Source organism: Saccopteryx bilineata, chromosome 10, assembly GCF_036850765.1.
Source record: "Saccopteryx bilineata isolate mSacBil1 chromosome 10, mSacBil1_pri_phased_curated, whole genome shotgun sequence".
NCBI lineage: Eukaryota > Metazoa > Chordata > Mammalia > Chiroptera > Emballonuridae > Saccopteryx > Saccopteryx bilineata.
Genome location: NC_089499.1, coordinates 57,682,992 through 57,827,170, shown reverse-complemented (window position 1 = coordinate 57,827,170; position 144,179 = coordinate 57,682,992). Strand labels below are relative to the sequence as shown.

The 144,179-nt window shown below is 44.6% G+C and overlaps 2 protein-coding genes across 5 annotated transcripts; both read left to right on the top strand.

The window, feature by feature from the left end:
• The first annotated feature begins 39,820 nt into the window (after window positions 1–39,820).
• On the top strand, window positions 39,821–97,418 carry DCP1A (decapping mRNA 1A). Of its 4 annotated transcripts, XM_066244862.1 has the most exons (10): window positions 39,821–40,002; window positions 44,755–44,795; window positions 46,168–46,295; window positions 67,477–67,543; window positions 72,675–72,813; window positions 75,055–75,168; window positions 85,708–86,442; window positions 90,315–90,380; window positions 93,061–93,279; window positions 93,585–97,418. In XM_066244862.1, exons 1-10 carry the CDS (start codon window positions 39,868–39,870, stop codon window positions 93,663–93,665), a joined length of 1,725 nt encoding a protein of 574 aa, XP_066100959.1. In that variant the 5' UTR covers window positions 39,821–39,867; the 3' UTR covers window positions 93,666–97,418. The 4 variants fall into 4 exon arrangements, with proteins under 4 accessions (XP_066100959.1, XP_066100961.1, XP_066100960.1 ...); XM_066244864.1 differs by lacking the exon at window positions 75,055–75,168 and having other exon boundaries at window positions 39,839–40,002; XM_066244863.1 differs by lacking the exon at window positions 90,315–90,380 and having other exon boundaries at window positions 39,839–40,002.
• Window positions 97,419–115,207: 17,789 nt separating this feature from the next.
• On the top strand, window positions 115,208–140,303 carry TKT (transketolase). Its single transcript, XM_066244278.1, has 14 exons — window positions 115,208–115,419; window positions 124,648–124,765; window positions 125,488–125,601; window positions 126,383–126,480; window positions 129,996–130,187; window positions 131,597–131,715; window positions 133,088–133,281; window positions 133,947–134,111; window positions 135,273–135,429; window positions 135,534–135,664; window positions 136,328–136,411; window positions 136,503–136,596; window positions 137,849–137,971; window positions 140,033–140,303. The coding sequence occupies exons 1-14, from the start codon at window positions 115,313–115,315 to the stop codon at window positions 140,206–140,208; spliced, it is 1,872 nt and encodes a 623-aa protein (XP_066100375.1). The 5' UTR covers window positions 115,208–115,312; the 3' UTR covers window positions 140,209–140,303.
• Window positions 140,304–144,179: the final 3,876 nt, after the last annotated feature.

The following is a 144,179-nucleotide window of genomic DNA, read 5'->3' as shown; positions in this document are numbered from 1 at the left end:
ACCAATGTCACCCCAATAAATTCAATAAATAAAAATAAAGAGAGAAGTTGAAGCAAAAGAACCACACAGTACAGGTCCTGATACAACTCAAGAAACTCAGGCCCCACCTCAACTTGCAGTTGCCTCAAAATCAAACCCTGAAAGAATATAAAAAGAAGCAAAGTTTATTTGCAATAATTAGCAGAGAAGCCTGACCAGGCAGTGGCGCAGTGGATAGAGCATTGGATTGGGATGCCGAGGACCCAGGTTCGAGACCCCGAGGTCGTCAGCTTGAGTGCAGGCTCATGTGGTTTGAGCAAAAGTTCACCAGCTTGGACCCAAGGTCGCTGGCTCGAGCAAGGGGTTACTCCATCTGCTGAAGGCCCACGGTCAAGGCACATATGAGAAAGCAATCAATGAACAACTAAGGTGTCGCAATGAAAAACTGATTGATGCTTCTCATCTCTCTGTTCCTGTCTGTCTATCCCTGTCTATCCCTCTCTCTGACTTTCTGTCTGTTAAAAAAATAAAAAATAATTTTTTTAATTTAAAAAAGATAATTAGCAGAGAAATTTAATGTAAACAAGAAGATTCATATAGGTATCACTTAAAGCTTGTAAAATGCCACTTTTAATTCAGATAAAATTTATCATTTTAACTATTTTTAAATGTTTAATTCAATGGTACATGCACAGACTTGTAAAATTATTACCAATATTGAACCACAGAACATTTCCATCACACCAAAGAGAAATGCCTTATCTGGTAGCAATTATTCCTAATTTTTCCCCCATTCCCTGGCAACCACCAATCTACTTTCTGTTGCTATAAATCTGCCCATTCTGGACACTTCATTTAAATGGAATCACACCATATATGGCCATTTCTGTCTGGTTTATTTCACTTAGCATAATGTTTTTACAGTTCAGCCTTGCTGTAGTACCGATCAGTATTTCATTCCTTGCTATGGCTAAATAAGATTGCATTGTATGGACCCACCACGTTTTGTTTATCCACTGATAAGGTGGATATTAGGGTTGTTTCTGCTTTTTGGCTATTAATAATGCTGCTATAAGCACTTACGTACAAGTGCTTGTGTACGTGTGTTCATATGAAAAAATGCTTTCGGTTCTCTTGGGTATATACCTGGAAATGGATATAGTAACTCTAACATTTTAAAGAATTGCCAGTCTGTTTTTCCAAAGTGGCTACAGAATTTTACCAGCAATCTGGTAAAATTTACACCCTTACCAGCAACCTATAATGACTTCAATTTCTCCACATCTTCATGAAATGGTATCTCACTATGGTTTTGACTTATTTCCTTAATGACTAATGGTGTTGAGCATCTTTACATGTGCTTATGAGCCATTTGTATATCAACTTTAGAGAAATGTCCTTTGCTTATTTTTAAATTGTATTGTTTGTTGGGTTAAGCGTTCTTTATATACTTGGCCAGGTGCAGTGGATAGAACATTGACTTGGGATGCTGAGGACCCAGGTTTGAAACCCCGAGGTTTCCAGCTTGAGCACAAACTCATCTGGCTTGAGTGCAGGCTTGCCAGCTTCAGTGTGGTGTCATAGATATGACCCCATGGTAGCTGGTTTGAGCCGAAAGGTTGCTGGCTTGAAACCCAAGGTCACTGGCTTGAGCCCATGGTTGCTAGCTTGAGCAAGGGGTCACTAGCTCAGCTAGAGTCCCCCAGTCAAGGTACATATGAGAAGCAATCGATGAACAACTGAAGTGCCACAATGACAAGTTGTTGCTTCTCATCTCTCTCCCTCCCTGTCTGTCTGTCCCTGTCTGTCTCTCTCTATCTTTAAAACAAACAAACAAACAAACAAAAAAGAGTTCCTTATATCTCCTAGATACTAGACCCTTATCAGATATAAGATTTGTAAACGTTTTCTCCCATCCTGTGGGTTGTCTTCTCACTTTCTTGATAGTGTCCTTTTATGTAGAAAAATTTTTAATTTTGAAAAAGTTCAATTTACCTGCTTTTTCTTTTGTTGCCTATACTTTTGATGTCATACTAAGAAACCATTACCTACTCCACCATCATGAAAGTTTATACCTGTGCTTCCTGCTAACAGTTTTATAACTTTGTAAAACCCCATTTTCTTAAATCATGTTTTAATTTATGTAAGACAACCCTCATGCCAACCTTTCTTATAAGGATCACAGAAACATAAAGAAAACACAAAATATATTTTAGTTTCATTTGCTGTAGCATAATGGTTTATAATGTAAATCATTCTTACTTGAGTCAAATCCTGGATTTGACATGTCTAAGGATCTTTGGAGAATCTGTATATCCTAACTGAAAAAGAGTGCTCCAACACATGTGTTCTATACATTTATCTATAATTATTTGTATATCTAAATCTATGTAAATATAATATGTTGTCCTACCACTAGAAAGCATTAATGTAAAACCCAAAAAACTTTGTGTAGATTGGTACAATTCCATACCCAGCAAGCCATAGAAAGACAAAGGGTGAGTAGCAGAAGATCTGTCTATTAATATATTAAAAATATATTTTAAGACTAAAAATAAATAAATTCCAATTACCTAATCTTTCCAAGCCTCAGTTTTGCCTATGTAATATGGAAATGATAATAGTGTTTACCTCATAGGTTATGAAGATTAGATATGATAATGTATGAAATGTAATAATAGCATCTATCTCCCATAATAAGTTCAACAAATGTTAGCTGTTATTTTATCATGTTAATACACATTATTTTATCATGTTAATCATTTTGTAGTAATTTTTAAAATAACACGTTTTCCTTGGGACCCTCTCTGTTCCCTCCTGCCCACAGGAGGGTATAAAGTCTATGCAAGCAAATGAGCACATAATGATTTGAGCTGAAGATAAACAACCTCGGGAGAAAGCTACAGGACCCGAGGGACAATCGGGAAACTGCAGAGCAGGTAAAGACAAAGAGATGTTTATTTGTCGTCTCTCGGGTGATCCTCTAGCTACTCGTCCACTGGCCTGAGATTTTTGAGAGCTAAACAGTTAGCTTCATGATATTTACTGAGCATTTTTCTGAGTATTTTCTTATTTACCAGGAAGGCAGTATAATGTATTTCAAAGAATAAGAATTAGGAAGCCTGAATTTGGGCTCTGACTCTGCTGTTACCTGTGTAACCCAGTAGATCTGCTCATTTACCTGGCCCTTGATGTCCTACTTGAGGGAAGAAGGAAGGAAGAAAGGGAGGGCAAGAGGGAGGGCAAGAGGGAGGGAAGGAGAGGAGAGGTGCCCTTCTGATTCTGAAAATCTGATTTTGGGGACTACATTTAGAATTTGTTTTCATTGCTGTAGCAAGCAGAATTGTTCAAGCCAGTTTTCAGGCTATTTGGGTATGCTAACCTTTATGATAACACTTCTATCGCATTTGGCTTTTGGAAGTAATCCCTAGACCAAAAAATAATCTTCCTTTCTTTGTTTGGCATCTCCACAAAAGCCAAGCATCCATACATATGGAGGGAAGGCTCTGTGCCAGGCTCACAGATAGGCATAGATGTTGACTCCCCAAGGACGCTGTGGGAGATCAAAGGGGGAAAGATGTGCTGTGCTGACCAAACATCCCGTAGGAATCACAGCTCAGAAGCACTGTGTCATCCCTGACCAGACTAAGTTTTGGAAAGAAAATAGAAGACCCCTACCATTTTACAACAACCAGAAGGCAACCAAAATAATGCTTTAAAATTTCTGCTCTTGCCACTTGTTTCCAGGAGAGGGAAGGTTGGAGGGGAAAGTATGTAGACAATTCAATCACTCATTCACTGGAAATATATTGAGAGCCCACAATGCACCAGGCACAATTCTAGGCACTGGGGATACAGCAGGGAACAAAATTATGTTCCTGCCTCCACAACACTTACATTCTAGTAGGGAAGAAAGGCAATAGGCAAAAAAATAATTAGGTGTACATGTGTACATGCATGCACAGGTAGAAACTGTGCATGTGTGCATATGTGTATGACTAGGTGAAAATGTGTGCCCGTGTGGGCATATATGGGCACAGGTGGAAAGTGTGTGTGTATGTGTATGCAGAGGCATAAATGTGTGCACATGTGGATGGATGTACTTGTGTATAGATGTATGTGTCAGTGGGTTAGTGCTTTGAAAATAAGAAAAGCAGGCCCTGGCCGGTTTGCTCAGTGGTAGAGTGTCGGCCTGGCGTGCAGGAGTCTTGGGTTCGATTCCCAGCCAGGGCACACAGGAGAAGCGCCCATCTGCTTCTCCACCCCTCCCCCTCTCCTTCCTCTCTGTCTCTCTCTTCCCCTCCTGCAGCCAAGGCTCCATTGGAGCAAAGATGGCCCGGGCACTGAGGATGGCTCCATGGCCTCTGCCTCAGGCGCTAGAATGGCTCTGGTTGCATCAGAGCCACGCCCCAGATGGGCAGAGCCTCGCCCCCTGGTGGGCATGCCGGGAGGATCCCGGTCGGGCGCATGCGGGAGTCTGTCTGACTGCCTCCCCGTTTCCAACTTCAGAAAAATACAAAGAAAGAAAGAAAGAAAGAAAGAAAGAAAGAAAGAAAGAAAGAAAGAAAGAAAGAAAGAAAGAAAGAAAGAAAGAAAGAAAGAAAGAAAGAAAGAAAGAAAGAAAGAAAGAAAGAAAGAAAGAAAGAAAGAAAGAAAGAAAGAAAGAAAGAAAGAAAGAAAGAAAAGCTGAGAAAGTGGCATAGGAATATGGGGAAGGGGTTGGTTGCTATTTTAAACAGTGTGGTCCGAGTGGGCTTCCTTGATGAGATGACATAAAAGCACAGAACTGAAAGATGGAGGATTGATGAAGAGTATTCTAGGCAGAAAGAATAGAGTGAAAAGGGCCTTGAGGTGAGAACAATGGGTGTTGTGGATGAGAAATAGCAAGGAAGCCAGTGTGGAAATCAAGGAAGAGAGAAGCGGGAGGTGAGTGTGATGGGGTGAGGGGAAAGCTCATCCCATAGGGCTTATAAGAACTGTAGGACACTGTAAGAATTTTGGCTCTTATTCTGACCAATATGAGAATCCAGTGAACAGTTTGGAACAGAAGAGACGTATGATCTAATTTCTATTTTAAAGTGATCTCTCGAGCTGCTGAGAGTATTCTGCAGAGGAATGGTAGCAGGAACTCCAGTCAGGAGTTTGTTGCAATGATCCAACAAGAAGTGATGGGAGCTTAGTCAAGGGTGCTTAGCTAAGAAGGTAATGAGAAGAAGCTGGATTCTGGATGTATTTTTGAAGGACAGTCCAACAGGATTTGCTGATAGATGCAATGTGGGGATGACAAAAATCAAGTCAAGCATGACAGCAAAGTTTTTTATCTGAGCAACTAGAAAGACAGCTGTGGAGGAACAAAGGAAAGCAGGCAGGTGTGGTGACTAAGGGGTTCATTTGGACATGTTGCTTTGCAAGGCATAGTGACATCCAAAAAGATGAAGAATAAAGATCTGGGCTGGGGATACAAATTTAGGAGTCAATGGTATAAATATGGGATGGAAACCCAAGATCTTGGATAAGGGGAACTTGGGAATAAGTGTACAGAAGTATGATGTTGGAGCCCTGGGACTCACCAACATTAAGAGGATGGAAAGGAAGGGAGGAAACACCTGAGAAAATGAGAGCTGTAGCCAGTAGAGTAAGAGGAACATAAGGAGAGGGTGCTCCAGAAGTCAAAAAAACAAAGAGGTCCACCATATCAGATGCTCCTAATGGTCAGGATGAGGACTCATGATTCATGCTACAACACTGATAAACCTTGAAAACATAATGGCAAGTAAACGAAGCCAGTCACAAAAGACCAAATCTTGTATAATTCTATTTATATAAAATGTCCAGAATATACAAATCCACAGAGATAGAAAGTAGATTAGTGGTGACGAGAAGCTGCAGGAGGGAGAAATGGGGAGTAATTGCTAATGAGCATGAGGATTTTTTGGGGGGGGAGATGATGAAAATGTTCTGGAATTATAGGGTGGCAATAACTGCACAAGTTTGTAAATAAACTAAAAAACCCACTGAATTGTACACTTTAAAAGAGTAAATGTTATGGTATATGAACTATATCTCAATTTTTTAATATTTTTAAATGAGCAGTCAGAATTGACTGTGGGATTTTGTAACATGGAAGCCTATAGTGACAAGAGTGGTGGAGATTCCTGAAGTGAGTTTAAGACAAAGTGGGAATGGGAAAATCTGAGCATCAATGTGGGTAACAATGGTAATGGATTGAAACACATCTAATATGTTTAAATACATTAGTTCATAATGATACTTTTTTAAAAATCACAAAAAAGAATCCAAAATCAGATTAGGAGATGACAGGGAATCAATTCATTATTTTGAGACTAGTAAATAAAAGAATCAAGAATTTATCCTGCTTTTTCTGTATAAATTGTATTATTGGGTATCCAAATAGTAGATGTAGGTAAATTTCACTTTTAATAAGGTATTCCAGCTAATAAGTGAAAAAAGAATAAAATTCAAATATTGCCACGTTGGAACCCCTAAGGAATGAATGGAAAGCACTGAGCATCAACAGCTACTAGCATCTCAAAAAGACAAGCAAGCAGGCTTTGTGTGTCCTCAGGGAAGAACCCACCACCACCTTTGAAATAGTCCTGGCCCCACATCCTCCAAATCAAACCTGTATCTGATCAACCCTCTGGATTCAGCTACCAATTTTTAGGAAACACAGAGGATAGAGAAAGGTGTTATACTACACCACAGAGTGACAATCAACAAAATCCAGATTATGAAAAATTAAGGGACAAGCCTCCTGACTTCCTCAATGCACAAATTACAAGTAATGGGAAGATGGAAAGATTGAGAGAGAGAAAAAGGATAGAGCATAAATGCAATAAATGGACATTACTTTAATTTTGTTTCAAAAACTGTCACAAAAAAGGTATGACAGAGTTGAGACAATTAGAAATTTTAAGACTGACTGGACATTTAATGATATTTTTAAATCCTAATTTTTTTAAGGTATTGGTTATGGTACAAGGGTCCTTATCTTTCAGAATACACACTGAAGTATTTATAGATACAGCGATATGGTATATGAAATTTACTTCTAATTTTATTTTTTTATTTTATTTATTCATTTTTAGAGAGGAGAGAGAGAGAGAGAGAGAGAGAGAAGGGGGGAGGAGCTGGAAGCATCAACTCCCATATGTGCCTTGACCAGGCAAGCCCAGGGTTTTGAACCAGCAACCTCAGCATTTCCAGGTCGAGGCTTTATCCACTGCGCCACCACAGGTCAGGCCGAAATTTACTTCTAAATACGAAACAGGAGATGTGAATAGGATATAGGTGAAACAAAATTAGCCGTGACTGATCACTGTTAAAGCTGGGTGAAAAGTATCTGATGGTTCAGTCTAATATTCTCTCTGAGCTGTTATATCAGCTTAAAACTCATCATAAAAAAAAAAAAGGTTGACGCCTGGCCTGTGGTGGCGCAGTGGATAAAGCGTCAACCTGGAACGCTGAGGTCACCGGTTCAAAATCCTGGGCTTCCCTGGTCAAGGCATATACAGGAGTTGATGCTTTCTGCTCCTCCCCCCCCTTCTCTCTCTCTCTTTCTCTGTACTCTCTAAAAATGAATAGATAAATAAAAAAATTTTTTTTTAAAGGTTGAAAAATAAATAGAAACAAACAAACTAAAAAGGTTGAAAGAAGAACAGGAGGGGAGGACCTGGAGAGAGCAAGTACAGACTACTCTTTAGAGAAGCCAGTAAAGGGAAGCAGAGAAATGGGGCACCAGTCAGAAAAGAATGTCGGGTCCGTGGAAGGCCTTCTGAAAATGGCAGACATTAGTGAAGGTTTGTGTTCTGATGAGAGACTGATCCAATAGGAAATAAAAACATTTGGGAGGGGGGACAGTTGCTGGAGAGATGCTCTAGTGCCGACATTAGGCAGATACCCGCAAATAAGTCCAGCACAATTCTCACAGCCACATTATGCCGGAACAATGGGTTCTTAGAAAAACCGTCTGAGTTGGTTCTATTTTAAGGGACCTGCAGAAGTAAATCTGGGATTCTTCCTCATCCTTGGGAAGTATCTTCCTGAAATACCCTCATTTCTATACCAGGACTGAAATCAGCCAGGATTAGTCTCCATTGGTAATAATTCTACCTAACATTAACACAGCGCCCTTTCCCAAGGGCTTTTCATTTTAATTTAAACAATTATGTTTAGTTTGTAAAAAGAAAATAATAAAAACAAAAACAGCCTATAATTCCACTTCCCAGATACCCCTGTTAATATTTTTAATGTAAGTAATAAAATGTAGAAGCCTGCCTCCCTTCTCTGACTTAGTTCCCTAACCAGTGTCTTGTTTATTTTTCTAGTAAAATAATAATAATAATAATCAGCATATACATGTTTGAATAAAAATTTATACCAAAGAAGTACCATACTATAATTACTATTCTGTACCTTTTTATACTTAATAATATATCTTGGCAATCTTTACCAACATATTTATTTTAATAGCAATAGTGCACTTTTTAAATAAAAAACGCTTTAAAAAAAGTTTTATGCTATCTCATTGAAACTCATTGAGAACAGATTTCATTTTGCAGATAACAAAACTATCCAGGGAGTGGGATTAAATGACCTGTCCAAGGTCTCAAGAAATTGAAAATTGAGGAATATTAGATGCTGGATTCCTATCACTCCCTGTGCCACAGCGCCCCCCAGTGTCATTCAGGTAACATTTTCCAACCACCACACCACAGCTTCTATCCTGCCTACTGGTATATAGCCCACCAGTTCTCAGTAAATTTTTCATTTGAATTATTAAGACCATTCCACACCCTAAAACAAGGTGTCTCTTTTTAAATAACTTCTCTATTTATGAAATGATTTTTTATAACCATGATTTGGAATTTACAATTCTTAATAGAATGTTAACTTGTATATCCTATATAATATTTATAACATTCTAAGCCTTTCATTTAGAAAGAGAAGTATAGATACTCAAAGAAGTTCCTTTTAAATGTAGTCCAATGTATTGAGCATTTTCAAATGTTTGTGGTTCTTAGTCTTTTGGAGGGGGACATGAACCCTTTTGAGAATCTGGTGAAAGCCACAAATCCTCTCCTGAGACAGCACAGACATGCAAAATCTTGCTTTTAACCCCAGGGCCTTCACAGAATTTCGAAACACCATCCCCAGGCCCCAGGTTAAAAACCACAGCCATGACTATTTCATCTGCTAATTTTGCTTTGCCCAGGTATACCAACAACATTTTAATCAGTGTCACAACATGCCTTTAATTCACTCTAACTTTGAACAGATATTTGCCAAGTCTTCTCAGCCTGGCTGGTTATTTAAGGGTAACTCAGAATAAGCCCTAACACAGGCAATCTGAAAACCTGAAATATTTTGCCTCAAATGTTTTTAAAAGAAAATAATTATATTTAAATTTCCACTGAAAACAAGTTTTCACAAAAAATGATATTGAAATTAACCTAGAGTATGCAGTGATAACTTGATTCTCGGTCTTTATCTACACTGAAAACAAAACCAACCCTAATAAAAAGCCAAGCTTTGGATATGGAGGAGAGAGGTCAAGGGGATAAAGGATTCATCATAACATCAATTAACCGTCATCCTCAGAAATATAATGAAACTCAGGGGCACAGAAAGTTTAACCTTTGGCTTTTGAGTGGGCAAAAAAACACTCCCTAAAGAAAGTCCTTTCTTATTCCACCTCTGCAACCTTCTACTCTAATTGGGTATCTTTTTCTGAGCTATCTTAGGACTTCACCTTACATAGGCTCAGGACCCAATTAAAATGGAGTCTGCATATAACACCAGCACTAAGGAACAGTAACAAACTGTCAATTTTTTCTTCAGATAGTTAAAACTACCTTTAATTTTCCTTTTCCACCAATTAGGTAACCATCCAACATTTCAGTTCAAAGTCTATTCTGAACAAGAGTTTAGTCAGCTGTGCAAAACACTAAAAGCTGCCTGACCAGGCAATGGTGCAGTGGATAGAGCATCGGACTGGGACGCGGAAGACCAGGTTCAAGACCCCGAGGTCGCCAGCTTGAGCGCGGGCTCATCTGATTTGAGCAAAGCTCACCAGCTTGGACCCAAGGTCGCTGGCTCGAGCAAGGGGTTACTCGGTCTGCTGAAGGCCCACGGTCAAGACACATATGAGTAAGCAATCAATGAACAACTAAGGAGTCGCAATGAAAAACTGATGATTGATGCTTCTTGTCTCTCTTTGTTCCTGTCTATCTGTCCCTATCTATCCCTCTCTCTCTGACTCTCTCTCTGTCCCTGTAAAATAATTAATTAATTAATTAATTAATTAAAATAAACTTTAAAAAAAAAACCCTGGAGAATAAGGACCCATAGGTGTGTACCTGATACACTCTGAAATTACATTTAGCTCTTAAAGGGATGTTATTTAGCTTGTTAGGGGCTTGTGATCATGCAACCTCCCCTTTTCTTCCATTTCTTTGCTTATAACAATCTCCAAAATCAGATTCTCCCCCTTAAACTCCACTTTCCCAATATAATGCTTTAATTAATAGAGCAGTGGGACATAAAAACGAGACTAAGAGACATGGACAAGAATGTGGTGGTTACGGGGTGCGGGGGGAGGGAAGGAGGGGGAGGGGGAGGGGCACAAAGAAAACTAGATAGAAGGTGACGGAGGACAATCTGACTTTGGGTGATGGGTATGCAACATAATTGAATAACAAGATAACGTGGACATGTTTTCTTTGAATATATGTACCCTGATTTATTGATATCATCCCATTAAAATTAATAAAAATTTATTTATAAAAAAAATTAATAAAATTTTAAAAAAAATAGAGCACAAAGGTCACTTCTCCATCTCTCCCTGCCAGTAGAGAGCAGGTTGACCCAGCAGGTCTGCCCCATTGGAATGCACTACTAGAGGATTATATAGGACACCCTGGAAAATACGTGTAAGAAATATGTGCTGGCCTGACCTGTGGTGGCGCAGTGGATAAAGTGTCGACCTGGAAATGCTGAGGTTGCCGGTTCGAAACCCTGGGCTTGCCTGGTCAAGGCACATATGGGAGTTGATGCTTCCAGCTCCTCCCCCCTTCTCTCTCTCTGTCTCTCTCTCCTGTCTCTCTCCTCTCTAAAAATGAATAAATAAAATAAAATAAAATAAAAAAAGAAATATGTGCTATTACTGTAGCTCTGTGCTAGATTAGCTCACAGGGAAACTTCTGATTACCTCGCAGTATGTACTTGTCCTCGGTTAACAGATGTCCTCACTTTTTAACATATATGCCTGGCCTCAGCACTTTTCTTTTTTTTTTTTTAATAAATTTTTATTAATGTTAATGGGATGACATTAATATTTCAGGGTACATATATTCAAAGAAAACATGTCTAGGTTATCTTGTCATTAAATTATGTTGCATACCCCTCACCCAGAGTCAGATTGTCCTCCGTCACCCTCTGTCTAGTTTTCTCTGTGCCCCTCCCCCTCCCCCTAACTCTCTCCCTCCCTCCCTCCTGCATCCTCCCTCCCCCCACCCCTGGTAACCACCACTCTCTTGTCCATGTCTCTTAGTCTCGTTTTTATATTCCACCAATGTATGGAATCATGTAGTTCTTGTTTTTTTCTGATTTACTTATTTCACTCCGTATGATGTTATCAAGATCCCACCATTTTGCTGTAAATGATCTGATGTCATCATTTCTTATGGCTGAGTAGTATTCCATAGTGTATATGTGCCACATCTTCTTTATCCAGTCTTCTATTGAAGGGCTTTTTGGTTGTTTCCATGTCTTGGCCACTGTGAACAGTGCTGCAATGAACATAGGGCTACATGTGTCTTTACGTATCAATGATTCTGAGGTTTTAGGGTATATACCCAGTAGAGGGATTGCTGGGTCATAAGGTAGTTCTATTTGCAGTTTTTTGAGGAACCACCATACTTTCCTCCATAATGGTTGTACTACTTTACAGTCCCACCAACAGTGTATGAGGGTTCCTTTTTCTCCGCAGCCTCTCCAACACTTGCTATTACCCGTCTTGTTGATAAAAGCTAATCTAACAGGGGTGAGGTGGTATCTCATTGTAGTTTTGATTTGCATTTCTCTAATAACTAATGAAGCTGAGCATCTTTTCATATATCTGTTGGCCATTTGTATCTCTTCCTGGGAGAAGTGTCTGTTCATGTCCTCTTCCCATTTTTTTATTGGATTGTTTGTTTGTTTGTTGTTGAGTTTTATGAGTTCTTTGTAAATTTTGGATATTAGGCCCTTATCTGAGCTATTGTTTGAAAATATCAGTTCCCATTTAGTTGGCTGTCTGTTTATTTTGGTATCGGTTTCTCTTGCTGAGCAAAAACTTTTTATTCTGATGTAGTCCCATTCATTTATCTTTGCCTTCACTTCTCTTGCCATTGGAGTCAAGTTCATAAAATGTTCTTTAAAACCCAGGTCCATGAGTTTAGTACCTATGTCTTCTTCTATGTACTTTATTGTTTCAGATCTTATATTTAGGTCTTTGATCCATTTTGAATTAATTTTAGTACACGGGGACAGGCTGTAGTCGAGTTTCATTCTTTTGCATGTGGCTTTCCAGTTTTCCCAACACCATTTGTTGAAGAGGCTTTCTTTTCTCCATTTTGCGTTGTTGGCCCCCTTATCAAAGATTATTTGACCATATATATGTGGTTTTATTTCGGCCTCAGCACTTTTCAATCCTAAACGCTGCTGTCGTTTAATCCCCTTGATGGCTAGCATGTGTCCTAGGGCTCTTGAGGGTTGTAGATGGCAATGTACTGGGCAGTGTGAACCGCAGTACCACCATCCGTTTCCCAGGCAGAATGAGGGTCTTTGGGTGGCTACCAGTTAGAGGTCAGTCTTGGTTTTCCAAGAGGGCTGGCCTAAAACCAGACACAAGCATGTTCTTCACAGGCTTCCAGGAGCCAGGCTGATAAAACAAATCTATTATTTACAGCCTATGAGGAGGGAATAGAATAGAACCTTGTTATTGATTGGGCCTTTGTTACATGTAAAGTACTGTTAATTGACTCATCGTTTCTCAAGGTAGGTATTATTAATCCTATTTTTTTCAGATGAGAAAACAGATCCAGAGAAGTTGAATAGTCTCCCAAAGTACCAGCTATCAGGTGGGGGAGCCAAGATTGAAGTTCTTGTTTGGCTTTCTAATTTAGAATGCTCAGGTGCTGGGCTTCTTAATGCTGCTAGTGGCACACAGCTTTAGCATACCACAGGAAGTGGTAGGAAAGAAGAGCATTCCTTCCAAGAATGTTTCAAGAAACACTACTCAAAAATGTAACCCCAAAGAAAAAACATATAGAAAATGAAAGAAGTTGGCATCTTCTCCTATCCTCTCAGCCTATTCTAACACCATCCACTCCCAAGGATCAATCCAGTCCTGCCTATTCACAATGGCTTCTCTGACTGCCCTTCGACTGGAATTTTGTTAGCCCTGGCTAACAGTATCTCAGCAGCTTTATGCTGCTAGTTTCCCCTCTTCTAACTTCCATGCTCAACTCTTAATTACCTGATAGAAATTCTAATAAGCAGAGAAATGCTAAGAAAAAAAAAGTAAAGGAAGCAACCTATGTATCTATCAATAGATGAATGGATAAGTAAAATGTGGTATATAAATGAAATATCATTCAGCCATAAAAAGAAGAAAGTCTCGCCTGACCTGTGGTGGCGCAGTGGATAAAGCATTGACCTGGAAATGCTGAGGTTGCCAGTTCGAAACCCTGGGCTTGCCTGGTCAAGGCACATATGGGAGTTGATGCTTCCAGCTCCTCCCCCCCCCCCGTCTCTCCTCTCTCTCTCTCTCTCTCTCTCTCTCTCTCTCTCTCTCTCTGTCTCTCCCTCTCCTCTCTAAAATGAATAAATTAAAAAAAATTTAAAAAAAATAAAAAATAAAAAATAAATAAAAAAAAAGAAGAAAGTCTCTCTGTTTGCAACAACATAGGTGGACTGTGGGGGTGTTATGCTAAGTGAAATAAGACAGATAGACAAATACTGTATGATCTCACAAGTGAAAAAAATGAACTCATAGATATATACAGAGAACAGATTGGTGATTGCCAGAGGTAAGGGTGGGAGGTAGGTGAAACAGGTAAAGGCAGTCAAAGAGTACACACTTCCAGGTATAAAGTAAATAGCTCACAGAAATATAATGTACAGCATGCACAGTATAGTTAATAATACTTAAAATATACTTTGACTATAGTTAATATTTTATTATAGTTAGTAATATTTGCAAGTTGCTAAGAGAATAAATCTTAAAAATTCTCACCATAAGAAAAAATTGTAATTGCACATAAGAGATGTTAACATTGTGGTAACCATTTCACTATACAAACATCAAATTATTATGTCACACACCTAAAACTAATATATTATTGTATGTCAATTGTATCTTTTTTTTTAAGTTAAAAAAAAAGAGTAAAGATTCTGAACATTCCACAGATTCTATCACCAGCCCCTAATAGGCAGAGTTGACTCTATTACAGAGGAAGCATCATAGCATCATTGCACCTTGGCCTTATTTGCCCAGCTGCAGAAAAGGAGGAGAAGCCAGAAACAGATCTTTCAATCTGCAAGAGTGAATGTACTGAGTTGTGTGGCAGTGAAGAAGCAAGAGACATGGAAGCTGTGGCCAGCTCCAGCCAGAGAAAGAGAGAGACAGAGAGGAAGGAGAGGGGGAGGGGTGGAGAAGCAGATGGGCGCTTCTCCTGTGTGCCCTGGCCGGGAATCGAACCTGGGACTTCTGCACGCCAGGCCGGCCAGCGCTCTTCCAATGTGCAACTGGGCAGGGCCCAGACCCACTTTATAACCAAAGTTTGATAGTTTCTCTTCTATAGAAGATTAATTTTGCTTTTATTAAATATACTTTATTTCTTGATTTTAGGAAAGGAATGAGAAGGATCAACTCCCAGTTGCTTCACTTCAGTTGTTCACTGATTGCTTTTTTTTTTCTGAAGTTGGAAACAGGGAGGCAGTCAGACATACTTCCCCATGCACTTAATCAGGATCCACCTGGCATGCCCACAAGGGGGCGATGATCTGCGCATCTGGCGCATTGCTGTGTTACGACCAGAGCCATTGTAGCGCCTGAGGCAGAGGCTATAGAGCCATCCTCAACGCCCAAGCCAACTTTTCTTCAATGGAGCCTCAGCTGTGGGAGGGGAAGTGAGAGACAAAGAGGAAGGAGATGGGAAGGAGTGGAGAAGCAGATGGGTGCTTCTCCTGTGTGCCCTGGCTGGGAATTGAAACCAGGACTCCTGCACACCAGGCCGACGCTCTTCCACTGAGTAAACCAGCCAGGACACAGACCCACTTTCTAACCAAAGTTCGGTAGTTTCTTTTTATAGAAGATTCTTTTTTTTTTTAATATACTTTATTTCTTGATTTTAGGAGAGGGATGAGAAGGATCAACTCCCAGCTGCTTCACTACTTCAGTTTTTAATTGATTGCATTTTTTTCCTTTTTCTTGAAGTTAGAAATGGGGAGGCAGTCAGATATACTCCCCCATGCACTTAACTGGGATCCATTAGGCATGCCCAAAAGGGGGCGATGTTCTGCGCATCTGGTGCGTTGCTCTGTTGTGACTAGAGCCATTCTAGCGCCTAAGGCAGAGGCCATGGAACCATTTTCAGCACCCAGGCTAACTTTTCTTCAATGGAGCTAGGCTGCGGGAGGGGAAGAGAGAGATAGAGAGGAAAGAGAGGGAGAGGGGTGGAGAAGCAGATGGGTGCTCTCCTGTGTGCACTGGCCAGGAATCGAACCCAGACTCCTGCACGCCAGTCCGTCGCTCTTCCACTGAGCCATCTGGCCCGGCTCAGACCCACTTTGTAACCAACGTTTGGTAGTTTCCCTTCTTTAGAAGATTTTTTTTTAATATAATTTATTTCTTGATTTTAGGAGGAGGATGAGAAGGATCAACTCCCAGTTGTTTGACTTCAGTTGTTAATTGATTGCTTTTTTTTTTCCTGAAGTTGGAAACAAGGAGGCAGTCAGACATACTTTGCCTTGTGCTTAATCGGGATCCACCTGGCATGCCCACAAGGGGGCAATGATCTGCACATCTCGCGCGTTGATGTGTTATGACCAGAGCCATTCTAGCGCCTGAGGAAGAGGCCATGGAGCCATCCTCAGCGCCCAGGCCAACTTTTTTCAATGGAGCCTCAGCTGCAGGAGAGGAAGAGAGAGACAGAGAGGAAGGAGAGTGGGAGGGGTGGAGAGGGAGATGGGCGCTTCTACTATGAGCCCTGGCCAGGAATCGAACCCAAAACTTTAGCACTCAGGCCGACGCTCTGCCACTGAGCCAACTGTCCAGTCCTACTTTCTAACCAAAGTTCGGTAGTTTCTCTTCTATAGAAAAAAAAATTTTTTTTAAATATACTTTATTTATGGATTTTTGGAGGGGGATGAAAAGGATCAGCTCTCAGATGCTTAACTTTAGTTGTTCATTGATTGCTATTTTTCTTTTCTTTTTTTTTTTGAAGTTGGAAACGGCAAGGCAGTCAGACATACTCCCCCCATGCAATTGACCGGGATCTACCTGGTATACCCACAAGGGGGCGTTGCATTGAGCATCTGGCGCATTGCTCCAGAGCCATTCTAGCACCTGAGGCAGAGACCATGGAGCCATCCTAAGCGCCGGGGCCAACTTTTCTTCAATGGAGCCTCGGCAGCGGGAAAGGAAGAGAGAGACTGAGAGGAAGGAGAGTGGGAGGGGTGGAGAAGCAGATGGGCGCTTCTCTTGTGTGCCCTCGTCGGGAATCGAACCCGGGACTCCTGCACGCATGCCAACACTCTGCCACTGAGCCAGGACCCAGACCCACTTTCTTTTTTTTTTTTAATTAATTATTTATTTATTCATTTTTAGAGAGGAGAAAGAGAGAGAGAGAAGAGAGAGACAGTGAGAGAGAAGGGGGAGGAGCTGGAAGCATCAACTCCCATATGTGCCTTGACCAGGCAAGCCCAGGGTTTCGAACCGGCGACCTCAGCATTTCCAGGTCGACGCTTTATCCACTGCGCCACCAAAGGGCAGGCACCAGACCCACTTTCTAACCAAAGTTCGGTAGTTTCTTTCTTTAGAAGATTTTTTTTTTCTAAATATACTTTAGTTCTTGCTTTTAGAAGGGGGATGAGAAGGATCAACTCCCAGTTGCTTCACTACTTCAGTTTTTTATTGATTGCTTTTTTTTCTTTTTTTTTTAAGTTGGAAATGGAGAGGGGAGGGAGTCAGACATACTCCCTCATGCGCTTGACCGGGATTCACCTGGCATGCCCACAAGGCTGTTGCGATCAGAGCAATTCTAGCGCCTAAGGCAGAAGAAGCCATGGAACCATTTTCAGCGCCCGGGAAAACTTTTCTTCAATGGAGCATCGGCTGCGAGAGGAGAAGTGAGAGACAGAGAAGAAGGAGAGGGGGAAGGGTGGAGAAGCAGATGGGCGCTTTTCCTGTGTGCCCTGTCCAGGAATTGAACCCAGACTCCTGCACGCCAGTCCGTCGCTCTTCCACTGAGCCATCCAGCCACGGCCCAGATCCAACGTTTGGTAGTTTCCCTTCTACAGAAGATTCTTTTTTTTTTTTAATATAATTTATTTCTTGATTTTAGGATGAGGATGAGAAGGATCAACTTTCAGTTGTTTCACTTCAGTTGTTCATTGATTGCTTTCTTATTTTCTGAAGTTGGAAACGAGGAGACAGTCAGACATACACCCCCATGCGCTTGACCGGGACCCAACTGCCATGCCCACAAGGGGGTGATGCTCTGCACATTTGGGGCATTGCTCTGTCGCGACCAGAGCCATTCTAGCGCCTGAGGCAGAGGCCATTTAGCCATCCTCAGCGCCCGGGCCAACTTTACTTCAATGGAGCGTCAGCTACAGGAGGGGAAGCGAGAGACAGAGAGGAAAAAGAGGGGGATGGGTGGAGAAGATGGGTGCTTCTCCTGTTTTCCCTGGCCAGAAATCGAACCCGGGACTCCTGCACGCCAGGCCGATGCTCTTCCACTGAGCCAACCGGCCAGGGCCCAGACCAACTTTCTAACCAAAGTTCGGTAGTTTCTCTTCTATAGAAGATTAATTTTTCTTTTTTTAAATATACTTTATTTCTTGATTTTTGGAGGGGGATGAGAAGGATCAACTCCCAGTTGCTTCACTTAAGTTGTTCAATGATTGCTTTATTTTATTTTTTTCTGAAGTTGGAAACGGGGAAGCAGTCAGACATACTTTCCCATGCGCTTAATCGGGATCCACCTGGCATGCCCACAAGAGGGCGATGCTCTGTACATCATGGGTGTTGCTCTGTTTTGACCAGAGACATTCTAGCACCTGAGGCAGAGGCCATGGAGCCATCCTCAGTGCCCGGGCCAAATTTTTTTCAATGGAGCCTCGGCTGCGGAAGAGGAAGAGAAAGACAGAGAGGATGGAGAGGGGGAGGGGTGGAGAAGCTGATGGGCGGTTCTCCTGTGTGCCCTTGCCGGGAATCGAAACCGGGATTCCTGCACGCCAGGCAACGCTGTTCCACTGAGCCAACCAGCCAGGGCCCAGACCCACCTTCTAAACAAATTTCGGTAGTTTTTTTTATAGAAGATTCATTTTTGTTTTAAAACTGTACTTTATTTTTTTATTTTAGGAGGGTGATGAGAAGGATCAACTCCCAGTTGCTTCACTACTTCAGTTTTTTATTGATTGCTTCTTTTTTTTTTTTTTTTTTTGAAGTTGGAAACGGTGAGACAGTCAGAAATACTCCCCCATGGGCTTGACCGGGATCCACCTGGCATGCCCACAAGAGGGCGATGCTCTGTACATCATGGGTGTTGCTCTGTTTCAACCAGAGACATTCTAGCGCCTGAGGCAGAGGCCATGGAGCCATCCTCAGCGCCCAGGCAAACTTTCCTTCAATGGAGCCTTGGCTGCAGGAGGACAAGAGAGAGACAGAGAGGAAGGAAATGGGGAGGTGTGGAGAAGCATATGGGCGCATCTTTTGTGTGTCCTGGCCAGGAATCGAACCCGGGACTCCTGCACACCAGGCCAGCATTTTTCCACTGAGCAACCGGGCAGGGCCCAGACCCACTTTCTAACCAAAGTTCAGTAGTTTCTGTTCTATAGAAGATTCTTTTTTTAAAAAATATATACTTTATTTATTGATTTTTGGAGGGAGATGAGAATAATCAACTCCCACTTGCTTAACTTCAGTTGCTCATTGATTGCTTCTTTTTTTTTTTTTCTGAAGTTGGAAACAGGAAGGCAGTCAGACATACTCCCCCATGCGCTTCACCGGGATACACCTGGAATGCACACAAGGGGATGATGCTCTGCGCATGTGGCACGTTGCTCTGTTGTGACCAGAGCGATTCTAGTGCCTGAGGCAAAGGCTATGGAGCCATCCTCAGCGCCTGGGCCAACTTTTCTTCAATGGAGCCTCCGCTGCGGGAGGGGAAATGAGAGACAGAATGGAAGGAGAGGTAGGGGTGGAGAAGCAGATGGGCGCTTCTCCTGGGTGCCTTATTTGCCCAGCTGCAGAAAAGGAGGAGAAGCCAGAAACAGATCTTTCAATCTGCAGGAGTGAATGTACTGAGTTGTGTGGCAGTGAAGAAGCAAGAGACATGGAAGCTGTGGCCAGCTCCAGCCAGAGAAAGTTTAGCCACAAAATTACAAGTCAAGTCAATCATGAGTGAGTTCCAAAAATAGTTCCCAAAGTTTTATGCTATCAAACAATATTTTATAGCCCTGGCCAGGTAGCTCAGTTGGTTAGCATCATCTCGATATGCCAAGGTTGCGGGTTCTATTCCTCATCAGGGTACATATTGGAATCAACCAACAAATGCATAAATAAGTGGAAAAACAAAAGGATGTTTCTCTCTCTCCCCTCTCCCCCTTCCTTTCTCTAATATCAATCTATATATATTTTTAAATTTATGGTCACCAAAAATTTTTTTTCCTTCTTTGGTTCACAACCCAGATCCATTATCTTACTACCATAAAACCATTTTTCATACTTCCTGAAACATCCACCATGAAAGCTGCCAGTGATATTGCTCAGGTAAAATGTGTTACCTGGGACTACCAGTGGTACATTAGCATCTGTTCATTAGTTTTGCTATGTGATCCCTTGCATGCCAAAGAGCTGAGATCCCAGATGAGTCCCAGGATAGCGAGGCAGGGCTGTCTTGTGGAATGAGCACTGTGGAGATGGGTGCTGGCTCTCTATATATGTTTTTCTCTTGTTAATCTCTGTCAGTTTAGTTTTCAGACCAGCCACAAAATCTACAGCTAGGAGCACAGTAAAAACTCAAAAGTGCCAGAAGCACCGTGCTTTGTCAGAGCTGAGTTGCAATGTATTTTATCAATGTTCTCATCCTGGAACTGTCCAGTCAAGATCATTTGTTTCATTAATTCTACACAAAATTTAACTGCCTAAATAGTTATTGGAAGAAAAACTATTGGATCCTTGAAGGATTGTTGTTTATGTTTTTGGTTTAAAGTTAAAACTATTCTAGTACATATACATCTGATGGTGATGGTTTTAAATAAAATCTGATTCAAAAGCTGGATCTGTGTTTTTCCTCAGCTTTTCAAATGCTCTTTTCTCCCCACCTGCATCTTGGAGAATAGGTGACTGTAAAGCAGAAGGATGGCCACACCAAGAGACTGCGCAGTCAGCAGTTTGCCTTGCTCTGCTCGGTCTTGTGAACTACTAATAGACCGAATACTAATAGGTCTAATGAAATACTGACATGTCTAATAGATGAGGGCCTAATACATATTTTCATAAAATGTCAGTTCTCTTTTGTTTCCCAATTTTCATACATTTACCCTCTGCCAGACTTAAAAAGAATGACGAATCCATTGGCTTTGCCTCTGAAACCTATTTTGCACTACAAGTCACCAAGACAAAAATAAAAAAACTGCTCCTTTTCTATGATCAATAATACCTTTTAAAAAGACCTTTCTATCTCATATCAAAAAATATCTATGCTGTTCAAAACTTTAAAAATCAGTCAACTTCTTTGAGGGAAAGAAAAGACTCCTTGCTTATTCTGTAAAGGCAAACCAAAATACTACATTAAGATTACTTGTTAGTTTGGTTCAGCTGAAGTATTTCCAGGAATTGCAAGCTACACAGCTTTCTTTGGTGTGATCTGCCTTTCAACAGATCTCCTGACTGCTTCCTATAGAAGCTGTACTGAAATTCTTAGGGATTCACTGACTAACGAATTTGAGATTTTTATTCACATATATTCTATTATATAGACTGTGGATGGGCATTCTTTCCTCCCAAGCCTCAGTTTTCAGTACATTACTTTAAGTGCAGGAAACTGTAGAAAGCAGAAAGTGCCCAAACGGTAATGTTTCACCTGGGTAATATTTCCATTACCTTTACTAAACCACAAGGCAATTTAGCTCAAAAACAGATAAATGGAAAGTTTGAAACTGTGTATATTTTCTCAGGTGTTTCATTATTAAAGAATAAAAGGCCATCAACGGAAAACAAAGATAGGAAAGAGGTTGCTAAATAAGAAAACAAAAACCTTTCTAGTCCCTGGCCGGTTGGCTCAGCGGTAGAGCGTCGGCCTGGCGTGCAGGAGTCCCGGGTTTGATTCCCAGCCAGAGCACACAGGAGAGGCGCCCATCTGCTTCTCCACGCCTCCCCCTCTCCTTCATCTCTGTCTCTCTCTTCCCCTCCCACAGCCGAAGCTCCATTGGAGCAAAGATGGCCCGGGCACTGAGGATGGCTCTGTGGCCTCTGCCTCAGGCGCTAGAATGGCTCTGGATACAACAGAGCAACACTCGAGATGGGCAGAGCATCACCCCCTGGTGGGCATGCCGGGTGGATCCCGGTCGGGCAGTTGCGGGAGTCTGTCTGACTGCCTCCCTGTTTCCAGCTTCGGAAAAATGAAAAAAAACAAAACAAAAACAAAAAAATCCCTTTCTATATGAAAGCATCCATCAATACTTAGGAAATACATGATTTTTAGACATTTATAAATAAAAAGCCCCTATTTCCCCCAAAATTCCTTAGAAGTAAGTTATATCTGTTGCCAACAGTCCCCCTTAGCTTACTTTCTAGCATTAATTATTATACAAATACACGTGCTTTAAAATACTCTGTATAAACAATAATAAAGACTTAGAAGTTTCTGAAAAGTCAAAGAAAAATAACTTTTCAAACTAGATGTAGCTTTTTTAAGAGATAACTTTCCAGCTTTTGCTGCTGGAAGATTTCACATAAAAATAACTATCATACTTTTCATACAATTTTACCCAGACATTTATGTTGCATGACATTTTTAGTACCCTATTGTTTTTACTAGTTTTTGCCTGAACTTACCAGCAATCTAAGTAAAATAAAATTATAAATATACAAAATGAGATTCTATTCAGTTCACATTTTAACATTACCTTTCTACACAATCTGCCTCTGAATTTTCAATGAAAAATCCTTTGGTTTGAAAATCTTCATCTTCACCAGAAGGTTTCTAGAGCTTTGGAAAGTTGTCACGCTAATACAATCACAAAATGAAATGGTACAGAGCAGCTTAGGAAGACACAGGAGAATGGGTGTTTTATTACATTTCTGTACCAGATCATTGTTTCTATGAGGTAACCCATAAATTTTTAATCATTCTAGTGTTCTTGAGCAATGTAAAAAGGACCGCTCTTGACCTAGTTCCACCTCTTTTATCACAGCAGTGGCAATAATTTTATTGTGAAATTGTTTATTATATTATCTTTTGGGTTAATGTTTTTTTGAATGGCAAAGTTTAATTTATACTCCTCTCTTTATATAATTAATATTAAGCTTCTCCTTCAAGGTCTAGAACAGATATTATTCCTTAAATTCAAGGCTGCAGGCAATGTACAGATGAGTGATTGAGTTTTCATATTGTGACAGTTAATCTCCATTAAATTATAGCTTTTTAGTAATTCAGAGTGATTTTTAATGTGACCTGTTTTATATCAATTTCTGTGTTATATATGTACAATTAAGTGGGGAAAAAACAGAATTTCCTAATACATAAGACTTCAAGATAAATGAATTCAAGTTTACTGAAATAACATAAACTGTATCTGGACCATGTTTATTATTCTATAAATCATATAATGAATGGTAAACACAGAAAGATTCCCTATAATTTTATGTCAGTTTTGCCTCAAGTAGACCACATGTTGAAGACCCAAACTAAGACAGTATGTAGGAGCTTGGGCACGCATTCCTGCCGGGTGGTAGAGCCAAGGCTAGCAGCCGTTCCTCGAGCGGGCTCCACCTGCAAGGGCAGGGCAAAAGCCCGGAAACAGGCTGAGACCCGCAGCTGAGCAAAGGTGCTCGCCAGTGCCCTCGGGACCAAGCATAACGTCACACATGGGGGCGGGGCAAAGGCCAAGGCCACCAACCCTTGTACACCCGAGCGCGTGATCACAGCCACTCACGTGAAGAGAAAATGCGGAGGCAGAGAAATACAGCACAAATAAACCAAGAGAAATCCCCAGAAAAGGACCTAAGTGAATCAAATATAACCAAATTACCAGATGCAGAGTTTAAAATAACGATTGTTAGGATGCTCAAAGATATTAGAACAACCATAGATGGCCATTATGAAAACCTAAATAAAGAGATAACAAATATAAAAAAGGACATTGAAATAATAAAAAAGAATCAGTCAGAAATGACAAATACAATATCTGAAATAAAGAATACAATGAAAGGAATTAAAAGCAGGATGGATGAAGCAGAGAATCGAATCAGCGAGTTAGAGGACACGATAAATAAAGGCATGGAAGCAGAGCAGAAAAAAGAAAAGAGACTCAAAAAGTCTGAGGAAACTCTAAGAGAGATCTGTGACAACATGAAGAGAAACAACATCCGCATCATAGGGGTTCCTGAAAAAGAAGAGAAAGAACAAGGGATAGAGACTTTGTTCAAACAAATCATAGCAGAAAACTTCCCCCAATTAAGGCAGGAAAACATTGCACATGTTCAGGAAGCACAGAGAATTCCATTAAGGAGAAACCCAAAGAAACCAATACCAAGACACATCATAATTAAAATACCAAAGCTAAGTGATAAAGAGAAAATATTAAAAGCTGCTAGAGAAAAAAAGACTATCACCTACAAAGGGGCCCCCATAAGGATGACTTCTGACTTCTCAACAGAAACACTTGAGGCCAGAAGGGAATGGCAAGAAATATTCAAAGTAATGCAGAACAAGAACCTACAACCACGACTATTTTATCCAGCAAGGCTATCATTTAAAATTGAAGAAGAAATAAAAAGCTTTACAGACAAAAAAAACCCTCAAGGAATTCACTGCAAGCAAACCAAGGCTGCAAGAAATGCTAAGGGACCTGTTGTAAACAGATCAAAGGAAAAAAAGAATACAAGAAAAGAGGAATACAGTTAAAAAAATGGCAATAAACAATTACATATCAGTAATAATCTTAAATGTTAATGGATTAAATGATCCGATCAAGAGACATAGGGTAGCTGCGTGGATAAGAAAACAGGACCCATACATATGCTGTCTACAAGAGACACACCTTAAATCAAAAGATGCACACAGACTGAAGATAAAAGGATGGAAAAAATATTTCATGCAAATGGAAATGAAAAAACAGCTGGGGTAGCAATACTTATATCAGACAAAATGGACTTTAAAACAGAGACCATAGTTAGAGATAAAGAAGGTCACTACATAATGATAAAGGGAGCAATCCAAAAGGAAGATATAACCATTATAAATATCTACGCACCTAATATAGGAGCACCTAAATATATAAAGCAGACTTTGATGGACTTAAAGGGCGAGATCAACAGCAATACTATAATAGTAGGGGATTTCAATACCCCATTAACATCATTAGATAGATCCTCAAGAAAGAAAATTAACAAAGAAACAGCAGACTTAAAGGACATATTAGATCAACTCAATTTAATAGATATCTTCAGAACCTTTCACCCTAAAACAGCAGCATATACATTCCTTTCAAGTGCTCATGGTACATTCTCTAGAATAGACCACATGTTAGGGCACAAAAGTGGTCTCAACAAATTTAAGAAGATTGAAATCATATCGAACACTTTCTCTGATCACAATGGCATTAAACTAGAAATCAACCACAATAGAAAAATTGAAAAACATTTAAACACTTGGAAACTAAATGGCATGTTATTAAATAATGAATGGGTTAACATTGAGATCAAAGAAGAAATAAAAAAATTCCTAGAAACAAATGATAATGAGCATACATCAACTCAAAATTTATGGGAGACAGCAAAATCAGTCCTGAGAGGGAAGTTTATAGCATTACAGGCATACCTCAAGAAGCTAGAAAAAGCTCAAATAAACAACTTAACCCTGCATCTAAAAGAACTAGAAAAAGAACAGCAAGTAAAGCCCAGAGCTAGTAGAAGGAAGGAAATAATAAAGATCAGAGCAGAAATAAATGACATAGAGGCTAAAGAAACAATACAGAGGATCAATGAAACCAGGAGCTGGTTCTTTGAAAAGGTAAACAAGATCGATGAACCTTTAATGAGACTCATCAAGAAAAAAAGAGAGAGGACTCAAATAAATAAAATCAGAAACGAGAGTGGAGAAATAACAACTGACACAACAGAAATACAAAATATTGTAAGAAAATACTATGAAGAACTGTACGCCAAAAAACTAGACAACCTAGATGAAATGGACAAATTCCTTGAATCATATAATCTTCCAAAAATCAATCTGGAAGAATCAGAAAACCTAAACAGACCAATTACAACAACTGAGATTGAAACAGCTATCAAAAAACTCCCAAAAAAGAAAAGTCCTGGGCCTGATGGCTTCACAAGTGAAGTCTACCAAATATTCAAAGAAGAACTAACTCCTATCCTTCTCAAGCTATTTCAAAAAATTCAAGAGGAAGGAAGACTTCCAAACTCCTTTTATGAGGCGAGCATAATTCTGATTCCAAAACCAGGCTAAGACAACACAAAAAGGAAATTATAGGCCAATATCCCTGATGAATTTAGATGCAAAAATCCTCAACAAAATATTAGCAAACCGGATCCAGCAATATATGAAAAAAATCATACAACATGATCAAGTGGGATTTATTCTTGGGAGGCAAGGCTGGTACAATATTTGCAAATCAATCAATGTGATTCATCACATAAACAAAAGAAAGGAGAAAAACCACATGATAATTTCAATAGATGCAGAAAAAGCATTTGATAAAATCCAGCACCCATTCAGGATCAAAACTCTCAGCAAAGTGGGAATACAGGGAACATACCTCAACATGATAAAGGCCATCTATGACAAACCCACAGCCAACATCATACTCAATGGGCAAAAATTAAAAGCAATCCCCTTAAGATCAGGAACAAGGCAGGGGTGCCCCCTTTCACCACTCTTATTCAACATAGTTCTGGAAGTCCTAGCCACAGCAATCAGACAAGAAAAAAAATAAAAGGCATCCAAATTGGAAAAGAAGAAGTAAAACTATCATTATTTGCAGATGATATGATATTGTATATAGAAAACCGTAAAGTCTCAGTCAAAAAACTACTAGACCTGATAAATGAATTTGGCAAGGTGGCAGGATATAAAATCAATACTCAGAAATCAGAGGCATTTTTATACACTAATAATGAACTGTCAGAAAGAGAAATCAAGGAATCAATCCCCTTTACCATTGCAACCAAAAAAACAAAGTACCTAGGAATAAATCTAACCAAGGAGATTAAAGACTTGTACTCGGAAAATTATAAAACATTGATAAAAGAAATCAGGGAAGATACGAATAAGTGGAGGCATATACTGTGCTCATGGTTAGGAAGAATAAACATCATTAAAATGTCTATATTACCCAAAGCAATTTATAAATTCAATGCAATACCGATTAAAATACCAATGACTTACTTCAAAGATATAGAACACATATTCCAAAAATTTATATGGAACCAAAAGAGAACACGAATAGCCTCAGCAATCTTGAAAAGGAAGCATAAAGCAGGAGGGATCACACTGCCGGATATCAAGTTATATTATAAGGCCATTGTACTCAAAACAGCATGGTACTGGCATAAGAACAAGCACATAGATCAATGGAACAGAACAGAGAACCCAGAAATAAACCCACAGCTCTATGGACAACTGATATTTGACAAAGGAGGTAAGGAAATACAATGGAGTAAAGATAGCTTCTTCAACAAATGGTGTTGGGAAAATTGGACAGCTACCTGCAAAAAAATGAAACTAGACTACCAACTTACACCACTCACAAAAATAAACTCAAAATGGATAAAAGACTTAAATGTAAGCCGTGAAACCATAAGCATCTTAGAAGAAAGCATAGGCAGTAAGCTCTCTGACATCTCTTGCAGCAATATATTTGCTGATTTGTCTCCACAGGCAAGTGAAATAAAAGACAGGATAAACAAATGGGACTTTATCAAACTAAAAAGCTTCTGCACAGCTAAAGACAATAAGAACAGATAAAAAGACAAACTACACAATGGGAGAACGTATTTGACATTGTGTCTGATAAAGGGTTAATAACCAAAATTTATAAAGAACTTGTAAAACTTAATACCAGGAAGACAAACAATCCAATCCAAAAATGGGCAAAAGAAATGAATAGACACTTCTCCAAAGAGGACACACAGATGGCCAAAAGGCATATGAAAAAATGTTCAACATCACTAATGATTAGAGAAATGCAAATTAAAACCACAATAAGATACCATCTCACACCAGTCAGAATGGCACTCATCAATAAAACAACACAGAATAAGTGCTGGCGAGGATGTGGAGAAAAGGGAACCCTCCTGCACTGCTGGTGGGAATGCAGACTGGTACAGCCACTGTGGAAAACAGTATGGAGATTCCTCAAGAAATTAAAAATCGAACTGCCTTTTGACCCAGCTATACCGCTGTTAGGAATATACTCCAAGAACACCATAGCACTGTTTGAAAAGAAGAAATGCACCCCCCATGTTTATGGCAGCATTGTTCACAATAGCAAAGATCTGGAAACAGCCCAAGTGTCCGTCAGAGGACGAGTGGATTAAAAAGCTTTGGTATATATATACTATGGAATACTACTCACCCATAAGAAATGATGACATAGGATCTTTTACAACAACATGGATGGGCCTTGATAACATTATACTGAGCGAAAGAAGTAAATCAGAAAAAACTAAGAACTATATGATTCCATACATAGGTGGGGCATAAAGATGAGACTCAAAGACATGGACAACAGGGTTGGGGTCACAGGGTGGGGGGAGGAGAGGGAGGGGGGTTGGGGGAGGGGAGGGGCACAAGGATCATGGCTTTTCAGCATTTGCCATATTCCCCCTTTAATCTATAGACAGACAGCAAATATTTTTTTAAAAAAAGACAGTATGTAAACAAAACAACAAAAGCATTAAACCATTTAAGTACATAATACTAGTTTTACCTCACAGTGGAAGGGTACAATACAATAAGTATTTCATAAGGATACTTCTGTGCAAATTCAATCCATGGGGCATCAACAATTTATTAATATGCCCTAGCCAGTGAACAATAAAATTTCAAATTCAAGAAAGCTAAAATTCATTAAATGCATTATTTTAAAAAATGATTGTTAATTTTGCTATATAAATATTGGATGAGGAATGATAATAAAAATTAGAAGGCAACCCAGGACCAAAACTGGAAACAAACGAATCCACGAACAGAGAGAGTCTATAGGTTACCAGTACTTCTTACTTTTTCATATTTATCTGGAGATTCAACAAAGCTTTCAGTTTTCAGAGTTGACACAGCAGGTAGATGCCTTTTCTGAAACTGTTGTTATTGTGTTAGCTTAAGAAATACTTGTATTAAGCCTGACCAGGTGGTGGCGCAGTGGATAGAACGTCAGACTGGGATGTGGAAGGACCCAGGTTCGAGACCCCGAGGTCGCCAGCTTGAGCGCGGGCTCATCTGGCTTGAGCAAAAAGCTCACCAGCTTGGACCCAAGGTCGCTGGCTCCAGCAAGGGGTTACTCGGTCTGCAGAAGGCCCGCGGTCAAGGCACATATGAGAAAGCAATCAATGAACAACTAAGAAGTCGCAACGTGCAACGAAAAACTAATGATTGATGCTTCTCATCTCTCTCTGTTGCTGTCTATCTGTCCCTGTCTATCTCTGCTTCTATAAAAAAAAAAGAAAGAAATACTTGTATTAAAATATGCCAAAGGGTAAAAAAGAAACAGGTAGATTCAAAGAAGCCTGAGAGTATCTGTGGAAAAACTCATGGAGAAGTACATTGACAAATCACAACCTCCCTCTTTGGCTCAGCAGGTTACTTCATGATGCAATTACAAAATCAATCACCTAATGGTATAGGCAAAAATATTTTTGGTCTTTAGCCATTTTGTGACTCTGCAAATATGTGCCTAAAAAGGATTGTAAATGCAGAGCTCTGGCTGGAGTTCTTTTAAAATCTTGACTTATTGTCAAAGCGCTAAGCAGTGTTCTGGTAAATCATATGCCTAATTTTAATTCTACTTCAAAAGACTGGAGTTTTATTGCTAACTTTTTATACAATGTGGAGCAGTGCAATAAGTAGGGATAGACTGGACTGAGGTAACAGATAGACTTCAAAGAACATAATCCTTCAAACTCAACAGACTTACACAATAGTCTGAGAAAGATGCCCTGGTCAGCAGGCAGCTCTCCTCTATGTGGTGATTCAGGATCCCAGCACTTTCCATCCTGTGACTCTGCCGTTCATGGCCTCACCACTGCCTGCACCCACTCAGCAGAAGAGGGGGAAAAGTGTCTGTGTGTGTGTGGGGGGGGGGGTGGTAAAGGGCTCCTTTAAATCTTGGCCTGGAGGAGGTACACAGCATTTCTGATAACATTCCATTGGCCAGCATTGGATTATAGAGCCATACCTAAATAAAACCAAGGGCCCTGATTTAATGTATGATTTTGATTTAACATATAGCCCTAGCACTCAATTCAGTTTCTTCCCAGCATGCTCCTGCTCTTTCCCTTACATTTATTAACTCCCTGAGGCAGCAAGAAATATGGCCAGGCCCTGACTAATGGTCACAAGATATGGGTTTCTCTAAGCTAAAGATAACATCATGTCCTAAATTGTATTTCAGCTCTGAGATCTAAAGCAGAATGACCCTCTGGCCACATCTCAATGAAACCTGACTAACAGACTACTCTAAAACTGACCTAAAGACCTGAAATCCTAATTTACTGCCCCAAACCTCTTATTCAAAATGACACAATTTTTGCTCTATAAAGCCTCTTATCTAAGACATCAGGGAGTAGGGTATTTTGGAGCACAAGCTCACCTGTTCTCCAGATTGGTGCCAGTCCTAATAAACTAACTATTTTCTCCACTATAAATGGGGCTTATGTGTGCAGGTGCATGAACTCTTATTCAGTTTGGTAAAATAACCCAAAGGAGCTTATGAAGTCTAGCTGTGTGCCTAACATTGAAAAACATAGGCTCTGGCCAGTTGGCCCAGTGGTAGAGCATCGGCCTGGCGTGCAGAAGTCCCAGGTTAGATTCCCGGCCAGGGCACACAGGAGAGGTGCCCATCTGCTTCTCCACCCCTCCCCCTCTCCCTCCTCTCTGTCTCTCTCTTCCCCTCCCGCAGCCGAGGCTCCATTGGAGCAAAGATGGCCCGGGCGCTGGGGATGGCTCCTTGGCCTGTGCCCCAGGCGCTGGTGTGGCTCTGGTCGCGACAGAGCGACGCCCCGGAGGGGCAGAGCGTCGCCCCCTGGTGGGCGTGCCGGGTGGATCCCGGTCGGGCACATGCGGGAGTCTGTCTGACTGTCTCCCTGTTTCTAGCTTCAGAAAAATACAAAAAAAAAGAAAAAAGAAAAAAAGAAAAACATAAAAGGATTGTCCGTAAAAAAGCAACCAATCTCTGCTACAGGCAAGTCAGCTAATCTTGTGCCTCCTTCTTTACAAATGGATAACAATTATCTATGTCCATCCACCAATCTTGAGAGGTTGTAAATAAGTATAATGATGAAGTACTTAGAATTCCATAGATAAGCAGTGTTAGTTTGTATATACCACTATTGTGTATGCTTTGCTATGCTATTGTGAATTTGAAACATTACATTGGGTTAGTAACAGTAAAAAACAGGACTTTCAGCCCTGGCCAGTTGGGTCAGTGGATAGAGCATCAGCCCAGCATGTGGACATCCAAGCTTTGATACCTAGTCAGGGTACACATGAGAAGCAACCATCTACTTCTCTTCCTCTCTCACAGCCAGTGGCTCGACTGGTTCGAGCATCAGCCTCGGGTGCCAAGTATAGCTGGTTAGTCCAGGTGTTGGCTTCAGGTACTGAGGATAGCTCGGTTGATTTGAACATTGGCCCCAGACGGGTTGCCAGGTAGATGCCAGCTGGAGGCACATGCGGGAGTCGGTCTCATTATATCCCTTCCTCTCACTTAAAAACAAAACAAAACAAACAAACAAAACTTTCTACCAAAAAGCATTATCAAGAACCCTAGTTAAATGCAATCTTGCCTAGCAATAGAGGGATAAACTAATGAATGAGGAAGATTTTCAATTCAGAAACAATCACATTCTCTTGGGAGAACATATTCAACAATACATCTGATAAGGGGTTAATAACCAAAATTTATAAAGAATTTGTAAAACTCAACACCAGGAAGATAAACAATCCAACCAAAAAATGGGCAAAAGAAATGAATAAACACTTCTCCAAAGAGGACATACAGATGGACATACAAAATGCTCAACATCACTAATCATTAGAGAAATGCAAATTAAAACCACAATGAGATATCACCTCACACCAGTCAGAACGGCGCTCATCAACAAAACAACACAGAATAAGTGCTGGCAAGGATGTGGAGAAAAGGGAACCCTCCTGCACTGCTGGTGGGAATGCAGACTGGTGCAGCCACTGTGGAAAACAGTATGGAGATTCCTCAAAAAATTAAAAATCGAACTGCTTTTTGACCCAGCTATCCCACTTTTAGGAATATACCCCAAGAACACCATAGCACTGTTTCAAAAGGAGAAATGTACCCCCATGTTTATGGCAGCATTGTTCACAATAGTGAAGATCTGGAAACAGCCCAAGTGTCCGTCAGTGGATGAGTGAATTAAAAAGCTGTGGTACATATATACAATGGAATACTATGGGGCCATGAAAAAGAAGGAAATCTTACCTTTTGCGACAACATGGATGACATGGGAACAATTATGTTAAGTGAAATAAGCCAGGCAGAAAAAGAAAAATATCATATGACCTCACTCATTTGAGGAATCCAATGAACAATGTGAACTGAGGAACAGAATTGAGACAGAGGAGAGATCAAAGGGACCAGAGGAAAAGAGAACAGAGGGAAAGGGAATGATAGCATGGGATAAACCTGAAGGGAAGGGGGGAGGGCGTGGCGGGGAGGGGGCATGGGAGATGTTGAGGGGAATACAGGGGAGTGAGGATGCATTCGGGGCAACACTAGAATCTATGTAAACACAATAAATTAAAATCAATTTTAAAAAGTAAAAAACAATCACATTCTCTTATCTTAAAAGCTGGATAGGGCATAAAGTTAACATTAACATGTTCTGGGCCATGCAAATATGTATTTTGAATATTTTCTATTCTGAATGTGAAAACTCTCTAAAATATCAATAGCTTGGTGCTCTTTACAAGGTTAGCCCTACTCAATCAAAAATAATAAATAAAATTTCTTAGATTTCTTAGGAAATTGTAAAGCCAGAAGCCATGGCCAGAGCCACCATCACAGCAGCCGCCCGACCCATGCAGGTTCGCATTGGATTCGGACAGTCGGTAAAGAAACAACGGAGCCACAAACTGGTGGGCCATAGTCTTTAATTCTAGCTTGCACCCGGCGGGCAAGTAAAAACACACACTGGGCTCCAAAACCCAATCACATTCAGTGCTCACAAAGCCACTGATTTATTCAAGTTTCCTAGAATCAAAGGTTTCTAGCTCACCAGCCTTATTCTCCTCAGTTCCCCATCTCCTTCCTTATCCCAGATACAAACTCTACACAAACTGGCATCTCACTCAGCACTCCGCCATCTTGGCTGCTTTTCCTGGCCTCCTCCACGTGGCCTCCTTCCGCTGCTAGCTCTACTCTCTCTGTTCTCTCATGCTAACCTCAGGAACCAAGAGCCAAGTCCCGTTCTGCCCCCATTTTATAGTGTAGTTTCACAACCTTTAATCCAATATACAAAATAAGGAAGTCTCTAATACAAAGTCACTTCTCTGAGGCATGATTGGATTGTACCGCCCCACATCAAAAAGGGTGGGAAAGGCTTAATCCCAAAACCAAGCCCCAGGCTACAACAATCCTGCCTGCCCCCAACACACATTAATATCACCTGGGCAACGGCCTCCTTGTGTCATCTTTAACAAAGTGAGCATAATACATTTTATCTGCCCAACAGAAATCTGTTAAACAAATAAGTTATGGAGATGTACTGTACAGCATGGTGACTATAATTAATAATACTGTATTGCATATTTGTATGTAGCTGGCAGAATGAAGCTTTTTTTTTTTTTTTTTTTTTTTTTTTTACAGAGGCAGAGATAGACAGGAACAAACAGGAATGGAGAGATGAGAAGCATCAATCATTAGTTTTTCGTTGCGCGTTGCGACTTCTTAGTTGTTCATTGATTGCTTTCTCATATGTGCCTTGACCGCGGGCCTTCAGCAGACCGCGTAACCCCTTGCTGGAGCCAGCAACCTTGGGTCCAAGCTGGTGAGCTTTTTTTGCTCAAGCCAGATGAGCCCGCGCTCAAGCTGGCGACCTCGGGTCTCGAACCTGGGTCCTTCCGCATCCCAGTCCAATACTCTATCCACTGCGCCACCACCTGGTCAGGCTGCAGAGTGAATCTTTTTTTTTTTTTTTTTTCTTCATTTTTCTGAAGCTGGAAACAGGGAGAGACAGTCAGACAGACTCCCGCATGCGCCCGACCGGGATTCAACCGGCACGCCCACCAGGGGCGAGGCTCTGCCCACCAGGGGGCGATGCTCTGCCCATCCTGGGCGTCGCCATGTTGCGACCAGAGCCACTCTAGCGCCTGGGGCAGAGGCCACAGAGCCATCCCCAGCGCCCGGGCCATCTTTGCTCCAATGGAGCCTTGGCTGCGTGAGGGGAAGAGAGAGACAGAGAGGAAGGCGCGGCGGAGGGGTGGAGAAGCAAATGTGCGCTTCTCCTGTGTGCCCTGGCCGGGAATCGAACCCGGGTCCTCCGCACGCTAGGCCGACGCTCAACCGCTGAGCCAACTGGCCAGGGCTGCAGAGTGAATCTTGAAAGCTCTCATCACAAACTGGCTTCTCCTTTAGCGCGCCACCATCTTGTCTGCTTCTCCTGGCCTCCTCCACATGGCCTCTCTCTGCTCTCCTCTCTGCTCTCGCCTCGAATGCTCCCGGTCGGCCTCACTTTAATCCAGTATACAAACAAGGAAGTCTCTGATACAAAGTCACTTATCTGAGGCATAATGGGATTCCTCATGAGAGTGCACCACCACACATCAAAAAGGGTGGGAAAGGCTTAGTCGCAAAACCAAGCTCCAGGCTACAAGGATCCTGCCCACCCACAGCCCGCCCCCAACACACAATATAATCACATCCATCCCAAGCAAGAAGGGCAATCAATACCATCACCTAGGCGACGGGCTTCCACATGGGCAGCGCCATCTTTAACAAAGTGAGCATAATATATTTTATCTGCCCAACATACTATACCCCAGACTCTGAAAAGTACCATACCTCACTTCAGCAGGTTTACATAGAGACACCAAGTCCAGATGAATTTTGAAAGGTTTTATTAAAGGAGATTTATTAAATACACTGGCCGCATATGGCTGACACAGGGCGTTTGCAGACCCAAATCGTGCGCGCCAAATGCATCTCAGAGGTTGGTTGTATACCCTCTGACTACATACAGGTTGGGGGGGGCATGACAGTATGACACAATCATTAACAAGATTATAACATTTGTCTAGGGCAGTGGTAGTCAACCTGGTCCTTACCGCCCACTAGTGGGCGTTCCAGCTTTCATGGTGGGCGGTAGTGGAGCAACCAAAGTATAAATAAAAAGATAGATTTAACTATAGTAAGTTGTTTTATAAAGATTTATTCTGCCAAACAGCAAAAATCTGACATAAAATACTTGATAATTATTATTATATGCTTTAACTTGCTGTAACTCTGCTTTATAAATTTTATAAAGTAAAGTTACTTCCCTACTTTATAAATCACCATTACTGTGGAACTGGTGGGCAGTTAGAAAATTTTACTCTACTAACAGAGATACAAAAGTGGGCAGTAGGTATAGAAAGTTTGACTAGCCCTGGTCTAGGGGATTTACAAAAAAAGTTAAAACTTTCAAGGTAATACAATCAAAGATATTCATAAACCTTTTAGTATCTATCTCTCCTCCTTTGCCTAGAGGTACACATTAATCTCAGGATTCCAGGAAGAGAAGGAGAGCTAAAATCAGTGTAACTCAAGTGGTATGTAAATTTTGCCTCTTCTTGAAAGGGAAAGGGAGTTCTTCAGATAACCTTAATCTTTTCAGAGAACTTAAAACCAAATGACCCTAGTCGTCCTTGTAAGTCAGATTTCTTTATCCTTTTCCCTCCATTTTCCAAAGAAAGGACAGGACAGAAAGCCTGACTTTTCCTCTTTAAAATTGAGTTGCCAATATTAAGTTTTACAGTTCTCTGGCACCTTACCACAATGCTAATTTCAGGAACTGAGAGAAAGCAAGCCCCCAGTCTGCCGCATTTTATAGTGTAAAAATCCAAATCTTTAAGCCAAATCTACAAATAAGGAAGTCTCTGATACAAAGTCACTTATCTGAGGCATAAATGGGATTTCTCATAAGAGTGCACCACCTCCTATCATGCAACACTCAAGGGTGTGGGGAAAAGCTTAGTCTTAAAACTAAGCCTTAGGCTAAAAGGACTCTGCCTGCTTATAGCCTGTCTCCCACACCCAATGCAAACTATAAGCGAGCAAACATATACATCATATTTGCAAACTTATTTGACCCACGGGAATGTATTGCCTTTTTTATTTTTTTTAATTTTTAATTTTTATTTTATTATTATTATTATTATTTACAGGAACAGAGAGAGTCAGAGAGAGGGATAGATAGGGACAGTCAGACAGGAACGGAGAGAGATGAGAAACATCAATCATCAGTTTCTCGTTGCGACACCTTAGTTGTTTATTGATTGCTTTCTCATATGTGCCTTGACCGTGGGCCTTCAGCAGACCGAGTGACCCCTTGCTCAGGGACCTTAGGTCCGAGCTGGTGAGCTTTATTATTTGCTCAACCCAGATGAGCTTGTGCTCAAGCTGGCGACCTCGGGATCTCGAACCTGGGTCTTCCGCATCCCAGTCTGACGTTCTCTCCACTGCGCCACCGCCTGGTCAGGCTGTACTGCCTTTTCAAAAAATACATACACTGTGTGTGTGTGTGTGTGTGTGTGTGTGTGTGTGTATTTTTTTTCCCCCTGTATTTTTCTGAAGCCAGAAACGGGGAGAGACAGTCAGACAAACTCCCGCATGCGACCGACCGGGATCTACCTGGCACGCCCACCAGGGGGTGACACTCTGCCCACCAGGGGGCAATGCTCTGCCCCTCCGGGGGGGGGGGGGGTCACTCTGTTGCCGACCAGAGCCACTCTAGCACCTGGGGCAGAGGCCGAGGAGCCATCCCCAGCGCCCGGGCCATCTTTGCTCCAGTGGAGCTTCGGCTGCCGGAGGGGAAGAGAGAGACAGAGAAGAAGGAGAGGGGGAGGGGTGGAGAAGCAGATGGGCGCTTCTCCTGTGTGCCCTGGCCGGGAATCGAACCAGGACTTCTGCACGCCAGGCCGACGCTCTACCACTGAGCCAACCGGCCAGGGCATCATACACTGTATATATTTTTAATTAGGGTACAGATTGTTTAAATATTCTACTGAAAGTAGATGGAAGAAAGTACATCTCTGTGTTCAGGAAGAAGAAAGGCAGCCATGCTGTGGAGAAAGCCTGAGGTAGAAGGCAAGAGTCCTTGAATTCTAAAACCAGATTTCCCTTGTCTTGTGTGAAACTTTAAACCAGTGATTTCTCCACCCAGCTTCATTAAATCATCTGTCAAATGCAGATGACCACATCTTCTCTACCTCACCATTAAACTGTGAAATGAAAGGAACCCTTGCTTTTCTCCTCTAAATTCCTACTCATCCCTGAAGCACTAATTCAAACATCACCTCCTCCATGAAGCCTTCTTAGCCTTTCCTGACCAGATGGAGTTAGTTAGTGGTTCCATCCCCCCAGGGTTTCAAGAGAACCATCTCTAGCATTGTCCCAGTTTTTTGTTTTGTTTTGTTTTTGCACTGTCCCACTGCTTTTGTTTTCTCCCAGAACCAAATAGCTGTCTTAAATACTCTTTGAAGCTCCCAAGGAGCTACCAGTTTACAATTAGTTCAATATATACCTGCTTAATGAATGATACCTGCCTGCACTCGTTTGCATTTATACATGCTTCTTACGTGATTCTGAAAAGAATGTAAGACATCTCTTTGCCTTAAAAAAATTGTCCTGGGATGTAAAATCATAAACAATACAAATATTATAAGGTTTCATTCCTTTCAAAAATTTAAATTGCCTGACCAGGCAGTAGCGCAGTGAATAGAGGATTGGACTGGGACGCAGAAGACCCAGGTTCGAGACCTCAAGGTCGCCAGCTTGAGCACGGGCTCATCTGGTTTGAGCAAAAAGCTCACCAGCTTGGACCCAAGGTCGCTGGCTTGAGCAAGGTGTTACTCGGTCTGCTGAAGGCCCACAGTCAAGGCACATATTAGAAAGCAATCAATGAACAACTAAGGTGCTGCAACGCACTAAGAAAAGCTAATGATTGCCTGACCAGGCGGTGGCGCAGTGGATAGAGCAGGGGTCCCCAAACTTTTTACACAGGGGGCCAGTTCACTGTCCCTCAGACTGTTGGAGGGCCGGACTATAAAAAAAACTATGAACAAATCCCTATGCACACTGCACATATCTTATTTTAAAGTAAAAAAACAAAATGGGAACAAATACAATATTTAAAATAAAGAACAAGTAAATTTAAATCAACAAACTGACCAGTATTTCAATGGGAACTATGCTCCTCTCACTGACCACCAATGAAAGAGGTGCCCCTTCTGGAAGTGTGGCGGGGGCCGGATAAATGGCCTCAGGGGGCCGCATGCAGCCTGCGGGCCCTAGTTTGGGGACCCCTGGGATAGAGCGTCGGACTGGGATGCAGAAGGACCCAGGTTCGAGATCCTAGGGTTGCCAGCTTGAGCGTGGGCTCATCTGGCTTGAGCAAAGCTCACCAGCTTGGACTCAAGGTCGCTGACTCAAGCAAGGGGTTACTTGGTCTGCTGAAGGCCCACGGCCAAGGCACATATGAGAAAGTAATCAATGAACAACTAAGGTGTTGCAACGAAAAACTGATGGTTGATGCTTCTCATCTCTCTCCGTTCCTGTGTCCTTATCTATCCCTCTCTCTGACTCTCTCTGTTCCTGTAAAAAATAAATAAAATTAAATAAAACTAATATTTGATGCTTCTCATCTCTCTCTGTTCCTGTCTGTCTGCCCCTACCTAGCCCTCTCTCTGTCTCTGTAAAAATAAAATAAAATAAAATAAATTTAAATTCCTTTGGGGTATCTTTTCAATGTAAGAAAAACTGGGGAGGGAGCACAGGTCCCTATGGTCTCCATGCCTTATTTTACTCTAGCTAGTACCTGGCTCTTTAAAATACCTTAAAATGCTCAACAGAAGTTTGCTAAAAGAATGAGAAATCTCTGTAAAGCTTTAAACGATGCATGGTCAACTAGCCTTCACAGGCTCTTCCCAAGATTGGATGTAGATTTATCCGGGACTCAGACAAGGAAAATAAGGAGCAAAAGCAAATAGCAAAAGATATTCCTGTGTGGTCAAGATAGTTAAAATTTTCGCTTGAGTATGATGGATTTGGTCATGGTCGTTGGGCATAATGGTTAATAGAAGTAAATGCTTTGTTCCAGGACTGGGATACCTGAACAGGCCTACACCAATTAAGCAGACCTGCGAGTGAACCACCTTTGTGTCCCAAGAAACTGCAAGCAAAGCCTTTGAGCTCCCAGGACAAGACACCCCTACTATGATCCCTTGAAATTCCAAAACCCCTCCCCTCCCCTTCTTCCCCTTATACTATAAGGCTTCTAGAAAGGCCGGCTGGGGCCAGGAGGCTGCGGTGTGCCGGCCGTCTCCATCAAGCGCCCACAGGACTCAATTCCTGCCTCTACTTAGTATTTGGCTGCTTTGGAGACAGGCGACACGGACTCGATAGTTCTGGTTGGTTACATGCCGATTACTTCGGCTTTTTCAAAAATTTCCTTCAGGAAAATACCAAATTGCTAACTGTGCTTTCTAAGCGCTGAATGATTGTCACAGCGAGGTTTTTCGGTCTACCGCGCGGAGCCCTTCCCTGTCCGCCAGCCGCCGGCCGAAGCAGGGCCGCGTCCGTCTCAGCCTCGTCGGGCAGGAGCTCCGCGAGAGAAGACGGGCAGCCCGGATCCTGAGGTGGGACGTTCAGTCCGCGGAAGGACGCGCCAGCCAGCTCCACAGGACAGCCGCGCAGCCAAGCCCGCTGGGTCCTAACGGCGCCGGAAGCCGTGCTTGCTTCGCTGCTGCGGAGCATCACAGCTACCGTACCGTCTTGCCGCGAGGCCCAGCCGAGAGGCGGAAGTGAGGGCGCTGACGCAGCTAGGGGAACTTTGCCTTGATGGCACCTTCCTGTCCTCGGCGCCGCCCCCTCCGGAGGGGCTCGGCTCGAGAATTCAAGATGGAGTCGCTGAGTAGAGCTGGGCAGGAGATGAGCTTAGCGGCCCTGAAGCAGCACGACCCCTACATCACCAGCATCGCAGACCTCACGGGCCAGGTGGCTCTATACACCTTCTGTCCCAAGGCCAACCAGTGGGTGAGTGCCGCCAGGCCACTGAGGTCGCCCGCCCGGCCGCCGCCTCTTAAAGGGGCCGCGCGCACCTTCTGGGTTGGGGGTGATGCCGAAGGCCAGGGACCGGGAGACATGGCCGACGCCTGAGGGGTGTTGGGGACCCAGGGATTGGGAAAGAGGAGCTGGAGAAGCAGGCCCAAGACATCCAGTGGGAAAGCCTATAGAGGGTAGAGTTAGAGGAGGATCAGTCCCTTGGGGTCGGGTCCGGGGATGTGGGCGGTTTGCCTTCTTTGCAGATGTGTTAGAGAATATGAGGCCGGTGAGGACAGAAAGATTCCTGAAAAGGTGAGGGTTATTAGATTGCATATACATGATCTGTAAAGTAAATGCCCCTCCTTCACCCCGCCCCCTAAATATACATAAATAAGAGTCCCCTTCGCTGAGGTAGGTCATTTGGATGTAAAGCTTGAAATCCAGTTAGTTTCAATTCTTGGTAGAGAGGAGGTGGGGATAAGTCCAGGTTTTATCGAACTATGCAGTATATTTCCAGAGTTTTGGGAAAGATTTCAAGGCACTTAAAGCATCCATATTAAATGGATTCCCTTGAAACCTTTGGAAAAGAGACCCTGTAAATGTGCCCCATTCCAGCTACGCTGCTGGTGATGTCACCCCTGCGTGTTCCCATCAGACAAAATACTTTGTCTTTTTTGCAACAGAGGGAGTCCGAAAAAGTTATCTTCAGTCTGTTTTCACTGACTTGGCCCCCTTTTTGAAGTTTTGTTCATTGCTATGAGAGCATAATTTCCTGTTTTCTAGTAATTGGTCCTTCTTAGAAATAATCTGTAAATATTTGATGAATTGAATTCATAATTATTGACGTTCACATTTCAGTTAAGAAATATTACTATACTGGCCCTGGCCGGTTGGCTCAGCGGTAGAGCGTCGGCCTGGCGTGTGGGGGACCCGGGTTCAATTCCCGGCCAGGGCACATAGGAGAAGCGCCCATTTGCTTCTCCACCCCCCACCCCCTCCTTCCTCTCTGTCTCTCTCTTCCCCTCCCGCAGATCCCGGTCGGGCGCATGCGGGAGTCTGTCTGACTGTCTCTCCCCGTTTCCAGCTTCAGAAACAATAAAAAAAAAAAAATTACTATACTAACAAAACTCTGAATGATTATTGTTATAGCATGTCCTTTACTTTTTTTTAAATTTTATTTATTTATTTATTTTTTACAGAGATAGAGAGTGACTCAGAGAGAGGGATAAACAGGGACAGACAGACAGGAACGGAGAGAGATGAGAAGCATCAATCATTAGTTTTTCATTGCGCGTTGCAACACCTTAGTTATTCACTGATTGCTTTCTCTTATGTGCCTTGACCTCGGGCCTTCAGCAGACCGAGTAACCAGCGATCTTGGGTTCAAGCTGGTAGGCTTTTGCTCAAACCAGTTGACCCCGCGCTCAAGCTGTGGACCTCGGGGTGACCTCGGGGTCTCGAACTTGGGTCCTCTACATCCCAGTCCAACGCTCTATCCACTGCGCCACTGCCTGGTCAGGCTAGCATGTCCTTTACTATATAATGCAGATATGTTCTATTTAACCAGTAATTTTGTGAAAATTATTTGGCATTTATAAAGTTAATTAAGATGAAGTGAAATTATTTTAGACGTTGGCTTAGTTTCAGCTGTTCTGAACAATTTTTTTTTTCTTGGTGTACATATAAATTTGTGAGATGGATTGCAGACAAATGTTAAACACTTGGCAGAGACTTATTTACCAACAAACTTATTTCTAATTTTTCACAGACTTTCAATATTGTGGCATTTTAATTGTGGAGTTCTGCTTTAAATATGAAATACAAACTGTAGTAACCTGAGTTTAAAAAAATAGTTTGCTGTTGTTTGTTCATTTGGATTATTGCACATGTAACCAAAATATTCCCTCGTTGTTTTACACTGAGTTGTGACCTTGCACAATGTTTGGAGCAAGTTTGCTTTCACTGTGAGATATTGATTACCAATTTCTTATACTAGTCACATATGAAAGTCAGGAAAAAGCCTCTGAATCCTTAATAAGGAGAAGTTTCTTGGTGATATTTAAGGTAGGGCAATATTGGAAGAAATCAAGATGATAAATATTTTAATCGTTTTTTTTCTTTCAAATGAAATTTGATATGACTAACATTTAAAGTTTTCTAACAGTTTGTTGATTACATTTAAATGTTTAGGTTCTATCTTGCCTGCAAACTGCAGGTTAATATGGCTATTAGTGTTTTTTAAAAAATTTTTTTGCCCTGGCCGGTTGGCTCAACGGTAGAGCGTCGGCCTAGCGTGCGGAGGACCCGGGTTCGATTCCCGGCCAGGGCACACAGGAGAAGCGCCCATTTGCTTCTCCACCCCTCCGCCGCGCTTTCCTCTCTGTCTCTCTCTTCCCCTCCCGCAGCCAAGGCTCCATTAGAGCAAAGATGGCCCGGGCGCTGGGGATGGCTCTGTGGCCTCTGCCTCAGGCGCTAGAGTGGCTCTGGTCGCAACATGGCGACGCCCAGGATGGGCAGATTATCACCCCCTGGTGGGCAGAGCGTCGCCCCATGGTGGGCGTGCCGGGTGGATCCCGGTCGGGCGCATGCGGGAGTCTGTCTGACTGTCTCTCCCCATTTCCAGCTTCAGAAAAAAAAAATAATTTTTAAAAAAAAAGAAGAAAAAAATTTTTTTGTTTTTGTTTTTTTTGTATTTTTCTGAAGCTGGAAACGGGGAGGCAGTCAGACAGACTCCCACATGCGCCAGACCGGGATCCACCGGGCACGCCCACCAGGGGGTGATGCTCTGCTCATCTGGGGCATTGCTCTATTGCAACCAGAGCCATTCTAGCGCCTGAGGCAGAAGCCATAGAGCCATCCCCAGCACCTGGGCCACCTTTGCTCCAATGGAGCCTTGACTGCGGGAGGGGAAGAGAGAGACAGAGAGGAAGGAGAGGGGGAGGGGTGGAGAAGCAGATGGGCACTTCTTCTGTGTGCCCTGGCCAGGAATTGAACCCGGGACTCCTGCACGCCAGGCCAACGCTCTACCACTGAGCCAACCGGCCAGGGCCAAAAAAAAAATTTTTTTTTAACTATGTTTAAGACCTAAATATACTTTTGGCACAGCAAATGAAAGATGATGGGAGCTGTACTTTTTTTTCTTTTGAGAGAGAGACAGGGAGAGAGGTGAGAAGCATCAACTCATAGCTCTGGCACTTTAGTTATTCACTGCATCAACTCCCATATGTGCCTTGACCAGGCAAGCCCAGGGTTTCGAACCGGTGACCTCAGCATTTCCAGGTCGACGCTTTATCCACTGCGCCACCACAGGTCACGCTTCACTGATTGCTTCTTATACGTGCCTTGGGGGTATGAGCTGAACCGTTGACCCCTTACTCATGCCAGCAACCCCTTGCTCAAGCTGGCTGAGCCATGGTCAAGTTGGATGAGCCTGTGCTCAAGGTGGATGTGCCTGTGCTCAATCCGGCAACCTCAGGGTTTCCAACCTGAGACTTCAGCATCCCAGATCGATACTCTATCCACTGTGCCACCACTGGTCAGGCCGACTTGTACTTTCTTAATCAAAACATTTCACTTTAAGCTAATTTTGTTGTTGTTGTTGTTGTTAAGACGTATGATAATTATATTAAGTCAGAGGATAGTTTCTGTATTTCTGATTCTTCAAGAAAATTCTAAAAATAACTAATTTGTTTGATAGTAATACTTTTTAACTTTTATAAGATTTTATTTGAGCCAAACTGATGACATATACCAGGAAGCAAGATTTCAAATGCTTTGTGCTTGACAGTAATTGTCTTTAAAATTTAGAAATCTGGCTAAAACATAGCTTAAAAAATAAAAGCTGGCCCTGGCTGGTTGGCTCAGTAGTAGAGTGTCAGCCCAGCATGTGGAAGTCCCATGTTCAATTTCTGGTCAGGGCACACAAGCGACCATCTGCTTCTCCCTCCTTTCCCCTTCCCCTTCTCTCTCTCTCTCTCTCTCTCTCTCTCTCTCTCTCTCTTTCTCTCTCCCTTCTGCAGCTATGGCTTGATTGATTCAAGCATGTTGGCCCTGGGCACTGAGGATGGCTCCATGGAGCCCCTGCCTCAGGTGCTATAAATAGCTTTTTTGCAAGCATTGGCCCCAGATGAGCAGAGCATCAGCCTCAGACAGGGGTAACCAGGTTATCCCAGTTGGGGCACATGTGAGAGTCTGTCTCTCTTATCTCCTTTCCTTTCACTTAAAAAATAAAATAATTAAATAAAATATAAGCTAATTACAGGATTTTCTTCTTTAAAATTTAAGAAAGAATAATGGAAATGCTGCAGACACAGTCATGTTGCTTGATTGAACATTGCATGTACATTAATATGCAACAATAGTATAGAAAAGATACAAAAGAAACTGGTAACAGTGGTTTGTGGAATGAGAGACTTACTTGACCTGTTCAAAAGTGATTAATTTTAAAATAAAAAAGTTTTTCTTAGCCTGACCTGTGGTGGCGCAGTGGATAAAGCGTCAACCTGGAAATGCTGAGGTCGCCGGTTCGAAACCCTGGGCTTGCCTGGTCAAGGCACATATGGGAGTTGATGCTTCCAGCTCCTCCCCCCTGTCTCTCTCTCCTCTCTGTCTCTCCTCTCTAAAATGAATAAATAAAAATTAAAAAAAAAAAAAAAGTTTTTCTTAGACATGAAATATTTCTTCTTTGCAATATTTGGGGTTGAATTATGGGTGGAAAACTAAATGATTCATTGTCTGTTATAGGAGAAGACTGATATAGAAGGGACCTTATTTGTATATCGAAGGTAAGCTTTTAAAAAATATTTTTTTTAATCTCATGGTAAACAATGTCATGTGAAGTGGTTCAACCCTGTCATACATTTGATTTGGGGACCTTCCTTCCTCCTTGACCCTTCAAGTATTCATTCATCTCTAATTGTAAGATCCTAACCAAGTTGTGTCTCCTCTTTGAGTCTTTCTGTGATTCAGAGTAAACAGAACTAGAACTTTTTTTAGGAAATTAGCAAAACCATCTCAAAATAGAAAACATTTTTTTAGTAATGAATGAGTCTAAAACAGGTGCCTTCCTCTCTTCTTTCCCTTTTATTGAGAAAGATACATAGTTGAGAAAAATATACGGACTAGCTTAGGGTCAGTCCTGTCTTCTATGACTCTGCTTCTATCCCCTTTCTAACCCCTCCATAAAAGTGGGTTGTATACAATGTGTTTGCATATTTTTTATTTTCAACTTTTCTGAGAATTATCATAAAATTTGATTGGTTTGAAACTGTAAGTTTTGTGGTCTAAAAGTAACTGACCACCTAAGTAATCATGTCCTTTCATATGTGCCTTGACTGGGCAAGCCCAGGGTTTCAAACAGGCGACCTCAGCATGGCATGTCAACACTTTAACCACTGTGCCACCACAAGCCAGGCAGTAATTATATCCTTAAGATAGTTGTGGAGGTTCTTGTTTTCCTGAATCCCTGTTAGATCTTGCTCTGGTTCTTTCCTGTGGTTTCTAAAGCTTGGGGATTCAGCGGGAGTTATGACCAACATTTTGTTTTTGTTTTTGTATGTTTATTTGTTTGTTTTTTGGCTTTTTTAGGGGGAGATACTATTGATAAGGACTGCCCTTTACTCTAAGTCAGGGATCCCCAAACTACGGCCCGTGGGCCACATGCAGCCCCTTGTGGCCATTTATCCGGCCCCACCGCACTTCCGGAAGGGGCACCTCTTTCATTGGTGGTCAGTGAGAGGAGCATAGTTCCCATTGAAATACTGGTCAGTTTGTTGATTTAAATTTACTTGTTCTTTATTTTAAATATTGTATTTGTTCCCGTTTTTGTTTTTTTACTTTAAGATATGTGCAGTGTGCATAGGGATTTGTTCATAGTTGGTTTTTTTTTATATTCCAGCCCTCCAACGGTCTGAGGGACAGTGAACTGGCCCCCTGTGTAAAAAGTTTAGGGACCCCTGCTCTAAGAGACTGAGTCTTTGGAGATTCTGAGAGGAAGAGGGTTGTGATGTGACTTAAATATTTTTGTTTACAATTTTAAATGTTAATGTTGTATAATGCAACAATATATTCATTGTTAGAAATGGAAGTAAAGAAGTAGATAACATTTCTGCAAACTAACAATGACTACAGATTTTTTTTTCTTCTATTAAATCTAAGGTCAGCTTCACCTTACCATGGTTTTACCATTGTGAATCGATTGAATATGCACAATCTTGTTGAACCAGTGAATAAAGATTTGGAATTTCAGCTCCATGAACCTTTTCTTCTATATAGAAATGCAAGCTGTAAGTATATTTGTTTTACTACAGTTCGTATATTTACAATTAAAATTGAGTGACTTTAGCATCTATCAATACATTATTTTTTGGAGTTTTAAGTTACAAAAATTTTTTTTGGTCTATTTATATTATAAATTAGTCTCTGTAAGATCAGATCTTTTAAATTGGGCTTCTAAAATTGAAACACTTTTGTGTATAATAAATCATGTGTTTTAGTTAACTATTTCATATAATAGCGGTACATTGTATTCCTGTTACTGGCTTTATGAAACTAAGTTTCACCCTTTGTTTTTCTTGTGACACTGAATTATTGACTGCCCATGCCCCTGAGCAATGGGACTTAGTTTGAGAGATAGAGGATGGGAGCAGACACTGGTGTTTCTATCCACAGAGAAGATACTGTCTTTTCCCTGATAACAGTGTTTTTCAATATGTTAAAGTAGTGTACTTTAGCGTTAATCATACAGTAACCTGTGTGGGGTAGGCAGGCTGTTAAATCAGCTGACACTCGAGTGAGTGACAGCTATTCAGTTAGAAAGTGAGGATCATAACTTTTTTATCCCTTCATAGTCCAGGATCCTTTCAGGTATTTTATAGACTCTTAAGAATGGTTAGATATAGTCGGCAAAGCTAGAGTGGTCCTTTCAAGATGTAACGTATTGCCTGACCTGTGGTGGCGCAGTGGATAAAGCATCGACCTGGAAATGCTGAGGTTGCCGGTTCAAAACCCTGGGCTTGCCTGGTCAAGGCACATATGGGAGTTGATGCTTCCAGCTCCTTCCCCCTTCTCTCTCTGTCTCTCTCTCCTCTCTCTCCCTCTCTCTCTCCTCTCTAAAAATGAATAAATAAAAAAAAAAAAAAAAAAAAAAAAAAAAAAAAAAAGATGTAACGTATTGAAAAATATGTGGTGCTTGGTTCCTGTCGTTCAGTATTGGTAATGATTATATGAGTGAGGACTCAAAAAGTAAAAGTTACTGTATTTGAATTCTACTTGACTAGGAGATTACTGGTATTGGGGGAATGTCTTCGGTATAAAGTAAAATAAACTACTAGAAATTATGCATCTTTTAATTCCCTGAATGAGATATAGTGAGGTCGGTTTTGAAGCTAGAAGCCCCAAATTCTCCCTAACTTGCTCTTAAATGTGTAAGTGAAATGAAATCTATCTCTTTTCAATAAACTATTTGTCCAAGTAATTGAATTATCTCTAAGATTTTTTATTTCTGTGGACATACTGGGAATGCCTTTTAATACCTGTAAGTTCAGACTTATTTAAACTAATGTTAACAGTAGCATTATTTCAGATAGCTATTTTTTTTCTGCTGAATGTTCTGTTAGAGCAGAAATTCTTCAAAAGAACACATCCATTGTTTTTTTGTTTGTTTGTTTGTATTTTGTTTTTTTAGACGAATTGTCTTGATTTTTATCTTAACTACCTTAAGCTATTGCTCCTAAGGAAATTTTGATCATTAAAATAGTATGGAAAAGCCTGACCAGACAGTGGTGCAGTGGATAGAGCGCCAGACTAGGACACAGAGGACTCAGGTTCAAAAACCCAAGGTCGCCAGCTTGAGGGTGGAGTCGCTGGCTTGAGCATGAGATCGTAGACATGACCCCATGGTCACTAGCTTGAGCCCAGAGGTCGCTGGCTTGAGCAAGGGTCACTAGCTTGGCTGTAACCCCCAGTCAAGGCACATATGAGAAAGTAATTGATGAACAACTAAGGTACCGCAACAAAGAATTGATGCTTCGCATCTCTCTCCTTCCTGTCTGTCCCTATCTGTCCTTCTCTCTGTCTCACTAAAAAAAGAAAAAAAAAATAGGGAAAATTATCAGAGACCCATGAACTTAATTACCATTTAGTATAAGCCTGAAGTGAGTTATATTGTATTTCTTTCACAAGTAAAAGTTCTCTTAAAGTTGAAAGTGCAACATAACCCAAATATAATGAAACCATGATTAACCAAAATTAAATAATCAGAGCTTTAATTATCTGGAAAATTTCTATAGTTCATTTGTGGAAGAAATGCTAATGCTAGAGGGGTTTTTTGTGAATATCTAGCAAATAACTTGTGTAACCTAAAGTCAGCATAAAATTATCAATATTCTATAACTTTAACCCAAGTGTAGTCTCAGTATTAGAGATTAATTTGTTGTCGTGTTAAGATTTTAAGTCATCAGAAATGTTTATTGTCTTATTCTTGAGCAGAAAGTGCACTAATACATTTAATTTATTTTTCTGTTTCTTTTTTAGTGCATTTTATTTTACAGAGATTTTCAACAGGATGTTGAAACAAAGGTTTCTTTTAGTTAAACAGAAAACTTAAGCAGGTTGTTTCATTTCCTGGCTAATAGAGGCTCTGAATCATCTTCTATGGGCCTTACAGTTTCTGATATTGCTAATTAGAAATTCAAGAACATGTCAGCTTGTTTTCAGACTAGAGGAAGGCCCGAAAAGGTCTAGTACACTGCTGTGGGTATAATAGAAAGAGTCTAGAAGGGGAGCTTGGGGAAATATTTAAGGGAATAGCTGTATCAGGGAGAAGTGACAGGACAGCATAAGGTGATCTGGGAGTGTTAGGGCCTCTCTTGAGTAGTGTACGTCTTGTCTGTCTCATCTTAAAAGTAGAAAGTTGTCAGATCAGCAAGTTGTTGAGCTGTTCAGGGATTTGTTCTTTAAATAAAAGGTTAATTAGTGTCTGGTTGTATATACAGGTAATTATACCTGATTCTGTAGCTGCTCTTCTGTCATTTTCTTGTGGGAAATACCACCAGGACACCTGACCCATTTTACTCAAGCTATACCTTCAGATCCAGCTTCTTTCACTGAAAGCAGTTTTTAGAGTTCTAAATTGTTTTCTTTTGTTTTTTATTTTTATTTATTTATACATCCCCACCCCCCAAAAAAGGTAAAATCTTACAGAGAAAATGCTTACCCCAATCAAGGGCTTAGGCTTGGTAACTCTTGAATCTTGGGCACCACAGCACCCCATGGGCTGCTGTGAGGGTTGGGGAGACTGCAGATTCTGTAGTTGCTAATCAAAATGATATTCCAAGCACCTTATTTTCCCAGCTTGCAGATGAGAAAACAAGAGTCCAAGAGAAGTTAAGAAACTTGCTCAAGTCACAGAGGTTATAAGTGACAGAGGGAGAATTCAAATCTAGGTCTATTGAGTCTCAAAGCCCAAGTTCTTTCTGTCCCACTGCAACAATGCAGTTGCATTGTCAGTCCACATTCCACAGCATGGCTGTCCAGTAGATCTCTGTGATGATGCAAGTGTTCTTTATCAATACTGTCCCATATAGCAGCCACCAGCCACGTGTGACTGTAGAGCATCTGAAATGTGATTAGTACAACCAAGGAAATTTTGTTCAAACACATCCTTTTGCTGTGCCATACCTGAAACGAACAAGCACTTCAGAAGCCTTGGATTAAATTCTTATACCTCCCATTTAATTAGTCCTTTTAAAATTTATAAATGATTTCTAGATACAAAGGCTCCAGAAGATATCCCTGACAGTGGCTTTGCCATGGGAACACTCCTGGCATGGAATTTAATTTGCGGACAAGAATTCTATTCTAGGCTTTGCCATTTTTTTTTTTTTTTTTTTTTTTTTTTTTTTTTGTATTTTTCTGAAGTTGGAAACGGGGAGGCAGTCAGACAGACTCGCCCGCATGTGCCTGACCGGGATCCACCCGGCATGCCTACCAGGGGGCAATGCTCTGCCCATCTGGGGCGTCGCTCTGTTGCAATCAGAGCCATTCTAGTGCCTGAGGCAGAGGCCATGGAACCATCCTCAGCACCGGGGCCAACTTTGCTCCAGTGGAGCCTCAGCTGGCTGCGGGAGGGGAAGAGAGAGACAGAGAAGAAAGAGAGGGGGAGGGGTGGAGAAGCAGATGGGTGCTTCTCCTGTGTGCCCTGGCTGGGAATCGAACCCGGGACTCCTGCACGCCAGGCCAATGCTCTACCACTAAGCCAACCGACCAGGGCTGGCTTTGCCATTTTACTGACTATAATCTTGGATAAATCATTTAAACCACTGTTCTGACCTATGTTTCTTAAAAGGGTATCATTTTGTGGAGGCATTTTGTCAAACACTTAACAAACATGCCTTTTTTTTTTTTTTTTTTACAGAGAGAGAGATAGATAGGGACAAACAGATGGGAATGGAGAGAGAAGCATCAGTCATCAGTTTTTCCCTGTGACACCTTAGTTGTTCATTGATTGCTTTTTCATGTATGCCTTGACTGCAGGCCTTCAGCAGACTGAGTAACCCCTTGCTCGAGCCAGCAACCTTGGGTCCAAGCTGGTGAGCTTTTGCTCAAACCAGATGAGCCCATGCTCAAATTGGCGACCTCGGGGTCTCAAACCTGGGTCTTACGCATCCACGTCCAACGCTCTATCCACTGCGTCACCGCCTGGTCAGGCAACAAACATAACATATTAAAGACCACATCTCCATCTTGGACTGAAGTAAAATGATCTTATTAGTGAAAGGTTTCATGAAAACTTTGATATTATTCTGGTTCTTTCATGACCCAGGCCCATAGTGGGTTTCTTCTTATCACTTCATTTTTTTAATTTAATTAATTGTGTTTACATAGATTCTAGGGTCACCCTGAATGCATCTCCCCTTCCCCCCATATTCCCTTCAACATCCCCCTTGCTCCCTTTCCTACAGCACCCTCCCCCTTGCCTTCAAGTTTATCCCATTCTGTCATCCCCTTTCCCTCTGGTCCCTTTGATTTTTTTTTTAAGATTTTATTTATTGATTTTAGAGAGAGAGAGAGTGAGCAAGGCAGTGGGGGAGGAGTGGGAAGCATCAACTCATAGTTGTTGCTTCTCAAATATACCTGTGAACAGGCAAGTTTGAGGTTTCGAACTGGCGGCCTCAGCATTCCAGGTCAGCGCTCTATCCACTATGCCACCATAGGTTAGACTTCCCATCCCTTCTGACTAGCATAACAAACGGGGGACTCTGCTTATCTTTACAGATATTATTTTTAGATGTTGAAGGGGCCATTACTAGACAGCCTGAGCTATGACAAGTTGAAAGTATATATATGTTAAAATGGGAAATCTTAGAGGGTACAAATTTTTTAAAGCTCAACAGGAGCAATTCTGATCAGTAAGTCATGGTGTTCATTTTTTATAATTTTTTTTTTCAGTTATAGTTGGCATGCAATATTATGGTTCAGTTCTACAATGTAGTGATTAGATATTTATATGACTTATGAAATGATCACCCCAATAAGTGTAGTAAAGCATGGTATTCTTTTTTGTCAGAATAGTGGAACACATAGCACCCTCCTGGCTAAAACTTTATATTAATATAATAATGTTTTAATCTCCCTAAAAAAAAATTGGTGAGAGTTTAAATTTTATCTCTGGTTAGTTAGAAAAAAAAATAGTTCCTTTGCTTTGTAAACATATGCATTACTACCAATCTGCTGACCTTCTGTTTTCATTTATAAACAATCCATTTTACTAGCTGGATTATAAAATCATTCTTTGTAGACTGAACTTCTAGGCGTTGTATGGCATAGGCACATCAAAGAAAATATCCTTCGCCTGACCAGGCGCAGTGGATAGAGCAGAGGACCCAGGTTCAAGACCCCAAGGTTGCCAGCTTGAGCGTGGGCTCATCTGGTTTGAGCAAAGCTCACCAACTTGAACCCAAGGTCGCTGGCTTGAGCAAGGGGTTACTCGGTCTGCTAAAGGCCCACGGTCAAGGCACATATGAGAAAACAATCCATGAACAACTAAGGTGTCACAACAAAAAACTAATGATTGATGCTTTTCATCTCTCTCTGTTCCTGACTGTCTGTCCCTATCTGTCCCTCTCTCTGACTCTGTCTTTGTAAAAAAAAAAAAAAAAAGGAAAATATCCCTCAACTCCTGCCCAGCAGAATGACAGAAAAATCTTCTTCCTACACTTAGAAATGCTATATGAAATATTAGATGCAAGCTTAGCCAAAAAGGAAATGGTGGATATTGCAATGGGCCGGCATCAAAGTAAAGGCTGGAAGCTAAACTGGAAAGCCTGTGAGCTGACTCTGGCTGCTAGCTGTTCAGGGGTTCTTGGGGATGGGGAGCTGTCCTTAATACAAATACTCCATTGTAATTACAGGGGATCAGGAGACAAGATCTTGAGTACTAATGAGGTGCAGAGTTGGAGCTGAGACACACCAGCATACATCCAGGTCCCCTACTAAGCTACATAATAATAAATTATTGGCCCACCAACTAGGAAGATGATAGGCAAGCTTATTTACCTCAGTCTGGGCTGAGTTAGAGGGCAAATGTCTCCCCTAAAAATTGTAACCATGAGCCTTTCCTCATTCAGATTTGGAGTTTAAGTTGTATCATGCATTTGGTGTAATTTCTTACCTAGGCCAAAAAATTAATGTATAATTAATCCTCAACTGGTGAGTACTCTAGGACACCTGACCAAAGCAAATGCAAAACCCTTCTGGAAGGACACATCCTTAAATTGCCCAGGGATTGCATTAATAAGTTTCATGCTTCAAAATTACTAAATATATAAGGAAATAATTTATAGTCAATAAGAGGTAGGATATAGCAGACAACAGGATTAACCAACCCTTCCCAAAAATTTTAGTTAATGAAATGACCAGATAGAGACTTTAATGGATATAAATGTCAGGTTTAGATTGTAAAATAAAATGACAGGTATAAAAAATAACTAAGTAAAATTTCTAGCAATTAAATTTTTAATTATTGAAATAAAATCTGTACCTGGACTCAACATTAGAAAGAATATTAGGAAACTGGAAGAGACATTTAAAGAAAGTATTCAGACTGCATCCCAGAATGGGAAAGATGAAAAGTATGACAGAGAGAATGAAATTGGAAAGTCTTAACAGATGACAGAAGAATTTCAGAATGATAAAATTTAGAGAGGTAGCATCTGAAGAGATTGAGAATTTTCCAAAATCTATGAAACACAGAAATCTCTGATGTAGGCAGTAGAATAAATCCCCAAGCGTAATAAATAGAAACCTGAACACAAGGTGAATCATCAAAGGCAAAGAAACAGCAGCAGCCAAAGGTTGCCTGACATTGATTATTTACAAAGAGTAACAACTAGACAGACTATTTAGTGGCAGCTACTGAATTTGGAAGACAATAGGATAATGTATTGAGAATACTGAGGGGAAAACATTCAGTAATTCAAGAGAACAAAATAAAGACTTTTTCAACAAAAACAGCTATCCCAAGTAGACTGTTGCTGAAGGCACTTACTTCTAAAGCAGGGGTCCCCAAACTTTTTACACGGCCAGTTCATTGTCCCTCAGACCATTGGAGGGCTGGACTATAAAAAAAACTATGAACAAATCCCTATGCACACTGCACATACCTTATTTTAAAGTAAGAAAACAAAACGGGAACAAATACAATATTTAAAATAAAGAACGAGTAAATTTAAATCAACAAACTGACCAGTATTTCAGTGGGAACTATGCTCCTCTCACTGACCACTGATGAAAGAGGTGCCCCTTCTGGAGGTGCGGCGGAGGTGGATAAATGGCCTCGGGGCCGCAGTTTGGGGACCCCTGTTCTAAAGCAACACTGTCCAGTATGGGAACCACTAGCCACATGTCACTATTGAGCATTTAAAATGTGCCTAGTGACACTAAATTTTTAATTGTATTTATTTAAATTTAATGGTGCAGTTCTAAAGGTTATATAGTCTAAGAGTAAGAAAAAGAGCACAGAAACAGGAAATGAAATTTAAGAAATAATGAACAAAGAAAAGGAGGTAAATCACAATAATCAGTGACTGTATAAAACAATAAAATTACTAGTTTGAGTAGTGGTATTAAAAAGGTGAAGAATAATACTAGACAGCAATAACATAAAAGCTGTTGAAATTTAAAGCAGCCTAAGATGGAGGTGAGGTAAGTGGTTAATCACAGACTTTCAAATCCAGCTGTGTGTGTTCAAAAGATTCAGGGTAAACACTGCATAATAAATAGAATGTCTTAACTTTTAAACCAGTACAAAGCAGGATTGGAATAAAATAAATAGAAACCACAGCAAATAGAAAGCCCAAAGTAAAATGTCAGAAATAAATCCGTAATTAGAAAAAATGTTAAGTGAGCTAAACCTGCCAGTTGAAAGACATATTCTGAAATTCAGTAAAGATACAGAATTTGCAAATTGTGCTGCTTTCAAAAGTCTTAAAACTCAAATACCTGGAAATGTTGAAAGTTCAGGAATAGAGCCTGACCAGGCGGTGGTGCAGTGGATAGAGCATCGGACTGGGATGCAGAGGACCCAGGTTCGAGACCCCGAGGTCACCAGCTTGAGCACGTGCTCATCTGGTTTGAGCAAAGCTCACCAGCTTGGACCCAAGGTCGCTGGCTCAAGCAGGGGTCACTCAGTCTGCTGTAGCCCCACAGTCAAGGCACATATGAGAAAGCAATCAATGAACAACTAAGGTGTCCCAACGCTCAACGAAAAACTAATAATTGATGCTTCTCATCTCTCTCCGTTCCTATCTGTCTGTCCGTATCTATCCCTCTCTCTGACTCTCTGTCTCTGTAAAAAAAAAAAAAAAAAAAAAAGATTAAAAATTAAAAGGAATAGAATGAGATATGTCGGGCAACCAACCAAACAAGGTGATATTAATCAGACATGATAGATTCTAAGGTAAAAATATCAGGGGTAAATTTACCACACAATGATAAAAGGAGTAAATTACCTAGAAGATAAAGCAAATCCAAACTGGTATGTACCTAGTATATATCAGAAATACATACAGAATATTAAAAATCTATAAATTATACTGGGAGTTAAGATGAAGGAAAATATAGATGAGTATAAATTGGAGAAAGTAGTCATTACAATAGAGCAAATCCACAAAATTTTTAAAAATACGCAACTCCCCTATGACATGTTTGATCCAACCACAAAAAAAAGAGTGAGGGAAGGCATACTAGGCAATATTAGGAATATATATATATACACACACACACACACACACACACAGGAGATATATATACGAACCCTATATATACAGCAACTAAAGGTAGAGAATACACAGTTTTTAAAAAACAGAAACCACTATGAACTTTTTTCCTGAAAGTTGAAAGCTTAATTATATAGTTTCCTGGAAAAAACAGTATAACAAAACTAACTTAGGAATAAAATAGATCTGAATGGACTCACAAACAATAAAATTATTAGGTCAGTAGTTTAAAATCTGACCCCCATCCTACCTAGAGACAATTCTGAGAGGAATGTTCTATTTAGTAAATGGTACTAGGACAGTTAGTTCTCCATATAGAGACCGGCCTCTGAAAAAGCAGATGCACGATCTGTACATTTGACCTCATCATAGGATACTTATCTCCACAGACCAGTTTTCTGCAGTGAAGAAATATGTATTTCTATTATTCACTGCTCCTTTGGCAGGCATTTGGCGAGCACCTGCTATAAGCAGCATACCTCACTAAGTATGTTTCTCTGAGAAGGATCTTTTCCCCAAGACCAGTGTCAGGAGTCCTTTGATTTCCAATTCTCTGGGCTCCTCTCAGAATGAAAGTGGTAACCTGGATTTTTTGTGTACATAGGATATACTTATGACTTTGTTATGAAATGCTCCAAGGATATTTTGTAAGGTAGATGCTGGGCAATTTTTTTTTTAATCAAAATTTTGGTGTTTGAATTAACAAAATGCTAAAAGCAAGCAAAACTGGTTTTTTTACATTTAAACAGTTTACAGTATAACTTGGTTAATTGAAAGTAGTAAGATAAAGGTTTGTGGACGATTAAGATCTACAAAACCAACTCTGGCATGTAATAATTTTCTTTTTCAAAAACTATTTCAGTATTGTCTTTGTTTTTTAAAAAATTATTGTTTATTGATTTTTAGAGAGAGAGTCATCGATTTGTTATTCCACTTATTTATGCATTTATGATTGATTCTTGTATGTGCTCTGACTGGGGGTTTGGACCCGCAACCTTGGTGTATCAGGACAATGCACTAACAGCCAAGCTACCCAGCCAGGGCTCCTTTGTTGTTAAACAGACAAGCTTTAACTCAGACACATGTCTTAATTTGGGGATATTTATTAAATATCTGTCACTTGCCAAGCACTTACCAGGTGCTGTATACCATTTCGATTGAAACTATTGTATGCTTTAAAGAATTTTATTTGTCCTTAGGTTCTATTGTATTTTTTTAGAAAATTGTAAGTAGAAGTCATAAAATTGGTTAGAACTTCTAGTACCAGAGCTCTGCCTTTCTGGGTAAGGGTCAAGACCCTTAATAAAATATGCTACTGTATTAATCCCAGTGCTATGCTAATTCCTAAAACAACCCTGTTAATTAATGGTAAAAATTCATTTCTTAAAATCTGTAATTTGAGAGTTTTCAGTTGTAAATTTGAATGATTAGGCTAGTAATAATGAAAATCTGTCACCAGAGAGACAAGAACAACTCTACATGTTTATATTTTTAAATGTTTTCTATATCCAAAAGTACTTCTGGGAAAATGAACAAAAGTATATTGCTCCATAACCTGCTTAACAACAAAAAAATCACCATAACAAGAACAACTGAAAATAAAAATATTATTACTTTTGAACATTTTAAAGAACTTACCTCCAGAGGCCTGTGAGAAGTACCTCTTTGTTTCCACTTCACTTACAACTTTTCCTTTGTATCGGGCATCAGTACCTTGATATTGAGATTTTTTAATTAAAATTAAATCACTAGAAAAAGCAGGGAGATTCATTTCCATAGTGTTGAAAGTGCAGCTGCCAAATGGAAAGTTTTAGAAGAAATACTGTAGTATATGCCCTTTCTCTCTCTCTCTCTCTCTCTCTCTCTCTCTCTCTCTCTCTGCTTGTCCTTTCTCAGTTCAAGGGCAAGACTCAGAACAGGAGAGATGGTAGGTGGCTGTTGGCATTTGGCATGAATCTTCAGACTTAAAGCACAGTGCTGGCAATTTCCTTGCAAGAGAAGTTTATAATTTGTCAAGTCAAAAAATGTGAGTTCTACCTCCTAACTCAAAGAGGAATTTATAAACAATTTTTAAAGTTCCACAGTTCATTCTTTGTGATCTTTGAATTCGGCACAGGGCTTTTTAGCCTGAGGAAAGGCAGTCCGTCTTCCACCATCAGCAGCAGCACTGCTGTGGTGGGTAGTTTCTGTAATCAGTGAGGGAGAAAGGATCTGTGGCAACTGCATTAGTCTGGTCTTCTGGACTATGATAAGGAAAGAGCCTTGCTGTTGCCACATTTGTAGATTGAAGAGGTAAAAACACTATGAAAATACAGTGACTTAGACTCTGAGGCTGACCTGGGAGACACTATTAGGTCAGACATTTCAGAACTCTGAATTGCTTTCTATCTGCTGTGGGCTGCTGCTTAGTATTCCAGTAGAACCTCTACCAGGTGCCTTTTGTTAACTTTGGGAGTCCATAAACATTTTAGAATTTTCAAAGCAAATTCTCTTCATTATGCCTTGTAAATTACTGGCTTTTCCCCCCCTACAATAGTGTTGTCAGGTAAAAAGCAATATTTTTTTTTTATATTATGATGTTATTAAGATTTTAAAAGTTAGCCACACCACACCATTTATCTCTAATATTTTCTCTTTGAGAATTCATAGAAAGCAACAATTGTTGCTAAGGGGTAGAAATGTGTTCTTAATGTATATGTGTATAGGTTTTCACCTGTGTTTACATGATGAAGTTCATTGTGGAGGTAAAGATTGAATAACACTAGTCCAGGAAGATTTGGAGCCAGCCTGGAGCTGGCAGAGTGAGCCTCCAGACGGAGCACTGAGGTTCCGGTGCCCTGGACGGTCCGGGTAGAGCTGCACTGCTTACACAGGCACTGCTCACAGGCATGCTCAGCTTTTTCTTTTTTTAAAAGGAAGACTAGGAGTGCGGAGGACCCGGGTTCGATTCCCGGCCAGGGCACACAGGAGAAGCGCCCATTTGCTTCTCCACCCCTCCGCCGCGCTTTCCTCTCTGTCTCTCTCTTCCCCTCCCGCAGCCAAGGCTCCATTGGAGCAGAGATGGCCCGGGCGCTGGGCATGGCTCTGTGGCCTCTGCCCCAGGCGCTAGAGTGGCTCTGGTCGCAATATGGCGACGCCCAGGATGGGCAGAGCATCGCCCCCTGGGGGGCGGGCCGGGTGGATCCCGGTCGGGCGCATGCGGGAGTCTGTCTGACTGTCTCTCCCTGTTTCCAGCTTCAGAAAATTGGAAGAAAAAAAAAAAAAAAGGAAGACTAGGATAAGCATTTGCTACCGATTTTTAAAAGTTAGGATATTTTACACACAGACTCCTACACCTGGAATTTTACCTTTTCTTGTGACAAAATGGCATGTGATGACGCAGCACCTGCGTTCCTGCAAATGCTGATGGCCAAAGCTGTGAAGGACGTCTCACCACAGCCTCACGGATTCCACCCCTTAGGTTTTTATACCCTGTGGGCATTTGCCTTACAACCCCAGTTTGGATGACCTCTTAAAAAATTGACAGGATTATATGTAGGTGAGAGGTTAGGGAAAGGAGAGAAGAGAAGTTGCCTTCTTTCTTACACTGCTATCTGACCTGTATTCCAAAGCCCTAACTGTAGATTTTTAGAAGCCCAGGAAACAAGAACCCAATTCCATGGAGGCCCAGAGCCATGCTTCCCACCCTTTGTTGTTCCTGATGATACATAAAAATGATATTTGCAGGGCCACTTGCTGCTTACACTTAGGGGATGTTCTCCTAACTTAGGGAGTGGCGGTTACTGTGTAGCAATAATGGCAGTAAATCCTAACAGCAGAGATAAAACCCTCGTGAGATGTGCTGTGTTATTTAAGAACAAAAATTTATAAGTAGAAATGATCAGTTGTGATATTCTTAGGTTTATTTTCTTAATTCCTAAAAAAGTTCAGCAATCATTTCATGTGTCTGGATCCTATACTGAGATTATGTTAACAGATATTGTGGAAGCAATATTGCTGGTAAATATTTTGACTTAATTTAATTTAGAGGGGGGACCAAGTTCTAAAATAACAAACCAGCCCTGGCTGGTTGGCTCAGTGGTAGAGCGTCAGCCCGGCAGGTGGAAGTCTCAAGTTTGATTCCCAGTCAGGGCACACAGAAGTGCCCATCTGCTTCTCCACTCTTCCCCCTCTCCTTTCTCTCTATCTCTCTCTTCCCCTCCATAGCCAAGGCTCCACTGGAGCAAAGTTGGCCTGGGTGCTAAGGATGGCTCCATGGCCTCTGCCTCAGGCGCTAGAATGGCTCTGATTGTAATGGAGCAACGCCCCAGGGGGGCAGAGCATTGCCCCCTGATGGGCATGCTGGGTGGATCCCGGTCAGGTGCATGCGGGATGCGGGAGTCTGTTTTTCTTCCTTCCCACTTCTCACTTCAGAAAAATACAAAAAATAAAGAAAAACAAAGAGCTTGCAGACTAACATTTTTAAATTACCTGGCCCAAATCTTTTAATCAGTGTTCAATATATAGATATTTACAATTTACAATTTTTTTTTTAATTTTATTTATTCATTTTTAGAGAGGAGAGAGAGAGAGAGATAGATAGGAGGGGGGAGGAGCCAGAAGCATCAACTCCCACATGTGCCTTGACCAGGCAAGCCCAGGGTTTCGAACCGGCGACCTCAGCATTTCCAGGTTGATGCTTTATCCACTGCGCCACCACAGGTCAGGCAATTTTTTTTTTTTTTTTTACAGAGACAGAGAGAGTCAGAGTGAGGGATAGACAGGGACAGACAGACAGGAACGGAGAGATGAGAAGCATCAATCATTAGTTTTTCATTGTGCATTGCAACACCTTAGTTGTTCATGGATTGCTCTCTCATATGTGCCTTGACCATAGGCCTTCAGCAGACCAAGTAACCCCTTGCTTGAGCCAGCGACCTTGGGTCCAAGCTGGTGAATTTTTGCTCAAACCAGATGAGCCCACGCTCAAGCTGGCAACCTTGGGGTCTTGAACCTGGGTCTTCCACATCCCAGTCTGACGCTATCCACTGCGCCACCGCCTGGTCAGGCTACAATTTAAATATTTTAAAGTGGGTTCTATCTCTACAATGTTAGTGTTCAGTGGTGTTTTAAGATATGTGGTCTTTTTGCCAAAAGGAGTAAGCTGCTAAGGCAGGGGTCCCCAAACTTTTTACACAGGGGCCCAGTTCATTGTCCCTCAGATCGTTGGAGGGCCGGACTATAAAAAAAACTATGAACAAATCCCTATGCACACTGCACATATCTTATTTTAAAGTAAAAAAACAAAATGGAACAAATACAATATTTAAAATAAAGAACAAGTAAATTTAATTTATTATTATTTTTTTTTTGTATTTTTCTGAAGCTGGAAACGGGGAGAGACAGTCAGACTGACTCCCGCATACGCCCGACCAGGATCCACCCGGCACGCCCACCAGGGGGCGACGCTCTGCCGTGACCAGAGCCACTCTAGCGCCTGGGGCAGAGGCCAAGGAGCCATCTCCAGCGACCGGGCCATTTTTGCTCCAATGGAGCCTCGCTGCAGGAGGGAAAGAGAGAGACAGAGAGGAAAGAGAGAGGGAGGGGTGGAGAAGCAGATGGGCGCTTCTCCTGTGTGCCCTGGCCAGGAATCGAACCTGGGACTTCTGCACGCCAGGCCGACGCTCTACCACTGAGCCAACCGGCCAGGGCCTGGTAAATTTAAATCAACAAACTGACCAGTGTTTCAATGGGAACTATGCTCCTCTCACCACCAATGAAGGAGGTGCCCCTTCTGGAAGTGCAGCGGGGGCGGATAAATGGCCTCAGGGGGCCACAGTTTGGGGACCTCTGTGCTAAGGTAATTAAAGCACATCTACCAGCCTTATAGACACGTGGCATTTCCTCACCTGCCTGGTTGCCACCTGCCACATCACCTGTATGGTGTGTTCTGACCCCACCTCAGAGCCTTTCTCTTCTCTTTCCCAACCTTGTGATGTTGCTGTGGAACCACCAGGCTTATTCTTGTCGTAAATGATCTGTCAAGGCAGAGGCATTTGCTTTCTCACTTGCCAAGGCAGGCTTATGTTTATGTAATCTGTCCCATTCTTACATGATTCTCATAATCAGAAGGGTCTTCCTTGTGTCTAGAGGAAATGTTTTTCTCTGTGTTCAGAGCCCTTTTTCCTGTTTTTTTTTTCCTAGTATAGGGGACTTTGGCATTGTTGTCTTTAGAAATTTTGTTTCTCTGAACACCATAGCCAAAAGGCTTTTATCAAACCCCCTTTTGTGCTTGGCACCATACTGAGAAAATCTCTGGCCTCTTCAAATCCTGTTAGAAAGTAGGTCAAATCTAAATAATAAATGAATCAAAAAGACAACATGTTCATATGAGTGATTCCCAGCTGTTTTTGTGACATTTCACAGGATCTCCAGAAGTCTAAGGGATTTTATAAAGACTCCAAATGAATGTGGATTTCTTTGACCTTGTGTAGGCCATGTACCACTCCAGATGAGAAGCAGAGTGAAGTATCACACTGAATCATAATAGGCCACTGGGTGTTCAAACAGGCTGTCTAGGGAAATAGAAAACTCTTGCCTCAGCTTCTTAAAATTCCCCAATATTAAATAATCCAAATACCTTTCATCTTTGTCAGTCTTATTTTTCACACTTTCAAAAGAAGAGGGCAGTCATTTGAAAAGAAAAGGAAACGTTTAATTTTGGATATCCTTTTCTGCATCTTGATATTTTTCATGAACATACAAGTTAATGATAATTAAATGCCCTGTCACACCTCCTGTCTCTTCAGTGACTTCCCTGTTCAACATGACTTACTTGAGACAGCAGTTGACACCCACTATATATGGTGGGTATCCAATAAATAATTAGTGTGCTTTCACCTTGAGAAAGGCCATTTACAATACAGGATGCCATCATTATTCGCCATAGCAAAGTAGTACCGTCTTTCCATATTCCCATATCCTCTGTGGTATAGTTAATCAAGGAAAATTATTTCAAGTTGTTTAAGCAAGTGAATTGTTGACAGAATGTTTTGGGCCTTACGGTGTATGTTGTTTTGAGGGAAGAAGGCAAAGCTTTGGTTTGGAGACAAGTTCCGCAGGTTTAGCTATCTGGCGAACCTGTCTGTCTCTCCTCAGTAGTGACAGTGACAGGCTCAGTGGCAGGTCTTTGGGCCTTCTTGCCAGTTGCATGCACTGAGCATTTGATATGTTGGCAGACAGGGCTGATTCTTGGATGGTATCTGAACCTCTGCAGGTCTGCTTTTGGCAGAATTGAGTGTGACTCTTATCCTTACCCATTAAGCTATCGTTATGGCTTCCTTATCTTTATTTCTTCTGCAAACATGCCTTTGAAAGTGTTTGGCTCATTTTGGCAGTTTACTTGATAATGTGCAAGAACGGAAAGCATGTGTCTTGTTTCTAAGTCATAGTGTATTTCTTCAAAGGAAAGGGTGGACCTAAGTGAAGATTTGTCTTAAGTTGACAGCTTTGATGGATTTATTTTGATTATTGATCTGGAATTTTTTCCTAAGATTTTGGTTTACAACTCCCTATGAAAACATACTTAAATACCTCTGTTTAGTCAAAAAAAAAAAAGTGTGTTTCTCTTTTCCTTTCTGAGCCTGGCATATTGCTTATCACAAACATTTTTTCATCACTATAAGTTGTGTGGCTATGTGCATTAAAGGAAGACTGGAATCATTTGTGTTAGGACTTTTGTGTTTTGGATTTTCTTTAGCCAAGGTTGGAAGAAGCATATTTAAAGTAACGCGAGTGCGTGTAATTGCCATATATGGACTCTTTTCATAGCCCAATCTGATTTACTGTAAGTTGGAGGAGTCATTAGCTGTAGATAATACGTAATTATCTCCTCTGCAATGAGGCTGCTTCTGTGCTCTTCTGTTGGGCTGTCAAAACTAAATTTAATCTGTTGACTTGCATCACGTAAAATAAATCAAATTACTTGTTATTTATTGGACATTGATCCTGTTTGAAACATTGGTAGTGTTTTGAAGTTCTGTGAACAGAATAGGGACTATGCAAATGAGTTTCAAGCATGGAGAACTATTCACAGAGGTTCAAATACTTGGAAAACAAAAGCCAGCCTCAGCTGCCTCATGGTAGTGCATCCAGTCAACTGCTGGACACATGGCCAGACATGAGGTCTGACAATTTAGGGTAGTTTTAAAGTAATTGGGGGGATTCTCTGCCAGCGAAGCTTTCAGCCCCTTTGTAAACAGGGTAAAGAAAAATTCCTGTTTGTGCTCATCATTTATTAAAATGAAGCCACCATTACTCACTCTGTATATCAATAATGTTTTACTGCACTTTATAGTGACAATAGAAAAATTCATTTTCTCTGATTTATTAGTAAGTCACTTAGTCTTCCCACGAGCCTCAGTTTTCCATCCATAAAAAAACATAATGAGACTTTTGATTTTTTAAAAATGACATAGACTTGTTTCCCTTTGCTTCTCCCTGTAAAGTATAAAATTCAGAAATAACATAAGAGGCAATCAGGAAAATTCTGAAAGGTGGGAAGAGGAAGACTAGCTGATTTAGGACCCGAACTGACAGACACAGCAGGGAGTCATATACCTTCTCTCCCTATAGAATAAGGGAATTCAGGCCTGGTGTTTCTCAGCCTCCATCTAGCCGTGCAACAGAATGTGGCCCAGGTCAGCTCCTTCTTCCCTTAAACCTAATGGGAATCTTGCCAACAATACCAGGTGGGCGCAGCAACACTGGTAGAAAAGATTGGAAGCTCTGGGAACGGTAGTGTCCACCAGGAGAGTACTTTTTCAGCCTTCTGGAAAAGGAAGGTGGTGCGAGCAAGTAAGAGTCGAATCACAACCAGCCTGGCCTGGAGGCATTCATCTGTAAAGGCTCCCTTTCCCCAGAGGCACACCAGGTAGCCTAACCAGGAGAAACTCTCTCCACCCTCAGGCAGCACTGGTTGAGAGCCTGCTAAATTCCCACCTCAAGAAATTAGAAATAGAAAAGCAGAATAAACTCAAAGCATACATAAATAAGGAAAATAAAGACGGTGGCAGAAATCAATGAAATTGAAAATAGAGAACAGCTAAATCAGTGAAACAAAAAGCTGGTTCTTTGAAAATAAGTCAATAAAATTAATAAGCCTTTAGCAAGTCCAACAAAAAGAAGACAAATTACCAGTATCAGATTGAAATAGTGGAATAGTGGCTATTACAACAGATCCTCCAGACTAAAGCAATAAGAAGAGCACACTGTAAACAACAAACAACTTTACAGTCATAATATGAATAATCCTATTTCATTAAAGAAATTAAATTCATAATTTAAAGGCTCAGGAAAAGGAAATCTCCAGGCCCAAATGGTTTTAATGGAGAATTTAAAGAAGATTTACACTAATTTTATCCTTCCAGGAAACAGAAAAGGAAGGAACACATCTCAACTGATTTTTATAAGCCAGTATTACTGTGATATCCAGAAAAAACAAAAAACAAACAAACAGTACAAAAAAATTTTTAAAGGCTATATACCCACCCTGGCCATATGGCCCTGGTGGTTAGAACATCTTCCTGAAGTACAGAGGTTGCCCTTTTGATACCTGGTCAGGGCACATACCGGAATAGACTGATGTTCCTGTCTCTTTTTCTCTCACTAAAATCAAATTTTAAAAAAAATAAAAATAAAAAGCTATGTACAATTATCCCTCATGAGCTTAAATGAAAAAAATCTTCAACCAAATATTAGCAAATTCAACAATAGATAGAAAAGAAATAGAAAACAATGCCCCAGATGGGCTTTATTCCAAATATTGGTGGAGCGATAAATAAATTCGAAAGAATAGTTTAGAGCCTGACCTGTGGTGGCGCAGTGGATAAAGCATCGACCTGGAAATGCTGAGGTCGCCGGTTCAAAACCCTGGGCTTGCCTGGTCAAGGCACATATGGGAGTTGATGCTTCCAGCTCCTCCCCCCTTCTCTCTACCTCTCTCTCTCCTAAAAAAAAAAAAAAAAATGGAAAAAAAAAAAAAAAAAAGAATAGTTTAGAAATAGACTTACATAAGTATACCCACTAGTAAGAATGCAGAAAAAACAGATCTCATACATTGCTGGTAGAAGTATAAGATAGCACAGCCACTCTGGGATCAGTTTAAGTTTCTTACTAAACTATACACGCAAATGCTATGACTCAGTAACTGTACTTTCAGACATTTAACCCAAAGAAATGAGTACTTGGGTTCACACAAAAACCTGTACACAAACATTCATAACAGCTTTATTCATAAGAGCCAAAAACTGGAAACACCTCAAATGTCCTGCAACAGGTAAATGGTTAAACAAATTGGTACATCTGTACCATGAAATACTACTCAGAAAATAAAAGGAAGAGGGGAAGAACTGTTGGTGTTAGCAACAACTTGGATGAATGGTAGGGGAATTATGTTGTCAGAAAAGTCAGTATCAAAAAGTTGTATACTATGTCATTTCATTTATATGGCATTCTTTAAATGATACGTTGTAGAAATAGTGTTTGCCAGTGGTCAGAGATGGAGTGGGAGACCATGGGAGGTGAGTGTGGCTATAAAAGAGCAGCAGGGATCCTTGTAGCCGTAGAAATGTTCTGTATCTTGACTGTATCATTGTCAGTAGCCTGGTTGAGATATTCAATTACAATTTTACAGAATGTTTCAATTGGAGGAAACAAAGCTCACACGCAACCTCTTTTTTACAATGCATGTGAAGCTACAATTTTATCAAAATTATAAATTGAGTTTTGGGGGTTGTTTTTTTGTGTGGGTTTTTGTTTGTTTGTTTTTATTGAGAGTCAGGAAGGCAGAGAGACAGACTTCTACATGCACCTGCCCGACTGTAATCCACCCCACAGGCCCCCTACCAGGCAATGCTGTACCCATCTGCTGCTGCTGCTCCATTCCTTGGCATCTGAGCTATTTTATATTTTAATGCCTCAGGCAAGGCTGTGGAGCCATCCTCAGCACCCAGGGCCAACTTAGCTCAAACCCTGGCTGTGGGTAGGTGGGGAGAAGGGGGAAAGGTGGAGAAGCAGATGGGCACTTCTGTGTTCCCTGACCGGGAATTGAACCCGGGCCATCCATAGGCCGAGCTGACGCTCTACCTCTGAGCCCCCTGGCTCAGAGCCATAATTTGAGTTTTTTAAAGAAAGCATAATGATATCTGCCCTTTCCTGTGCCAGGGAATGGTTGGAGGTATAAAAGGAAGTACAACCTGGGACAGAACTGTCACAGTGGGTACACATGGTAGCAATAAGCCGTACCTACCCATATGTTTATTTTGACATATATATTGAGCATTTCTATTTTGCCATATCCAAAAAGTGTAAGCAATAGTTTTTATGTGTTATCTTTATTAAGTTCATTTATCTATTCATCAAATATTTGTTGTGGGCTTTCTTAGTGCCGATCACCACACTGGGAATAAAAAAGATGGAAAAAGATGCGATGGACAAATTGATCATAGGATGGATCTGGAGCTGGTATTTGTTTTTAAAGCTTTGTTTTTATTGTTGTGACATATAATAGTCTATATTTTAAGTTTCAAGAGACTCACAAAGGTTCTAGTGTTTGGCTGGTAAACTTTAGTTTTCAATAATTAAGACCTTTTTTCCACATTTTACTATGAGTTTGGAATGCATCTTACAGTCCCTGTTGATTCTTAGTTTAATTGATATCAGTTTTCTTTCTTGATAATACATAAAATAATGGTTCATCTTACACTTAATGACATCTTAGGTTCAGTGAGATATGGCAATATCTAAAACCCAACTATTTTTGTAATTTCCATCTGAATATTTTACCTATCCTAATTTTATTAAACATTTTTGGGGAAAGGCATTTTTTTCCTTTAGAGCAGCGGTTCTCAACCTGTGGGCCGCAACCCCGGAGGGGGTCAAACGACCAAAACACAGGGATCGCCTAAAGCTATCGGAAAATAAATATTTATTATACATTTTACAAGCCTTACTTAGGCGACCCCTGTGTTTTGGTTGTTCGACCCCCGCCGGGGTCGCGGCCCACAGGTTGAGAACCACTGCTTTAGAGGAAACTTTAACAATTTGAGAGTCTGATGATAAATTCTGTGGCATTCCATGGTAATACGGTATTACATACATATGTGTTGACACCTCATTTTCCCTTATCATTTTTTTCTCTTTGTTTTTCAAGTGTCAATATACAGTATCTGGTTTTATGACAAGAATGACTGTCACCGCATAGCCAAACTTATGGCCGAGTAAGTATTTATATTACTCCATAGATTGATTTAATTAATAATATGACAGATGAAAAATTAATTTTCTCCCTACTTGTTTGTTACTAGAATGTATTATGTGTTTCCCTCCTAATTTCCTGTTTATTGTCAAAATTTGGAAAAGACAGAAAAGCCTCAAATCTAAAATTATGTATAATCCTATTATTACCCCAAGAGGGTGTTAGCATGTTAGTCTGTTTACTTCCAGTCTTTTTTCTTCCTCTGTACATTAGGTTGATGTAGTAGATTGCTTCTTAGAAAAATAGGATCATATGTATGTTCATCCTATTCTTCACATCAACAGCATTTTCCCAGAGCATTAATTAGCCCTCTGTAGCATTTTCACTGACTGTGTTGTATCCAGTCCTGCAGACGGATTGTAATTTAACGAGAACCTTACTGTTAAAGATGTGTTTGGTGCTGTCAGACTGCTTAGCTTCAGAGGATATCTATGTACAGTGCACAATCTAACCACCATACCTGATTTTAGGTTTTATCCAGATTTTCACTATAATGAGTACTGTGTTCAATGGCCAATAGCGAACAACACATATCCATGTTTACCTCTTTCAGTGAACTTAATTTTTTTTTTTTTTTTACAGAGACAGAGAGAGTCAGAGAGAGGGATAGACAGGGACAGGCAGACAGGAACAGAGAGATGAGAAGCATCAATCATTAGTTTTTCGTTGCACATTGCAACACCTTAATTGTTCATTGATTGCTTTCTAATATGTGCCTTGACCACGGGCCTTCAGCAGACCCAGTAACCCCTTGCTCGAGCCAGCAACCTTGGGCTCAAGCTGGTGAGCTTTGCTCAAACCAGATGAGTCCACGCTTATGCTGGCAACCTTGGTGTCTCGAACCGGGGTCCTCTGTATCCCAGTCTGATGCTCTATCCACTGCGCCACTGCCTGGTCAGGCGGCTAAGGTTTTATTTATTTGTGTTTTTTTTAAGTGAGAAGAGAGGAGCTAGACAGATTCCCGCATGTGCCCCAACTGGGGTCTACCCAACAACCCCCATCTGGGACCTATGATCAAATCAGCCAAGCTGTCTTCAGTGTCTGAGGCCAATGCACTAACCAGTTGAACCACTGGCTGTGGGAGAGGAAGAGGGAGAAAAGGGGGAGAGAAGCAGATGGTCAATTCTCTTAGGTGCCTGACTGGGAATTGAATCGAGAGTGTCAGTATTCCGGGCCAATACTCTATCCATTAAGCCAACTGGCCAGGGCTATAAAGTTTCAAATCAGGACTGCTAACGTGTCCTGATTGGATGTTAGCAGCCTCCTGCTTTACCTGCTCTGGCTGTAAACCTCTGTGTGCACCCTTGAGGTTTGTTCCATTTAACCTGTGTCACTCATACTGAAAATGTGTTGGCTCTCTGGAACCACACTTTCTCTTTATGTATCTTTTCTCTAAAAAAGATAAATATTTATTTGATGACTACTTTCTTGTAGTTTCAAAAGTAACTGCAAAAGTAGCTTACTTTTATCTACCTAAAAGATTTGTTGATTCTTAATTATCCTAAAATCCAGATTTTTTTATTTCTATTTTTTTGTATTTTTCCAAAGTTAGAAGTGGGGAGGCAGCCAGATAGACTCCTTCATGTGCCCTACTGGGATCCACCTGGCATCCCAGCATGCCCACCGGGGGCAATGCTCTGCCCATCTGGGGTGTTGCTCCATTGCAGCCGGAGTCATTCTAGTACCTGAGGTGGAGGCCGTGGAGCCATCCTCAGCACCCAGGCCAACTTTGCTCCAATGGAGCCTTGGCTGTGGGAGGGGGAGAGAGATAAAGAGAAAGGAGAAGGGGAAGGGTAGAGAAGCAGTTGTGTGCTTCTCCTGTGTGCCTTGACCGGGAATCAAACCCGGGACTTCCACATGCCAGGCCGATGTTCTACCACTGAGCCAACCGGCCAGGGCCCAGAATATTTTTTAATATCTAAATTTTGTCTCTTATTAATACAATTGGCTTTTGAACAACACAGGTTTGCACCTTGGGAGTCCACTTATATGTGAATTTTTTAAAATAAATACATACAGTACTATAAATGTATTATTTTTCCTTACATTTTTTGTTTTATTTTTGGTTTGGTTTTCTTGAGGTTTTTGTTTGAGAGAGAGAAGACAAGAAGGGAGGAAGAGGGTGGAGAGAGATGAGAAGCATGAACTCATAGTTGCTTTACTTTAGCATTGACTGCTTCTCATACTGCCTTGACTGGAGAGCTCAAGCTGATCCAGTGATGCCTTGCTTAAGCCAGTGACCTTTGAGCTTAAGCCAGTGACCTTGGGATCATGTCGAGATTCCATGCTTAAGCCAGCGACCCCACACTCAAGCTATAAGCTGGTGACCTCGGGGTTTTGAACCAGGGTCCTCAGCATATTGGGCCAATGCTCTATTCACTGTGTCACTACTAGTCAGGCATGTTTTTTTTTTTGTGTGTGTGTGTGTGTGTTTTAAACTTTTCCATTGATTGAGCAAGAGGGGAAGAGAGAAGCACCAAATTACTATTCCACTTAGCTGTTCCATTTAGTTAAGTACTCATTGATTACTTCTTATACTTACCCTGACAGAATTGAACATGTGACCTCAGTGCACCAGGATGACACTGTCCATTGAGCCACCAGGCCAGGGCCTCCTTACGATTTTCTTTTCTCTAGCTTACAACAGAAAATATATGTTAATCGACCCTTTGTTATCAGTAAGGCTTCCAGTCAACAGGTTATTAGGAGTTAAGTTTTTGGAAGAGTCAAAAGCTATACACTGATTTTCAGCTGTGCAGGGAATCAGTACCCTTTTCCCCCATGTTGTTTAATGGTCAACTGTATATATACATTTTTTCCTGCATAGTGAGAGCTTTTGGGGCCTCCTGAGTGAGCGAATCTGGCTTTTTTAGTTCTAACAGCTATTCACAAGAAACCATTTTGAGCTTATTTTCTCTATTAAGGCAAGTGGTACCCCTACTATAAAATTTCAGATGATAAATGAAGCTGAAGACTAAAGGCCTGTCTGAAAATATTGTCCTGAATCCAAAAATAGAGTGAGGAAGCAGAGAGGGGGGAAAATACCATTCAGGATTTTTTCACTAGAAATGCCCTGAACAGAGACATTTGCGTAAGCTTTCAGCTTGCCTGACTTGAAGCAAAGAGGCATTGCAAGTGATTAGAGAATACTCTCCTAAAACTGTCAGTAGTGAGTTTTCAAGTGTCTGGCCTATTTATGGCTGAAGAGAATACCTTATATGTTAACATTAACTTTGTGATAAATGACATTCTAGACACCAGAGATAGAAAAGGCTACTTTATCTTTCTTTGCCTGCTTACAAGCCTCTCTTTGCTACATATTTCAAAATGTGATGTCTGCTAACCAGAAATACAGGTAAAGCTCTTTTTGGCATATTATGTATGTGTATAAATAAATACACCTGTCGCTGCCCATTCTGTTAAACTTGTTTTGACAGCTTTAATATAATAAAAATTATCCAAGTAATAAATTGACTTATTCCAAATGATGTTTATAAAAACTAAGAAATTATTTAGGAGAACAAGCAAATTTCTAGAGCTATACTGTATCTAAATTTGGAAATTCTTGTTCTTTAGTGGCAAAGTGGAAAACCTGCTAGACTTGATAAACATTGACTCTGCTAAAGAGAATACCCAATCTGCCAAAAACTGTTTCAGTGTTTCCCTTTGTAGACTATAAAATTTGGAGAACTTATGGAAGTCAGCTTTATCTGATCTTACAAATAGTCTTAGGGGCATATTTGAAAATTTGAGAGGAAAGGAGAGAAGCAAGGCGCCTCTTCACGGAGTTTGGATTGGAAGAGGTTTTAGAGTTCAAGCCTCATGCATGTGAGGTTTCCTTGTCATTGCCCAACAGCTTCTGCTTTCAGCCGTGATGAGCTTTGTAAGGTGCCTATTCCACAGGTGGACAGTGGGTTCTTTTTAACCAACAGCACAAATTTAGTCCAGGTCAGGAGAGAGGTGAATACAAGCATGGGCTAGCCAGGCAGCATGGTAGGAGGTAGGTAGAAACAAACTGTGTGACCAAGTCTTTGATGAGGATAGGTTCAGGCAGATGTAGCCTATAGCTGAATATTAAATGTCATTTTAAATAGTATTTTTTCTAAGAATTAAAAGAGTGCCTGTTAGTTATAGGAGATGAAGAACAGTACCCAAAAAAGTGAAATTGGTTGTAATCCACCATTAAGAAATAACCAGCATAGGCCCAGACTAGGTAGCTCATTTGGTTAGAGAGCATCACTCCCAATACACCAAGGTTGCAGGTTCCATCCTAATCAAGGCATATAGAAGAATTAACCACTGAATAATGTATGTGCCCTGACCAGAATCGAACCCACAACCTTGATGTATTGGGATGACGCTCTAACTGAGCTACCTGGCCAGGGCAAAAAAGAATATTCTTAAGAAATGGAACCCCACAGATTTAAAGACCCCAGCCCTGTAAGTGATATTCTTGACCCTTGACTCTTTATTATTTTCAAGTACAGAATTAGCTTAAGCAGCACCAGTCAAAATAAAGAGCATTGCCACAATCACCATGACCTCAGTATTGACTTAGTGGTTTTTAAGGAGAGAATAAAGCAAACCTGTTGCTTGCTTATAACGTCATTCACTTTTGACAATTCACCAAAACCTTTATTTTCAAGAAACTAATCTTTCTTTCTTCTTGCTAGCGTGATTTCATTACAAACTTTCCACAGTGACTTGTTCAGCTCTACAGACTTTCTTTATCTTGGTGGGATTGTCCATTTTCAAATTTACATTACCAGTAAATTTGACTAATTTTGAGATACTTCAAAAACAAAATGGCGATAATTTAGTAGAGTATTTAGTGTACTGTTTCCAACAACTCTAGAATGGAATTATATATTTTGTCCTCACAGTAAAATATGTTGGTTGGCAGTGCTGTGAATAAAATGGTGAACTGGTCAGTTATATATTCTGGTGTAAGGTAACCAAGGCTCTGTATTTTATGTTGTGAGAACAGTGTTATTGTGACATTTCCCCTATATGCTTGGAAAATGAACACCAGAAGAGTTCTTTGGTCAGATGTGTCTGTGTAATCTTTCTAAAACCTGGTTTTCCTCTTCTAGGGTGGTAGAAGAGGAAACACGGCGCTCCCAGCAAGCTTCCCGGGACAAGCAGAGTCCCAGCCAGGCCAACGGCTGCAGTGACCACAGGCCCATCGATATCTTGGAGATGCTCAGCCGAGCCAAGGATGAGTATGAGAGGGTGAGACTGCGCGCCAACCTGAAGGACCGAGGTGGGGGGAGGAGACCTGCAGGGGCTCCTGGACTGGAGCAGTCATTCCTAGGGCCAGCAGAAATAGAGTTCAAAAAGATAGCATGTCTTCTAGTTTTAAACCTAAAAGATATAAAGTTTTCTTACCTAAGGATCTTTGTCATGAATTTTCTTTCCCTTTTGGTAAAATTACTATGGGAGAAAATGGTTTTGGAGTGTAAAAATTAGCTGCAACAAGTAGTTTTGAAAAAGCTTCATGCCTCTTCTTCTCCCTGCAGTCTCTGCTAGGTCTTAGGAATTTATGTAGTCTTTGAAAACTATTCTGGGCCCTGGCCAATTTGCTCAATGTATAGAGTATAGGCCAGGTCTGTGGACATCCCAGATCCAATCTCTGGTCAAGGCACACATGAGAAGCGACCATCTACTTCTCTTCCCCTCCCTCTCCCTTCTCTTTCTTTTCCCCTCTTACAGCCAGTGGCTTAATTGATTTTGAGCATCAGCCAAGGCTCTGAGGATAGCACAATTGATTCGAGCATCTATCCCAGATGGGGTTGCCAGGTGGACCCCAGTTAGGGTGCATGTGGAGTCTATCTCCCCTCCTCTTACTTAAAAAAAATGTGTTTGTGTGTATAAATATATTTTGTATATATGTATATATACATATACATATACATATACATATACATATACATATATATTGAGACACTTTTCTAGAATTCATTTTGTTTGTTTGTGACAGAGGGACAGACAGGAAGGGAGAGAGATGAGAAGCATCAATTCTTTGTTGCAGCACCTTAGTTGTTCATTGACTGCTTTCTCATATGTGCCTTGACCCAGGGGCTACAGCAGAGTAAGTAACCCCTTGCTCAAGCCGGTGAGCTCATGCTCAAGCCAGATGAGCCTGCGCTTAAGCTGGTGACCTTGGGGTTTTGAACCTGGGTCTTCCGTGTCCCAGTCCAACGCTCCACCCACTGTGCCACCGCCTGGTCAGGCTCATTTTGTATTTTAGTTTAAAAGTTAACTGATAACATTTTCTCCCCAAAGTTGAATGAAGTAGAAGCTGTGGACACGAGTTAATTGTTCAGTACATATCTAAGAACAATCCCTAGTGTGCCGAGTAGTAGTCATTTCCTGAGTGCCCCTCAAACCTATGGCTCGGAGCTGTCCTGGTTATTCAGTTGAAGGTTTCCACTGCTGCACATTGTTTCAGCAGAATCACAGTGCTCACCTTACTCTTTATTAACATTTACCTCTTTAAGAGTACTTTACCTCTTTTCTAATCCTCACCAAAAGATCAGGGAACAGGATGTTAAAAAGCACTGTTTAAAACTGTATTGCCCAAACAGCTGTACTCTAACTCTGGCCTCTACGTTACTAACGTGTGATTTTGAGAAAAGGTTCCAGTTGGTTAAATGAGTTAAAAACATTGTTAACATGGCTCCTCTTCCCCCATTTTCGTAGGACGCTAAGTCTTGACTCTGATAGGTCCCCACAAAACATAATAATCAGTTCCCAGATTGACTTGACTATAGGACTAGTGTTCACATGCTACCCTTCAAGAATCTGGATTTTACCATGTGTTAACTTAAAAATAACATGAAAAAGACTTCTTTTTCTTGTACCTATATGGGAAGATGCAGGTTAGCTGAATCTATTGTAGTAATCGTTTCCCAGTATATGGAAAATGAGCCATCATGTTGTACGCCTTCAACTTACACAGTGATGTGTGTCAATTCTTTCTCAAAATTAAGGGGAAATTTCTTTTTAAGATTTTATTTATTGATTTTACTGAGAGATGGGGACGAGAAGTAGTTCTTCACTCTAGTTGTTCACTGGTTGCTTGTGTGGTCTTGACCAGACAAGCCCCGGGTTTCAAACCAGCGACCTCTGCGTTCCAGGTCGACACTATCCACTGTGCCACCATAGGCCAGGCAAGGGGCAATTTTTTTAATGGAAAAGAATGTGTAGTAAGGTGATGCCATTGGCTTTTTTTAAAAAAGATTATAAAAAGTAACAGTTGTTGCTGGCATTTTATCTAAATGCTGGCATTTTGTCTAAAATGAAGTGCTCAACTTCATTTTAGTGTGTAAGTTACATGAGAGTCCAAAACAAAGTATTTGAATTTTTTTTACTTGTTTTTTAAAATAGCGCTGCTAATAATATCAATTGCTGTTTTGTGAGCCAGATAATTGCAAACCTTTCCCTGTGATATACTTTTCTTTTGAATTGAAGAATCAGATGGGTGACTCAAATATCTCCAGCCCTGGGTTACAGCCAAGTACTCAACTCTCCAATCTGGGAAGCACTGAGACTCTAGAAGAGATGCCGTCCGGGTTACAAGATAAGGTTTGTACAGCTAAAGCCCTAACTTTGTCCAAGATAACAAAACAGAGTAACATTTTGTAAGAATTTTAATGCAGGCCCTGGCCAGTTGGCTCAGTGGTAGAGCGTCGGCCTAGCGTGCGGAGGACCCAGGTTCGATTCCCGGCCAGGGCACATAGGAGAAGCGCCCATTTGCTTCTCCACCCCTCCGCCGTGCCTTCCTCTCTGTCTCTCTCTTCCCCTCCCGCAGCCAAGGCTCCATTGGAGCAAAGATGACCCGGGCGCTGGGGATGGCCCTGTGGCCTCTGCCCCAGGCGCTAGAGTGGCTCTGGTCGCAACATGGCGACACCCAGGATGGGCAGAGCATTGCCCCCTGGTGGGCAGAGCATCGCCCCCTGGTGGGCGTGCCGGGTGGATCCCGGTCGGGCGCATGCGGGAGTCTGTCTGACTGTCTCTCCCTGTTTCCAGCTTCAGAAAAATGCAAAAAAAAAAAAAAAAAAGAATTTTAATGCAGTACAAGTTTGATTTGTCATGTATCTGTCAAGGTATGTATGGGCAGCAACATGATGACATCGACTCGTGTCATTTCCCCTTGTCCGTGTAACTCTTCATCTGGGTTTTGCAGTAGCCTCTGTCTGGTTTCCAGTTTTTGTGACTCCCAGATACCAGAGTAATCCTGGCAAAACATGTTAGATCTTGGCATTCTTCTGCTTAAAACTGCAGTGGTGTCCCATTTCACTCAGAAGCCAAGGTTATGGCAGTGGCCCATGAGGCCCTACTTTATCTGGCCCCTACGTGCTCTCATCGTCCGTCTCTGCCTTGCTCACTGGGCCTCAGCCTCGCTGGCTCTTTTGCCTTCCCACAAATGTGCCTTATGGCAGGCTTTTGCACTTGTTCCCTTGGCCCGGAATACTTTCCTCTTGTGTAAGCCTGCTTTATTTCTTCCTTGAGGTCTCAAGTGTCCTCCTTGTAGGTGAGGCTTTCTCTGACCTATTTTAAGTAATAATTCTTCCCTACCCCTGTCCTGCTGTGGTTTGTTTTCTCCCTAAGACTTCTACCCTACTATCCTGGTTTGTGGGTTTTGGGGGTTTTTGTGTGGGGTTTTTTTTGTATTTTTCTGAAGCTGGAAACGGGGAGGCAGTCCGACAGACTCCCGCATGCACCTGACTGGGATCCACCCGGCACGCCCACCAGGGGGCGATGCTCTGCCCATCTGGGGCGTTGCTCTGTTGCAACCAGAGCCTCTCTAGCGCCTGAGGCAGAGGCCATCCTCAGCACCTGGGCCAACTTTGCTCCAATGGAGCCTTGGCTGCAGGAGGGGAAGAGAGAGACAGAGAGGAAGGAGAGGGGGGTTGGAGAAGCAGATGGGCACTTCTCCTGTGTGCCCTGGCCAGGAATCGAACCCAGGACTCCTGCACGCCAGGCTGACGCTCTATCACTGAGCCAACTGGCCAGGGTCTGGTTTGTGGTTTTTGTATTTATTCATTGTGTCTCCATCCCACCAAAATATAAGCTCCATGGGGACAGACAGTTGTGTCTACCTTGTTCATGGCTGTATTCTCAGCATCTAACATTGTAAATATTTGTTGACTGAATTAGTTTTTTGTATAACTAACTGATAGCTTGATAAATAGATACCAAGTAAACCCATAGTTTTTTAATTCAACATTTTATTTTGAGGTAATTATAGATTTAAAATCGCCCTAAACTATAGATTATAAGAAATAATACAGAAAGATCTTACATAGCCTTTACCCATTTCCCCAATGATAACAACTTGCGAAATACAATACAGTAACACAACCAGTATATTGACACTATCTTCCCATCTAGTTCACGTTTCCTCAATTTTATTTGTATTTATTTGTGTGTATTAGTTCTATGCAATTTTACCTCATGTACAGCTTGTGTATCCACCACCACAGTTAAGATACAGAAAACTTCCATCACCAAAGATCCTCTGTGTTGTTCTTTTATTATCACACTGACTTCCCTGATAACCTTTCTACTCCCTCCACTTAATTCCTAACAGCCTTTAATTTGTCTCCAGTTCTATAATGTTATTTCAAGAATATTATGTACATTGCACATTACAATTCACCCACTGAAGGATATCTGTGTTTTATTTATTTATTTATTTTTAGTGAGAGAGAGAGAAAGAGAGACAGGGACAGACTGGAAGGGAGAGAGATTTAGAAACATCAGTTCTTCGTTGTGGCACCTTAGTTGTTCGTTGATTGCTTTCTCATATGTGCCTTGACTGGGAGACTCCAGCAGAGCCACTGACCTCTTGTTCAAACCAGCAACCATGGGGTCATGTCTGTGATCTGTGCTCAAGCTAGTTGAGCCCATGCTCAAGCCAGCAACTTCTGGGTTTCAAACCTGGGTCTTCTGCATCCCCAGCCAATACTCTATCCACTGTGCCACCACCTGGTCAGGCAGGACATCTGTATTTTTAGTTTGGGGCTATTACAAATAATGATTTTATGAGTATTTATGTGCCCTGGCTGGACGGCTCATTGGTCAGAGCGTTGTCCCACAGCTCAGAGGTTGCTGGTTCATTCCCCAGTCAGGGCACACACAGGAACAGCTCGATGTTCCATCTCCCTGTCTCTCTTTCCCTACTTCTCTCTAAAAAGTGTGTGTGTGTGTGTGTGTGTGTGTGTGTGTGTATTTGTGTGCAAGTGTTTGTACACAAATTTTTACTTCTTTGGGGAAATACCCAGGAGTGCCCCTGTTGGGTCATTTGGTAATGACATGTTTTAGTTTAATACAAAACTGTCATATTGTTTGCCAGGTAGACTGTACCATCTTACATGCCCACCAGCAATGTGTTTATATTGTTTTTAGGTGTTCAGATGATAATTTTTTATTTTTTTTTTCATTTTTCTGAAGCTGGAAACAGGGAGAGACAGTCAGACAGACTCCCGCATGCGCCCGACCGGGATCCACCCGGCACGCCCACCAGGGGCGACGCTCTGCCCACCAGGGGGTGATGCTCTGCCCATCCTGGGCGTCGCCATGTTGCGACCAGAGCCACTCTAGCGCCTGAGGCAGAGGCCACAGAGCCATGCCCAGCGCCCGGGCCATCTTTGCTCCAATGGAGCCTTGGCCGCGGGAGGGGAAGAGAGAGACAGAGAGGAAAGCGCGGCGGAGGGGTGGAGAAGCAAATGGGCGCTTCTCCTGTGTGCCCTGGCCTGGAATCGAACCCGGGTCCTCCGCACGCTAGGCCGACGCTCTACCGCTGAGCCAACCAGCCAGGGCCAGATGATAATTTAAGCCAGATCTTGTATACTATGTTCCTGTGCTCCATTTTTACTGTATTTGTGCTTAGGATCCTGAAGGTCAAAAATACATATTAAAAGTGGTTCTGTGTAAAATTTAATTTTTTGAAAATGTATGTTGAGAGAGGGACAGAATAAAAGTGTCAGAGTCCCTAGAATCCTTTTGGTCTGGTTTATCAGCCTTAAGTGTTCGGTGGGCCAGTCACTTCCCTTTCTGAGTCATGGGGTTAAGGATTCCTGCGTTGTCTAACAGAGTCATTGTGAGACCGAAATGAAGAATTGGACCCTAAATAATGCCTAAAGAACCATAAAGCATTGTTCATCAAAATAGGAGTGATGAGTATGATCAGCCACGGGTGCTCATCTGTAACAGAAGCACTACGGTGGGTCTGTGGATATACAGAATGCAAGCCATGGGCACTCCAGATTGTGCCCTCTAGTTCCAGTAGTGCTGATGCTATTCTTTCATTTCTCACACACATTTAAAATTCCATTTTATCAGCCAAAGTGACAAAATTTTGTAAAATGCTGAGTCCTGAATATTATCATAAGCCATTTGATTAAAATTACCTTAAATCCATAATTAGCCCCTACACAGATATTACACTTGTGGAGTAACACTGCCATCTAGTGCTGAGGAGCAAACAATGCTCTCAAACTTCAATGGTATTCCATTTCAGTTTCATAATTTGTGTATTAAAATTCCCTTGGGATTATTTCCCTGCTGGATTTTTTTAAATCTCTTGGTTAATAAAAACACCTACCTTCTTGTGTGCTTAGTTTACTGCCTAGGTAGGAAATCTGAAATAGACGCAGAGCCAGACAAGTAGGAAATTCTCTAAACAGTGAAAGTTGTGGGGAATGGAAGGAACTGTGTAAAACCTGATACTGTATATTGAAGTATGCTGTTGTTCACTGAATTCCATCTCCCAAGGGAAATAGACAAACACTCAATATAAGTGAGGCATTATAAAACTCAGAATCCAGCCCTGGCTGGTTGGATTAGTGCAGTGGTTGGCAAACTCATTAGTCAACAGAGCCAAATATCAACAATACAATGATTGAAATTTCTTTTTGAGAGCCAAGTTTTTTAAACTTAAACTATATAGGTAGGTACATTGTTATTAACTTAATTAGGGTACTCCTAAGCTGGCCAAAGAGCCGCATGTGGCTTGTGAGCTGCAGTTTGCCGACCACTGGCTTAATGGATAGAGCATTAGTCTGGCGTATGGATATCCTCGGTTCGATTCCCAATCAGGACACACTAGAGAAGCGACCATCTGCTTTTCTCTCCCTTCTGCTCTCCGTCTCTCCCTCTTCCTCTCCTCTTCTCTGTCTTCCCCTTCTGCAGCCAGTGGCTCAGCTGGTTCCAGTGTTGGCCCTGGGCACTGAGGATAGCTCAGTTGGTCCAAGTGTGTCGGCCTCAGGTGCTAAAAATAGCTAGGTTGATTTGAGCATCAGCCCCACACAGGTTACTGGGTGGATTCTGTTCAGGGCACATGCCGGAGCCTGTCTCACTATCTCCCCTCTTCTCACTTTGGATGGATGGATGGATGGATGGATAGAACTCAGAATTCAAACTTTAAGCATATTCAGACATGATGGAAGATGTATGATGGCATAAAGAAGGTGGACTATTGTTAGAACCAGGTTAGAATGATTGTGTGGTTGTACTTGGGCATCATCTATAAAATGGCAGTGATAGTAGTACTGCCCGCATCAATTAAATAGAGTAATACAGTTAAGTAGCGCAGGTCATCCCATGTAGTGAGTGTTCTGTCTATGATAACTCTTATTGCCATCACAACTTCATTTATTCCTTCTTATGTGAGATACCTCTGAAACCCTAAAGCTTTCCCACACACCCTACTCCAGAGAAAGTGTTGGTGTCTGTGTCTGCCTGGTCAGAAATTGTAGGGAGGCAGCACTGAGAAATCTGGAAACTTTCTGCTTCTTTGCAGTCCAGGTTCAGGGTTCCGCCATGCAGTTTCATTTCTTTAAGATGGAGTAGATTTTAAGCCATTAGAAATACCTGTTTTTAAGTGTAAGTGTAAAAACATCCCAAATGTAAATGGAGATTCTTTTAATTGTTCAGAAGTTGATTGCTCTTCCACCAAACAGGTAAAAATTGCTCCCTGTATTATGCCATTCTTGAAACCTAAGGTGTATTTTATGGGGAGGCTTCTCCATGTCCTATTGTTTGATTGCTCCTTTTCTTAAAAAAAAATAGCATTTTTACTAGGGAAAGAGTCAAGTTTCTGCAAAATAACCCCAATATGGTCTGTTTTTTAAAGCTGTTATATCTAAATGTTGATTTCTGTATACATAAATGTATATACATAAAATCTACATAATTTACATTAATGAATAAAAATCGTAGTTTTCTAGTACTTTCTTTGCCAAGTATCTTGATCATTTTGTTTTAAACATAATGGTGTCTAAAAAGGAATTAACCCATTGAAAAATGAGCAGAGGACTTGAATAGACATTGCTTCTAATGAGATATACAAATGGCCAGCAAGTTTTGGCAAGAATGAGTAACAATTTGAACCTTCTTGCATTGCCGTTAGTAATGTAAAATAGTGTGGCAGCTGTGGAAAACAATTTGACAGTTCCTCAAAAAGTTAAATGTAGAATCACCATATGATCCAGCAATCCTGTTCCTGGACATTTACCCGCAGAACTAAAACTGGTACTTTTATTCTAATGTTCATAGCAGCATTACTCACTATAGCCAAAAGGTAGAAAGAAACAACCCAAGTGTCAGTCACCAGATTAATGGGTAGACAAGACATGGTATATGCAACCAGTGGAATGTTATTCCACCTTAAAAAGAAGTGAAATTCTGACATGAACAACAGGGATGAACATTGAAAACATGCTACAGGGAATAAACTACTCATAAAAGGACAAATATTGTATGATCAAGCTTATATGAGGTACCTAAAATAGGCAAATTCATAGAAGCAGTAGAATTTTTTAGATTATCAGGGGCTGTGGGTGGGATATGAGGGGAGAAGAAAATCAGGTTATTGGTGCATACAGTTTCTTTTTGAGTTGACAAAAAAGTTCTAGATAACATTGTGAATGTACTGAATATCACTGAATCTTCATTTAAATATGGTTAAAATGGTAACTTTTGTTATGTATATTTTCTCATAATTAGAACTTGGGGGACGGTATCTCTCTGCTCATTAGTAGACTGTTATGATGCCAGGGATCCCAAAGTGAATAAATCACAGTGGCAGCTTAGGAAACAGGACCTATGCATTCTACTACAGTTATGTGGCCTGGACAGAAAGAGAAGTCTGCGTGTGAGAATCATTGTCTATTTTGAATCACATTGAATGAATTTGAAATGTTAGCAGTGAATTTTAGACAAACAGTTGTGTCTTTAATTACTCTTTGTATTATGGAACAACAGGGTGGTCTTTTTTTTTTTAACTGATTTTTACAGAGAAAGGATATGGGGTGGAGGGGAACAAGAAGTATCAACTCATTCAGTTGTTCATTGTTTGCTTGTCCAATTTGCCTTGTCCAGGAAACCCCAGGATTTCTAACCAGAGACCTCAACATTCCTGTGCCACCACAGGCCAGGCTTTTTTTTCTTTTTTACAGAGAGCACCATTGTTGTTCCACTTATTTATGCACTCATTAATTAATCTTGTATGTGCCAAGGATCAAACGCAGAACCTTGGCATATCGGGACAATGCTCTAACCAACTGAGCTACCCAGCCAGTGCCAGGGTGGTTTGTTTATTTATTTATTTTTACAGAGACAGAGAGAGAGAGTCAGAGAGAGGGATAGATAGGGACAGACAGTCAGAAACAGAGAGAGATGAGAAGCATCAATCATCAGTTTTTCATTGTGACACCTTAGTTGTTCATTGATTGATTTTTTTATATGTGCCTTGACCGTGGGCCTTCAGCAGACCGAGTAACCCCTTGCTCAGGCCAGCGACCTTGGGTCCAAGCTGGTGAGCTTTTGCTCAAACCAGATGAGCCCGTGCTCAAGCTGGTGGCCTCAGGGTCTCGAACCTGGGTCCTCCTCATCCCAGTCCAACGCTCTATCCACTGCACCACCACCTGGTCAGGCGCCAGGGTAGTTTATAATAGCAGTCTATAATTCCATCAGGTAGTTTTGTTGTTATTTTACATTATGGGATATGATATTCCAGAGGATTTGATGAATTTTTAATATTCCTACGTTTTATTTGATGTTCCTTAAAATATATCTCCACACAGATTTATCATGATTAATATTAAGACTACATGGTGTTCATACGATAATAGTCAACTTCCATTTACGGCACACTTGTTGGGCACCAGACATACTGAGACTTTTAATTTTCATAACAGCTTTATGAGGTGACTACCACAATTACCCCCATTTTCAAGGTGAGGGAACTAAATTATATAATTTTTTGCTTAAAAGATGGGTATTGGAACCTAGGTATCATTGATTTTAGAACATAAGCTGTACAGTTTTTACAGAAGTAAAAATGTGAGGAAATTAAACCATAAAAAATATTTTGCATTTTTTCACATGCACAGTTTATAATTAGATGTCAGCGCTGCCCTACATGTGAAGTGGGATTCTGACTCTGGAAGAGCCATTCAGGTGCTGGCAAGTGTTGTACAAGATGGTCTTACTTGGTCTCACTACAGCATTACTAGTGGGGGCCTAAACCTGCCATTTGAGAATTCCTTCACTTCAACAAACATCTTGACACACCAATTTGCCAAGATATGTTATGTTAGCTTGTAAATATTAATGGAATTCTATTCATTGAATATTTTGTAAGTAAAATTGTTTGGTATGAAAGCATAGTTCTATACAACTGGAGGGGCTCTGCCTCTTCCTCAGCAGCAGTCACTTGCACTACCACCTCTCAGCCAGCAGCTGGCGCTGTCCTCCCCAGCAGCACGCCCTTCACTGTCCCTGTGTCAACTGCCCTCAGCACTGCCCTCCTTCCCCTGTTGTTTCTCCTTGACAGAGGCGGTCCCAGGCAGTGGTGGCATTCAGCCAATTCGCTCTGGTTCAGCAGAACGGATACCTAGTTTTTTATTGAGTTGGGTGAACTGGTTGTTAAAATGGCACTTGTAATCAGTGTCTTCTCTAAGGTAGGCGCGCCTGGTCAGCCACCCAATGTGGAAATCACAAATTTACATTTCTTACTCTTTTTGTTTGTTTGTTTTTGTATTTTTCCAAAGTGAGAAGCAGGGGCAGGGTGGTGGGGGAGGCAGGCAGACAAGCTCCCCCGCATGCACCCAACCGGGATCCATGGGTGAGGTAGAGGCCATGGAGGCATCCCCAGCGCCTGGGCCAACTTTAATCCATTGGAGCCTTGGCTGCAGGAAGGGAAGAGAGAGACAGAGAGGAAGGAGAGGGGGAGGCATGGAGAAGCAGATGGTCACCTCCCCTGTGGCCCTGACCTGGAATTGAACCTGGGACTTCCACATGCCGGGCTGATGCTCTACCGCTGAGCCAACTGGCCAGGGCCTATTCCTTACTCTTTTTTTAACGTTCATCTGTTTAACAGCATATTCTAAGCACCCGTAGTAATGTTTATTCTGTCCATAGGTGAAAAAAAAATTGCAAGTAAGGACGCCAGTCAAGAAACAGTATGGAAGTATCTTAAATAACAGTTTTATCATTTTTTTGTCAAGTATTATTTAATGTTTTTCATTAATATTTTAAAATTCTTATAATCTAGTTTTGTGTACCACTTTTATTGTTCTTATTTAAGTATTAAATGCATGAAATGATAAACTACCTTTCTGGTATATCTTTTTTAATACTTAAAACAGTCATTAGGGCAGGGAACTGGTTGTTAAATTATTTGAATCCCACCACTGGTCCCAGACCTCTCCCCTGAAAAGCCTGCTGCCAGTGAGCTGCCTCTCCCTTTCCCTCCGCCTCCCCCTCCCCCTCCTCCCCACACCCACACCCACCCATCACAGCACAATGCCCCTGGCAGCTGGCAGACTCAGTAATTATTTTTTAAGTGGATGAAACAGTCATTTTCTAGGGAAAAACTGAGCTCATTTTGCTGTGGAAATGTGATCATACTATAGAACTATCATGATTATACTTCATACGCAATGTACTTTAGGGCCTTTCTAGACTTTCTGAGGCCCTGAAAATTGTGTGTTTCAGCGAATTATTTTTTCTACATACTGTAAACATATCTAAACTTAAGTAGTCTACACACTTTAGAAATAAAACCATAAGTTAAGGCTGCTTATGGTTTCAAAGTACTTGAGTTTGTCTCCCACTAGAATGTAATCTCTGTCAGGGTGGGACACTTTTGTTACTCTCTCTGTATCCCTTGGGCCCAGGTCATAGCAGGACCTGGCACCCTGTGAGCACTCAGTAAATAAAGGTTCAGTGAACAGGCAATGGTGTGTGCAGGTGCAGGAAGGTTCACAAATGGAAGGCATGAACCCTCCTTTAAATCCTGGCAATGGTGTCAGTAAGCCAGATCAGTAAAATATATGTAAGTTTAACATTCTTGGGCTTAAATGCTTTGGCTTTTTTAATGGATTCTGTGATTTGGGGATAGGATGAGGAGTGGCCTGCTATTTTTTTTAAACGATTACACTTATTTTATGGTATTTGAGACCCAGCCCTCAAGTCCAATGCCTAGCTTCTAAGAAGAACAGTGAAGCACTGGCTGGTGGCCCAGTGGATAAAGTATCCCAGAGTGCCAAGGTCACTGGTTCGAACCCTGATCAGGACACATGAAAAGCAATCAGTGGATGCACAACTAAATGGAGCAACGTGTTGATGTGATGGTTTTGTCTCTCTGTCTTTCCCTCCTTCTCTCCCTCTCTCTCACATCAGTGGGTGGGGAGGAGCGGAAGAACAGTGAAAATAATGGTGGGATTTCTTGATCAGCATTTGGTCCTCTGTCTTCAAGTGTTGCTGCTCTACGTGTGTTACAGACATGGGCAGTACGCACAGTTAACTTTGTAATAAGGTCATTGTCCCTTCACCTGATATCAATCATTTTCCCAGAAAAAAAAGTGAGTTCTAACATTATCATCTGGAGTACCTAAAATTTGAATTATATTACTAATGCAGTTCTCTACCCACCAGCTTGGGGGGACTACATGCACCTTAGCCTAATTGCTGGTACATCTTCAGTTTGTTCCTTTTTCTTATTGTCAGATTCCATCTATCCTTGCTTCTGCGAACTGCTTTTGGTTGATGAAAGAGTAGTTACACTGGTTTGCAAGAGATTCCTTTCATTAGGTGGTTTGATTTGTTTTTCAGTCTGCTCCATCTGGCCACAAGCATCTGACAGTGGAAGAATTATTTGGAACCTCTTTGCCAAAGGAACAGCCAACAGTTGTGGGTCTGGATTCGGAAGAAGTAGAGAAGCTTCCCGGAGATGCCTCTCAGAAAGAACCCAGCTCATTCCTACCATTTTCCTTTGAGCAGTCAGAAAACCTGGGTGTGCATCCTGCTGTCCACCACCCAGTCCAGCCTGAAGTCACCGCCCCAGTGCTCATCACTCCTGCCTCCATCTCACAGTCCAGTGAAAAGCAGGCCCCAAGCTTTGTGATCCCATTGCACCCTGGGCTTAGTCCCACTCTACCAGCAGAAGCTCCTACTGCACAGGTTCCCCCCAGCTTACCTCGAAACACCACCATGATGCAGGCGGTGAAGACCACACCTAGACAGAGGTCTCCACTCCTGAGTCAGCCAGTCCCTGAGCTGAGCCATGCCAGTCTGACTGCCAGCCAGAGCCCCTTCAGGGCCCCACTGAGCATGACAAACACTACTGGCACACCCCTCCCAGGCGTTGACCTTCTCCAGAAACTCAGGTTGACCCCACAGCATGACCAAATACAGACACAGTCGCTTGGGAAGGGTGTGATGGCACCCAGCTTTTCTCCAGCATCCGGCCAGCTGGCCACACCTGAGAGCTTCATAGAGCCTCCCTCTAAGACAGCAGGAGCGAGAGCCTCCACTGCCCTGAGCAACATGGTGCTTGCTCCCCTTCAGGTACTGACATGAGGGTGGGTGCTGTGCTGGAGTGGGATGAAGCTGGGAAGACCAGTGATGTTGACTGACATCAGATGGTCATTTTAAGGAGACAGCTATTGGCCCTAGCCAGGTGGCTCAATGGATAAAGTGTTGTCCTAGCATGCCAAGGTCATGTGTTTGATCCTCAGTCAGGTCATGTATGAGAGGCAATCAGTGAGTGCACAGCTAAGTGGAACGAGTTAATGCTTCTCTCTCTTTCCCTTCCTCTATGTCCCTCTCCCTTCCCCCTTTCTCCCTGTCTCCCACTCTGTACCTCTCTTTCTCCCTGAAATCAATGGAAAAAAATTTTTAAAAAAGACAATTATGGAATATGTCAGGTTTGAAGAAAGGGGAGGTCAGAAGCTCTCTAATGAATAACCAAATAATTGGCAAATGGTGTAACACAATTCTGTATCCCAAAATTATTTCAACTGAAAAAAGCTAAGATGCTGTATTTGTGTTTTCCTACCAGGCTTTGCATTTTAGGGTTTTTTATTTGTGCCTGATAGTTCCAGAAGTCCTTGTTTGACTCAGGACTACTCAGATCCAAATTATCCCAAGCTCCATCCACTTCCCGGTTCCCTCAGTGCTCACCGAGTGCCTTGTGCCGAGCACACCGGCTGCCCTAAGAGCATCCCAGGTGTGGACATCTGAGATCAAGTGCAGCTTCCTAGTGAGACTGATGGTCAGCCGAGAGCTGGAGGCTCAGTAAGAGTTTACCCGACCTTACCTGGCAGTGTGGAACATGTTTGAGGCAAGGAGAAAGGCATATGCAGAAGTCTGGGGGTGAGAAGACATTTTCTGACCTCAATTGTAGCATGACTGGATCCACTGTAGAAAAAACTTGGAATGGGTATTATTGGCTGATGAGCAAGACTGTAAATTGTTACAGAGTAAGAGGTTTGTCCTCAGAATCCTGGAGACTCTTTCAAGGGCTTGGAGGAAAGGGTGGAATGTTGGAAAAGGAGAAGACAAGTCGGATGACCCATCAGGGAGGAGTCTGGTAGTCACCCCAGCATGAGCTAGTGGGGGCCAGAATATGGGAACGTGGACAAGTGGATTTGTTTAAAAAGTATGATTGGTGGGACTTTATGGTAGATTGGGAGTGGGGTGATGATCAGACCTCAGTGATGCTCTTATGACACATAGTATGCCTGGCACGAGGCAGATGCTGGTAAGGACTGAGAGTTGGAAACTGAATATAAGATTGGTGAGTTGCAAGATCATAGAACTAGAAGGGGGTAGAATTTGTATTGGTTACTTTTCAAGATTTTAGTCATGTGCTCTTCAGTAATAACCCCCAAATTTAACATTTTACCAGTAATATTGTGTAAAAGAGTCCATCATAAATATTATTTCTTAGTTAATAGTTTTATTTTTTTGTTTGTTTTGGTTTTTGGTTGTTGTTGTTTTTTTAGTGAAGAAGGGAGGCAGAGACAGACTCTCACATGTGCCCTGACCAGGATCCACCCATCAAGCCCACCAGTGGGTGATGCTCTGCCCATCTGGGCCCTTGCTCCATTGTAACCAGAGCCATTTTTTAGCACCTGAGGTGGAGACCATGGAGCCATCCTCAGCACCTGGGGCCAACTTGCTCTAACCGAGCCATGACTGCAGGTGGGAAGGAGAAGAAAGAGAGAAGCGAGAGGGGGAGGAGTGGAGAAGCAGATGGTTGGTTCTCCTGTGTACCCTGACTGGGAAGCTAACCTGGGACTTTCACACACACAGCCAACACTTCTGTCACTGAGCCAACTGGCCAGGGTCGTTTTACTCTTTTTGAAAGAGGAAATTCAGTATCTTGGTTATATTATTATTATTATTATTATTATTATTATTTGAGAGCAGGGGAGGCAGAAAGACAAACTCATATGCGCCCAGACTGGTATCCACCCAGCAAGCACCCTATCAGGCAATGCTCTCTGTCCATCTGGGGTGTTGTTCCATTGCTCAGCAACTAAGCTATTTTTAGTGCCTGAGGTGGAGGCCACAGAGCCATCCTCAGAGCCCAGGGCCAACTCACTTGCACCAGTTGAGCCATGGCTATGGGGGGGGGGGGGCACTGGAGAAGCAGATGGTCCCTTCTGACCAGGAATCAAATCTAGGATATCCACATACTGGGCCGATGCTCTACTAATTGAGCCAACTGGCCAGGGCCTTGGTTACATTATTAAATTGTCACTGCTCCATTTCTGTTGAGGTTTTCTGCAGTACAAGGAGGAGAGCGAGTGTCTTATTTAATAGTTAGGTCTTATGTCCTAAAATGCGCCTGCTGCTACTGTTCCTGTTGCTCTGGAAGTGCAGTGTTGGTCTTGATGGCCTCCCCTCCAGATTTGACCTCTGGGAGAGCACCCCACCTTCCAGCATGCCCCTCTCCAGGGGAGCTTACACATGTGTGCATTTTCACTTACATGACAGTATCGAATGTCTGGACCTAGGGCTTTATCGAGTCCTGTTGTATTTGCTTTACAAAAGTTCTTTCTCTCCCAGTGAATGAGGACAAAATATAGCGTGTTTGCCCTGTAGGTGTGACTTTGAATGAAGGCTGTTTAGTGCCACCTGTCCAAAGTTTAAATTACCTCATCAAGAAGTATGCTGTCAGGATCTTGTATCTCTGCAACTCTCAACAGCAAAAATAGGCTTGGACTGTGTCTAGCTCTTATAAGAAACACGGGTTTCAGCTTTTCCTTAGAGATACTGGAAAGGCTTTGCGCATATCTCCTTGGGGAACCGAAGGGACCAGGATCTGTCCTGAAGCTCTTATCTTGCAGCTGAATCATCACTTACACTGTTACAAGTTCCTGTCAGCCTCTTCCCTCAGGAAACTAGGAAATGGTTAATGTCTAAACCAGGGGTCCCCAAACTACGGCCCACAGGCTGCATACGGCCCCCTAAGGCCATTTATCCGGCCCCTGCCACACTTCTGGAAGGGGCATCTCTTTCATTGGTGGTCAGTGAGAGGAGTACAGGATGCGGATACTTCGCGGCGCCGCCACATACAGTACTGCTTCCCGTGATGCGGGACGCACGCATCACGGCTCCAGAAGCGCGTTATACCATTTGTTATGGCTAGCAGTGACAAATATGGAACCGGACATTGACCATCTCATTAGCCAAAAGCAGGCCCATAGTTCCCACTGAAATACTGGTTAGTTTGTTGATTTAAATTTACTTGTTCTTTATTTTAAATATTGTATTCCCATTTTGTTTTTTTACTTTAAAATAAGATATGTGCAGTGTTCATAGTTTTTGGGTTTTTTTGTTTTTGTTTTTTTCTTTTCATTTTTTGTTTTTTTTCTGAAGCTGGAAACAGGAAGAGACAGTCAGACAGACTCCCGCATGCGCCCGACCGGGATCCACCCGGCACGCCCAACAGGGGCGATGCTCTGCCCACCAGGGGGTGATGCTCTGCCCATCCTGGGCGTCGCCATGTTGCGACCAGAGCCACTCTAGCGCCTGAGGCAGAGGCCACAGAGCCATGCCCAGCGCCCGGGCCATCTTTGCTCCAGTGGAGCCTTGGCTGCGGGAGGGGAAGAGAGAGACAGAGAGGAAAGCGCGGCGGAGGGGTGGAGAAGCAAATGGGCACTTCTCCTGTGTGCCCTGGCCGGGAATCGAACCCGGGTCCTCCGCACGCTAGGCTGACGCTCTACCGCTGAGCCAACTGGCCAGGGCCCATAGTTTTTTTTATAGTCCGGCCCTCCAATGGTCTGAGGGACAGTGAACTGACCCCCTGTGTAAAAAGTTTGGGGACCCCTGGTCAAAACTGTTGCTAACTTACATTTTCCCCAAGCAGCTAGGAAATCTTAATTGAAACATGCTACATCTGTTCATCTTTATTTTTTTAAACATTGCAGTCTATGCAGCAAAACCAGGATCCAGAAATTTTTGCCCAGCCAAAGGTGTTATCCAGTGCCATCCCGGTAAGGACTCCCATTTTCTGAGCAACACACCATGATTCATAAAGTTCTACTGGGTTGAAGTAAAACATTGTACTTGAGTGAAAAGTTTTCACTTTTTTTTTTTTTTTCTTTTTTTTTTGTATTTTTCTGAAGCTGGAAAGCAGCTGGCCTGGGTGCTGGGGATGGCTCCTTGGCCTCTGCCCCAGGCGCTAGAGTGGCTCTGGTCGCAGCAGAGCAATGCCTCGGATGGGCAGAGCATTGCCCCCTGGGCGTGCGGGGCGCCTCTCCTGTGTGCCCTGGCCGGGAATCGAACTCAGGACTTCCGCATGCCAGGCCGATGCTCTACCACTGAGCCAACCGGCCAGGGCCAAGTTTTCACTTTTTTTTTTTTTCCTGTATTTTTCTGAAGCCGGAAACGGGGAGAGACAGACTCCCGCATGCGCCGGACCGGGATCCACCCGGCACGCCCACCAGGGGGCAACACTCTGCCCACCAGGGGGTGATGCTCTGCCCCTCCGGGGCGTCGCTCTGTCGCGACCAGAGCCACTCTAGCGCCTGGGGCAGAGGCCAAGGAGCCATCCCCAGCGCCCGGGCCATCTTTGCTCCAATGGAGCCTCAGCTGCGGAGGAGAAGAGAGAGACAGAGAGGAAGGAGAGGGGGAGGGGTGGAGAAGCAAATGGGCGCTTCTCCTGTGTGCCCTGGCCGGGAATCAAACCCGGGACTTCTGCACGCCAGGCCGACGCTCTACCACTGAGCCAACCGGCCAGGGCTCAAGTTTTCACTTTTAAGCCTAGAACCTGTTATAGATTCTCCCTCCTAGGCCAGGCTCTCCCTGCTCCCTCTACAGAATTCATTATCATGACCTCTAAAGACCATGAGTCATCTCTCTGTATGGATGTGTCTTCCCTGACTGTGGGTACAAGAATAGGGTCAGCCACAGGATGGACATCACTCCGTATTTGTGAATGGGTGACTGCTGAGAGCACGTCAGTCTGGTTCTCTAAATAGGAAATATTCTTTGCTTTGTAAGAGCTGTAATGTCCCAGTTAACAGAGGGCAACATCACTACCTGCTACAGTGTTCTCATTGGCTTCCCATTGCTCTGACAACAGCCTCCCAGGCCTGCATGTTCTGTCCCTTGTTTGTCCTCCCCTGCCCAATTTTTTAAAATGTGTCCCCAGTTCTGGCCAAGTAGCTCAGTTGGCTGGAGCATCGTCCCAATGCACAAAGGTTGCCACTTCAATCCCCAGTCAGGACACATACAGAAGTAGATCAGTGTGTCTGTCTCTCTAAAATCATTCAATAAATTTTTTTAAAATTTATCCTTACTCTCTTCATCACCTATCAACCTTGAAATGCAGGGTTAAATTCTTTCAATTCCCAAAATTTTACATACCCCTTTTTCTTTGCACTTCTCAAGTCTCAGATTTTAAACTGAAGGCAGTTTCTAACTGGTCTTGTCAACTGGTCTTTTCTGTAGCTCGTCCTGCCGCATGGTGATTGGCGGGAGCTGTCAGCTTAGAGCTGCACAAAGGAAACAAGCTGAGTGGCTCAGTCACCAAAACTGTGGCAGGCTTTTTAGCTATCTATACATGAGGAGGGTGACAGGTAGAGAAAGAAGTGTAGATCTCTTGTTGATAATATCAAATGTGAGAATTATTTAAAATATTGATTATTAAAAATATATATTAATTATTGCTTATTTAGTGTGTTCAGATAGCCATTGGTAGCCTAGAAGCACATATAAATGTAGGAAGGAAGTAGATGTTAGTTTTAATTTTAAGAAATTTACCTTTGGTACCTGCAAATGTATAGTAAATATATTGAACACTACAGAAGAAATTAATGCTTATGTAACTGGGGTTTTTTGTTGTTGTTTTTGTGTCTTTTTTTTTTTACAAGAGAGACAGAAGAACAGATAGGGACAGACAGAAAGGAAGAGAAATGAGAAACATCAGTTCTTCGTTGTATCACCCTAGTTGTTCATTTATTGCTTTCTCATATGTGCCTTGACTGGGGGACTACAGTAGAGCAAGTGACCCCTTGCTTACACCAGGGACCTTGGGCTCAAGCCAGCCTCCACGGAGTCATGTCTATGAGCCCACACTCAAGCTGGCGACCTTGGGATTCAAACCTGGGTCCTCTGCGTCCCAGGCTGATGCTCTATTCACTGCGCTACCGCCTGGTCAGGCTTTTAATTCTCTTTATTGAAGTAAAATTTATATAGAAAAAAAAGAAGATATTTATGAGTTTTGACAAAATGTTTATCTATTTTAAGTAAGCCCACACATTCATAATATGTAACTTTTCCATCACCCAGAAAGTTCCCTTATGTCCTCTTCCAGTCATTTCCTTGCCCCCCACCCCCATATAAAGGCTTTACATTTTAATTTATCATTGGATTATTGTGCATAGTATGCTGGTTATTTATCACATCCCCCTTCTGTGATGGTTAGACTTGGGTTTCCATAATAACTCCACAGCATTCTTATCACAAAAATGGGCTCTTCATGCTTTAGCTAACGAGCTCCTTAACCAGACATGAAATGCTCAAGTGCTTCTGAATGCATATCTGGCTCCAAATAGTCAGGTTGGGCTCTACCTAGTCTCCCACTGCTTACCAGCTTATCAGGTGTTTCCTGCTTTGGGCCTGGCTACTGACTTCTGCTCTTGGTACAAAATGACCATTGTTCCCCTGTAGGTTGCAGGTCCCCCACTGGTTACTGCAACAACCGCGGCAGTGTCTTCAGTCCTGCTGTCCCCAAGTGTTTTCCAGCAAACAGTTACAAGGGCCACAGACCTAGAGAGGAAAGGCAGCTCCCCTTCTCCTCTAACTATTGGAGCATCAGAAAATCAGCGAAAGCCTTCCATTATTCTCAGCAAGTCTCAGCTCCAGGATACATTAATACACCTAATAAAGGTATGTAGGATATCGATTTAGTCTTTGAGTTTTCATTCTTTAATTTTAAAAATAATTATAACTTAGAAATTAGGTCATAAAGTAAATTCAGGACTAGCTGGAAGTAATGTTTCTCTATTCCTGAGCCTATATTCCTGCTGAAAAAAATACCTGAGCAAATTCCAGAATATTAATCATGGTTGTTTCTGGATGGTGGGATTCTTTGAGTAACTAGTTATACAACTCATTTATACAGCTTTTTTCCTAGGCTGATATCAAGGACGTGAGTTCTAATGAGGTAACTGCAGTATTGCTCTCTATTCCAGAATGACTCCAGCTTTCTTAGTACACTTCATGAAGTCTACTTGCAGGTTCTGAACAAGAACAAAGACAACCACAACCTATGACTGGAGCAGAAATCAGTCTGAAGACAGAATGTCAACCTCAGAAACAAATAGGCCTCATCATGGGAACTTCTAACCAGAACATTGAGTTTTGAGAATCCTGAAATTGAGCCGATGAGAAAGAAACTCATTCCTTAAGAATGTTTTTCAAGTGACGTTCTCAGTGATAATGGAGGTTTCACTGTGAAGCATCACCAGCAGTTCTTTGTTTTGACAAAAAAAATAGTGATCTTTGTGTTAAGTTGTGTGGGTGTTTTCATGAGCTGTAAGCCAGTATGTAAAATAGGAGTCTGATTTTGAGCTGCTTTCACTTTGAAGGTCTTCAGGAAGAAATGTCACCAGCCTTGTGGCAGTCAGAAGTCAGCCCAGCCCGTGCCCCTTCCCTCCCATCCTCCTTAGAAACTTGAGCATTAGGCTGATAGTCACCTTCTCAACAGAGCAGAGTAGAAGTCAGCTCGGTGCAGCGTAGCTTTGACTTGTAAGGATCAGAGTTTAAATTGGCAAGTTGGGACTGATTTATTCAAGTGAAGTATATTTTATATGAAGTTCTGAAGATTGTGTTTTGTTTTTAAGTGTCCTCAGTGCTGACACACAGCAGGCTCCCAGGGTCCTGTCAGCCTTGTGGTGGTGTAGGGGCAGGCATGTCACACCTTTGAAGCAAAGGCTGGGGCTAGTAAAGCTCATTCTATCAGAAATCACTTTCAGTTAAACTCTCCAGCGGTTTTGATAATGTTGCGTTTGTGTGTGAAGCAAAGCGTTATTTTCCTTTTCTGTGTCATTGTTGATTGTTTTCCATAACACTTTGACAAAGGACCAGTGGACCAATCTAACAAAGCCATTTTGGTTCCATTCCTCAAGTCTACTGAGAATAATTTTGAAGCTATGCAGAAAAGGGAGCTGTTACTCACACTGCCCTTACTTTATTGTAGTATATGCAGTTAAAACAGTGAAATTCAGAACTTTACCTAGTATTCCTAGGCTGTGAGTACTTCTGCAGCCCAAAGTGAAAATAATGTAAAGATGCTTTGTTATGCTGCTATTAATCTACCATGATTTCTATTTATTCTTTTATGGCATGTAATGGTGATTAGTAATATTTTAATGTAGGTTTTGATTTATTTCAGCAATAGTAATTTTAAGATATTCTTTGAATGAAAGTGTCTTTGTTTCTATGATACAGGTCATTTTGTAGTATTTAACCAATTAAGATGCACTGCTTACTTTTCTGAGCACTATTTAATGATTGGGTAAAAACCCAAGTGGCTCAGCCAGCTAGCGTAAGGATTAGCTGTGAATAATGCTGACAGATTATGTGGTTCCTCGGGAACAATCATTTAAGCTTTAATGGTAACTCAATCATAAGTCCGTAGATGCTTTTCTTTCTAGCTGAGATTTTAGAAAATTACTTGTGAATTACTTGTTTTAGTTTGGTCTTAGTTCTTTTAGCATACAAAAAAATGGTTTGATTGGCTTTTGTTAATCTAAACATGCTTCCTGGGCAACTTTTCTCAATTTAGTGTCTTTTCTTGCATCTACCTGGTTATTTGTGAATTGTGCAAAAGTCAGGAAACCTCATAAGTTTTCACACTTAATTAGAAATCATTTGTTTTCAGCGATAGTGTGTTAATTCAGCAACCAAAAATGAATTGCTCGTGTATCACAGGGAAAGTTATAGTTAGGTACGGGGAGTTACTGACACCAGGAGGTGGTGTCCAGGGAGCCATGTGACTGTTCTCAGAAAACCGTGGCACCCATGGTTGGATTACACCCCAAGTGTACTCTCAGTGGGCTTTGTAACAGAAGAATCAGGATTCTTGTTATGATGGACATTTGAATTGAAATGATTTGAGCATGTACATTATTAGGAGAGTTAAGGGAGAATAACCTTAAGAGGGTCTGTAATCAAAGCTGTTCATTTTCACCCTTTAATCCAAGGGAATAAATATGATAGATGGTAAAGAGAACCTGTGATAAGGTTTCCTTAATGTTAAAGTAAAATTTTAAGTGCCCAAGTCATGGAGACTTGAAAAGGTATGCCTGTTTCAACTCCCAAATTTATATATTTCAAAGCATTTGTTTAAAGTTCTGAAGCCAGAAATTCACTATCATGATTACCAGAAAATGTAGGCCAGAACAAGTTCCCAGAAAAGGCAGGCCAAGCCTGGATAGCTGCAGTTGGATGACCCTGACCCAAAAGTCACAGTTCAGTTGCCTTATTCCTCTTTCAGGCTCACTGTCCAGAACCTCATGCTAGCTTGGGTTGCATGTTTACATTGCTACAGTGTCTTTACTGGAACCTTAGTTGAATCATAATGGACATGAATATAAAGAAGCTTCTTGCTAGGTTTTGCAGAACTCCAGGTGACCTGCTTTTTGGCCGCCCAGTCTATCTGTGCACCCACCCACCCTGACCCCAGAGGGATGGGTGCCACTCTTCCGTTGTAGTTAATATGATGTCTTTGAATGGACTCAGTACCGCCCACATGACCTTGTTCCTGTAAGGCAGAAGCTCCTTCTCACTGCACATCTCTCCTAAGATGTGTAAGGTGTGACTTTGAATCCTAGGTTTTCAAATGACTGTCAGTGTCAGGAGAAGCATTTCATGCTGTCTGTACATGAATGTCCACAGCTTTCCTCCTAAGGCTTTTGGGTCACTATTGCAGAATGGTGTTTTAAGGGCCTGAGTTCTCTGCCAGAGGATGCACAGACTTAGTTTAGGATCTGTGTGACCCAGTTTTGCATGTCAATCATTTGTTCTTTTCCTGCCTATTTTTTCTTGTAAAAATTATAAACCCCATCAAATCTTCTGCTAGGTAAGTCTTTTTAAACAATGCAGCTTTATTGCTTTCCTCCCCAAAGAATGTAGTTTGAAATTTTTTCATTTTGGTAGTAGAGGCCATAACTGCCATTGTATTACTAATAATGCAACATGAAATTGAAGGTGCCTAAATTGCTTAAAAAAAGAACAAAATCCGCCATCATACTGTAACTCTGGGCAAACTGTAGGAACAGAGAAATGAGGGGCACAGGCACGAGTGGCCCACCTGTGTGAGTGAAGACAAGGAATCACAGGGACCTGTGTCCTGCATTCTCACGCGTTTGCTGCTGGGCGTGTGTTACTTTCTTACCTATCTTTGGTTTTCTTTGCTTCTATTCAAAGTACCTTGTGCCCTGTGTTTTCAGGTGTCTAAAATGTTAAGAACTGCACCAAGTAAAGCAACTAACACTGGGCTTTTTAAAAGCTGTGCTTGAGAACATTTCCCTGAGTGCACAGCAGCCTCAAGGAGCCTGTTTTTCAGCAAGAGAGATGTGTGCAATGTTTCACTTGGTTTTGTATTTGATTTGATATCTGCATTAAAAGCTAAGATGCAATATCGTTCACTTAGAGTGGGGAAAAATGCAAGATTGTGTTTCCCTTTTATCTGAGGGATTCCTTAAATGCGTTTTTAAAATATGTATTCCAGATGGTTTTTAATCTGTATTACTGCTTTGGCCATGTGGCTGTCATGAATTTCAGTGTCCCAGAGTCTCAGCTCCCTGAAGTGTGGGGATGGGAAGCTCTGGAATTACAGCGAGATTTATGTTCTGTGAGCACAATACTGCATCGTTAACATTTTGAATGGTATGAATTTTATACCATCTGTGTATGTTTGCAAATATTAAGTTATTACATGTTTTGAAATGAGCATTTTTCATCCTAAATTTTATATGTTTGCAAATATATTTTTTTAATAAAAGTTCAAAACCAAGTTTTAGTACCTAATAAGTTTTAGTTGTGTTTTTATTTAACTTATAAAAATAGATTCTCTTGAATGAGTTGCTCTACTTTTCCAGAGCTTACTACTCATAAGATGGGGTCAGAGGAGAGAACCGAACTGACGGAACCCTGGTCCACCTGTTTCCAGCCAGTTCTGGGCAGCTGGGTCACAGGCCACACAGATTCTTAGGTCTGAACCCTTAGATGAGTGGGCAGCTACAGAATCTCACCACCTCTTCTGGGTTTCCTCAGGTGGAGGACACAGTTCTAATCACTGCCAAAATCACAGTTATTAGGGGACTTCACAGTCTGGGTCATTGCTCAAATTCATTCCATTCACGTGTCCTGAGCTGTCATTGTGTGCCACACCCCGGGGATGATAAGGCAGGAAAGGGACTGAGGAAGGTAAAATGTGGTCATTACAGGAAATAGAGAAAAGTTTGAAGAAAAAAAAGAATGGGTTGCCTGACCAGGCGGTGGCACAGTGGATAGAGCGTTGGACTGGGACGCGGAGGACCCAGGTCACCGGCTTGACCGCGGACTCATCTGGTTTGAGCAAAGCTCACCAGCTGGAGCCCAAGGTCACTGGCTCGAGCAAGGGGTCACTTAGTCTGCTGTAGCCACCCGATCAAGGCACATATGAGAAAGCAATCAGTGAACATCTAAGGTGCTGCAAGGAAGAATTGATGCTTCTCATCTCTCCCTGTCTGTCTATCACTCTCTGTCTCTGTCAAAAAAAAAAAAAAAAAAGAATGGGTTAATCACATACCACCTAATAATTGTTAACATTCTTAATATATTTCCAAACAAAATTCTCCCTAAAATGTTTGCTATACCTGCCTGCATTCTTAGAGCAGAGGAGATGCTAACTCTTGCTTTATGACTATTTATATACACACACACCAGTCATTAATGTTGCATGCTCGTTCAACAGTTAAGGATTGCTATCTTATTATTTTCTTGATCTGCACAATAACCCCTTTTAAGGAGGACGAAGTTGAAACAGTGACTGAGGTATGTGCCAAAGGCTGCTTATTAAGCCAGTTGTGGGCCAAGGACCTGAAGCCAAGCAGACCAGAGAGCTGGTCTAGAATTCCTTTCTTGACTCTGTTGCCTCCATGATCGGTTATTCTAGATTGCTTTTTATAGTTTCTTAGGTCACTCATTACCACTATTTATTAAAAGCTAGAATGGTCAGCTCACCTTTTCATCTGTCGTGATTTAGGAAACCAGGTAACTAAGTTCGTTGGATTTTTGTGAAAACTTAGGATCAGTGGGTACTGAATAAGCTGTAGAGGATAGGGTTTAGGTTTCTGGGTTTCTAATGACATTTTCACTTACTATGGATCCTGGTTCATAGATTAAATGTTGCTAAAAACCTGATGTTTAAGTAAGGAAACTGAATAAGAAATTACTGAGGCTTCTGGGGAAGTGTTTTGTCTTAGAAAACTATTGGGAACCAGCCTGTCTCTCCTAAATAAGCTAGAAATTGGATCATGGGGTGGTCATGGAGGGAAGCCCACCTTTAGACAAAGCCAGGTCCCTGGAAGGCAAAGGGAAGAGTAGAAAGAAGTGGTCACTCAAACCCTGAAGCTCGGCCACATTTCCACCTTTCAGAGAGTGCACATCAGGTTACTTACTGTGTGCAAAGTGATGAGGTCTAACAGGTTTCTAAAGAGCTGAAATCGCCTGACCTGTGGTTGTGCAGTGGATAAAGCGTCGACCTGGAATGCTAAGGTCGCCGGTTCAAAACCCCAGACTTGCCCAGGTAAGGCACATATGGGAAGCTACTACTAAGAGTTGATGCTTCCCACTTACCCCCCCCCCATATCTATCTCTTTCTCTCTCTCTCTCTCTCTCTCTCTCTAAAATTAAAAAAAAAAAAAAAAAAACTTAAAAAACTGAGATCAAGCCAAGATTCTAAACCTCTTAGAATTTGCTAAATGGAATTAGATAAGAAGACAGCTGCCACACTCACGCAGAACCCATGGTGAACCTGGGCTGTCCAAGCTGGCAGGAAGGTAGGGCTCTGAGCCACAGGGCAGTCTTACCCACATCTCTTCAGGTTATCCAGGTAACTTAGCTAAAAGTAAAGATGACTAGTAAGGGATTTAACCAATAGAAGTAGAATGGCTTGAAAGGAAGTAACAAAAGTCCATGTAACAGTCATATTATGTTCAACAAACATTTCTTTCAGATGAGTTTAAATTTGAAATTAATTATAAAAGTAATCATAACTGACATTTGTCAAGTGCTGCATGCTTTGTGTTCATTTTTTAAATGTCTTTTTTAGAGAAAGTGAAAAGGGTAGAGAGAGAAGCATTGATTTTTGTTCCACTTATCTATGCATTCCTTGGTTGTTTTAGTAGTGGCCTGACTGGGGGATCGAACCCACAACCTTGGTGTATCAGGATGACACTCTCAGGCGCTGGCTGTAGTTAGAATGATGTCATCCCATCAGTCTGAAAAGGGTCCCAGAATATGAAGCCAGGGAAGCAGCCACAGTTCACAGGGACTATTTTCTTACCAGGTCCCTATCACTCCAGAAAGATGGGTCAGGTGCTGAGTCCCCACAAAGCTCTAGAAAGTACCCTCATATACCACCCCCATTTTCTTTTTTCTTTAAAAATTTTTTTTTTTTAATTTATTGATTTGAGAGAGAGATTGAGATACAGGAACATCAATCTGTTCCTGTATGTGCCCTGACCAGTGATCGAACTGGCAACCTCCATGCTTTAGGACAATGCTGTCTAACCAACTGAGCAGCCAGCCAGAGCAACCCCCCATTTTCTATGGAGTCTCGGAGTGTTGGCAACAGTGCCCTGAAGCAAATACAAAACACATTTTGCTACCCAAGCCCCATTTTGCTGTTTCTATCTCATGTGTTCCTGCCCCCAGAGATTGCCCCTCCTTGACTTCTCCCAGGCAGGGTTCTTTCCCCAGTAGAACTGGCTGACATCCTCTCCTTGTCCTCAGAGATTCCCTGACTTCTGTCTGACCCCTACCCCGCACCAGACCCCAGTGCTAGAAAGAGGACTCTAGCACTGTGTGCAGGCAATGGCCCCCTTTACCACGTGGTCAGCACCAGGGCCTCCACTCCAGCATGAACCTCACCCCCTTTTTAATTTATTTTATTTTTTTATTTATTCATTTTTATTAGAGAGAGAGAGAGGAAAGAGAACAGAGGGAGGAGCAGGAAGCATCAACTCCCATATGTGCCTTGACCAGGCAAGCCCGGGGTTTCGAACCAGCGACCTCAGCATCCCAGGTCGATGCTTTACCCAGTGCGCCACCACAGGTCAGGCTCACCCCCTTTTTAAACAAATATTTTGTAATTCCACCTTTACTATCCCGACATGGACTTCTTAAAGAATGTGACCTATGCCTGCGAGCACACAATTCTAAAATAACATCCTAAGTGTAATATAAAGGAGAAATTTTAAAGCAATCTATAATGAAATGCTCCATATTAAATAAACACCTAACAAAAATAATGAAATATATAAACACTTGGCACAATGACAGAAGTTTTCAAAACACCCCAGTAGAGAAACCCTGGTCTTCACTCCAATACTTGTTCTCACTATAACCAAAAGATGGTTCTGTCCCACAAAGGGCCAATCTAGGGCCCAATGCTCCTGGGAGTCAGCTCCCCCACACACACACTCCATGGCCCACCCCAGCGCTCAGCACTCATTACCCTGACTCAAGGGGCTCCCATCCAGAAGGAGACTGCAGGGCTGTTTGCATTCCAGCCCAATACTCAGGACTTTGGAGTCCTAATTGATGAGTCCATGCGCTGACTGGAAGCTCAGCCCCTTTGATCACCCAGCGCTCCCCAAGTGAGTCCCAGTGAGAGGGCAAAGCAAGGTGGGCTGGCGGGCGGAAGGAGACACACACAGGTGCTGGTGGCAGAAGGAGACACCCAGGGCAGGAGGTAGGTGTAGACCCAGCACGCCGTTGCTGCTTTCCAATTCAGTGTTTTAAATTTTGAAATGAGTTTATTGTCTCAATCCTCCTTACCCATGCCAGCCTGACACAGTCCTCATCTGACCCATGGGGCTGGGGGTGGCAGCTCTTCTGTCCTAGACACTATGCTTGACATCAAGTCTGCACACACGTGCACACATGCACACCCACACACACATGGGCTGCTAGCATTAGATGGTCCCTCTGTGGGGATCCGGGACCCCTTGAGCCCCTTTGTATCCACAGGGTGGCACACAGTAGAGGTGCATGTCACTATTTGTGGAATAGAGTGAATCTCACCATCAGGCCCAGCTGGGAAACACTTACTGTTACCTCGTTGTTCAGATGAGGGAATTGGCAATTGAGTAACTTGCCCAAAGGCAGTCAGTTCAAGTTCACCCAGGTAGAGCTCAGCAGAGGCAACAGTTGAACTAGACTTGTTCAGACCACCTCCTTCTGGGCTTGTGGAATATGGAGAAAGCATCTAGGTCCCTGGAGAATTTTGAAGAGCATTTTGAAATGACAGCAGTATTGCTCTCTGTGACAGGGCAATTGAGTGGTTAAGGGTTTGCTTCACCTATTGTGAAGATTCCCGCCTGACCAGGCAGTGGCGCAGTGGATAGAGCATCGGACTGGGATGCGGAGGACCCAGGTTCGAGACCCTGAGGTCGCCAGCTTGAGCACGGGCTTGTCTGGTTTGAGCAAAGCTCAAGGGGTTACTCGGTCTGCTGAAGGCCCATGGTCAAGGCACATATGAGAAAGCAATCAATGAACAACTAAGATGTTGCAACGAAAAACTGATCATTGATGCTTCTCATCTCTCTCTCTGTTCCTGTCTGTCTGTCCTTATCTGTCTCTCTCTCTGACTCTCTGTCTCTGTAAAAAATTAAAAAAAAGATTCCCAATTACCCCTCGCAGGTGTGCCTCTTGGAGGGCTTTCTCAGCCCCAGACCAGCAGAGGGCAAGGGAGGCTCAGAGGCACCCTGCCAGGACACTGGCCAGCAGAGGGCAAGGGAGGCTCAGAGGCACCCTGCCAGGACACTGGCCAAGCAGAGAAACAGCGGCCCAGGGCAGGAGGTTGCTGCCTTTCCAATTCAGTGTTTTAAAATTTGAAATGGGTTTATTGTCTCAATCCTCCTTACCCATGCCAGCCTGACACAGGTATAGTTTTTTTGCAGGAATACTATTATTTCAAAACTTGCTGTCATGATCACCTCCACCTTGGAGCCTTCCCTGACCTACTGCTCAGCAGGCAATTCTTTTGTACAGACAGCCCCTGCCAGCCTGTGACCTGTGACCTCCTCGGAGCCAAGAACCCTAACAGGAGTCTCCTTCCCGAGCCCTTAGTACAACTCAGCACATGAACTCTGATAAATGCAACAAAGAATGAATGGATGAGTGAATCGAAGGGTCAATGATGGCAAAATCATTTCCCTGTCCTGACTGGGTGACCAGCAACAGCAGCACCTTTCTGGTTCACACAGTAGCACCTACTCTAAGTCACCAGAACAGAAGGTGGATACCCTGGCTAATCCTGGGGGTGAGGTGGGGAGAGAGACAGTAAGAGCCATTGTGTTTGGAAGGCAACTAACCTGGGTTTGGGACTTCAGGTACCTCCTCACTAATCCTCCTGCCTATAAATGGCTTTGCTTTGTTTTTCCCAGGAGAAGCTGTGGTGAGGATGGTGCAACAAATAGCCCCTCCACATGCCTTCCTCCAGAGCACTTTAGTCCTACCCTCAGTAACTGTTCCCTCTCAGCTATTTAACAACTGCCCAGGAGAAAATCCATGTCATTTCCCCATAATACAACAAACGTGCATCTTTAATATCCGCGGGAACAAAGCGGCCACCTCTACCACCCTGGCTTGCTCAGGGAAATCCAGGCTCTACGAGAAAAGGGGCAAAGGTGAAGATCTCTCCCTAACCCCTCCTGCACACCGTGCAAGGTGGGGCCCAACTGCCCTGAAACTGCCCTGTCAACAGCACTGCCCTAGCCCAGCCTGGCACAGTGCCCCTGGGAAGGAGCTGACAGGGCGGCTCCCTGCTCCCCACCCAGGGAGGTGCCCAGGCTCCACTACTCAAGTTGCAAGCTTACAATGACTAGGCACCTTTTCTTTATACACAAGGAAAGCAGGCCTGACAGGGCTTGGCTGGGCTAAATACTGGTGCTCACTTTTCAGGACTACCAAAGCTATCCAGCTCCAGGCCTTCTGGTCCTGGGATTGGCCAAGGACACACAGTGTCGACTGGAAAAATGCCCTTTCTCCTGGAAGCACAGTGCTGGCTGGCATGGAAGCACAAGTGTTGTTTGTTACAGAATAAACGCAGAAGCAATGCAAATGTCCAGCCATGGGGGATAGTGATTGACCTTCCTCTGTGCCAGTGAGAATCCTGGGGGAGAGAAGCACATAGACTCTGTGGGAAAGGATATAAGAGGCACAACGATGTCAAGACAAGCAAGACATGCGAGAGTTCATGACCTATTTAAGATATTTATATTCATGGGTAGAAAGGGAGAAAAAAGTGACTGGAAGGAAATACCAAAAAGTTGTCCATGGTGATCTCTGGATGGTAGGGTTATGGGGGATTGAAGTTTTCTTCTTTGTGTATCAGCCAGGGTCCACCCAGACAAGCAGAGCCATAGATCTATGATGAGATTTGCTGCGAGGAATTGGCTTGCTGCATTGTAGACTCTGGCTAGCAAGTCACAGGCCTCCAGGGCAGGCCCACATACCGGACAGGCTGGGCTCTCAGCATGAGTGAGCGGCTGCCACTGTGACACTGTTTTTCTTCTTCAGCCTTTTAACCTCTGAATCAAGTGCACCCAGGATATCTAGAATGATATCCCTCGGCTCTGGCACGTTATTTCACTTGGTTAGATTAGAACATTGTCCCTATAGGCCAAGGTTGTGGCCTTGATCCCTGGTGAGGGCACAAACAAGAATCAACCAATGATAGCATAAATAAATGGGACAATAAATCATTGTTCCTCTCTCTCTCTCTCTCTCTCTCTCTCTCTCTGTCTCTCCCTACCTCCCTCTCTCTCTAAAATCAATAAAAAAAAATTTAATTTTTAAATAGGATAATTTTCTTCACTTAAAATTTGATTACAGACATTAACCACATCTACAAGATATCTCCACACCTAGGTTAGTGTTTCATTAAATAATCGGAGACTTTAGCTCAGCCAAATAAAATGGACCATCACAGTGGTGTTACATTTCCAGTTTTCTACAAGGAACATGTGTTCCTTATACAATATTTTTAAAAAGCAGTAAATAACAAGACCACCATGAAACATCACCTTGCAACTACTATGATAGTGAAAATTTAAAAAAGACAAATGATAACAAGTACTGACAAGGATATGGAGAAATTAGAACAGCTAGTGGAAATGTAAAACTGTGTGGCCATTCTGGATAACAGTTCGATGTTCCTCAATCAGTCAAACATGAATTGCCATGTGGTCCAACAATCCCCTCCAGGTGTGTGCCCAAGAGGACTGGAGACATGTATCTGCACAAAGCTTTACACCCACATTCAAAGCAACATTATTTATAATCACAAAAAAAGTGGAAATCCAAATGTCCATCAACCCATGAATAGATAAACAAAATATGGTCTATCCATATCAAAGAAAATTAGTCATCAATAAAAAGGAAGAAAGTACTGTGAAAATTAATAAACAGAAATTTCACTTAAAAGAGTCTGGCAAAAAAAAAAGAAAGAATTAAAAACAGAGTGTGGAGGTTCGAAGAGAGAACTCTCACACAGGCTCCTGGCACCCATAGGAAGAGAGGTACCTTGCATTTCCAACAGGAAGTGCGATTCCTCCTCGCCAATGGGAGGTCGCAATAGCTCAGCTAATGAAAAGTCAGTCACTGTACTTCAAACTGTTTCCTCCAATGGACTCTTTCTTTACAACAGCCCTCCCAAGTCCGTAAAAAAGCAGTTCTCGTCTTTGTTTCTCTGGACTTGCACATGGTCTGCCATTGGACCACATGTCCTGAATTGTAATTTTTTATGTTTTTCCCAAATAAATCCATTTTGCTGGAGGAATATCTGTCTGTCTGTCTGTTAAAGGTCAACAGTACTGATACATGATACAACATGGATGACCCTTGAAAATATGCTGAGTGAAAGAAGCCAAAAAAGAAAAAAGAAGAAGGAAGGGAGGGAGAGAGGGAGGGTGGAAGGGAAGAAGGGAAGGAGGGAGGGAGGAGGGAGGGAGGGAGGGAGGGAGGGAGGGAGGGAGGGAGGGAGGGAGGGAGGAAGGAAACCAGTTACAAAGACTACATATTATATTATTTCATCTCCAGAATGGGCAAGTCCACAGAGACAGAACGGAGATTCGAGGTGGCCTAGGCCTAGAGAAAGGGGAAATAAGGGAACAACTGAAATTAGATCATGGTAACGAATGCACAATTCTATGGCTATACTAAAAATCAATGAATATACACTTATATCTTTAAAAAGTTGTAATTTTTTTAAAAGCAATAAATGAAAAAGGAAGGAGGAGAGAGAGCCATGTGTACCTGGGAGAGCTGCCTCCCAGCAAAGTCAAGGAGCTGATGAGTTATGTCCTGTCTCCTGGTTCCCTGTCCCCACCCTTGCTTCCCTCTCCCGGGGCTGTCACACAGTGCCCAGCACCCCAGAGTCTGACGATATCTACAGAAAGCCATCTGCAGAACTCATCTCAGAATTCTCTTCTCAGGGATCTCCCCTTTGCTTACTGACCGTGAAGGTCCAGGACCTCACACAGGCTGCACAGCACTGCCAGGAGCTTACCATCCTGTAACAATGACAGCAGCCTCCTAAATTTAGTTGGATTTGGTGGAGCATTTGAGATCTTGCTTTACAGCATGTGTTGTCAGTTTGGCTCAAATAAACTCTTACAAAAGTTCAAAACAATAAATAAATAAAAATAAACTCAGTTGGATTTGCTTCCCCCAGAGTGACCTCACAGGGCTCTGACCTGACACAGGGCCTGACACAGCAGGAGAACGTAATCTCTGTGCTGTGAGAATGAGTCCATTTGACGGCGGTGAGGAAACTGAGGCCCAGAAAAGGGCAGGGATCTCAGATTCCCTTCCTCCACTCTCCTCTGAGCACAAATGGGGGCCTCTCCAGTTAGAGGCAAAGGTGACTGAGCTGCAGAACCAGACTTTCTGGAGAGCTCTTTGCCAAATATATTTCAAGAGTGTTAGAAGGGCTGCCACCTTCCAACCCAGTAGCTTCCCATTGAGAACTCAGGTTTGAGAGGTCTTGCCAGGAGGACAAGGATTGAGAAGCCAAAGTGTCAACTGTAGGGAATTATATAATGGTGAAAAACTGGAAACAGTCCAAATAACCATCACCAAGGGATGGGTAATAAATGAGGACACAGCTCTCTAATGGGACAATGCACAGCTACTAAAAATGTCTTTGAAGAATTTTGAAATGCTAATGTGAAAATGTCAGTGAAAGATGGCAAATTTTACGTGACCCTGACAAGGTATAGAAAAAGGAAAAGAACCCATACATATATGGAACAATGACTATCTTTCTTCAGCCTCACCTGATCACCCGACATCCAGCTATAGCCCCATTCCCACTCTCCAGTCCCTGACTCTTGACCCTGTTTTGTTTTCTTCATAACAATTATAATTAATTAATGTTTGTCAAAGGCACAAATGATTTCAATAGTGATCCTCTTTGGGTGGAATATTGCATGAGTTTAGTTTACTTTTAAATTTTATATACCTTCCAAATGTTTATAATGAGCATGTTTTACTTTTATATTGGGGGACATTTATTTATTTATTTTTAAGCAATAATAATCAACTCAAGAAAAATCAGTTTCTGGGAATGAGTTGAATTGTGTGTGACCTCATCTTCCTGAGAGCAATATTATCAAAAGAAGCACTTCCCAGAAAAGCCTTCTAAAGGAAAATGTGGGCACTGAAGGGAAAGATGGATTTATTACAGCTCAAGTTGTCAACCTGTAAGCCCATATAGAATGATCACAAGTGGGCCATCTACTAGGCACTGGTGGGCATAAGGCTGGACACACACTCGCACAGCAATCGTCCCAGGCCCTGCAGGCCGCGGTCCTGGATGTGAGTCCAGGGAAGTGCCCTGAGAAGCCAGACAGGAATATTGGCTCCAAAGCAAGCCCTGCGCTGGCTTGCAGCCCCCAGGGCCCAGCCCAAGCGTGCCCCAGGAGCACACACATAGACTGGCCTGCCAAAGCGATGCCCAGCACTGTCACTCAGGAACGCAGCTGCTCGGGGCCGTTCATGCCTCATCAGTGCCCACTCTGTGGACGTGCAGGAGCACATCAGGATAGCTCTGCCCTGAGTTTCATGCAGATAGCAAAACAAGGGCAGGAGGAGCCCCCACCCGTGAGCACCCACTGCCTGGGGGTTTGCTCCCAACCCAAAAACATGCAGGGCAGCAGCGTGGCTTATGAAACACAGGGTAGCTTTACATAACCATGAGACATCAAGAGAGAGCGTGCATTCATAAACTGCACCCTCCTCCCCAATCCTGGCAGTATTATTTTCAAGATGAAAATTTAGCTTTGCTTTTTTCAGATTACGTTCACTGGCAAAAGTCATGTTTGCTGGTACTAAATTCCAACAAAAGAGAAATGTGTAAAATAGAAACCAAAAGTTACCCTCAGTCTCAGCATCCAAAGTACCCCAGAACTTGGAGCCTGTCCTTGCAGCCTCTCTGCCCATACAAACTTAGAAACAGGCACATACATTTTGACAGAAATAGGATCACGTTCCTTGCTGTTTCATACCTTGCTTTTACTCATTAACAACATTTCACACCTTCCCACCACGCACCTACCATACCACACTCAGCCCTGAGTATCCAGCAAGTCATTGAACTCAGGTCCTAACCATTTACCCAGTGTTTTCCTCTGGAGAGCTCTCTAAACCTGCCACAGAATTTCTTCTGCGAAATGCAGAGTCCTGTCCTGGGCGGATAGCTCAGCTGGTTAGAACGTGGCTCCAGAACACCGAGGTGCGGAGTCTGTCCCCTCTCAGGGCAAATACAAGAGTCAATCAATGAATTCACCACTAAGTGAAACAACTAAATGACTGCCCCCTCTTCTTCTCTCTAAAATCAGTTTTAAATTTTTAAAAATAAAAACAAAGTTTCTAAGTCTTAAAAAAAAATCTACATTTCCTCACAGGCCAGTCCAATTGCTGTCTCCAAGAATAAGTCCATTTCTCAGGAGTTAAGGTCTTCATGCTGATCAGGTAAAATGACTGCTCAGGACCTCGCCATCCCCGCCCTCTGACATCACAGGCATGTTTGCAGGTGGGCTTCCCTTGGGATCAGCTCCCAGGCACATCATTGTGGGGGCCTCGTGTCTGAGGGCCTGGTTGGGTGCTGAGGGCTGAGAAACAGGAGGAGCTAGACTTTGGCTCTGCCCTGTGCTAAGGCTAAGTCACACAGGCTTTGCTGGAGGCCAAAAAGGTACTGCGGTGATGGTGATGCTAGCCTGCACTCTCCAGGGCACAGCAAGGCGCTTGGGAAACTGCACAAAGCAGCTACATGTGAAAGTGTGTGTGTGGGGGGGTGCGTTTCCAGCAATCTAAGCTTCCGCACGCCTGGTCCAAGTGCAGAATATGGAGCAGCATAATTCTTAGCTGCATTTTCGAAGGAAATGCCAGGACCAGTCAGCAGTGCTGGCAGGGATAAATGGTATGGAGACTGGCAGCATGGACCAGGCATCTCCCACCTCCGCCTTGGGGACCCAGAGAGGGCTGCATTTAGAGAAAGCAAGGCAGGGGTTGGATTATAGGGTAGTTAACAAGATTATGAGCTCTCTTGAGGGTTAATATTCCCCTTTGATGAAGTATTACTTCTGGTATTTCAAAAGTGTGTTAACCTGCCTGACTGGTGGTGACACAGTGGATAGAACATTAATCTGGGAGGCTGAGGATCCAGGTTCGAAACCCCAAGGCTGCTGGCTTGAGCGTGGGCTCATCTGGCTTGAGTGTGGGATCATAATAATGACCCCATGGTTACTGGCTTGAAGCCCAAGGTTGCCAGCTTGAGCCCAAGGTCACTGGCTTGGCTGGAGCCCCCTGGCCAAGGTATGTATGAGAAGCAATCAATGAACAACTAAAGTGACACAACTATGACTTGATGCCTCTCATCTCTCTCCCTTCTTGTCTGTCTATCTGTCTGTCTCTGTCTCTCTCTCACTAAAAGAAAGAAAGAAAGAAAGAAAGAAAGAAAGAAAGAAAGAAAGAAAGAAAGAAAGAAAGAAAGAAAGAAAGAAAAAGTGTGTTAACCTAGATGCACAAGAACAATGAACTGGGCTTGCTTAAAACTTTTCACTAAAGAAGTTATAGGTCCTGGCTGAGTAGCTCAGTTGGTTAGAGTATTATCCCAACATGCCAAGGTAATGGATTTGATCCCTGCTTAGGGCATATAAGGAGCAACCAATGAATGCATAAATAGGTTGAAACACAAATCAATGTCTCTCTCTCTCCCTTTCTCTCTCTCTCAAATTAAAAAAACAAGAAGAAGCCTGACCAAGCGGTGGCGCAGTGGATGGAGCGTTGGACTGGGATGTGGAGGACCCAGGTTCGAGACCCCGAGGTCGCTGGCTTGAGCGCGGGCTCATCTGGTTTGAGCAAAAACCTGCCAGCTTGAACCCAAGGTCGTTGGCTCCAGCAAGGGGTTACTCGGTCTGCTGAAGGCCTGCGGTCGGGGCACGTATGAGAGAGCAATCAATGAACAACTAAGGTGTTGCAATGCACAATGAAAAACTATGACTGATGCTTCTCATCTCTCTCTGTTCCTGTCTGTCTATCCCTGTCTATCCCTCTCTCTGACTTACTCTCTGTCTCTGTAAAAATAAATAAATAAATAAATAAAATAAAATTATAAAAAAAAAAAAAAAAAAAAAAACAGAAGAAGAAGTTATAGCCCGGCCTGTGGTGGTGCAGTGAATAGAACATATATCTAGGATGCTGAGGTCACCGGTTTAAAACCCTGAGCTTGCCTGGTCAAGGCACATACAATAAGCAATCAATCAATGAACAACTAAAGTGAAGCAGTTATGAGTTGATATTTCTCACTTCTAGTTCCTCTCAATCTTTCTGTAAACTCAATAAATAAAATCTTAAAAAGAAGAAGAAGCCTGACCAGGCGGTGGCGCAGTGGATAGAGAGTTGGACTGGGATGCGGAAGACCCAGGTTCGAGACCCCGAGGTCACCAGCTTGAACCCAAGGTCGCTGGCTCCAGCAAGGGGTTACTCGGTCTGCTGAAGGCCCGCGGTCAAGGCACATATGAGAAAGCAATCAATGAACAACTAAGGTGTTGCAACGTGCAATGAAAAACTAATGATTGATGCTTCTCATCTCTCTTCGTCCCTGTCTATCCCTCTCTCTGACTCACTCTCTGTCTCTGTAAAAAAAAAAAAAAATTATTAAAAAAAAAAAGAAGAAGAAGAAGAAGCAGCAGCAGCAGCAGCATGACTACCCACAGTGACCTACCCAGTTAGAAATTTATGACCAGAACCAGGTTACTTTCCATAGAACCCCTCTATTTTTTTCATCCACAGCTGGAGTGAAGGGCATGGGCTGAAGCTGCCAGATGCCCTCCTCTGAGGTTCCCTGATGCCGCCTCTCCTTAAGTGCAGCTCTGGCAGTTGCTAGCTGTGTGACCTTGGGCAAATCACATAATATCATTCCACAGTCATTTACTGAGTGCCAACTGTATATCAGACACAGTTGTAGTTCCTCAGGGTAAAGCCACCAGGGACAAGAGAACATAACCCTTTCTTCCGAAGCTGACGGGTAATGCAGATTGGAGGAGCACACTGTAGAAACTCAGAGAGGTGGTGTGAGGAGAAGGAGGCACTGCTCAATTTAAGAAATGTCCAAACTTGCCTGACCAGGCGGTGGCGCAGTGGATAGAGCATCGGACTGGGGTGCCAAGGACCCAGGCTCGAGACCCTGAGGTGGCCAGCTTGAGCGTGGGCTCATCTGGTTTGAGCAAAAAGCTCACCAGCTTGGACCCAAGGTCGCTGGCTCGAGCAAGGGGTTACTCGGTCTGTTGATAGGCCCGTGGTCAAGACACATATGAAAAAGCAATCAATGAACAACTAAGGTGTTGCAATGCGCAACAAAAAACTAATGATTGATGCTTCTCATCTCTCCATTCCTGTCTGTCTGTCCCTTTCTATCCCTCTCTCTGACTCTCTCTCTCTGTCTCTGTAAAACAAAAAAAAAAAAAAAGAAATATCCAAACCTGTGGAGAATTTTTATAAGACTTTATTTGAGCCAAAACTGATGACAATTGCTGGGAAGCAAAGATCTCAGATGCTTCAGAGAATACAGTTTTGCAATTTCTTTTATGTGTTTGAAATTAAGGAGGGAATTTAGGGAATATTGCATTAAGATGGGAGAAAGCAAGGTTGGGATTGGATTACAGGATAGTTAAGATCAGGGGTCCCCAAACTTTTTAGACAGGGGGCCAGTTCACTGTCCCTCAGACCGTTGGAGGACCGGACTATAAAAAAAACTACGAACAAGTTCCTATGCACACTGCAAATATCTTATTTTAAAGTAAAAAAAAAAAAACAGAAACAAATACAATATTTAAAATAAAAAACAAGTAAATTTAAATCAACAAACTGACCAGTATTTCAATGGGAACTATGCTCCTCTCACTGACCACCAATGAAAGAGGTGCCCCTTCTGGAAGTGCGGCGGGGGCCGGATAAACGGCCTCAGGGGGCCGCATGCGGCCCGCGGGCCATAGTTTGGGGACCCCTGGTTAAGATTATGTGTTCTTGGGATGGTAACATCTTCAAGGGATATTACTTCTGGCACTTCAAAGGTGTGTTAACCTAGGGGCACAAGAACAATGGACAGAGCCCGCTTAAAACCTTTCACTAAAGAAGTTATAGGCCACCTGGCCAGGTTGCTCAGTGAGTTAGAACATCGTCCAGATACGCCTCGGTTGTGGGTTCCATCCCCTGGTCAGGGCACAAACAAGAATCAACCAATGAATGCATAAACAAGTGGAACAACAAATCAACGTTTCTCTCTCTCAAAATCAATCAATAAAAAATGTTTTTAAAAAAAGAAGTTATAGGCCTGTGGGGTGACTACCCACCATGACATGCCCAGTGAGGAATTTATGATTTATTACAGCACACCCTTTTCGTCTACAAGATCCAGGCAACGTGAAGAGTTCAAGGAGGGTCATCGGAGCAGGAAACAGCCCGTGCAAAAGCCTCTAGGTGGAGCATGCTTAGTGTCTTTTAAGGAAAGCAAGAAAGTCAAGGGTGGCTGGAATAGGGTGAGGGAAGGGGACATGAGTGGAAGGAAATGGAAGAGAAGTTGGGGCTGGGTGGACAAAGCATACTACCATGAGAGCACTAGTATGCTAAAGGTGGAGGGAGATCAATGTGGGTTTAGTTGGGAAGGAACAGGGGCTCTCTCTGGCAGCCATGGGGAGTATGAATGGGAGGCTGAAAGGGTGGGGGAGGGGGACAGAGAAGCAAGATGGCAGCTTGAACATAGGCAGAAAGCTGTGACCAGCAGATCCCAAGGTCTCCCTCCAAAGTGCCACAGGATTTATGAGGTGCATGTGGCTGAATAAAAACCCAGGACTTGGGGACAGGAGTACCACTTTGGAGAAATGGGGTGTTAGCAACACTTCCAGCCAGCCTTGCATTCTGGTTCTGAAGCTGACTTTGGGGAATCCAAGAGCTCCTGAAATACAGCTAAAGCCCAGGATTAACTGAGTCTCATTCATCTGGAATCCTGAGATGGGAAGAAGCTATCCCAGCGTCTCTAGAGCCCCATGGTATGGCAAATGGAGGGGCATTTTCTTTCTATCACAATGGGTCCCCAGAGCCACAATGAATCCTGTGCCACCTTCAGAGACTAGGATGGGTGCAGAGTGGCAAGGATTAGTCCCATTGGGCAGATGTGGAAATTGAGGTTTGGAATAGGAAATCATTGCTCTGAGGGCTATAGAGTTGGAAGGCATAGAGCTTCCAAGTGGTTTCAAAGGTGTGTCCTCTTATGAATCTGTGAGTGGTTTGAGGGCAGAGGTGGCATACCCCAGGGCTACCTTACTCTGATGCAGCCTGCAGTACTGGCCAGGATGGGGGCCAGGCTGATTGGCTGGGCCATCAGGAAGTGAGTGCTAGGGGATCTGGCTGGGATTCTGGGAGCCAGGCCAGCAGAGGAGAAGCAGAAGAGCACCTAGGTAGGGAGAGGGGCTCACTCACATTCAGTCTGTTGTCCCACATGATGCAGAGCTCTGAGTGTGGGCTATGCAAAGGACACACAGAGGGGACACAGGCAGGGCCTGGACACTGTTGCCTCTCATGGCTCTCTCAGGGGCTTAACATGAAACAGTTCTGGTACAGGCCCCTGCACAGCCACCGGTTTGAGGAGACTACCTTTTTTTGTGTGTGTGTTTTAGAAACATTGATTTGCTATCCCTCTTATTTATGCCTCCATTGGTTAACTCCTGCATTTGCCCTCAGAGATTGAACCCACAACCCTGGTGCATTGGGACAACACTCCAACTGAGTTACCTGGCTAGGGTTGAGGAGCCTACCTGTATCTCTCTTCTGTAAAATGGAGCTTCCTCCTGTGTAAGACATGGTAAACAGTATTGACCTCATGGGGCATGTGGGGTGGGTGGATTCCATAGACAGTGTCCATGATGACGGTCCTTTTCCTTTCCCCACTCTGAGGACTTCTATCCCCCTAGTGGTCAGGAAGTCTGATAATAGCAGAGGTGGGTGCTCCTGTCCCAACAGACTTGAGATCCCATCCAATAATCTCCCTCATGGTCAGCAGCGTTAATAACCCTAATAACTTGTGAAGAGCCTACCTCTAGTACTTTCTCAGTTAACATTAGCTGGTATCATCATTACTATGACTACTACTCACATTTTTGTAGTCCCCATTCCCTTTACAGGCCCCTAAAACCATGTGCTCTCTCTCTTGGGGCCAGTGCTTGAGGATGGGGCTGGTCTGCTAGGGCAGAGCCCTACACCCACCAGCCTTGTGACCTTGTTGACTTTGCCAGTCTCAATTTGCTCATCTGTAAAATGGGATTCCAAGGAAGCCTCTACTCCAGGGGTCCCCAAACTACGGCCCGGAGGGCCACATGCGGCCCCCTGAGGCCATTTATCCTGCCCCCGCCGCACTTCCAGACGGGGCACCTCTTTCATTGGTGGTCAGTGAAAGGAGCATTGTTCCCATTGAAATACTGGTCAGTTTGTTAATTTAAATTTACTTGTTCTTTATTTTAAATATTCTATTTGTTTCCGTTTTGGTTTTTTACTTTAAAATAAGATATGTGCAGTGTGCATAGGGATTTGTTCATAGTTTTTTTTATAGTCAGCTCTCCAATGGTCTGAGGGACGGTGAACCGGCCCCCTGTGTAAAAAGTATGGGGACCCCTGCGAGTCTACTCCCTTCACAGAGTGGTCTGCACGAAGATGCAAGTCAATGACCAAGAACCTGGAGTTATTTCTATTTGCGTGTTTGGTCAATACCGCAAGCAATGCCATCCGACTCACAGCAGTCTGGCAGCCCATAGGTGCCCATCAAATGTCGAGGGAAGAGAAGTGAGGCGGGTGGACAGCATCCGGCTGCGTCTCCAGATGCCGAGTTAGCGACGGCTTCATTTCCTGGTCAGCGCCGCAGGGCTTGGGCACCAGCCGCTCCCAGGGGCGGGGCCGGCGGGGCGGGACTGCGGCCGGCGCGGCGGCCTGGGGTGATGCCGGCGCCCCGCCCCCGCGGGCGGGCCTAGGAGTCTTAACGCGCCCCCGCGCGGCGCCCAGCCTCGGCCGCTGCCTGTCTCTGCGGGACTCGCTGCGCTGCCTCCGCGACTCCGTCTCCGCGTCCTCCAGTCTCCTGCTCACCGGCCGCGCCATGGAGGGCTACCATAAGCCTGACCAGCAGAAGCTGCAGGCCCTGAAGGACACGGCCAACCGCCTGCGCATCAGTTCCATCCAGGCCACCACGGCGGCCGGCTCCGGGTGAGCGCGGGCCCAGCTCGGGGGCGCCGGGCCCGGCGGGGCTCAGGCCGGGGTAGGGGAGCCGTGGGCACGCCGACTTCTCTGCACGAAGCCCGCACGAGGGAGGCGGCCAGGTCAGATGGCGGAGACGCAGGCCTCGCCAGGCCGGAGCCGGAGGCCCCTTCCACTGTGCCGCCACTCAGGTCCCGGCTTCCGCCTGTGGGCTTCGGCTCCATGCGCGCCTCTGGCTGGCTCTGCCCTCGCAAGACGCCGGCTACCAGCTGCGCTGTGGCTCGGGGGCCGCAACTCGTGAACCGTGCGGCTCTGTGCGCCCTGCCAGCAAGGCCACCATTATTGCACTCTCGCGGAGAGCCAGGCCCTGTGCCGTGCTCCCACGCACAGCTCTCTGGACCCTTTACACACCTTGTGTGGGAAAACGGAGGCTCCGAGTTTAAGTCGGTTGCCCAAGGTCACACATGACGAGAGCTGGAACTTGAACCCAAGCTGCCCAACTGGAGAGCGCGTTTTAAATCCTCATCTTACAGGGACACTCGGGCCTAACCTTCTCTCCACCTCACACTGTCCCTCCCCGATGCCCCCTCACATTCCTGAGACCTCGGGCTGGGGAGTAGGATGGGGGGAGTGGGTAGGAAGGCGGCCACGTGGATGCAGAACCCTGGCACCCGGTGTGAAGGGGAGGTCTTAGATCTGGAGGCGTGGGTAGGGTTTGAGGAGAGACTTCTAAGGCTGAGAATGGAGGACCTAGTCCCAGGGCCAGAAACCAAGTGCACTTTCCCCAGGGCAGAGGCTGGGGCATCTATCTCCTAGTTTTTTTTCCAGGTCAGGCCTTCTGGAGGTGGAGAGAGGTTGTTACTGATCCCAAGAAACCTCCACTGAAGGTGGCTAGTAGCAGTGGGGTTAAGATCAAGTCTGTCTCCTACTCTGAAATGGGAACAATAGTAGCTCTTAAACACTGGGTGGTTTCAAGGATTCAAGCCCCTCCCTTGGGGCCTGGCATGCTGGGTTCATGAAATGAATTTGGAGACTGGTTGATTTCCGAGAACCTTTTCAACCAAGCTGTGTGCTTAGAACAAGGACAAGATTCTAGCTTCTGGCTAATTTTATAAAGGCTATATTATTACTATGTATACAGTTTTGATCTTTTTTTTCCCTACCTCTTTTGATCTTAAGGGTGGCTATGCACCACCCCTTTGTGCCTTTAAGACACTCAGTCCTCAGAAGGGATTAGACTTCTGTTGGCAGGCCCTTTCCCTTCCACCCCACTCCCATGCACACTTTGGACCTATTATCTCCATTGGGTTTATCTTAGTTCTACCCATTGTGTGGGAGCTCCTGCCCAGGCAGGACCAGCTTACTCTCCATGACCCCTTCCCTAGCCTATAACACAGTAGGTCTGCATACTCTACTACTTGCCAGGTACTATGGGTCCCTTCCCTTGACCATTTCAGGGGGTGATTCATCCTGCAGGGCCTTGTTGAGCCCTACTGTGTGCTAGGAACTATCTAGCCAGGGTCTTGGCAGTCTAGCTGGAGAAACAGCAGTTACCCAACTAAATAGTTTGAAGGCACTTTGAGAGAAATGAAACATTTACAACTGTTGGGGGCTCCCAGAGGGAAGGGAGTATAGAATGGGTGTTTCTTCAGTCTTTGTTAGTTAAACTGATTTCTATGGGGAGAAAAGATATTCTGTGGCAACTGAGACTTCCACCCAGGTTTACATTGCAGTCTTAAGGAGGAACTCACTGAATTCAGTGTCCATATGCAAAAAAGGTGTGTGTGTGTAGAAGAGTGATTTCTTCATGTTTGCAAGTGTGGTAAAAGATGCAGGCAATACTTAGAGAAAATTTATTTTTTAGAAGGAAGTTACTTTGTTGTACAACTCCTGTCACAGAGAGATTTTGAAAGGTGTTTAACAAGAACTATACATAAACACAAAAATTAGTTTTGGAAGATTTGAGATTAGAGGAGTGTTCTGGTCACCAGATGTCCGTTTTGAGGCCTCTTTTTTTCTTACTGCAGTAGGTTCCATCAGTGAAGGCTCAGTCCTGAGGCTGCCCAATGTGGGCACCATCCTGTCAGGATGCCTCCTTTCTGGGGGAGCTTACAACCCTGGTGAAGCCGCACCTCATCAAGTCTTTTTGTACAGGCTGTACTCATTCTGTCAGTGACGACCCAGGCTCTAGGGTTCAGAATTCAGCGAGGTCCTGATTTCTCGGTAGCTTTCCCATTCCTGTGCCATCGCTGGCCTCTTGTCAGTGGACCTCCCTAGGCCCCAGGGAGTGAGGACACTGGCTTCTGTGTCAAGGGAACTGAGGTACAGAGGACTCTTTGTGGAGGCAGCACCCACAGTGGCCAGTGCTTCTCTGGGGTCATCTCCCTCCACGTGCTGAGGGAACTGTGGCAAGGGTCCAGCTCATCCAGGCTTTAAAAAAATGAAACCCACTGGCTTTATCAGAAGGTGCCTGGCTGATGAGACCAGTGGTAATGATTTCATAGTTCTTACTGACCAGGGCTAGACTGTATGGCATTGTCCACAGAGTGCTCCCTGTCATCTGAGGACAGAAGCAGTCCTGAATCCAGAATGTGCAGGCTGTGTTTTTAACATGTCCCCAGGGTTCTGACCCATAACATTAGGGAGGAAACTTGGGAGCTAATGTCTGGCTCAGCCTGTCTAGTGGGCACAGGGAGACAGTAATCTAACCCTGGCTCCAGCTCCGTTCAGAGTGGCTGTGTCCTTGTCAGGAAAGTTCTTTCCATCCAGGGCCTTGATTTCCCCATCTTTAAAGAAGTTCATAGAAAGGTGGTTTGCAAACGATCCAGTGGGAGTGAGACAGGAACAGCAGAGTGAGCAAGCTCTGAGGTCCTATCCTCTGCTGTTGTAGGTTTCACATCCCGGTGGCCATGTGACTTTGAAGTGCATCCCTGAACCCAGCTCTGGCATTCAGGGATACCTTGGCTGAGTGCCCAGATAGCCCCTTCATGGTCCAGGCGCCCTAGGGTCTCTGGCCTCTCAGGGTGCTTCTCCATTCTGGCTGCCTTGCCCCCAAGCCTGGCCCTGACTGAGGCAAGAGTGAAACCCGTTGAGATTGCCCCAGCAGCAGCATTTCCCAACCAGTGGCGTGAAGACACTTGGGCCCTGGAATGACTAGGTCCTCTGCTCCAGTGACTCTAACCCAGCAGGGGTGGTAACCATTGTTTCTCGAAGCTGGAAACCAGGTGCTGAGGATGTCTCAGCCAGGTTAGGGTCTGGCTGAGACATCCTCATGAGCTGATCACACTGTCGCTCTGTTGCAGCTCTGACCCCTTGGACTTTGCTTCTTTAGGCAAGTCTGTTGTTACTAGAGCTGAGTCCCACAAAATCAGGAACTCCTTTATTGCCACAGACCAGAGCTCTTTGTCCTGGATGCTAGAGTGCTCTCTGAGTAAGACCTGCTCAGGACCAGGTCCTCAGGCAGACTCTGTGCTCTTGTCGTGAGTAGTGAGGTGGAGTCCACTGAGAGGGGTGGACTTGTGGGAGCTGGGGTGACCTGGCAGGTCTGGCTGACCTGACCTGCACTGTTTGGGCTTCCTGCTCAGAAGGCAGCTGCACTCATGGGCTGGGTGTAACCTCTGAAGGCTGCACAACTGGACCGAGGGATGTGGACACTCAAGAACTTCCTCTGCTGGTTTTTCAGCACCTTTTTTTCTTCTTTTTAAAAAGAAGTCTTTAACAACCCTATTAAGGTCTAATTTGCAAATCATAACATTTTAAGTTTATGGTCCAGTGGCTTTAGTAAATTAACAGTGATTTATAGTAAGTTTTAATGAATTTACTGTATCTAATTTTAAGACAGTTCATCATCCCTGAAAGATCCTTCATGCTCATTTGCTGTCACTCTGCATTCTCACCTCCAGTCCCGGTTCCCAGGCCGCCCTTGCCTTCCTTCTATCCATATGTGAACTCTTCAGGACATTTCATGTAAATGAAATAAGGCAGATTGCGGTCTTTGGAGTCTGGCTTCTTCAATAGCATAATATTTGAATGATCATTCATGTCATAGAATGAATCAGTACTTCTTATCCATTCCTCAGTTTCTTATAGCATTTTGCTTTTGTCCTAGCTCTTTTTGGCAGACTATGTGACCTTGGGCAAGTCAGTTCCCTTCTGTTGGCCTTAGAGGTCTCATCCTCAAAATGAGGAAGAGATTAAACTTCATCTCTGGTATGTTAAGAGTTAATATTTACTGAGCAATTGCTATATGCCTATACATTGTGCCAAACTCTACCTCATTTAGTCAGATTCTATTAATATTTTCACTTTACAGTGAGGAAACTAAGGCTCAGAGAGGTCACATTCCTCGGATCTTGGAGCTAGGATACATCATTTATTCATTTGAGCAATGTCCCTGCCTTCTTGGAGCTAGAGTTGCAGTAGGATAGATAGCCACATAATGTCAGGTGGTGGCAAGCATGAGTGAAAGGAAGAAGAGGGATTTTAGGTAGTATGGTCAAGGAGGGCTTCTTGGAGGAGATGGCATGAGGCAGAACTCTGAAGAAACCTGAAGAGTAGAGGCAGAGTCTTTCCAGGCAGGAGTCAGCTGGGCATTTCGAAGAACAAGGGCTGCCTCTGAGGTTCACTTCCTCCCTGGCATCCTGAGACTCTCACTTGAGTTTCTTTTTAAGATTTTATTGCCCTGGCCGGTTGGCTCAGTGGCTAGAGCGTTGGCCTGGCATGCGAAGTCCTGGTTCGATCACTGGTTAGGGCTCACATGAAAAGTATCTGCTTCTCTTCCCCTCCCTCTCCTCTTCTCTCTCTCTTCCTCTCTCGCAGCTAGTGTCTCGGTTCAAGCATTGGCCCTGAGCACTGAGGATAGTTCAGTTGATTTAAGCATTGGCCCCAGACGGATTGCATGGTGAATCCCAGTTGGGGCACATGAAGGAGTTTATCTCCCCTCCTCTCACTTCAAAAAAAAAAAAGAAAGAAAGATTTTATTTATTGATTTTACAGAGAGAAGAGAGGGGGTCTGAAGGAGAGGTATCAACTCATAGTTGCTTCACGTTAGTTGTTCATTGATTGCTTGTTATATGTGCCTTCTCTAGGCAAGCCCAGGGTTTTGAACTGGCAACCTTAGCATTACAGGTCACTGCTTTATCCATGCGCCACTACAGGTCAGGCTGAGTGGGTTTTTTTTTTTTTTTTGATGACAGAGATAGAGGGAGGGACAGATAGGAACAGACAGACAGGAAGGGAGAGAGATGAAAAGCATCAATTCTTCGTGCGGCACCTTAGTTGTTCATTGATTGCTTTCTCATATGTGCCTTGACGGGGGAGGGGGGTTACAGCAGACCGAGTGATCCCTTGCTCAAGCCAGTGACCTTGGGCTCAAGCCAGCAACCTTGGGCTCAAGCCAGCGACCTTGGGCTCAAGCCAGCGACCTTGGGCTTCAAGCCAGTGACCTTTGGGCTCAAGCCAGCAACCTTGGAGTCATGTCTATGTTCCCACGCTCAAGCTGGTGAGCCTGCGCTCAATCTGGATGAGTCCATGCTCAAGCCGGTGGCCTCGGGGTTTTGAACCTGGGTCCTCAGCATCCCAGGCCAATGCTCTATCCACTGCGCCACCACCTGGTCAGGCAGGCTGAGTAATTTAAAAAATATATATATATGTATTAAAAAGAATGTAATAGCCCTGGCCAGGTAGCTCAGTTGGTTAGAACATCGTCTAATACACCAAGGTTGTGGGTTCGATCCCTGATCAGGGCACATATAAGAATCAACCAATGAATACAAGAATAAGTGGAATGAGAAATCGATGTTTCTCTTTCTTTTCCCCCCTTTCTCTTTCTAAAATCAATAAAAATTTCTTTTTAAAAAAGAATGTAATAGGCCCTGGCCGGTTGGCTCAGTGGTAGAGCGTCGGCCTGGCGTGTAGAAGTCCTGGGTTCGATTCCCGGCCAGGGCACACAGAAGAAGCGCCCATCTGCTTCTCCACCCCTCCCCCTCTCCTTCCTCTCTGTCTCTCTCTTCCCCTCCTGCAGCCGAGGCTCCATTGGAGCAAAGATGGCCCGGGCGCTGGGGATGGCTCCTTGGCCTCTGCCCCAGGCGCTAGAGTGGCTCTGATTGTGGCAGAGCGACCCCCTTCCTGGAGGGGCAGAGTGTCGCCCCCTGGTGGGTAGAGCGTCGCCCCTGGTGGGCGTGCCGGGTGGATCCCGGTCCGGCGCATGCGGGAGTCTGTCTGACTGTCTATCCCGGTTTCTAGCTTCAGAAAAATACAAAAAAAAAATAAGAAAAAAAAAAAGAATGTAATATAAATACTGTATATATGTTATAAATAATAAACCCATATGTATCTACCAACAGGCTAATAAACTAGGATGTTATAGTATTTGAAGAACTCCTTTGTGGACACCCTCCTCCTCCAGAAAGAACTACACCCTGAGTTTTGCAGTATCATTCCATGGTTTTCCTTATAGTTTTCTAACATTTGTGAATATTCATAAATAGTGTCTTCTCTGCTGTACAGTTCCTTCTGGGGTGTGCTTTGTTCACAAATATTTGTGAGCTAGTGTTGAAGTTGGGTCTACGTAGTTCACTATTCTCACTGCTGCATAGGATTTATTATATGAATATATTGTGATTGTCAATTCTGTTGATGGACGCATGGGTGGTTTCCAGATCTGACCATCACACACAGTGTAGGACCCTCCCATGTGTGTCTCCTACAGCTGCGTGATGCACGTGTAGACGTCTCACTGTGGGCATGTTTCTGTGTGTCGAGTTGCTGCAAGGAAACCTGTGCGTAGGCAGAATGAGTGCTAAAGAGATGAGAGAGACCCTCCTGGCCAGGGAACATCTGGAAGAATGTGTGTCCTCTCCAGGTGGGGAACATCTTTGAGAAGTTTTAATTTATTTAGGCCTAGCTCTAAGCTCTCAGTGTCGTCTTCATAGAATGAACTACCTGGCACTGTAAGTGGACTGTTCAGGCCAAGGCAGAGATTTTGAACAAATCTATAATTCCTATGTATCTTGAGTATTATACTGTACAGTCCTCCCCCTCCCCAAACCTACCCCCCTTGTATCCAGTAAATGTGTCCATGGATGTGACATACATGGCATCATGGAATGGGGCCTCTACCTGTGGTTGGCCCCACCAGGGAGGACAGGGTTACAGGAAAAGTTCAGCACGAGGCCACAGACTCAATACGTTTTTTCAGCCCTGCAAGCCCTCTGATAGGTTGTTTAAAGGCAACGGTGTCTCCTGTGTGCTCAGCACTTTATAGTGTTACAGAGCCATGTCTCAACCCTTGGCTCATTTCTTTGTTCCTGCCTGCCCGTGGTCAGTGGTTGGGGGTGTGGCGGAGTCCCAGACCCAGCCCACAGATGAGGAGGTGGAGGCTCTGAGAGGTCTTTGAAGTCAACTAATTTTCAACTTCTGACATCTCTTTGTGGCTGACCTTCTTTCTTCCTCTGCAGCCACCCTGCCCAGGTTGGGCACGCTCCTGCCGTGTGTAGGGAGTGCCTCGCAGTGTGGGGGGAAGCATCACTCTGCGGTCGCAGTGTGGACAGGACAGCAGAGCCCCCTTGCCTGCCTGTCTTCTTTCCCCGCGGACCAGGGAGCTGCTTGGCTCATTCTCCAGCCAGTCCTCCCCCTACTCCTCACAATAAAGTCAGGACTTTTGAAATGGATTCCTCAGGGACGGGGCTGCTCTGGGAGGCGGAAGGGCAAGAGGTCAGCCTGACTGGTGTTGACTGGGACAACATCCTGCTCTCTTGCCCCTGACGCTTGGCACAGGAGACAGGGAATTTGGATCCTTGCCAGGCAGAGAAAAGTGTCTCGTTTACATGTCCTCACCTCCCTCTTTCAGGTCTAGTGTCTTTTCCCACGACCAAGGAGCCTGTAGACATGGTTAAGTATGAGATGACCAACCGTGTGCTGGGGATGTGGATACTAAACCAGCATGGACAGTCTGGATTTCTCTACTAATGTGTCTGTGCTGGGAGTGACTCACCCCTAACCCGGTGGGGGGAGGGGCAACTGGGAGGGTGGCGTATGTGAACTCCAGATGTTGCATGTGCCCTTGGGTTTGGCATTGGGCGTGTTTTAGCGTGAAGGACCTCAAAGAGCATTGTTAGGACTGCATTGAGCTGCATGGTGAGGTGGTGTGGAGGCACATTCCCTCAGCGGAACTGGGCCAGAGGGCTTCAGGCAGGGTTAGTGAGCAATTAGCATGTCCCAGCAGGAACCCCAACCTCTAGCCTCATTCCTGGGGCCAAGGGTTGGATTAATGAAGTGGGTCCTGAGAGACCTGAACTTGAACAAGTCTCATCTATAGGATGTCATTCTTGCACTGTGTATTGTTCATTCCTTTGCCCAGTAGCCATTCAAATAACTGCAATTAATAGGATGCAAGAGGCTAGACAAGGGGGCCCCCCTGGATGCCACCACTGCAGGGCTGCAAGGGCAGGCTCTGGCTTCTGTCAGCCTCACCTCAGCTCTTGTCACAGGCAGAAGGGATTTTTATCTTTCTGTGATTGTAGCCTTTGAAGATGAGATCTTGGGCTTTGCCTTATAAATTCTGCACAAAAGCATGATTCCTAATGGCTATACCAGCCCTCAAAATGCCCATTTAAAAAGCTGCCAAGTAGCCCAGTGATGCTTTTGGAAAGCCTAAAGCCAAGTTTTCAGACTACCAGCTTCGTGAGGCTGCTGGGAGGTTTGTGGTAATTCCATGAGCCTCAGTTCCTTAACCCTTGCCCATGGTCTCAGGACCAGCACCCCTGGGGCCTGGGAGGGCAGGGTGCCCCTTATAAGTAGGCAGAGTCATGGGCAGTCCCACTGAGATATAGCTTACTGGTTAGTCACAGAGGGGCCACAACTCCTCAGTTGCTGAGTCCTATCTCCTGGTAGGAGCCACAGGGCCCAAACTGGGCTCCACCCGGCACCAGCCACACCCCAGCCGTGCTGCTGCCTTGTACTGGGTCTGTGCTGGCCTGCACAGTGTCCTGGGCCCTCTTTCCTCACCCTAATTCAGCCCCAGAATTTTGTAGTTGTGTCTGAGGGTGTGAAGTGTTGGCCCTGGGAAAGTGCACCCCCATGCTGCCAGCAGTGCCCTCCTGGAGACCCTTTGTGGTCCCCAGGAACTAGGAGCACATGACTCTGTCTGGCTCCTTGGGATATACACCCCTAGGCCCTTGTACATTGTCAGGCGTCCAGGACTATAATGCACATGTCCATCTCTCTCCTGGGCCACAGCCACCCCACATCATGCTGCAGTGCCGCAGAGATCATGGCTGTCCTCTTTTTCCATACCATGCGCTACAAGTCCCAGGACCCCCGGAACCCTCACAACGACCGCTTTGTGCTCTCCAAGGTAGGAGCTCAGCCTCTTTCTTTCATTTGTTCATTCTTTCTTTTTATTAATGTATTTATTTTTAGGGAGAAAAGAAGCAATAGAGAGAGACAGAAACATTGATCTGGTTCTTTATGTGCCCTGACCTGGGTATCGAACTAGCAACCTTTGTATACTGGGACGACACTCTAACCAACTGAGTTATCTGGCCAGGACAGCCCACATTTTTCTGTGCTGTGCCAGCACCCCTGGGCCACAGCGTGCTCCCTCAGGAGGTGCATTGCAGCAGGGTTTGGGATGGGGCACCCTGTCCTGCCCCACCCCTCCTGCCTAAGAATCGCAGACATGCCACAAACCCCTGAAATTCATTTGTACACAGGCCTGGCTCTGTGGCCTCTTGTTTCTCAGGGCACCAGAGCTTAGAAGTCTGTCCAAGTCTGCTCCTATGCCAGCAACCAGGGATTAGGGCGGCCGGCTGCCTGCTGGGGTTTTGGCTTCAGCCGGCTGGCCTCACAGCTGTGCTCCCCCTGCACCTGTCCTGTCCTAGGGCTTACTCAGCCCTGGCTGTGGGAACTTCAGGCTGGAGAGGAGAAAAGGAGGGGATGTGGCCTTCACTTGGTTACTTCCTTAAAATGGATACCCTGGCTGGCAGGCTGGGCCAGGTTGGGCCAGGCCCTGCGTTTGAGTGTGTGATAGAAACAGCCCCCCAGTGTTCTGACCCTTCCCTCCACTGTCCCTGGCAGGGTCACGCAGCTCCCATCCTGTACGCTGTCTGGGCTGAAGCCGGCTTCCTACCTGAGGCAGAGCTGCTGAACCTGAGGAAGATCAGCTCCGATTTGGATGGGCACCCTGTCCCAGTAAGTGCACCCCACCAGGAGCTACACAGGCCTCTGTCTCTACTTCCTGTTTCCCAACACATGTCAGAAGAGGGGCAGGGGCACCCGCTGAGGAGCTGAAGGTGTTGCAAGGCGGAAACGGCATTGACGTGAGGACCCCAAGCTGATGCCAAAGGGCGAGGCCTTTCGAGGCGCCAGCCCAGGGTGCTTTGGGTCAACTGCAGAGACACCCTCTCCCCAAGCACCAAACACCAAACACCCAGCTTCCCTTCCCTGCTGGGCCTCCCTGGCCATATAGGCACAGCTGGGGAGAAGAGAGAAGTTCACAGTGTCAGTAGGGGGGTTGCAGGATACTGGTGATGCCCCAGGGGAGGGACCTAGTTTGCTCCTCCGGGTCTAATCCCTCCAGGTGTTTAGAGTTCATGGGTTACCGTGGAACCCCCGCCCCCAATCTGGGCACCCACTAGGGCCAAGTGTTCAGTCAGTTTTGTCACGAATTCTGGCCACTGTGTGAGGTAGATGATGTAGGCTCCCTTTTACTGGCCTAAGGTCACACACCTCCCTGGTGGGCAGAGCTGGTATTTGGACCACACCCACAGTTACTGCTATATGGGAATGGGAAGTCAACACTCTAGGTGCCCAATGTAGGGCAGCCAAGACCAGGCTGCCTTGTGCCGAGCCTTTGCAGACCTAGGCTATGTGGCTAAGTCTGGGTGGGGACATGGCTCTGAGGCCAGGATCCTGGGAGGTGAGTTGCTTCCTACTCTGCCCTGTGAGTAACTGTGGCCCTCTGTTATGACAGAAACAAGCTTTCACCGATGTGGCCACTGGCTCCCTGGGCCAGGGCCTTGGGGCCGCTTGCGGGATGGCCTACACAGGCAAATACTTCGACAAAGCCAGGTAAAACTCCCGTTCCCCACACCCACCCTCAGTAGTTTTGGGAGGGGTTCTGCCTCACCCACTGCCACTAGGCACCTCCTTTTGCCCGAGTAGGAGCTGAGTAACAGTGCATGTGTGGCCTGAGGCTGGTACTGTGACCAGGTCCCTTTTCAGATGAGGAAATAGGCTCAAGGGAGGGAAGGGGCCTGCCCACAGTCCCTTGACAGAGACTGGTGGGGCCAGGTTGAGCCCAGAGTTCATGCTCCTGACCACGTGCTCTTTGTCTCAAGTGCTTTGTATGTCTAAGTGCCCCAAGCCCAGGCTGAACCATTTGCCTTTATCATGGGAAATGAGAAGATTTTGTATTTGAGAGGGTTCTGGGCATCCCTGATCCCCACCTATCAGCCAGAGTAGAAAGACATCAGAGAGAGTGACCTGATCATAGAGATTTGCTGCCCCAGCGCCAGGTAGTTTGGTTTAGAGGCGGATTTCTGCCTCAGTGCTGTTCACTGTGGCCCCGTTTGGCCTGCAGACTGATCTCTGTTGGGGGAAGGAGAGGAGTGTTGGCTTAGGCTTTAAGGAAATCACTTGTCAGTGGTTTCTCAGGCCATAGTGATCAGTGTTGTAGGTGTTCACCTTGATAAGCCCCCTATGGGCCAAGTGGTGACATGAATACAATTATGCGTCCCACCGATGGGGAACCTGAGGTAAGGTGTCGTAGAGGCAGGAATTGAGCCCAGGACGTGCATTGCGAGTCCATATCCAGCGTCTCCACACTGTTTGAGGGGCCCAAGGGAAGCACAGGAGTTTCAGGGAGCCCTGTAGGTAGGAAGCGTCCTAGAAGAGGGTCTGATGGAACCTGGCCTGCAGGTGGCCTGCAGGAAGGGCCCCGCTGTGCAGTGGTGGCTTCCCTAGTGCCCTACAGTCCTCCCCTGGTAGAAGGGGTACAGCCAGGCTGGTCGTGGAAGCGTGGTGGTGACTGCAGGCCCACCAAAGACAGGTGGCTGCGAGGAGCCTACCTGTGTGCCACATTGCAGTGAACACCTACTGGGTGTAGGGGAAGGGCTCCTGGGACTGGCTGGGAGTGTCACCTGGCAGCATAGCATTTGCCTTCAGTCCCCAGTGGCATGTGTGTTTAAGAGTACTGTATTTGGCACAGAACCAGAGATGTAAGTTAATTAGTCCCTATAGTTGCTTGAAATAATTCCCTGTGAAGTGTCATTTCCTGACCCTAACATAATGCAATGAACCAGTGAAGGGAGAAGCTTTAACTGGGTGCCCAGCAGCAGGGTTGGCTAAGGCTCAGGGCCTAGACTGCACTGGGACAGTGAGGGTGGCAAAGGTGTCGAGGGAGTCATCAGGCCAGGCCCAGCTCTGTCGGGTGTGCCCTGATAGGGCAGGTCTGGCCTCTGGGTCACCCAGCCACCAACAGTGAGCATGCATCAAATTGATCTTCTACTTCTTTTTTAACGCAGTTTTTTTGGTTTGAAAAATACAGACAGGTATTAAAAAGAAATGAACATTTTCTTTATTCTTAACCACTCCCCCTTTAAATCTAACTTAATGTATCATATTTCCTCCATATTATTGTTGAGAAGAAACTTACAAGTTTGTAATCTTAGTATTTATATACTTTTACATTCTGCTTTTTAGAAACACCTAAACATTGTTAACGTTTTCTCACATTGTAACTGTCAAGGGCTAGTTTTACTGATTGTGTGCTGTTCTGTTTTATGAGTCTGCTGTAACCTGTGTAGGCAGTGCTCCGTGGTTGGACATTTCAGAGCTTTTAAACTCCTCTGCAACAAATGTTGGCCCTTCATTTAGGGTTTCTTCTCTTTTATGGTAACGCGGAGCTTCGGGGTGAGCCCTGGCTTCTGTGGGGCTCCAGTGTCTTCCCCGGGACTCCAAGATGCCCTGCTGACCTGAGCCTGTAGGCCCCAAAGGACCAGTCTGACTTCCTTGGTTCTCTTTCTGGGGAGTTCAAGTTCCGTACAGGCCTCTGACTCAGCCCCATCAGGCTTCTGTGCCAGACCTGACCCCCTGTAGGACGCAGCTTCAGATAAGCCTCTGGGAGTGTGGGACTGGGGGCCTTCTGCTCCTGGCTAGGAAACTGGTGCCATGGTCTGTTGGAGGCTACAGAAGGGAAGAATGGGGGACTCCTCCTTGACCTGACCTGCAGAGGTGCTGAGTCATGCTGACAGTGCCAAGGCTGTCCCCGCCCCTTTCTCTAGCTCCCCTTGGCTCGGCCCTACCACAAGGAGGCCTGGGGATCCCAAACACTCAGCTGCAGCCAGCTCCAGTGCCCCAGCTCCATAACCGCTTCCTGCTGCAGCAGCAGGGCAGCTGTGTACCCTCTGAGTCCATCCAGGCACCAGCCTCTCCCTGGGCCATGCAGCTGGACACTGGATAGGGGGAACGGGCTCTCCCTAGTCCTGCTGCTCCTCCCTCTGCATGCCTTCCTAGGCCTCCCTAGGAATGGACAGTCTGGGCTGGGCTGTCAGACCAGCGTTTGACTGAATGCTCACTCAGGCATGACCTTCAGACAAGTCTCTTGACCTTTGAGCCTGTTTCCTTGTCTGTGTTTTGGGAATAACAACCGCATTAACCTTCCCTAAAGGGTTACTCAACATAGGGCCCAGCACCTTGTTGGAGCCCCTAGGGACCCTAGATGCCACATGCCAGCTGTGCATGAGGTTTTTGTTTCAATGCTTGTGGCCACTGCCCCTCGGCCATGCCCTCACATCTGGTTGATGTTGGGAATGGGAATATGTAGAGGCAGAGTGCCTGAACTGGTCTCCCTGCCTCTAGCCTCACCGCCTTGGCTCCACACTTTCCCTGGTCCAGGGAAGGTTCTATTCACTGGGTAACAAGTTCAGTGCTCTTTTTATCACGTCGCGCTGCCCCTAATAAGATCATGGTTGTTTGTGTTGAGGGCAGAAGGCCTCTGGGATGGAGAAAACCCAGGCCTAGCTCCTCTTATCTTTGGCAAGAACCAGCCTCGGACTGTAGGGAGAGTCCATCCTGTGAGGCACCTGTCACATCATGAGTTCCCTCATTAGCTGGTGCTCATTCCTCGCCCGAGGGCCTCTCCCTCTAGGGTGCTGCTTGGTGCACCTTCCAGCCTCCCCAGCCAGCTCCTTCCAGCAGAAAGGTCCTCTTTCCCTCTGGCCCGCCCAGAGAGTCCCAGGGCTCCCCCCTCACTCCCGTCTGTGGGAGGGCGGAGAGAAGTGGGCGCACCCCTGCAGCAGGTACTTCAAGCCCCTCCTGCTCCTTTGTCCCAGAGGACATTCCTTTTTTCTCGTGCCCTAACAACCCCTGATTCCAACTGTTACTGCTGCTGTACTTTCTGGGGCTCCTGACAGCTTCCTCACAGCCATTTCCTCCTGGGGTGGGCCTCAGGGAGCTGATGGCACTGTTGTACATCATGGGTGGCAGCTCCTTTACCCAGAGTACAGGCTCCATGGGAGGGACAGCCCAGAAGCACGGCGGCCTAGGTGAGACGTGCCAGCCTCATACCTACTCCCTGTCTGCAGCTACCGTGTCTATTGCCTGCTGGGAGATGGGGAGCTGTCTGAGGGCTCCGTGTGGGAGGCCATGGCCTTCGCTGGCATCTACAAGCTGGACAACCTCGTTGCCATTCTTGACATCAACCGGCTGGGCCAGAGTGACCCCGCCCCCCTGCAGCACCAGTTGGATGTCTACCAGAAGCGCTGCGAGGCCTTCGGGTAGGTACGAGGCTCTGGCCTAGCGCCCGCACAGCATGGGCGCCATAGTGGTAGAAGCTTTGCAAGTGCAGGGGCTGAAGCCAGAGGCTAATGAGTCTCCCTTTTTCAAAGTTGCAGCCCAGGCTACCTCATGGATTTGGGGGAAGGCCCTGCTTTAAGTGAGTCCCTATCAGTGGTTGTGTGGCACGATAGTTCTCAGAGATTCCACACAGTGTTCTCTCACGCATCCTCTCTTTGTTCTGAGGTATGTGGGGGGTGCACGGTGTGAACCAGGCTTGCTCGTTTAGGCTAAGGGACATGTAGGGGTTTGAACACTGGTCAGCTGGCTGCCCCCTGTGCCTGGCTCCAGCTAGCCAGTGACGAGAACCAACCTCCTCTCCTAGTGAAATGGGAAAAAGGGTTCTCAGACTCCCCCATGGGCCTGGAAAGGTTGTGAATTCAGAGTCATGTGTTACAAAGCAGGGGTGGGGGGTCATTCTGGGTGGGTGTTAGCCAGCAGGGCTCTCACCTCAAATACAAGCTACTCAGCAAGTAGGACTCTGAGGGCCCCAGGCTCAGGTCTGGCTGAGGGAAAAGAAGGAGACAGACTGTATAGGACTCTGGCCTGGGCTCTGAGGGCTGAGGACCCTTTGTGGATGTTTCAGTGACCAAGGAAGGTCGAGGTGGAGTTACAGTACTGGATTGCACAGGAGAGACAGTTTGTCACCTCTAATGACTGACCTTTTAGAGGGAGAAGGTGAAAGCAGCAAGTGTTAGAGTATAACCCAGCAGCTGGGTCTGTGTCTAACTCTGTGATTGAAGGCAGATTCCTTAAGTCCTGGTTCCATCACTAACTTGCTCTGTGACCCCCACCTTCAGCGTCTCAGTTTACTTGTGTGTAAAATGGGGGTGGCAGGGGCACACCCCACCCCCCAGGTTGTGATGAAACTTGAGTGGGCTCCTGTGTGTAGTGCTTGGCCAGTGCCTGCACAGAGTGCACTTGCTATCTACTGTTTTCATTGTTAATAATATGCCATAAAGAGTCCCAAAAGGGATCGCTCTAAAGAGAAAGGTTGCCCTGTGGCTTTCTTCTAGATATTTGACAACATGGCTCATTTGAAAGTATCCAGCACCACATCCAGCATCTGTGGACTGATCAGATAAATAAAAATTGAGCCCAAAAATTCAAGAATCCAAATAGGCAGATTCCAAACCCAGTGCATCGTCCCCAAAGCAGCTTTTGTTAGTAAATGAGTAGAAAAGAGAAAATAAAATCCAGATTGGAAACAAGCGGTTCAGACTCCTCGACTCCTCCAGCCCTTTCCCAGATCGCAGCTGTGCCATGGGCAAGGGCGGGCCTTCCCCTGGGGTTCCCCCTCAGGGTCCTCAGGCACTTGGCCGTGCCCCTCACTCCCCCACCCTGTCCCCAGCTGGCACAGCATCATTGTGGACGGACACAGTGTGGAGGAGCTCTGCAAGGCCTTTGGCCAGGCCAAGCACCAGCCGACAGCCATCATCGCCAAGACCTTCAAGGGCCGGGGGATCGCAGGTCTGTATGCACAGCCTCCCTCCCCCCCTGGGCTCTGTGGCTAACAGAGGGTGGGCATTTCAATGAAGGGAGCATGTAGTGAGTGCACTGTGGCTGGTGACTCTGGTCAGCATGGCTGAGCTAGAATTGAAACCCAAGTCAGGCTGGCCTTGGCTAAGTGGCCTGTGTAGGCAGGAGGAGAGGAGGGACGTGGGGAGGGCTGGTGGGTAAGGACAGAAGACACTGGGGGGAGACCACCCCAATACCCCCTCCCTGGCTGGCTCTTACAGAGCATCCTTGACAACTCCAGCTCTCTGCCCTGAGTCCAGCAGAGAGCCCTGGGAGAACCTGGAAAGAACTGGCTTCTCCGTTGGAGGGGCGTGAGCACGACAGCCCTCAAGCAGTAGAAAAGGGCTTAGCAGAGGCCAGTGTGGGTGGAGAGCCTGGGAGGATCTGGAATATGGTTGCTATGCCAGGCATGCGGGTAATGTCAGATGGGAAATGGGACTGGAAGTGATCCAAGGACACAGGGAGTCTGTGCCAATAGAGGGCCTAACTGCAGGCTCTGGGCTGGCTCCGCTGTGGCAGGTGCCCTGGCTGTCCCTGTCTGCTTGGGGCTCACAGCTCCCTCTGCCTCTGTGGACTCAGTAATTGAGGGCATTTGCTGCTATCTAGGAACAGGGGCCTGTGTGGAAGGTGGTGGACGTTGAGGAGAGGCCTCTGAGATTTCCCAGCCTCAGTACTGCGGCCTGACCCCCGTTCCTCAGCTGTCACCACTGGGTGGGACATGGAAGCCTCGCAGCTTCTGGGGGGGGGCTTCTTGGGGGTCCTTGGGGCTGCTGGGTGCTACCTAGGAGGGTCAGTGCTTGGCTCTGCTCAAGCCAAGGTGGCCTTGGAGGTCCCCACAGAGCAAGGCGCCATGGTGGTAGTGGTGGGCCTGCTCTGGAGCCCACTGATATGCAGGTGATCTTGGCAGTTCGAGGCCTCAGCTTTCCCTCCTGATGGCCAAGAGCCCAGCCCAGGCAAGAAACTGAGTATGATTTCTATGGCAGGCCCCTGCCTGTGGGCTTGGGCTGGGAAGGTGACATAGAAGAGAATGGGACAGGGCGACCCACCCGTGCCTGCTCCCTCCCCATTCTGGCTGTGAGCTGCTAGAGGACTAGGTGTCCAGTCTGTGGGGACTGAGCACGTGAAGTTCTGGTCACCGTGACTCTCCTTTTCTGACCCCTGTGGTGCCCAGCAAAGGGCTCTGTTTGACTCCGATGACACCATTCCCCCCTTTTCTCTGACCTTTCCTCTATGAGTGGAGGGCCAGGCCCTGCAGAGTAGCTTCCTGGCCCTGTGGGAGCCTCCACCTCACCTGGCCCTCTGCCCTCCTGTGTTGGACCTGCAGGGGTAGAAGATAAGGAGTCTTGGCATGGGAAGCCCCTCCCCAAAAACATGGCTGATCAGGTCATCCAGGAAATCCACAGCCAGATCCAGAGCAAAAAGAAGATCCTGCCAACTCCCCCTCAGGAGGACGCCCCATCTGTGGACATCATCAACATCCGCATGCCCACTCCACCCAGCTACAAAGCTGGAGACAAGGTAGAGTCGGTCCTTGCTTTTCTGGACCAGCTGGGTGGGGTGGCCATGGTTCTCTGGAGGACTGGGAAAGGGAGGGGTCATTGAGCCAGTTCCTTCATGGAAACAGCCAGCTCTGGAATCATTTACCTGCAGAGGATCAGAGGGCAAGGGACTTGCCCACAGTCACACAGCAAGCTACTGGCAGCACTCTGATCAAAGCAACACAGCTCCTGAATTTCCCATCCCTGGTCCATCAGGGCCTTGGCTTGAGCTCAGGACTGGCCTTTATCTGGCCTGGCAAAGGCTAGGGAGACCTGGCCAGCTCCGGGGCCCTCCTCTGGGTACATATGTCTGTGCAACTGGCATCAGGCTTTCTGACTCAAAGACTTGCAGTGTATTCCTGCATAGAGCGGGGTATGTTTGCAGACCTCACTCACAGGGTAGAAGTTGGGGGTGTTAGGATATCTCTGGGGCAAGGGACCGCAGGGACTCAAGTTCATTGTAGAAGTTCTCGTTGACAACCTTACAGGAGTTAACTTTGTACAGGGTCGTGTGTTGTTGGGCTTTGCAGTTTTCATTCTTTTGCTCCCTAAAAGGTGTAGTCCTCCACAGGCTGTACAGGACTTGAGGCCACACCTCACACCCACTCACAGCCGTGCTCAGCCTTCCCACTCTCCTCTCCACAGATAGCTACCCGCAAGGCCTACGGGCAGGCCTTGGCCAAGCTGGGCCACGCCAGCGACCGTGTCATTGCTCTGGATGGGGACACCAAGAATTCCACCTTCTCCGATCTCTTCAAAAAGGAGCACCCAGATCGCTTCATCGAGTGCTACATTGCTGAGCAAAATATGGTGGGTGCCGGAGTGGGCAGGTGGGCATAGGGCCAGCCGCCGTCTCGAGGGAGAGGTTTGAGGGGTGCGGGGGCAGGGCTAGAGCCCTCTTGCTCCTTTGGGAAGGTACGTTGGCTGTGCCAGGTACCTCCCAGGTGCCCAGGGAGACCCCAGAACAGCTAGGACCCAGCATTGACCCTTGATCTCAAGTAGCCACAATTAGGAGGGAGTGTCATGCCAGCGTAAATAAATGGAATGAGCAGGTGTGCAGACAGAAGAGCTGAATGGGGCTGCAGGTGCACACAGGAGGGGTTGCACATAAGTGAGGCATTGTGGTAAATGGACTGTCTGGAGCAAAGGGCCTTCTAGGTAGAAAGTGAGGCTGGAACATGATGGGCTCACCAGTGAAGGTTGCTGAGCTCTTTTAAGCACAAGTCTCCTGGCCCACCACACACACTGTTAGCAGCCCTTTGTCAGGAACTGAGGTAGAGAAATACGCAAGGGTATTTTCTTCTGTTTTTTGAAATAATTGCTTCTTTTTGCTGAGGAGCCCTGCCTGGCCTGCAGGCTTTTAGGGACCGAGAGCTTCCTCCCTCTGGAGGCTGCTGGCCCTAACATGTCCAAAGTTCTTCCTGCCGAACCTGAAGTTCTCTCTCATGGCTTCCAGCCTTGGCAGCTGGAGAGTCCAGACTATACTGGCAGGGCGTGGAGGCTGGGGAGGCCCCAGGATCTAGGGAAGGAGCGCTCATGTCCGCAGTGGGTTTCAGAGCTGTGGGGGTGGAGTTAATCTGGAACCAATACCCGTACTCAGTGCTGCTGGGCTGGTGCCTCCACGGGCATCCAGGGTGAGGGAGGATGGGTCTCTGCAGAGGCCTTGGGGTTGGCAAGGAGATGGGTGGAGGAGGGTTTGCACAGGGTGGGAAGGATAGGCACCTGTGCTCAAACTTGACTAGCCTGCTCTGTGAAAGGCGTTGGTTGTTGCTGGGGGTGGGGGGAATTTCCCCCCGGATGCTAATTTTGAAAGAACTCATAAAATAGTGATTTCGAGTTGTTGGAGTTCAATATTTGGAAACAGACTGTGGAGTGCATGGATGTGCAGGAGTCACTTACATGGGGGAGGAGGAGAATTCCCAGGCACTGGGATGACAGCACCCCGGCCACCTCTCCCTCCTCGGCCCCCAGGTGAGCATCGCCGTGGGCTGTGCCACACGCAACAGGACCGTGCCCTTCTGCAGCACTTTCGCAGCCTTCTTCACACGAGCCTTCGACCAGATCCGCATGGCGGCCATCTCCGAGAGCAACATCAACCTCTGTGGCTCCCACTGTGGCGTGTCCATCGGTGAGTTGAACCTGTAACTCCCCTGGACTCATGGACCAGGCAGTAAGCAGGAGGTGGGTCTGTGGATGGGGTTTCACTCCAGCATGTCCTTTCCCACATCCTAGGGGAAGACGGGCCCTCTCAGATGGCCCTAGAAGACCTGGCCATGTTTCGAGCAGTCCCCATGTCAACTGTATTTTACCCAAGTGACGGGGTGTCTACAGAGAAGGCGGTGGAATTAGCAGCCAATACAAAGGTTGGTCCTGCTGGCAGCTGGCTTTTCCTTGAAGGAAGGAGGGGAGGTCAGCATGCAGGTCAGAGCGGGTCATTCACTGCCCCAGAGTGATGTCTCCTGACCTTGCCCCTGGCATTTGTAGCTTGTACAAGTTAGGCTAGGAAAAACGAAATGCGTACCACCCTTCCTGCCATGTGGCAGGATTACTAATCGATCATCATGCTTTTTCTCCGCTGAGAATCCAGGCAGCTCCTGTCAGTGTGGCAGTTGATTCCTATCTGGCCTCCTTAGTTGGATTCGCTAAGACATAATGAGCAACATGGCCCTGACCAAGAGCTGTGCTGCCAGAGACCAGGGTGCTCTGAGGGCCCGGGCCATGCTGGTGCTATCTGGGGAAACAGGCCCACTTGGAGGCCACTATGCCTGATGGAAAACTCATTTTCCGTCTGGGACTTGGGGCTGGAGAAGCCGTTGGGACCCTGTTGCTTAGGGGGAATGTTTGGAGAGGTGTGTGCCTCACAGGGTGAGAAAGTCCTTTTTCCTGCTGGAGGAGCAGCTATCAAGAGGTGACTAACAGACACCTCCCTGGGAAACACCATGTGGAGGGCATTTCTGGAAAGACTTGGCTATTCCAGGTTGGATGTGCTGCGTCCTGTGATCCTCAGTTGTTCTGTGTCGCTCCAGGGCATCTGCTTCATCCGGACCAGCCGCCCAGAAAACGCCATCATCTACAACTACAACGAGGATTTCCAAATCGGACAAGCCAAGGTCAGTGTGGTTCCTGCCTTGTGAGACCTCGCAGAATGGCCCCCCTCAGGCCAAGAGTCCCTGAGCCTCTCTGACCTCGTGTCACCCCCAGGTGGTCCTGAAGAGCAAGGATGACCAGGTGACTGTGATTGGAGCTGGGGTGACCCTGCATGAGGCCTTGGCTGCTGCTGACCTGCTGAAGAAAGGTGAGGAGGGAGAGTCCCAGGTAGTCAGATTGGGCACTGACTGCGTATTAGGTCTTGAGGGTGGGAAGTAATTTTATCTAATTAAATGCTGATAATAGCCACTCTGAGCACTTACTATGTGCCCAGCATGATGCTGAATTCTGGGGCAGTAGTAGCCACAGTCCTTGCCCTGTGGTTTTAGAGTTGAGGTGCCCAGCACGGTGGTGATATCAGACCCTGGTGCCTGTCAATGGGGTTGACTCACCACTCAGCTGGGTACTAGTTAAGTAAGTTATTTAGCATCACTATCCCTCAGTTTCCTCATCCACAAAATGGAGATGTTGTCACTTTCCCATGGGGCTATCCTAGTGATTCAGTGAGTAATAACCTGATGTTATTTCTGTTGCAAGTTTGAAAATGTTAGCCACTGGTAAAGTAGGGGGACAGCTGTTAGCCTCCCCTACAATAGAAAAACAGTAGACGTCACGTCTCAGCTGTGCTGAGCATGAAGGAGAGGGCAGATGTGGGTGTCCTTAGGGCAGTGACCTCAGGTGCGTGTAGGACGTCTGCTGAGCAGTGAGGCCGAGGCAGGAGGAGTGGTGTGCACAGAGCTCTGAGGAGCTGGAGGAAGATGGGCTGGAGCAGCCAGGGGAAGCCTGACCAGCAGGGCTGGAAGTCCGTGGGGAGGCATGGAGGAGTTGGACTTGTCCTTCTGAGGTCATTCTGCTGGGTCATTATCTGACCTACACCCTTGCGCCTGCCCACGGGCACAGCTTCCCTCCCCCCGTCCCAGGGGCACATGGCTTAGATCAGACATTTGGAGCTGCCTCTCTGGCTTCCCCTCCATTTTCAAAAGCATTGGGCTGGATGAAGGGAAGCTATGCAGACCCCACACAGGCCACTTGGAGTTCTTTGACTGTCCAACGGCCAAGACCCCCTGGCCCAGGGTGTGAGGGAAGAGAGACCAGATACTCTTGACACAGGCTAGGGAGGCTCCCGGGAAGAGGTGAGTGGGTGCAGAATGCCAGAGTTCATGGGCACCATTTGTCAGAGGAACAGGGCAGGCCACTGGGGCTTGACAAGGACAAGCTCAGCGGTGAGAGCAAGGGGACAGCTGGTCCTCCCCAGGACGGGCAGGCCACAGGCTGGGCTTTAGCAGTGTGACAGCTTTCAGGACACCCAGCCAGCCCCCCTCCTGGGGGCTCATTGAAGGGCAGACTCACAGAATCCAGCCCATTCCCCTCACCGTGCCCCTGAATCTTCTCCCTCACAGAGAAGATCAACATTCGCGTGTTGGACCCTTTCACCATCAAGCCCCTGGACCGGAAACTCATTCTTGACAGTGCCCGTGCTACAAAGGGGAGGATCCTCACGGTGGAGGACCACTACTATGAAGGTAAAGGGGCCTGGGCCAGAGAGCCAGGGCCGATGGGTCAGGAGAGGGCCCTGGGGGCACAGGGCTCGACATCCCTCCTTTTCCCAGCCCTAGGAGGGCAGCTATGGCCCAAGAAACCCAGAGCTGTCCTCAGAGCAGCTGGCACTTGCCTCTTAGGCCTCACTCAGGCTGGGCCTGGGAACCCAGTGAACTCTCAGCTGCTAGAATTGCTCCATGAAGCCCCCACCACCCAGGAAGCCAGTGGGGATTCCAGCCTCACCCCTAAGAATAGAAAAAAGGTGGTCTATGCCCCAGAAGTAGTTGTACAGATTCAAACTTAGAAAGCCACACAGAATTGTTTCATGAATCCTTCACAAAGCATTCCTCCATTACCACACACCTTGTCCCCATTGGAGAGGAGATGGGCCTAGACTCTAGGATCAAGTGCAGATGCTAGTCCATTGATGACAGCTGCCTAGAGCATGTTGTTAAAATGATTCAGAAGCCACATTTGGGCTTATGGGAAAAAATGTATGGTGATTGACTAGTGATGTCTGTTCCAGCTACCGTTGTGGATAGGGTAGTGTGTGTGCCCCCTCTGTCATCATTGGGTTAGGGACAGTGCTGGGATTCAGCCAGCACGCACCAGTTTGGCAGAACCAATACCTAATTTTTTGTTGAGTTCAGTGAACTGGTTGTTAAAATGGCACTTGTAATCAGAGTTCTGGGTGCCTGGGCAGCCGCCCAATGTGGAAATCACAAATTTACATTCCTTACTCTTTTTTAACATTCATCTGCACAACAGTGTATTCTAAGTGCCCATATGTTCATTCCATCTATAGGTGAAAAAAATTTGACAGAACTCTGCTTGTAGTATTTATTCATTTAATAAAACTCATTATACCTTTGATGAAATACTACATTTTAATTCCCTGGCATTTGTTACTTCAGTAAACAAATAAATAACGTAAAGAGAAAAAGTGCCAACCAACCAGTGGTGAAAACTTGTATTATTTTTTGTCAGGTATTATTTAATGTTTTTTCATTAATATTTTAAAACTTTTTTTTTTTTACAGGGACAGAGAGAGAGTCAGAGAGAGGGATAGATAGGGACGGACAGACAGGAACAGAGAGAGATGAGAAGTGTCAATCATCAGTTTTTTGTTGTGACACCGTAGTTGTTCATTGATTGGTTTCTCATATGTGCCATGACCGCGGGCCTTCAGCAGACTGAGTAACCCCTTGCTTGAGCCAGTGACCTTGGGTCCATGCTAGTGACCTTTTTGCTCAAGCCAGATGAGCCCTCGCTCAAGCTGGCAACCCTGGGGTCTCGAATTTGGGTCCTTACACATCCCAGTCCAACGCTCTATCCACTGCGCCACTGCCTGGTCAGGCAATATATATATATATATATTTTTTTTTTGTATTTTTTTTCTGAAGCTGGAAACGGGGAGAGACAGTCAGACAGACTCCCACATGCGCCCAACCGGGATCCACCTGGCACGCCCACCAGGGGCGATGCTCCGCCCACCAGGGGGCGATGCTCTGCCCCTCCCGGGCATCGCTCTGTGGTGACCAGAGCCACTCCAGCGCCTGGGGCAGAGGCCAAGGAGCCATCCCCAGCGCCCGGGCCATCTTCGCTCCAATGGAGCCTCGGCTGCAGGAGGGGAAGAGAGAGACAGAGAGGAAGGGGGGGGGGTGGAGAAGCAAATGGGCGCCTCTCCTATGTGCCCTGGCCAGGAATTGAACCCGGGTCCCCCGCACGCCAGGCCAACGCTCCACTGCTGAGCCAACTGGCCAGGGCCTGGTCAGGCAATATTTTAAAACTTTTAACATAATCTACTTTTATGTACTTCTTTTATTGTTCTTGTTTAAGTATTAAATGCATGAAATAATAAATTACCTTTCGTTATATCATTTTTTAATACTTAAAACGGTCATTAGGGCAGAGAACTAGTTATTAAATTATTTGAATCCCACCACTGGTTAGGGAATAAACTTAGACTGACAGTGGGCCAGGGGACCCACCCACTGCTTACTCTGTGACCAAATCACCTGAATCATCTCCTTTCCTTTGTGCAGGTGGCATAGGTGAGGCAGTATCCTCTGCAGTAGTGGGCGAGCCTGGAGTCACTGTCACCCGCCTGGCTGTTGGCCAAGTACCAAGAAGCGGGAAGCCAGCTGAACTGCTGAAGATGTTTGGCATTGACAAAGACGCCATTGCACAAGCTGTGAGGGGCCTTGTCACCAAGTCTTAGGGGGTAGGGGGCTCAACACATTCCTGAGAGATTATGGCAAAGGTGCTCAAAGATGTACTGAGAACAGTAGTAAATATATGTTTTGAGAAAAATCAGTCAGTCCCTGAAATGTTTTTTCTCAGTGGATACAGCCGGTGCTGGTTCTGGAGAAGAAGGGTGGAGGGAGTGGGAGGGAGGTTGGCACCCTTGGCTCTGGGCCAGGGCCTGGGTGCCCAGGGCCTTCTGCAGCCGCCAAAACTGCTGCTGCCTCACAGGCACTGACGGGTGACACTGGACTTCAGTCTGCCTTCCGGCCTAGAAGCTGCAACCCCAATCCCTCCTCACCCTCAGCCAGCAGCTGCAGGGAGGCTGGGAGCCACCTCAGTCCCAGAGCTGTCCAGGGTGCCTGAGGGTTGCCTCACCTCCCCCAAGCACCCGGAACCCTGCAGCCAGAGGTCTGGGGAGGGGGGAGGCACGTTTGCTTATTGTCCCTGCTTCTTGCCATATTCTCTTAACAAGTTGTCTCAGAAAAGCAGAGGGCAGCCCCAGCCTGAGGAAGAAGGTGACCCTCAAGTTAACATCAGCTGCGGGTGTTGAGTTAACAAGAAGTTCCAGCTCCCACCCTGGACCACAGACTAGAAATCCTCAATCCCGAGTGTGAAGTACTCCCCTCAACTTGTTACAACGCAGATCCGTGGGCCTGACTTCCAGAGCCTGGGACTCTGCATCTGACCGCTGGCCCAGGAGCTACTGATGTCACAGTTAAAGAGTTGTGTAGGCCTCAGCTTCAGCCCCTCTGCTGCTGCTGCCCTCGCTCTTGTGACCAGTTTATTTATCCCCCTGCTACCTGGGTTCAGCTGAAGTCAGCTCTGCTTGTGGTCAATGTGGAGACCTTTGTACTAGCCTAGGACAAACTAGTGCCAGGGACACAGGACTGGAGGCCCCTGGCCCCTGGTGGGTCCCCAGGAAACCCTCAGAGCCCTCAGGGAGGACGAGGCACATTTCAGACATGCTCACTTGTTCATCTGACAGTCGGGACAGGATGAGCCAGTCCCACCCCTAGAGCAAACTGCCTCCCACTCAGCTATTGATTGGTTCAGGTTTGGCTATGCCAGGAGCTGTGTCCATTCCACTCACCAATGCCAGAGGCAGGGGATAAAGCAGTGCTGGAGAGGAGGCCTGGGCTGGCGAGGCCATTCTCCACCTCGGAGCCCGGGCTTCTTGCCTGCAAACACGAGCTGGAAGTGACTTCAGCACTAGGCTTGGGGGTCTGAGGAAGAGGGAAGTAGGCAAGCCCTCTTTTCTGCATGGGCCAACAGAGGTAGGGAGGGAGACAGTTCTCAGCCAGAGCGCTGGGTCCTGACGTAGTTATGATGCTTGTATAGTCATGCGCTGTAGATGACATGTTGGCAGTGGAATGCATGAGTGACAGTGGTCCAGTAAGATTGATGGAGCTGAAAAATTACTTTCACCTAGTGATAGTCATAGTACAACAAATTATGTTTATGGTGACATTGGTATAAACAAACCTACAGAGGTGCCTGTTGTATAGAACTAGCACATATATTACAGTAGTAGTCATCCCATTTAGGTTTTTTTCCCTGTTGATTTTGAGAAAAGGGAAGAGAGAGAGAAGCATCAACTTGTTCCACTTAGTAGTTCCATTTAGTTGTGCACTCATTGATTGGTCTCCTAAATGTCCTGACCGGGGATCAAACCTGTGACGTCAGAACTTAGGGATGATGCTATACCCATTGAGCCACCAGGGCACCATTTAGGTTTTGTAAGTACATTTTGTGATGTTTGCATGATGAAATCACCTTGGGATGCATATCTCAGAAGGCATCCCTTGGTTAAGGGGCACATGACCATAATCTGTAATAAGAAAAGTAAACCAGGCCCTGGCCAGTTGGCTCAGCAGTAGAGCGTCGGCCTGGTGTGCAGGAGTCCCAGGTTCGATTCCTGGCCAGGGCACACAGGAGAGGCGCCCATTTGCTTCTCCACCCCTTCCCCTCTCCTTCCTCTCTGTCTCTCTCTTCCCCTCCCGCACCGAGGCTCCATTGGAGCAAAGATGGCCCGGGCGCTGGGGATGGCTCTGTTGCCTCTGCCTCAGGTGCTAGAATGGCTCTGGACGCATCAGAGCGACGCCCCAGAGGGGCAAAGCATCGCCCCCTGGTGGGCATGCCGGGTGGATTCTGGTCGGGCGCATGCGGGAGTCTGTCTGACTGCCTCCCCGTTTCCAGCTTCAGAAAAATGAAAAAAAAAAAAAAAAGAAAGAAAAGTAAACCATAGAAGAGTAAGGAAATGAACAAAGGTCTGTAGGCAGCAGTCCTGGGAAGGGGAAACCAGGATGTATGCCACCTGGTGGTCTTCTCTGGTACTGCAGTGCCTGGAACAGCCCCCCCCTCCCCCCCCCACACACACACACAAGGTGAGCAGCTGGAGTGGGAGGTGAAGGTGACAGGATTGAACACCTCCTGCAAGCCAGTGCTTTATGTGTACATATCTTTAGTCCTCACCACAGGCTTATTCCCATTTCACATATAAGCTAGAACTAAGGCTAGAGGACCCACCATTTACCACAGCACAGTAAGGGACAGAGCTGGGACTGAAACTCGGGTCTCTATTACTCCAGAGACCCCAGCCTCTTCACTTTATTGCCCTGGGGGCCCCTGGAGAAGGGCCTTGGGTCCTGCAGGACAATGGCCAGGGTGAGTATGGAGGAAGCTCAGACCTGTAGGTCTCTGTCAGCAAAGTCGCCTATGGTCCCCAGAGCCTACAGGCCCTCACAGAAAAGTCTCTAGAAGCAAACGGTGGGACAGGGGCCCCTGAACAGGCCAGGCCTGCAGGGAGGCGAAGGGGGGCCTGCTGGGTCTGTGTACACTGGGCAGCCAGGACCCACAGGACCTGGGCAGGAGAGGTAGCTGTCCTCACTCCAGCCTGCTGGCCTCTCATGGGCCCACAGCTGTGAAGGATAAGATAAAGCCTGGGCAGGCAGGCTAGGCAGGAGTGGTAATAATCTGAAGGCCCCTACCCAGTCACCTCAGTCCTGGGACAGCAAGTACACAGGAAACTGGGGGATATTTAGGGATCCAGCGGCTATGATGAGCCCCTAAAACTGCCTCCTCTTTTGTTGAGACGGTACAGAATACACTTGAAGGTGCAGAATGTGCTTCTAGGAGGCAGCTGGACCCTCCTGGGAGTTCAAGGAACCTGTCACTTCTTTAGCCTCTGGCCAGGGGGGATGAGAAGCCAGGACAGAGTGCCCAAGGCTCTCCCTGGTCTGACCTTGCAGCCAGAAAGGCCTGGCCTGGCCTCATGCCTGAAGCAGCTGAGTGGGAGGGAGGTCAGCTGGACCCCACAACAAGCAGCCTCAGGACACACTTTCCCGGTACCAGCGAGGGGAGGCCAGAGACCACTTTTCTTCACACCATCTCATAGCCGTCCATGTGACATGGCAATAGCAGGTGTGGGAGCGTATGGGTGCCCTGGCTACTCCTCACAGTCCCCAAGCCTCTCAAGTGAGGCTGTAGCTAGCTGAGCCAGACAAGGGGCAGGAAGGGAGGCAGGCAGGGCTGGAAGCACCTCACAAAGCTCCACAGACAAAGTGCTATGGAGTGACAGATCTGGATTCTGATCGTGGCTTCGCTGTTCTCCACTCTGTGCCATTGGAGGAGTCATCTCCCCACACCTCAGTTTCCTCACTCTCTAAGTGGGAATAATGCCAGGGGCCTTGTAATGCTTCTGTTAGTATAAAATAAGGGACATAGTAATGTTACCCCAGTGCCAGGGAGATGAGGGCTCGGAAGACAGTGGCAATGCCTAACAAGTTACAGGCAAGGACTCCTGGCAGGGCTGGCGGCATTCATCACGGGGTCTGTGTGACTACAATACTTACAGCAGCTCAGGATGCTGTTTAACAGCTACTGTTTTATAACAGCTTTATTGAGATAAATATACGGCTCACAAAAATTAGGGGATCAGGACACATG

What these genes read in the sequence shown, in the direction of transcription:
- TKT (XM_066244278.1), top strand. Translation starts at nt 115,313, where the DNA reads ATGGAGGGCTACCATAAGCCTGACCAGCAGAAGCTGCAGGCCCTGAAG. An exon ending in AAATACTTCGACAAAGCCAG is followed by an intron (nt 126,481 to 129,995) that starts GTAAAACTCCCG and finishes CCCTGTCTGCAG; the next exon opens with CTACCGTGTCTATTGCCTGC. An exon ending in GGAGGACCACTACTATGAAG is followed by an intron (nt 137,972 to 140,032) that starts GTAAAGGGGCCT and finishes TCCTTTGTGCAG; the next exon opens with GTGGCATAGGTGAGGCAGTA.
- DCP1A (XM_066244862.1), top strand. Translation starts at nt 39,868, where the DNA reads ATGGAGTCGCTGAGTAGAGCTGGGCAGGAGATGAGCTTAGCGGCCCTG. An exon ending in CGTCCGGGTTACAAGATAAG is followed by an intron (nt 75,169 to 85,707) that starts GTTTGTACAGCT and finishes TTTGTTTTTCAG; the next exon opens with TCTGCTCCATCTGGCCACAA. An exon ending in CATTAATACACCTAATAAAG is followed by an intron (nt 93,280 to 93,584) that starts GTATGTAGGATA and finishes TCTCTATTCCAG; the next exon opens with AATGACTCCAGCTTTCTTAG.